The following is a 144179-nucleotide window of genomic DNA, read 5'->3' on the forward strand; positions in this document are numbered from 1 at the left end:
CAGAGACCAAGTACTAAGTGATATAGGGGCACTTAAATCCCACTGTTTGTATGAGCAGAGACCAAGTACTAAGTGATATAGGTGTTTTTTTAGGATGACAATAAAGGTATTGGAGCCTTATGCAACATTGAGATATCTACTGTATGTGAAAACTGTATGTCTTCATATACTGCTCTTGAATATCATATTGCCATTTAAAATTGTATTTGAAACAGAGCTTAATCAGGCTATAATATTTATATCTGTATGTTCTCCCTTATGAACTCCTTTGCAATCCCTGGTTTATTACATTATCTGAGCTCCTTATTTTTTAATATGCTTGAGGAGGACAGGACTTCCCCACTTAAAAGGCAAACTAAGACTGAGAGAGCGAGACACTAGGAATCAGATTATTAAAATGTTTACATTTGCAGAAAGAGGAGCCTAGTAGGGATTTTCACACGTGCTTAAGAAACTTTTTTTTTAATTCCCAGTGGACTTAAATCCTTTTCTCTGGGGCCATCTCTGCAGGGACTTATCTGAGCTCTAGGATATATTTGCTTAGCCTCAGCCCCAAATCTAGCTTTGCCAGACAGCTCGTTCTGGCAGCTTGGACCACAGTGTGTGTTTGGGTCTGTCCGAACCCTTTTGGGTAGATGCTCCCTAAATCCTTGTCACTGAACAATCCTCTTCTACTGAACCCAGCGAGTGAACCTGTCCCTGCTGAAAACCCAGAGAGAAATTTCTGTAGGCTGCGACACGGGGAGAACAACTTGACCCTTTGTCCTTCTACCTCTAACTAGTTGCAAGAGCTTAACGTTCTACAGTGTTTTAATGCAAGGTTTCAGTGACCTGTTAAAAAGAAATGGAAGTGCGTTTTGTAAAACTGAAATTTGCATTCAGATGCAGTTCTTGGGTACAGTGACTCCTGGCTGAGGTGAAGTCCTCTCCTGCTAACCAACCCATTGATACAGCACCACTGACCGCAGGAACTGACTAGAGGCTAATTTGTCTTTATTTAACTCTAAGTAATTTAGAGCAAGACCTATTTTTGTTTTTTAAATCTGCAGTTTATGCTGCTGACGTTTCCCTGTGGACAATGGGGTATGTTCTCTGACAGTGTGATACAACCTATTGAACTTGCCTGCTCAGCCCTTTCTATTTTTTGTCACATTGGGAATATCTACAGCTACCCAGACCAGGAAGCCTCTCCCTTAAGAAAAGGCTTATCCTTCAATTGGCTGGTGGCACTGAAGGTTCTGTTCTCCTCAGGGAGTTTATTATGTGAAAGAAAGGTTATGCATGGTAAATTCAATGAACAGAAAAAGAGCCTTACGCGCACACAAAAAAGTCAGTTTTGACAATGTATAGCTCCATTTAAAAATAAATTTAAAAAAGCTTTTAGAGATATTGAGTACTCTCTGTGTGGAGATAAAGGTATTAACTTTCTGGACCTTTTTTTGACAAAGGAGGAGTTTTGCTTTTGTCTTTCCAGAGGCACTGTATCCCTCAGAGACTCTAATGCAAAAAAGGGAGTGTGACAAGTACTGGAATTTTTTTGTGTGTGTGTGCTGAAGAAATCTTCAGGGATTCAAAATACAGAATCAAATGAGAAGTGCTGAGAGCTTCCTCTGAGATGGCCAAGCAGAAAACAGCGAGGCTTCTCAGCATTTTGGTACTTCCCAGGAGTTTTTCTTTCTGCAATTCACCTCACTATTTTGCTAAAAGCCCATCCCATTAAGTTGTGGGATTATGAACACACACGTACACAGATCCCTCTGCATTAAGTGGGGGGGGCTGAGGGATCTCCTTGAATTTGCAAGAACTGCACAAACCCAAATTAATGGCTGTAAGTGGTGCTCTGCCAGTCTCAGTTCCCTTACACCCTAAAGAATAAAAGCTGGGGAACTTTCAGCCTTCAAAGTTCCCCAGTTTTCAAGAAAAGGAAACAAATTTAATGCCATCATTAACCACCCTGGAACCACAGCTGGAACTCTGATGCCTCATCAAAACCTTTGATGCCATCTGCCACTGATGGATGGGAAACTACATAAACCCTTCTGAACTTACTATTTACCTACATAAAGACCCAAGACACAAAGCTGTATTTCAGCATTTAATTTATCTGGAGCTGTTAAAGTCCAGTCTTCTGCTTGATACTCATCTCTTCTCCCTCTTTCCCTGCACATACTAACAGTTATGACACTTATTTGTAGCTACTTACAGATGAAACCCAACTGACATTTCAGTTTTAAACAGAACAGTATGTGAAGTTATTTTGTCTCAGCATGCAACAGCTTCTGTACCCACCTATTCAGCACATTTTTTTTCAATTCCTTGCTGTTATTGAAAAGAACAAACCATATCCAAACGATCACAGGTCGGCTCTTTTTCAAGGAATTTCATATTTTCATGTTTTGAAAGTAGATTGCTGTTGATGCTGGGTATCCACAGTCATGCACATGGACATCCTCATGAAAGGGATGTCACAGAGAGAGATGAGTCAATAAGACTCACTGCTGACCTGCAGCTGATTCCTATGAGATCAAGGCTCTTCTAAAACTTTTGGTTAATGAATTCAGAGCTCTATAAAGGCCACCTGGAAAACAAAGCAGAATAAAAGCCCAGCAGACTTCTCAGTGGGAAGAGAGCTTCTGGAGTATGAGAAACCTTTACTGGAATTTATCAGTGCGAGCAGCCACTGGTTGCTAAGGCTGCAGTTTGGCTTTAGGCTGATTTAATGTCTATCTGCTGCTGAACAGGGTGGCCTCAAGCTGAGTGACTCACCTGCAGCCTCACAAGAAGTGATGGTGTATGGGAAATGCAGAAGAGGTGGAAGAGGACTTCCCATTTGCAACGAGCGGTTTAGGAGGACACCGGTGTTAATCTAAGGCACGCCGTTGGTCTCCAAGAGTAAGAGCACAAGGAAGATACAGAGATGTCTTTAGAAAAGAAATGGAAAGCTTGCACAGTGTCTTGGAAAAGCACAGTGTAGCTTTTGAATTGTCAGTCCTTGCAACATTTCTTAGGCTTCAAAATATTTCGTACTTTCCTTTAAAGTCTGGGATCCCTAACTCCCCTGAGAATCTCGGCTGTCATTATTTTTAAATGCGAATTTCTGTCTTCTGCACGGCTTAGATTCCCCGAACTCCATACCAGTAACTCCTAATAGCTCAGAAAACTGAAAAGCAACCCAATTGAATCGAATTTAAAATGTTTTTTTTAAATCCCCAGTTATCTTGCAGTTCTGGGGAGCTTGATTCTCAAATTATTTTAGAAATTATTCTTTGTATCGCTTAAACCATAACGAGGAAAAGGAGAGGGAGATTCAGAATAAGAGAAGCAGATGCTGAACGGGAGAAGCAAGCAGCATCCCTCTGTCAGACAGGCTGGATGAAGAAGCAGGGGCAGTCAACTGAAATGACCTTTCTATTATACAAGAGACCAATGTGAACCTCATTAGCACAGCTCCTAATTCTGGTGCCCTTTGCAGTCATCCATGCTGCTTCCTCCGGAGTACATAGTACAGAAAAATATTCCAGTAACACTCAAGGCCTTATGGGATAAAAATCTCTTCTCTTGAACTCTGTTACTCAGTATTAATCTTCAGTGGAAAACAAGCGATTAGAAGAACTTAATAATAACTCTGTCATTACAAATTAAAGGGCAGTGGTAGAGAGATAACCCACATATTTGCTTTCTTCTCACATCAGTTCCCAATTGATGCAAATATACAAACCCTAATGGAGCTACTCCTGGGGTGTTCCAGTGCAGCTGAGCAAGAACTAGCTCTTTATCTTTCTTAGACCTGTAATACCATCTTTTGGGATCTTGGCTACAGAACCTCTGGGTGGAAAGAGCCTTTGGTCATTATAACACCATAAGATTAAACCTCAGACAGCCTAGTGATGCTTCCAGCTGACCACTCTTCAGAACTTGTTGTATTGAAAGCAATTGAGGAGTCCGCATTGTCAAAAATCAACAATAAAAACACTTAAAAATCTCAACTAGTGGGAGAGGAAATGGATGTATTTCCATTTTAAGTGTTACAGCAACTTTCTATGAGATCTGAATTTTATTTGAGACAAATAGATTTGAAGATCAGGAAGATCTGGCTGCAGGGCAGCTTTCCATGTAGGGGATCTAGCTCAACAGAACTTGTTTTGAAAAAGAATTGGGGAGTGTAGGGCTGGGAATCCCAAGGCTTACTTATACATTTGAAATAAATAACTGGTATTATTACTAGCACGCTGAATCAGAAGAATGCTGCATGTCTGATTTATATGAGAAGGCACATTGGCATTACTGTAGATGTAAATTGGAATTAGTCATTATAATCAGTCAGAAACAGAACATGTGAGTGAAATATTCTATTTCTTTTCCTGGCTCGACAAAATTGTAGGAGGCAGTGTTTCAGTAGTTAGATTTACATTCTTTAGAGAAAGTCATGATATAAATCCTATTGGAGGGAGGGCTTGTGTTGACAGAGTGTCCTACAACTTTTAAAGTCCCTTTTGACTTGGACTAAAATGTCGTGCATCGCTCATAAAAAGCTTTGAGGTGCTTGGTTACAGAAAAAACATCACATAACTGCAGAGGACCAACATATACAGGCTGACTAATTTTTGGCACCCATGACTTCTGCTAAAGAAATAATTAGTTTTCAGGCCAGGAGAGTATAATTTGGTAAGACATTACAAGTCTGTACAATAACAAAGGCAACCTTTAAATCACTAAATATTTGCAGAACTTCTAGCAAATATGCTCTTCTGGCTACAGTGATTACCTGTCTACTGAAATGTTTGCATACTTGCCTGCTTTTAGTATCACCCTCTGTCTGCTCAGTGTAATACAATGTTAAATCATTTTTCATTGTAATCTTGTAAAGGACAATTGCTGTTTGAGTTGAAGCAGCTAAAACCAAGCTTAATTACAGAGTGGAAAGAAATGGAAGGGCAGCCCGAGACTGAACAAGAAATAACTCCATGGGAATGTTTGCCATTATAGTGACTGTCACTTTGGTAACTAAAAGTAGCTTCAAGGTTGGCTTCAAGGTGAGATCCTCAGCCCTTCCCAAGGAGGAAGCGTGTGAGATGGGTCCTGCCTGCAGCTGGATTGTGCTTGGTGTGTTATTGAGTTGTCAGCACAATCACACAAGTAAAATGTCACAGGTAGAGAGCAAGAATATCCACACACGTGGCTTCTCTGGAAGGCCCCTTTCCAGAGCTCTCCAAGTGTTTATTTGTGTTTATTTTCCCTAAACCAGTTTCATCTTAACGCTTGACTCCTCCGCACGGGTTACAGCCGGGAGCATCTAACATCCTTCAGCAACTTAGAGAGCTGTTACAAAAAGGAAGAGGAGCTCTATGGGGCTTTCTTCAATGGATTTTCTGTTATATCAGCTGTGTGTACCCTTTGAAGTGTGGATTAAATGGCAGAGTCCCACTTGTCAAGCCCTGTTTACTTGACAGGCATCGACTCAAAAATTTTGGATTTTTGCTTCTTGGATACAGCTCTGATTATGCCTTTTGGGTTTGAGATTGGTGGACAATAACATTCTGGTGACTAAATGATCGGTTTTTGACATTCTTGGAGCACAGTTTACTGTGCGAATTACTGCACTATAACATATTGTGACAGATTAAATAAAGAGACCATACTTCCCATTTTTTTGAACCTTGTACAGTCATTAACACTTATGCAAAGTGGATATTAAACGTCATTTTGTTTTGGCATCCAGATCACTTCATAAAGTTGAAATGCAGAGATTTCTGCCTCCACTAGTGGTGCATTAGGAGTTTTCATGCACATTTATTCTGCTAAAACATTTTTGCATGCTTCATCCATGTGCAAGGTCATTCCACTCTTCAGTCTGTCTCTCTCAATACCACTGCTGACATGCATTTTTCTTTAGCATGTCATATGCTATTTCTGAACACATGGTTCTTGATCTGTTATTCCATGCAGACGGGGAATTAGAAATTAATAATGACACACCAGTTGGAGCTTTTTTGATTCATAATTCAGCACAGCTTTTGGCTCATAACCACATACACATCCTAAAATATTATGCACTTATAAAATACTTGGGCACTAACAATGTAAAGGGCTGGAGCCACGGAATAAATGTAGACTGAATTCCCATCAAGTGATCTCATTGCATCGTAGAAGTAACACAATCTTACTTTCATTTAAAAATACATCTTCATCTAAAACCTGCACATAGAGGGCTTCAGTGTTATTACCCTTAGAGAAACCATCCCATATGCTGCTTTTCTGTCCACGGTTTGTAGCAGCCCATGTTGCAGATGTCTTATTCAGGAGGAAGATATGCCAGAACAACAGTATCATCAAAGCAGTGATGAAATACACCCTCTGATGATGCGTAATCTACATCAAAAGAAACAACACAGTAAGGTACAGAATAGCCCCAAACTCTATTTTATAGAAATTAAATATATGGCTTGGTGGAAAGGTAGCAAAGGCACATGCTTATCAATGAGATATGGGGTACAGTAAACAGAAATTACATACTTAATATTTAATTGTTGCCATTTTTCCTTATGTTACTTTCAAGTCAAGTGTTCTCCAAAACAGAAGCTTAGCTGAAGTACCACAGCAGGACTCAAACAACAAAGATACCTAAATTGCTTTCTCTCTTTTCCCTTTTGTTTCCCTTGTGTCACAGTGTAGAGTTTTTCTGCACGGTGAAACATCTTGTTCACGTAAGGGAACCTTAAAGGAGCAACACAACCTTTCCAAAGCGCCTTCACACGTGCATCTGAGCAGCATGCAGATTGTTCTCAGAGTCTGGCAATGGTGCTGATAATGCACTCAATCCTCTCGCCTTACCCCTGTTCTGAGAATACTTCAAACCCAAGTTTGTTCTGAGCATTAAATTGGCCTTGAGATGAAACAGCTGGCTGAGTTTCCTTGGAGGGAGGCCAACGGACTATTAAGGAAGGCATTGGATAGCCTGGTTCTTGTCCTTTCATCTAGCATCCCATGACACAAAATGATCTCTTTCCAGAAGCTATCTTCCAGTTTGTGAATATATTAGAGATGCTGGTTAAACAGCTTCTCCTCTTTCCCCTAGCTCAATAGGCTTCATTCCTATTTGTAAAGAGGTTTAAAAGGACACTCAGTAACATCAAGCTCAAGTAAAAGCTTTTGCCTAGGACTGTGCAAATACCACATTCTCAGCGTACCCAAATGACCTAAACACTACCATAGCACCCAAAAAATGGGCAAAAAGCCTTAGGTAATTAGGAACGATGTGTATTGCAGTAGCTCTGTGCTGTCAGCATCAGCTGGCAAAGCAAGGTGTGTGTTCCCATGGCACGAGATGCCAGACGTCAGCACCAGCTCCCACCCACTTCACTCCTAACTCACACCACAACCGGGTCATTTATTGTGGATCTCCTTGGATAATAAAACCCACAAGTGCAAAACAAAGTCACAAAGTAAAACACTTCCTTTTTGTTGGAGCAAAACGTACAACTGTGTGAGTATCTGTTCAGAAATTTTGACCTTTTCTGCTTTTCTTAAGATTTAGAATAAAATCCCATTTCAAATTATTGTAGTCTCTAATGAGACAGAACTGCTCATTAGAACTGCTGTCCTCTTCACGGCTCCTTGCAGCTGATTCAACAAGTCATTATGTGGGTTGGCAACATTTCGGAAAAAGGAGTATTGAAACACTGTGGTACTTCTTCTCGCCACGTTGGAATCATTCATGATTAAAAAAATACTCTCAACAAGCTCAGTAGTTTGCTGTTTATTAAAATGTAGATATCAATTGGCTTTGTTAATATGCAATGCCCCTGGGTATCATATGCCATCATAAAACAGAAGAATTCCTATAAGCCGTGTGCTTGATACTCAGATGAAAATTTTAACCTTTCAGGAGAAAAAAACCACCTTAATCTCCCCCACCCCTGGCTTCCCTCAAGAATCCACTTAATCATATTTTGAAACCTAATAGGTTTTAGGAGTGATAACAGTAGTCTGGGTTGCAGCAATAGAAAGGAATGGATTATTCTAACCTTTAACGAGAGTGAAAGTGAAGGGTGATTAATTTGTGAGGCTTTCTGAGGTTGGAGATGAAATCCTGCCTCCCTTGAAGTCTATAGTTTCAGCTTCTATTGAGATTGCAGAGCAAGGATTGCACTCCAGCTCCTGTTTGACTTCTTACAATGAGCAGTCTGGAGTAACTAACATTAAATCAGCTGTCCCTGCACACACAGAAAAGAAATTAATGGTTGTAGGATACATCCCGAGTAAGAGATGTAAGAGCTTAACACAGAAACGGGGTCAGGTTCCCGTCCCGAGTTTTGGAACAGATCAGAGTAGATTATCACCATGGTTCTCCTGGTTTTAGACGTAACCCATGAACAGAGGAATCTACTCATGTAAGTCCCTGGAGGGTTACAGTACAAGCTCTATTGAGCTCCTGTAACAGCAGAACAAATAATATGCAAATAGCCACTTTGAAAACCTTGTTCCGATATGTGTTTTCATTCCCACCAAAGGGCACTTCTCAGTAGAGGCTTTGATCAAGCAGACTTTGCTGGTAACTTTGATTATTCTTTTTCTTAGTAAATTGTTCAGTTGTTGGCAGTAACCTGAAATTGCCTGCATTCACTCGGCTGGAAAGTTTCCATCGCTTCAGCGTGTGCATTACAGAACATCTACAGTGTGAGCTGGGAGGAAGGACAGGAGGAAGAGGACTGGGGAGGGTCTGGTGAGGAGCAGAGGGATGGTTTGGCAATAAGTGCATTTCTTCTGGGCTTGGTTCTCACAGACAGAGGAAGGCGCTGAGTTATAGAAAACTCAAGTCTTTAACATAATGAATTTTCAGAAAATGAATCATGGGTGCCATTTTTAGCACTGTGAGATATTTTCTGGTGCATAGTTGATTAGAGTAGACAACAGATTTGTTTTCTGTATTGTGAAGTGGTTTGTTTCTTCTCTTTTAGATAGCACAATTATGCAATAAGGTTCTGACATTTTTCCTATTCAAGTCACTAGAAATTTATGACTGACTTAAAAAGCAACAAGAGCTAGTCCTTGATTATAGATATACAAAAATGTCACCTATTGTACCTGCTGAGATAGCTCCTGGAATACATGTGTTTGTCTCTCTCCATTTCAGATATATCTTTAACCTTCGCATCTCATTTTGATCCTCCCTATTATGTCTGGGTAGAAGCACTGCTGCACCTACTTTGAATAAGATTCTTTACAATCCAGAATTGTCACAATTTTTCAGATTTGGGAAGACAGGAAGAAAATATATCAAAATGATTTAAAAAGCTGGGAAATGTTTCCTTTAAAGTCCTAATGCAAAGGGAAGCTATGGCACAAGAAGACACTTTGAAGCATATGGGATAAATGCAAGTGATGGACAGTATTAAATCAGCATAGATATATCTTCTCTTTGGAACTCATACGTGGCACTGCAATCAATCTGTACACATTTCACTAGTAACCAAGGCATCATAGCAACCTGTATTATCAGTTATACCCACGTAAGCAAGCCTACAGTCATTGCTATTGGAGAGACATTTTTAGGCTGTTTTTTGGTCTTCTTTTCTCTTTAAAGCTGACTACATTTAAGAGTTTAGAATTATCATATGACACTTTTTTAAAAAAAAATGTTTTAAATAAAATTATTTTAATTTTTTTTAATTATTTAACTTTTGGTGATATTAGAAAGTTCAAATTTTCAACATCCCAGATGATGAGTACAGCTACAACTCTTTTTTTCAGTCCAGCAGCTGTATAGTTTCTAGACTTAATCCCCTACAGAATATAAAATGTCACAGCAGATTGATATGGCTTCGGGCCTTTCTTTTTCCTCTGCAAACAGTAATAGTGATCAAAAGCCTCAGGACAGGAGGACACAAATATGCCAAATACCCATCTTGCTTTATACTACCCAATTTCTCTAGATTTTTGCTTGGGTTGACTCAGCTCAAGATCTCATCTGGAAAACATCAGACTTCAGGACTCTAAAGTTTGACTTCTGTAGCTTCACGGAAGGAATGACCTAACACATTGCCCATAAAGCATTCTCTCTTATGGTTTTAATATAGATTTGCAAAATGATTCTGCATCGGTGAGAGATGAGGTGTGGTGAGCAGGTGAGCACAAGAGGCAATCCACGCAGGCATTATACATTATTGCTGCAGGCTGAGGAAAGCACTGTTGGCTCATTAATTCTTAGCTGTGTTGTTAATCTTAGATGCTCACTTGTTCTGTGATCCCGCTAGGTTTCCATTTAACACTGCCCTCTTTAATATTCCCTTTTCCCAGCTTGTTTTTGCTGGAACGCTGCTGCTCTCTAGCTTTCAAAAGCTTCTTATACCCTCCACCTTTCTCTCACAAGTGCTTTCATCACATACTTCTCCGATTTCTTATCTGAATTAAACAGGAAAAATATTATCCATGTCCAAGCCAAAGCTGCCACATTTCTTTTACATGCTTTTAAAATGCAGAAGTAGCTGAAATTACCCACCTCTGAAAGGAAGACGATCAAAAGCAATCTATCTCCCAGGAGCAAAGGTGTAGGTGAGGCATGAATATTTACAGCACTTGGGAAACATGCAGCTCTTGTGGACACAGTGTTCTGAACTGAGAAGTCAGAAAACTGTATGTACAGGCAAAAAGTCATGGACCAAGTCACACATGTTCACTGTTTTTCCTGCTCATTGGAACCATAACTGTCACCCGTGCTGAAGCCAGCTCCGTGACTCATTTGCCCACCCAGCAGCATGAAATCTGATTACAAATTGTTTCACCAGTATCTGCAAGGCTTCAAACTTTGAGTGTCTTGGAAAGCATGCCCTCCTCTGGCTACACAGTGCTATGTAATTAGTAGCACAATTGATTTATTCTGTACAACAGCTAGTGCCACTGAACATCAGAGCTGAAACTGGGCTTCCCTCCATGACCTTGGCATTTCAGAGGATGTAAAGGTCCACCAAAGGTTCCTACAGTGCCATAAGTAGGCAAGAGAAAGGCTGATGAGGACACGAGAAGAGCTGAGGAGACTATTGTGAGCTGTGACTTGTTTTTACAGTTTATCCACCTTCCTCTTATGTAGGCAGAAAAGAAAGAATCAAGAAACATAAAAAAAGCAAGAGCATTTAGCCAGTTTATGAAGGTGCTGCCGTAAAGAAGAGAGGTAACTGCTTGGGAAGGAGCCTGCAGCTGCACGGGGCAGGAACTGCAGGGGAAGGGCACTGCAGGGAGACCCCCAAAGAGCCCAGGGACTGCAGGAGCTGTGTGGTACTCTGCACATGGATGTTACCTGGCCTCTTGGAGATGCCTCTGTCATCCACACCGAGGGCTGACAGGGCAAAAGAAACACTAGCTCTAGGAAAATCAGTGATTTCAGAACGAGTGAGGTATGTGTGAGACACCTACCACGGCTAAAGACTCTTCATAATCTCCAGAACATGAGAGTTTTTATCTCAAGAGAAAAGTACACTCCCTGGTAAATCACCCTTTTAATGTAACATTTGTTTAAGGAAAGTCTGAGGCTTGGTCAGCTCATAAAAGCAACATTTCAAAATTGAGTGCAGGGTTTTGGTGATGACACTGCCTGCTGTGCCAGGACAGATGAGCTTCTCTCCCGCCTACAAACCTAAGGAAACGCTCCCCTTTGCAACTCTACATGCTCAAAGTTATGGTGATGAGTTGGAAATCACTGGAATCTGAAGGCATTTGATCAATGAACGGCCTTTCATTTCACAGATCTAAAGACAACTTCAGAAGCCTGAACTGTGGAGAGAGGAGTTGTCCTTTATGCAACCAGATTTGTCAGCAAGTGAGAGCTCTTTGATCTGGATCACTTTGCAAAGGCTTCTCCTGACCTTTCCTCCTACACACAGGCATCTCTTGGGACACGGATCCAGCAGAGGCTTTGAATTTAGTTCATATACTTGGACCTTTCTTGTGAGTTCAACCTCCATTTCAATGATTAATCTGAGAGCAAAATTCAGCTTTGCTTACAACCTTCCTGAAAAACCAATTTTGTATTTGGGGTCTGGCTGTTGATTCCTTTAGACCCAGGGAAATTTGTAATTAGGATTATCAAGTGTGGAAACGGCATGGTGCAGCTCTCAGCTTAACAGTGTCTGACGGGGTCCACCTGCCTGAGCTGGGGCAGCTGGGGATGGGTCTTCTTGATAAAAGAGGAGAGAGGTCCTGGGTGAGCTCTCTCCTCAGAAAATTGGGACCACCGAAACCCATCCCTGGCTGAGTTTTGTAGCACTCAATGCATTACAAAAGACTGAGCCATGAACACTTATATTAATCATTAGTGTAATATATAAATGCTATTGAGTGAAGGCTCCCAGTACTCCCAGTATCTGGCTGAATGCATTGAGTGTCTTCTTCTAGGTGGGAGACTTGAGCACACGTGAATAGAAGCAGCAGTTTGCAGCTTGAAGTCTTAAGACAGCCAACAGTGCCCTCCTCTGGGTTTGTGCTGAATTTCTTCCACTAAAACAGGCATTTAAAACCTGGTGGCTGTAAACCGTGTGTGTTTTGCCATTAGTTTATCACTCTTGTGCTTAATAAGGATGATGTGTGCAACACTCAGCAGCAGTCAGGAAACAATCCATTCTAAAATCGTTTTTCAAATCGTTCCTTTCACTACTAGGTACTGGATAGCAGACAGACTACCTGGATCTCTAGACTGTTTCCCACCATGCTTATACATGTATATAGTATATTTATTTTTTATACATAGAGAGAGTATATAACACATTACACATGTATATATTATATATATTTATATATATATTGTAGTGTATATTAAGACAGAGAAGAATTCCTGCACACTCACCAGATGCTGTTTTAGATACTAAAATACTCAGAATGTGGATCCAGGTTCAATATCATAAACCAGAAATTCTCTGAACTCAGTTTAAAGGCTGAAAATGCCACTCTGCCCCCTCTTTGTGCCCAGCAACATCACTAACACAAGACCCCTGTGTGTGCAAGGACTTCAGCTCCTCTTTCAGCTCCACTTAACCCCTTAAAAAAAGCTCCTACTCCACCACTAGCTAGAAAAGTATCTCAAGAGCCCTGAAGCCCTTCTTGAATTTACATCCCTTGAAATATTGTTTCAATGCCCTCGTCTGGGTCTTTGCCACTTGAGTTTGCCCCCACCCCTATTCCTCTTTACAGTAGGAAGTCCTGAGAGAGTTTCTTTCTGAGCAATTCTGCAAAATTAATTTAAGATTCACCTTCAGCGTTAAACTCGTTATGTTAAAACCACTATAAATTCTCGAGCTTGTAAATCAGACCTCAGTTCTTAAAGTTTTCCAAGCTTAATTAATCACAACAGCAGCAGATAGCCTTTTCACAAATTGTGAAGCAACTGTATTGATCCTACATGTGTACTCAACAGACTTGAAACTAACAGCAAATAATAACCAGAAACAAATAGATAATACACAGCTATGAAAGATAAAATAAAGTTTGATGGGTGCAACTGAAATTTAGGGACAAATAATCACAACTTCTGACACCTGTTTTCAAACACAACCCCCTTGCAGCAATAGAAACAGCGCTTTGCCCCTGACTGCAGACAACTGGGCAAGAATCAATCTGAGGAAGGGTGGAAGACTCATAAGAGGAGAGGAAAGAAAAGCGAGTAAACATCTGAGCAGGTAAAATTGCTTGCGTTAAAAGAATTAGAGGGGTTGGTTGTTTTTTCTTCAGGTTTTGGATATCAAGCTGGAATGGAAACTCAGGATTTCTGCCTTGCGTGGAGAAAAAAAAAATCAACGCAGAAAAACTGCAGCATCAAGGATTGTTGATTGATCTGTAATAAAGCGTTTCAGTGAGGGATACTTAGCTGTTCTGAAAGGCGTGGAAACATCGTGAAAGACAGCTGGAGTATTTAATCTATGAAGAATCAGAATAAAGGCATTTTTATTTTGAAGGCTCTGATGCTGTAGCTGGATACAACAGAACCAGTAGAGGTGGCTGTAGCAGCTCCAGCACTTACAGACAAGGAGTCACCATCAATGTGCTGGGGAGTGACAGGGGAGGTGTAACAAATCCCTCCTGGACACTGGCTGCTCTGCACTGAAGCAGTATCTGTTTGGTTACATTCTGACTTGTCTTTTCTTCACCCTTATGCAGATCTCCCTGATTATCCTGCTCCAGACAGGAGAGTTAATTGCCTTTCCCCCTCTGCCAAGGCTGCCTGTGCAGATGCACCGTGTGTGGGAACTAGGGAGGTAACAGCTCCAGCTCCCGAGGAGCTGACAAGCAATTAGCTGAAGGTTCATGTGTTGGCAGAGGAAGTGATCTGTGCTGGTAATCTATTCAGATTCTTGTTTCCTGAAGTTTTGTGAAAAAAAAGCACAAATCACTGTTCTCACAGAACAGATGTTCATTGTCAAGAGCGAAAAAAGCATATCTCTGGCAAAAACCTATAATCTGTCTGCACGCTCACAATAAAAGCAAGTGGTACAGTTAGACCAAAACACAGGTTGTAGAGATTTCTTGCAAGTTGACTTTGCTTTAGAAGGACAAATCCTGTCCCTCTTCTGCAAAGGAGAAGAGATCAGGCAGTCCCAGGATGCGCTTTCAACTCCTCTGAAGCCCAGCCTTTGTCTCAAACAACACTTAGAATCTAAGACAGCTTAAGGAAGCAAACTAAGTTCAGTAATAAGGAAATTTTACAACCGTGTGTGCTTCTGGAATTTTCAGGATTGTGTAAATCCTTTTCAGCTTCAGGTCTTTGAAATCTATTAAATCGCAAATGCGTCCAAAGTACTCCTAGCATTGACTAGACAGAAGGAAGAAAACAGTTTATCTTAGGCCCGACCAAAAATATTTCCTCCAGTGTCACTAGTACTTTAACGTGACACAGCAAGTCTTTTTTTTCTCCTGTTTTTAATAAAATGTTACACCCAAAAGAATTACACAACATATAAACACTTTTCCTCCATACAAACTCCCACACTATAAATAGAAGTTAGGTGACAAAATAATTTTTAAAGTTCTTATATAAAGACTTTTTTATGTCTTGTTTTGAACTCTTGTAAAGAACCAAAAGCCCCAAACATCCATCAAAGTCAGCAGGTTGTATGGTGACCAAGGTATTCAGTCTCCTGATTATCACTGGGGAGCAGCTTGTGGGACTGTAAAAGTTTAAACGTGCTGGTGCTCCTGCACCAAGCATCTTTCACATTACAAGTAGGGGGGGGTGTTATTTTTAGCTCCAGGTATTATACAGAGACATTAAATATGGATGTTAGAGGGGACAGCACATGATTAGCTAAAAGCCAGACACAGGTGTTCCTGTAATGACAGCTATCGTACTATGTGTCACTTGCAAATGGAAGTGTAGCTAAAAATATACAGCAATGGGATAAAAATACACTGTGCAAAAATTACAGAGCTAATGGAAACATCAAAAAAAAAAAAAAAATGATAAGACACTGTCGTGTTTCTACAGCCACACAGAATTACCTTAATCAGAAAATAAAGAATCACTCCCTTAATAGAGTTCTCTGAGATGGCTTTAATAGCCTGCAAAAGGGACTCTCTGCCAGGTGCAGTAGGGCTGCAGGCTGGCGTTACAGCTCCAGGACATTCCTCAGGAACCAGCTGGTTTTAACCCGAAAACATCCTACTTGTTTCTCTGTGACCTGTGACAATGAGCACAACTGGGAGACAGCTTAACACAGCCCAGCCAAGACTCACACTCACACTGATCCCCTGAGCAGGCAGAGCTACAGAGGCAGAGATGCATTGATAGAGTGGTTTTACGAGTACGTTACTGACCATAGGAGCCCAGCCAGGTAGTAATGTCCATATATCTAAATATATCAGCTAGTAAGACAGTGGTATTTAATATTTTGAGGATTATTTTTTCTCAAAGAATTAAAAATATCACTTGTTGGCGAAACTCAGAGGTGCTAATTTTTGTTACATTTTTCCTCAGCTACTAAGGACATGTTCTTTGCCTGGTTAGTGTGTATCTGGCCCCTGGGATTTAGCAAGGGAGAGCTGCCTCCAGGCAAACCTCTCCGAATTCAGAGCTGTCGGTGGTGGGCAGAGCAGTAGAGGGCACCCGCATCCCGCACAGACAAATAGATCAGCAGCAGAAATCCCTCCTGGTGTGTTTTCCAGTAGGAAGAGGAATAAATATTGCAAAGGGAATAGCAATACTAAAAAATTCAAATTCCAGTTTATTTGGCATGAAAACATCTCGATTTCCACATGCCTAACCCATAGCCAGGGGCTAGGAGCACGTGTTGTATCAGAGTGATAGAAGATTTCTCAGTCCCTAAAAAATAATAGGGTGTTTAAGTGGCGCTGTGTGCTGATCCTTCTGTCTGTGTCTCAGTGATTTGAGCAGGACAATAATTTCACCAATTCTGAAAGGTCTTCATAACAAACACATCATAGAAAAGAACAGTTACGGCAGGAGCTGGTACAGCAATGTATATTTAATCAAACTAGTCTTTTAACACCTGAAGCATAAAACTGCAGGGGATTTTTCACTGCTTGCTTCTAGTCATTGCTTGACATAACAAGCACTGGAAAATGCTGTCTTCTCTTCCAAGGTGGTGTATTGTTCATCGCTCAAACCCCCAGTTTTGCCTCATCCTAAGCTTCCTCAACAAACCCGTTCACCAGGTCTGACCGTTTCCTGCAGCAGAGATGAATTAAAAAGCACAACCCTCCTGCTGTCGGGTACTTTGTGCCTCCTTGCCCTTTGCTTGGACCCATCTGCTCCCTGCCTCTGGTTGTACAACTCCAGGTGAAGTGACTGTCCCCTTGCTGGGTGCTTGTGGGGCAACCGGGGAGGTTTTGAAGGTGCTCCAGCAAATGCCACAGAAAGCAAAAATGGCTCTCTTGCCCTGAATCTAGTAACAGGCAGGAAAAAACGGGAAAACTCCTGTGAGAGCTAAGTCACGCACCCAGCTATTAACAGTGTCACGGTGACAGTCGTCTTATTAGCTCGTGACCTTTTGGAGCAGAGCATTCCCTGGAGATGCAGAGCTCTCTGTCTCTGCCCTTTGCTCCTCCAACAAGTCCCTTCTGTACCCGGGGAGGACGGTGCATGTACCAGCACCAGCAATCCCTGCCCGCTCCTCCCCAGGGTTCACGGTCATCTCTCCATGCCCTTGCTCCAGGTACCAGTGACGGTCCCAACCACTAATTTTGGAGCACAGCAGATTTCAGAGCAGGATACTGTGATGGTATTTCCGCTGCTTCCCAAATATCTAATTCACTCAGTAAGCTTTTATAGCCTAAAGTGCAGTAACTGCCTCAGGTTAAGATGCTGCACAGTTAATTGCCCCTAAGCCATGCACTTTTTGCATCCTTTTTTTATCTGCAAGAACTTCCTACACCCTCCTTTTCTGCCAGTGGAACCGAGAATATATTCCTCAAAGAGGAGACAATGCAGAGGTGTTGGTCATATTAGTCATAATGATTGTGTTATTTTATGAGGGAAAAAAAATAAAGGTGTATTAGTTATATAGATCTGAAAATACACAAAGGGAAATAGGTCACACATTGATTTCAGTCATTTGATTAGGAATCAAATGAATTGATGAATTTCTATTGATCTAAAGAAATATTTTAAATGTGTTTCAATCAACAACTTATTGGCAATTTACACAGAAACTGCTGAAACTAGACAATGCTGCCACCTGGAAGAAAGGGCAGAGACAGTGACCCTTACCTAACTATTTAAATTACTTCAAAGTATTTGAAAGTAAATGATAAGAAATTCCATTATAATCAAAAATGTTCTGCTTCCCTCTATTCAGTATTCAACTTCAGCATGAAACGCAATTAATATTCTCCTCCTGAATTAGAGGATTTTTAATAATGCATTAAATTATTCCTTGGGGTCCACAGAAAACTCATAGCATGTACAATGGCTTTCTTCAATGCTCGTTTACACAAAGCAGCACGTTGATTACCCAGGCAGCGTCTGACCAACACACTTTTACACCTTCACAAATGAAACTCTTGCACTTAATGATCAACAGTCACACTGTGATCTTAATTGCAGTGGTCAGTGTGTGTCAGCCCGGAGCCTCTTGACTGAATGAAGTCAAGGTGGCTCTTACAAGTGCTGCATATGCGTTTGGAAAAATTAATTCTGTATTGTAAATAATATAGCCATCTAAAACATTCCCACTTTGCTTTTATGAAGGAGGTAGGTGTGACAGGATAGGTGATACTGGTGCAATGGTGCATATGCACCAACTGCCCCCTGGGTCGCAGTGTTACCCTGCTGTCTGACCTCAGCTTCATACATAGAAACCTCTTTGCAAGCTATACAAAAATCGCTGCTGAATAACAAAGCACCTCTTCAAGTGCCTATGACAGTGCTGCAGTTAAGAACAAATCCTGTGACTATGCATAAAGCATTGATAAAGATTTGATTTTCCACAGTTATGCTTAAGACTGAAGTTTCAGCTGGTTATGAAGCCTGGATAAGTGGATTCCTGGCAGAATACACCTGAATGCTTTTTCTGTCTCTCAGCATTTTTGACACACACTAATACTGCTAGCAAATGAACCTTTCAATTTTTGGACGTGATTGCCATCCCTGTCTCAGTCCTGGAAGTGGCAGTGACAAAAATCTCATGAGATACTTTTGCTAATTGTTTCCTCTTGCCAGTGAATATGGAAATGGTCGTCCCACAATTGTTATTAAGGCAGATCATCAAGCCAAGCCAACACGTGTCTGCTTGGTTTTTTTGCTCCCTTGTCCTGTTTTCAGGAGGAGACCTGACTACAGTTTTTCATTTGTTTTCGGGGGTTTTCTTTGGTTGGTTGGCTTTGGGGTTTTTTTAGCTTCTTCTAGATAACACAGTATCAAAATACCCTCTGCCATTTTCAGTATGGGACCTTCTAATCAGGAAATAAAGCGTTTGTGATTTTGGATCCAGAGAAGATAAATAGTACTCAGACTCTCAAATTCTGCTGCATGAAGCTAGAAGTGATTTGGGACCTTTTTATTCAGCTCAGAGACTGCACTGTTAGAGCAGCACAATGCAGTCAGCAGGGAGCCCAGGGCTAGAAGACTTCTAGGTTGGTTAAACCTAGTTTGGGGACTGATTTCTTCAGCACAGACAAACTCTGGAGCTCCCTTTGGTGCGGGTCCTCGAGACAGAGACAGGGATGAGCTGTAAATGTTTATCACATACCAGTGCTCTCCAAAGCTTTCTGGGACAGAGCTGCTTGGGAGAAGGGGAGCTGAATGATAATGGAATTTCCTAGTTACTGTGGGAACAATAATACTTTGGAGATGCTGGGCTGACATCCTGCAAGTCTCTGAGTACTGCCCTTACGTGTATATACAGGGCTAAGGATCTACCATGTGTGTGCCAGCCTGGAAGTCTACAGTTCTACATTATTTCTGCCATATTTTAGCTTGAAGTGTTACAAAGAAATATTGCCATCTTCGCAGACGCACTGGAGTTGGCAATAAGGTAAAGTTATAGCTGCACCTTTTCTTGGATTTCTTGAAAGGCAGACAGCAAAACTATTTATACCCCAGCTCTAAGCCTGCCTATATACATTTTCAGAATCTTTCAAATTTCATTCCAGCTTTGAGCTACCCTCTAATTTCTTTTTGTTCTTTTATCCTCATGGGTTTTCTCAGATTTACTGGATTGTCATGGATATTTGCTTTTGCTCAGTTGCAATTATTGCCTTTCCTATATTTTAGGTACAAGTAGCTCTCTGCTGTACGTCAGCCATGATTAAAAGGAGCAAGGAAGTTGCTTCTAAGTCACCCCGTGTGGATGTGACATTAAGGTGAATTTTCAGTTTACCAGCAGTGCCAGAGCAAAATATTAACCTTATAACCTGGTATTAGCTGTACCACCTTGCACTGAAGATCTGGGAAAGACGAGTAATTCTTCCAAAGGGATACTCTCTATTAAAGTTAAAATATATGGAACCTTACATAGACAAAACCAGCCTTTTCTTGGGTGCTAGAAAGTTACACACAAGATTCTGGGCAGATATTACCATACTTGTTATAATATCATTACAGTATGAATTTTAAATCAGAATCCTCTTCATTTTTACATTTGTTGTTCCTTCTTGATGAGCGCTTGCTTCTCTAGGATTCCTGAGGCTCATGCAGGCTTTGAATACCAAGATGTTTTCAGAAACACCATGTGACATTTCATGTTTCTTGGTGAGTTTTGAGGATAAGGTTGGCTGCATGTTGTGAAATAGGAAGGTTAAAGCTGTCCAGGTTTGGAGGAACAGGGTATTTAAGGGAGAGGAGAACCAAGAAAAATGTGAAAAATGGAGTCACTTATTTTTTCTTATTCTCCTCTAAGAAGAATGAGACCTAGAGACTACAATTAATCTTTAAGTCTCTCCTGATTTCTCTACCTATCATTTATTGATTACAATTTATCTTTAATTACAATTAATCTCCTGATTTCTCTACCTATCATTTATTGAAAAGAGAACCTTATCTTCTATTAATAAAAGTGAAGGTCTATATTCTTAGAAAACTAATTTATAATTTCTGTCATTGTGGTGCTTGAACCAATTTTTGTTGTTGCTGGCATTAATTAGGCAGGAGTATGCATGAGCATTTGTTTAAAAAAAATAATCAAAACACAAAACCCAAACACCTGTCTTATCACAAAATGAAGTCATGCCCAGAGTTCATATTTTTATGCCTTGTAGTCTTTATGCTTTGCTTTCTTCTCCATCAAATGAATCATGTGTGACAAAGATGCTGCTATCCCAGAGATAACAAGTTTCTGCAAGCTTTGTGAAAATGGACAGCCAAGAAGAGAAGAGACTTGTTAACGCCTCCGCTTGGGAAAGAGTGCAGCAGAAACAAGGCTTCTTGGGGATCAGAAAGCCCAAATGAGAGACTTCCAAAGACCCAAATGCTGAGACAAACAGCAATCGCTGTTGGAGTTTATACTGAGAACTTACTCCTCAGGCATAGGTGGTTTTCTTTTTTTGCTGGATAGTGTCTCTGATGTCTAAAGAGGGGATGAAATCACACTGAAGCTTTGGTTAGATTCTGCTAAGAAGAAAAGATTTGCTCTGCCTGGGTCAGCCCAGCAGAGTGCTGGAGCCTTCCCTGCACGGCAATCACTTAATGGAAAGTTCCTTGACACTGACTTTCCTCACACTTCTATTGCCCGGGGCTGTCTTGTTGGCACAACTATAACATCCATCATCATTAGAGAAAGGGAGCATCCACTTCTGAACTTCAGAAAAGAAATTACAGGTTTTCAAAACGGAGCAATCAGCCCCGGGCTCCCCTCTGCCCCTCATTGCTGCCTGGGAAGGCGGCTCAAAACTCTGCCCAGGTTCACAACCGAGAGCCCTTTGTGATGGAGTTTCACTGCCAGAGTCCATATACTTATTATTCCACATACTTTGCCTATAGAATTTAAACCTGAGGCAAGAGGTCTGTGTCTTTGGAAACAAAGGACTAGGACTGGAGGAGCTCAGTCCAGCTGATTTGCAGAGGGATAGGATGGCCTGTGTGTCTCATTCTTATCTGGGGTGTTGGTTCTCCTTTGGGAAAAGAGCATTGTGGAGCGGGGTATATCTCCTTTTTGCTGCCTGCAAATGACTTTCAAGGGCTGCTCCTCCTCAATGTAAACAGGGAACAGAACATTTCTGCTTCTCTGGACACCCTGAATTATTCTGCCAGGGAAGACTATTTGGGGTAAGATGTCAGAAACTGAGGATCAGAGGCCCAAAAGCGTAAGAATTTGATACACTTGCCCTAGGGAATAAGTACACTTGACTTATTCATTTCTAGCTTATATCAATCTTAGTGCAAAGAAAGCTCAAACCAGACTTTGCTTTTATTACATTTGACAGCATTAAGCAGTCAGGTTTCCCAGCTGATTTCAGATTCCCAGGGATGTTTTAATTCCTGAGAAACAAAAGCACATCACCTGTCACAAGGAGAAGGGGACATGTCAAATAGCTCAATTTTCCTCAGTATCACAAAGTCACAGTGATATCCAGGACTTTTCTCCTGTGGCAGGCTCAGAGGTGTCTGAAGACGTGCTTACTGCTCCTTGTTCATTAGGTACTTTTACACTCAGCAGCTTGGAATAGCATCTACTTTTTCTGACAGGATACCATGTACTCATCACCAAAAACAGAGACGCAGTTGTACAAGCTCATGTGAGGGTAAGTAAGCAGGGAACAAGGAAGCAAAGATGAAAAACCTTGCCAACGCTCGTAACACTTCCCTGCTCTTTCATCAAATGCCTGGTCTGGAGAACTGCCAGAGTATTGAAAGGAAACCAGGAGACGTGCAAGGAGTGAGGGGAAAAAAGGAAATTAACACTAACCTAATTGTATTGGATTTCCACAAGAAGAATCACCGTCTGCCTTGGCAGACGTGCTGGCAGAATATGCACTGAGGAAAAACAGCAAATTTGACCTCACGTTTCACCCCCACCCCAGGATATGGATGACTGTCTCCAGAAGAATGAAGTAGCTGTTTTTCCTTTAGAAAGCCAAGTTCCTCATAAAATCACAGAAAATATGGGGTGGAAGTGACTTCTTAGTCCAATCTCCCACTGCAAGGCAAGGTCAGCTCTCCTGCACCACTCCTGGGAGAGGGCTCAGGAAAACCCCAGTGATGGAGGGGTGTCTGCAGCCTCCCAGAGGTAGGAGATCTTGGGACTTTTCTCTGCTCAGCTATGAAATACTTTCCATAACCAGAATTGCTCTGGCCATAGTCCAGATTCCTTATTTCCATACCTGGGAATTTCATACCTCAGCAGAAATTCCTATAGGCTGGAATTGACTTGTGGCTATAACTGCTTAAAATCAGACATCTGCTGAAGCACCATGCTGAGTTTGGGTTCAAATTAATTCCTATATCTCCACGATTCAGTCTCTACTCACTTCCCCCCTTTCTTCAAATGGCTGTGACAACAGTGACCTCTAAGTACACACTGTAGCGTATGACATTTTGATGGAATATAAAGCCCACTGGTCAAGTAGTACAAATTCAATTAATTTCATTCATGGATTTTAATTTACTTCCTACAGAGTGATTTTTTGCATCCCAGCAAGTTAATTCCAAAGTCAATAATGACTGCCATCATCATTTCAACCTTTCAGTTCAGTTTCCTGAATCACATCTCTAAATCAAATCGCTTATTGCCGTAAAATGCATGTGCTGGTTATTTGATTAGCTCCCTATAAAGGCACTGTCATTCCCTGTCACAAAAGTAATTGCAACTATAACTTGTTAAACCAAAGCTTGACTTTACGAGCTCCTGCGCTAGAGGCTGCACAGTTTTCTGTTGCCTTCCTACCCATCGCTGTGGCTCAGTTCCAACCTGGGTGTTGTGCCTCAGCACATCAGGCCAGCAGGTCATTACAGAGCTCTTGACCAAGCACTTATGGGTGCCTGATAATTACCCCCCATGGTCATCACTATTTAGGGCTGCTTCTACCTGGTTTACGAGACCTTATAGCAGCTTTCTGAAGGGTACCTACAAGAAAGTTGGAGACTGACTTTTTACAAGGGCAAGTAGTCATAGGATGAGGGGTAATGACTTCAAACTGGAAGAGGGTAGGTTTAGGTCAGATATTAGGAAGAAATATTTTCCCTATGGGGGTGGTGAGGCACTGGAACAGATTGACCAGAGAAATTGTTGAGGCCCCATCCCTAGAAGTGTTCAAGACCAGGCTGGATGAGTCTTTGAGCAACCCGGTCTAGTGGAAGGTGTCCTTGCCCATGGCAGGGATGTTGGAACTAGGTGATCTTTAAGGTCCCTTCCAACCTAAGCCATCCTATGGTTCTATTGTAACTGGTAAGCTGTGTATATTTCTACTAGAAAGCAGTTGGTCAGGCATGAGGCTGTGGGTGCTGAACACACCCTTCAGAAAGTGCCCATGGCAAGGAGTCAGACAAGGTGCTCTAGCAGCACTTTTGTCCTCTCAGCCTTGGCTTTCTTTGCTCTCTCTACAATGAGTGCCACCCAGCCAGGCCCCAAATGCAAAGCAGCACCCACGTGCTCTTCACCCCAGACCTGGCCTGGCTCCAGCATGGGCTCAAGCCAAGAGGGAGTCTTGTTGCCATAAATGATGATCCAGAAAAGATGAAGGGTTTTCAAAGGAATTGTGGTTTTCAACTGATAAGGGAAGCTAACAAAGACATTACTAGTGATTTTCCTGCAAGTGATACGTACAGCTGTCAGTCAGTGAAATAAAACCCAATTTTATTCCTTTTTTGAAGCATTTAGCATGTCTTCTCCCAATTGAGACATTCTGGCTAAAGAAGCACAGTAGGAATCCTTCATTTTGAAACGTCCTGACTAACTTCAGTCTTCTGACAGCTCTAGGTCTCGTGGCAAATATAAATTATATTCAAGGTCTGTACACTTTGTTCTCTGGTACAGCCAAAGACACATTTGCTGGCATGGAAACCTCTTCTCTCTTCCTTTGCATTCTTTACCAGGCAGTACACCACTACTGTGTATCAGTTCACAAAATGTTTCAGCACTTAAAATTGATTTCTGTTCAAGTTTCCTTAAAACCCAAGAAAGTACATTGCCAGGTTGTAATGGACACATTTCAGATTCCCAACTCTGGCTGCCAGTTGGTTTGCGAGCCTTTGGAGTAGATAAATAGGACTTTGCACCAGACCAGGATGGTTTGCATGAAAAAGTGTGTATTAAAGGTTAATCAGGGCATCGCTATAGGGATTTGATTTGTGGTTTAATAGTAATGTCTGTTGCTCTGTAAAATGTAACCTGCATTTTTATTTTTTTTTTATGGTAGACCTTTCTATCAATACATTAAAGTAAATAAATATAACATTCCATTTTTTTCTTATGTCACAGAGAGTAGAAAAAGCAGCCAGGAAACTTCTGAACACATTTATGTTACAGGGTAAGATCCCAGGCCCCTGCCTTTTGATGTCAGAATGGCTAATATTATGTTCTTAAATTGCAAATATGTAATAAGTTCATTAGTTTAGGGGTCTTACATCTTTTCTGCTTTCCTGTATAATACAGAGTAGACAGTGCACTGAAAAGCTCTACCATCGTGATTAAAAACACGACAAATACCCTTTACATGATTTTTTAAGTCATATAAGGAATGTCCACAAATTGCAACTCTTCCAACGGTGCTTCTTTGAGCATGCATTCACCTTGGTGAACCTTACAGCTACATCTGCAAAGATGACAAACAGAACATCACAGGTTTTTGCTTTTCTTTTTGGCAAGTACAGTGTTCTGCTTTAGAGAGATTCTTAAATAACTTTGTTACATTGCTCACTTTCAGAGCTTGATGCATAAAAGCACAGATCACAAAACTCATCTGCATTTAGCTGAAACACTTTCTAAAGCTCTTGAACTTTTCAAGTAATCCAGGCCTGATTTACAGCTTCCTATAAAAGTCAAGCAGCATTTCAAGGTTTCATGTGCATGTGTCACCAGTGAAATGATTCCATTTTGACTGCAGTTTGCTTTCTCTTTGTCACCTTTGAACCCTGATTATAAAAATATCCATTTGTGTTAACTAGTCCTACGTGATAAGAATCAAATGAAACATTCACCCAAAAATGTCTCTGCAGCTTTACATCCTTCATTGTCAGAGACCTTAATGCTCCTTAACTTACGGCACGTGTATGATGATGCCTTTCTTCTGTGACCTCTTGATTTTAGACAGACAGGAATACCCACTCCATTATTGAAAGCCCTGAACTCTTCCCACCCTTTCCCCAGGGCACAGATTTCCTCAGCATTTATGCAAACCAGGTTGATGCTGCTGACTCCACTGGAACTACTTCCAAATTGCACTAATATTGGTTTTCATTCTGATATTTGCCACATTTATTTGTAGATTTATGGGCTAACATTAAACTGTAACATTAAAAAAAACCTACAACATTTTACCAAACTCCTGATAACAATTACATTCCTCAGAATAATAAGACTAATAAATCCTTCAAAACTGTTGAGTGGAGGCCCTCATTTCCCTACACTTTGGTACCAGTATATGGCATAATAGATGTCTAACTACCAAAATACTGACCTATTGTAATGCAAATCTGCATTGAGCTCGTAGGCTTGTAAAGACAAAACACTTTTATCGCTGCACTGGAATCCCTTCTCTGCAATGAGAACAAACCATGTGCTGCAGCAGGACACACGTAGCAGGGAACACACACATACACGATGTAAAACCACCATGCAACTACTCTTCAAATATTTCAGCGTTTTGAATTTTATACATCGAAATGGTGTGGAAAAATTCTTCCTGAGAACTTCCGCCAGCATTAATGTAGCTTTGTGAATTATTTTTTTTATAATAAAAAATATTTTTTACAGTGAAACATCTCTAACTCTAATGGTGAGCTGTTCTGTATTATAAACTGTGGTTCTCTGCATCTTAATTCTGATATAGAATAGCTCCAGGTACAGTATTAAATTGAAAAAATAAATCATACTAATAAAGCTCTTAGTTCTTACGGTTTTTCTCAGCTTTGACACCTCCTAATAGAGCATTCAGTAGGAAAACTATGTCCTGAAAGAAATTAAAATGTGTAATATACAGGAATCTCAATCTGCCTTATCACATATTTTCTTCTTCTTAATACAGAGGTAAATTATGGCTGTGTGACACATGCAAGAGGTTAAGAAACATAAACCAAGCAAAGTAGTGCTTATGATTGGAAGCAGGTACTGCAAACTGCAGGGCTGCAGGCTACTCCATTTCTACATTCATTTGAGCATCCCAATAACTTAAGTAATAATTAATTACTTGTATTAGAAAATTGCTTTTTTAAAATTGATAACTGGATGCTGAATAAATGGAGTGCGTGTTTAGCATGCAATTACCTTCCTTAGCTAATTCCATTAAGTGGAAATAACTGTGTACATATGTTCTTTTATAGTAACCTCTTCAGACTTCACTTGCTAAAATAATTGGATTAAACAATTTATCCTTGGTTTTAAACCCTTCCAGTACCCTATTCAAAGCAGTATCTTAGGATCCCAGTGTAAGAAGGGGGAGTAATTCTTCTTGTGCCACTCAAGCTGGAAGAGCTGGAGGAGACACGCTGGCTGCTGGCTCTGCTCAGCAACACCTAACCTGAGTAAGGTGCCAGCAGAGTCTTCTGGCCAATGCATATTGCTCAAGACCATCTGATGTCCTCATTTAAGCACATTTATATTGTAAAAAAGTATATTTTAGCAACTAGCATTGGACCAAGTAACTTGAGATGATTAGGGGTATCCCTCTTATGAGGAAAGGCTGAGGGACTTGGATCTTTTTAGTCTTAAGAAGAGATAACAGTGGGGGTATCTGATAATTCCTATAAATACTTAAAAGGTGGCTGTCAAGAGGATGGGTCCAGACTTTTTTCAGTGGTGCCCAGTGACAGGACAAGAGGAAATGGGCACAAACTTGAATATAAGAAGTTCCATCTAAACATGAGGAGGAACTTCTTTCCTGTGAGGGTGGCAGAGCCCTGGAACAGGCTGTCCAGAGAGGTGGTGGAGTCTCCATCTCTGGAGACATTCAAAACCCGCCTGGACGTTTCTGTGCAACCTGCTCTGGGTGGACCTGCTTTGGCAGGGGGGTTGGACTAGGTGATCTCCAGAGGTACCTTCCAATCCTATATCATTTTGTGGTTTTTTGAGTTTTCACTAAAGCACAGATTTTACAAAGACTCCTAATCTTGATGACAAGACCCCGATTTAAAAAGAGTATTACTAGACCTCAGCTCATTTTTCCAGTAGCTAATCATACACACTGACAAAAACATCCATCTTATTTCTAAATAGTTCAGTGTCAGGTTCCAGTCACTGGCTCTTCTCATCTCTTTCTCCTAGATTAAAGAGTACCGGTAGAGAAAGAACTTTGACTGGTAATTGTATCCCCTCTCATCTTGCAGTATTAAATGGAAAGAGCCTTTGCAGAGGGTTTCCTCCAACATCAGACTGATCTCGCAGCTCTTTTCTGTAACCACTTCAGGTTTTGAACGTCCTGTTTACAACATGGACAACAGTATTGCAGTATGCAGCAGTCAAAACCTAGTTTTCACACTATAAGTCTTAATTTTCACTTATATCTGAATGTTTTGTCTTATCAATGATTTTTCCACTGGCTTAAAAATCATTATCTGTGAAGCCTTCAAAGTGCATACAGCTATTAAGACTTGTCTTAGTTTTTTCCCTTCTTGATTATAAACATATATTTCTATGTTATCACCATTACCACCAATTCTCTTTTCCATTCATCGTTGCTTCTTGTAACAAGTCTAACAGTCTAATATTTTCCTTCTGCTGTTTCTTTACTGTGTTAGAAAATGTTCAGTTTTTGCATTTCAAATAGTGATGCCATTCCTAGTAAATGCAGATGATTCCCTCTATACAGCACAGGAGCTGAAATCCCTCACAGTAAATGCATGTTTCCACACTGGAAATACAGACCATGGAATATTTTTCCCTGGCTCTTGGGCAGGGACTGCCTGCAGTGTGGGTGGAAACGCAGAACAATCGTTAACATCCAATTGTTTTATGAAGTATAAGTTGAGAAGAAGCAATGATAGACCCTTTAGAAGATTTGCAATGAAAATTCACATTTGGAAGTTTCTTACGGAGACTGTCAGCAGCGTGTATGGTTTAATTAGTAAGGAGTCTGGCTGGGAGACGCAGATGTCCTGGTTCTCCACAACCCTTCTGTACAAAGACACTCTTTCAGTACCAAAGCAGGGAGAGAAGAGGAACAAACACAGGTGAGCAATCGTTGGACTCAGCCTGGCTCTGCTCAGGCTTTTCCTAGCAGCTCCAGGAACGCAAACACAGAGTATGGACTAACTGCAAATGCAATGGGCCAAATTCTGCTGAAGGTCAGATGGACCTTACAATTATCCTCCAGAACATAATTAAAATTATTCTCTGGCTTTTACCCCAATATATCTAATGGTCAGACCCCAAACTTCAAAACAAACAATCCAAACCATGAAGCTACATTCTGAATAAGTAGATTAGTAGGTGCACACAAAAGCTAGGGAGTAAATTTCAATGCAAGAGAGGAAGTAATTGTAAAAGATATTTTGGTAAGTTCTTTTAAATTTCTCCTTCTTTTCAAAAAGTCCTTCCAGAGAGGCAGAAAATTGATTCTTGACACTAACTGGAAGCTGTCCTGGCACGTTACAGGAACCGTACAAATAGCTGCTGTGTAAATATTCAGCATATGCTTAAGAACAAGAAGGAAGGCTGCCAAATGTATTAACAAATCTTGAGTGCAATAGTACACTGTGTGGTGAGATTAATGACCTGGGACACAATAATATATTCCTGAGGAAGGGAAGAAGCACTGAAGTATGAATGCAAAAGGATCGGATCATTTGCATAAACCCTGCTCAGGCTCTAAATCATCCTGGGTCAAGGTTTCAGTAGTTTGCAAGCACCTAGAGATACAGATCCTCTATTTATTCCTCTTCCTTTCATCTAGAGGTCAGACCTCAGTGAGCCCTTCATTTAATGTTCGCTGAACCATTCTTGTGGCAATTGCAAAAAATATAAGCAAGCTCAACAGAAAATGCCTATCCAGAAGAATTTATTGTAACTACTGTTTATATTTTGATTCTAGTCTCTGTAATATAATCCTTTCACGTTTTTCTAGCTGAGAACACTAAAACCACAAGCATATATCCTTAATTTAGCTGTAAATTATTTTTTTAGTAAAGTTATTGTAACATTTGTGCTAAGAGATGGCAACTCAGCAACCATCTGTGAATGGCTGGAGGTAACTGTAGATCCAAATGTTTATGGCTCCCGCTAAGTCTAATAATAACACACACAAGCCCTTGTCATATCATGCTTTATGGCAAAGCAGCTGGCTTTAGCAGCAAAACTCAGCAGATGGAATGAGATAGCCAAAACCAAAGCAAGAGATGGGAAGCTGGGCATTTTCAGTCCCAGCGGGTTGCTCTGTGAAACGTGCCGTACAGGATTCAAGCGATGCCTAGGAACCACACGCATCACAAGTTATTCAGGGCATGCAGGAACTGAGTGTTGCTTATAGCACATGGATTATTAATTCCTCTGTAATACCACTTACAGTGCTTACAGTTCGTTGCTCCCAGCCAATAACAAGAAGCATCAGCGAGTTCCCATTGTAGACACAGCCTGTCCCCACCAGTTACCCAGCTGGAATACTGTTGCCAGTAGAACACTAATTATTTGATAAAAAATTTTTTGGTGCTAAAACAAATCGCAAAGTTACAAAATAATGAGAAAGAATGGTGGATATAACTAGATACAGCATATTTCTATGTTTTTGCTGATAGAAGAGAATCAGAAAGAACATAAATCCCTTCCTCAAAATTACCCAGGGGTCAGGATGAACAAGAGAGGTTTCTTATGTGCTTTATCCTGGAGCTATTTCTGTTCACCGTTTTCAGCTGAAGTCACTCTGCATCTCTTAACTCCTTGGCCTTTCAACTTTGTGGAGAGGCTTGAGCCTATAATTAGTTGCAGCCAAGTTAATATCATGTTTTTTTGCACTGGCAGAAGGATCCCTTTGAAGGGCTGGTCCTGAAGTCTGCCTGGTTCTGAATAGTATCTCAAGGAAGCCACATGACTAAGAAGAGGTGAAATTAGAGCACTGATTCCTTCCCTGGGCACCTCAGTCTAGAGAAAAACTGATTTTACCTCTCTCTAGCTAGATCAATATGGAGTAGTGAGCCAGCCAGTTGAAGACACAGCGGTTATGAGATAGCTGGTATAACAGAGAGGGCTGTTCCTGGTATTTTTATTGGGGTAGGTTTAAGCAGGCAGCAAATACCCCTTGTGTGCAAGCCCTGGCACAGCTGCTTCCCAGAGCAGCTCTCCCCGTCCAGCCTGGCACCCCCAGACACCCCCAACCAGCCCCAGATCTCCATCCAGCCTCTACTGCATGTGAGATGCAGGGTCTACAGTGAAAAACTTCCCCTTTATTTTCTGGCAGAGGCTCACGCTGTTCCTGTCAGCCTGTTTCTCTGGATTGAGATCTCTGTTTTTGTTCCATCACTGCTAGAGAAAATAGACGTGGAATAAAACCTCTAATCCAAATATTTCCCCAAATATCAAGAAAATTCAAATCTGGAGTGAAACCTGCTACTTCAGGCCCTTTATTAAATGCAAATTATTCCTGTTAAAAGTAGTATATCGAAGACTGATCCCCAGACATACTACTGACTTGATCAAGCCTCCTGCTGAATAAAGCTATAAATATTACTATAAATATTCATGAAGTTCATGTAAATAACATCTCCCACAGTGCTGCTGCTGCTACATAGGTAGAGTGTGTAAGGAATTTATTTTTATTTATTTATTTTCTTAGGGAGGTGGTCCACTTCTCTATTACAGGGAAAGAAGAGAGCCGTGAAGAAATACAAGGGGAACCTAACAGTGAGGGAGAGGCTGAGTCACCAGCAAGGCCAAAACCCTGGTGTGATGGGAGTGATTTGGTGCTGTACAGCATATATGGCTTAGTTTCAAGAAGGAAGAGATTGCCACCCTTGCCCATAGCAGAAGCCTGATTTGGATGCTGCTTCACACAATTAATTTAACACCAGAACCACCACCCCCACCCCAAAAAAAAAAAAAAAAAAAGGTGAATGATTGATTTTGCAGTGGTACCTGTGCAGTTGTACAGATCAGAAGGATCTCTACACATGAAGGATGGTGATGTCTCAGGAGAGGAAGGCTGTCACCAGGCCAGCTGAGACTGGAGGCTGAACACCAAATGAGCTGGTGTTCAATCAGCCATGCTACCATGGGGAGAGGGTGATGTGACTCTTAGCTACTGCCTGAGCTCTGCCTAGAAATAGGTAGGACACCCTTGTCTCTTTGCCTCTCCACCAAAAAACCACCCCCACACACACCCCTTGAAGACAATTTTTGACACAAGCAGGTATGAAGTTGGGTAGATGGTCAAGACTGTCTTGCCCTTTCCAATCCACCCAGTCCCTCTTCTGTTCCCTCACCATGATGCCAAGGTCAGGGAGGGCACCAAATTTCTGCCCCAAGGTGCGTTACCTCAAGCTGCTCCATGTCAGGATGGTGTTAGTGGGCAGAGTCCCAGGGTTATCTCATGAAATCATAATGGGGCTGCAGATCAAGAAGTCATGTAACTCAGTGACAAGAAGCTTAATGCAGAGTGAAGGGCGCCTAGAGGTTTTCCAGAGCACTGAATTCAGCACAATTAAGACCTCTAAAAGGGAAGATACAGGCCAGACAGCTCTTACTCCATCTCCTATCCCTTGAGCAGGCAACTACTGCTGGCAAGTTTTTCATATCAGCTTTCTGATCTGCTCCATAATGAAAGGGAAAACTCCCACATGCCTCCAACCCAGATACTGCTCCAGAGGACTGAAGTCACACTGCACCTGCCAGCAGGAGTTTCACCACAACTGAGATAGGTCCTGGGCTATTAGCACTGTGATTTTATAATTTTTCTAATTGTACTTTATCCCATTTTATAAGTCTCGGGATGAGAGAATAAGCTCTCCCCAGGAAAGGAGAAAGAGGGAATTTGAAGAGAAAGCCTCATTAATAGTTCATACCAGTAAAACTGCTCTGAACCACTCTCCCCAAGGGAGAGTAATGGCTACAAAAAAATTCACTCTTCCTTGTTTTATTTTTCCATCAGAAAAGTTTGAGGCTAAAAAGAAATCTCAACAGTAAGGAGAAGAATGTTTGGGGTGTTTTTTTGTATAATGAGAACTTTTGCTTTTTCTGTTAGAAATAAATAAATAATAATTAAAGAAAAAATATTATTAAAAGTTGCCCTTCTTATTTACACTCTAGTTTTGCTCTGCAGGGCAGCGAGTCTTTAAATCCAGAGCTCTTCTGATCCTCCCTGCAACATGACAAGTTTCCTTAGTGATCAACAAGCAGAATATATATCTATGAGTGACTTGCAAACATTGATCTATAACTCATTAGTGAGCTGCACTTTTTCTCATTTTCAAATTACCTTTTAAATATTCAGGAGGCTGATGTAGAATAGGAGTTATCTACATGCCTCCTATCCGCATCACTGAGGGGTCTTATTTTGAGACTTTGGAAGTGTGTATATACACAGGAAAGAAATGAATAATTAGTATGATGACTGCCAAGAAATCAGAAGCTAAGCTCGTGAATGATAGCTGAGATACACAATGAGCTGAAGTGTCAACAGAAGGCACAGAGAACAAATAGCAACAATCACAGTTCATCTGTACAGGTTCAGCTTTCCACAGCCTTGTGGTCAAAATACCCCTGCTGGAAGAGGGGCTGAGAAAAACAGAGACTGTCCAACTAGAAAATCCCATTTTTCCCCACAAAAAGAGAGAGAAAAATTGAACTGAAGTGAATTGTCACTCCTTGCACAGTGGGGATGCAGCTTACAAGGGGAGTGCTCTGGGACTGTCACATTTGGCACGAGCTCTTCATCCCCGTGGGAATGTCACCTGAAGACAACTCTGCAGCTTCCTCTGTGTTCCTCCCCTTGCCCCTTTGGCTGTGGGGGTCCTCAGCAAGAGGACAAACCTCTCTACCCACAGCTCTTGTGGCCTGGCACAGGATCAGAGGAGTTAGCCTTTGGGTATGACTTTTCTTCCACATTTTTTTTAATTTGTGGAGGTGCTACTTTTATTCTTCTCCTTGTTGTGAATGAGGGGATGGTTTCTGCTACCCCCTATGCCATGGTATGGTGTCATAACACAGACTCTGCTCTTGCTACCTATTAGCAGAGTTCAAATTAATCTATTTCCTTGAATTTGGAGATAGCAGATGTAGGTGGCAGACAGGACTGATTTTTGAAACATCCTTTTCTTCCTCTTAATCAGAGCTGTGAATGTGGCTGTGCTTGATTATCTACAGCTCAGACACCTTCATATCTGAGCAGCTGGAGCAGCAGCCAGTCTGGTGGATGCGATTCCTCCCCTCCCCAGCTCTATCTCCCCACAACCCTGTCAGATGAACCTGTCTTCACACTTTTACAATAGCATGGGGGTACTTATCTGGATGCTCTTGAGACCTCTTGCCAGAAACTGTGAAACCCGTTTTCCATCTCCCTAGATGGATTCTTTGAGTGAAAAGTAGGCATTTCTTTCAGGGAGAGAGGCTCTGCATTGTGTAAAAGATTGCTACTCTACCAGTCTAAAAATGAAGATAAGTGCTTCAAAGGAGAAGTAAAAAGATTTGCAAAAGGTAGAGTGAATCTTGCTGCTAAGTCATAACTAGCTGAAGTACAAGTATTTAAAGTGGCTTTAATGCAGAAAGCAAATAAAAGAAAATGAAGAAAGAGCAGTAAAAAACTACTGTAGGAAAATTACCTGAAAATACTGATCACTTTCATCCCAAGTTCTAACAATTACAGACAGAAATAAAAAGAAATCAGACTCTTCAAGATATGTTGATCTGGTCTATCTCTGAAAGAAAAGCATTAGGATAGAAATACAGCAGCGACAGAAAACTGCAGTGGTGTTAGCTCTGCACTTGCCCCTTCTGCACAGCTCTGCAGTTGGTAATTTATTCTAGTATTACATATAGAAAATGGACTATGTAAAAGTTAAAAATATTTGCAATAGGCACAGTATGCCTATAACAAATGACAGTCAAATAACTGCTTGAAAGGGAGTGTGAATAACTGCAGATTTAGATGGCAATACCTGACTGTACTAAACACATGTATCCTTTAATGGCATGACATAACATGTCTCTAGGCCCCCTACCCATGATTACATCCTCAGCTGCAGATGTGCATCAAACTGGAAAATATTTTGGTCCAGATTCTTTTCTTACAATGCTTCCCTAACTTCCTTCACATACCAAATGTGGCATATTCTTTGATAAGTTACTGGAATAGAATCGAGTACTTTTTAGAATAAAGTCACTGGTAACTGAGTAACTTGCTGGAGGCTTTCTTGGGTTTAGGTTTGTGGGTTTTTTTGTAACAAATATCTGTTCTGAAAAATAATTGCTCCATGCCTGTCTGTCATTGAAAATATCTAAACAGATAGTAGTGACCTTCTAATAATCATATGACATTTCACAGCTTAACACTTATTCTTGCAAGGGAAGACAATGAATTCTATCCATTTTTTACTAAGCCACGGCAAGCCTCAATAAAAATGCAGTTTTGTCCTAAATTCATGGAATCATGAAAGATAGGATGAGAAAGAATTTTAAAAGTATATCTATAGTCCATTCCTCTGTCCCAAGACACAGTCAGGTCTACTATGTCATTCATTGCAAGCCTTTGCTTTAACATTCAGGTTAAGTGAGAAAAAGAACAGTGAAAAAAGTTACCCAGGGAAAAAAATTAGAGACAAGACTGCAATGGTAAACAGACAGGCTGTCAACGAAGGGGAGAGATACTGGCAAGTAAGTAATCCAAGACCAAGTCTCACCAGTAGTAAATCAATCTTGAGTCCATTGTCTCTACAAGCCTGTGGTACAGAAGCCATGCAGTCCCCCTCATGGCTGATGCTTTTCTTGCCATCACAAATACTAAGTCTACCAAAAGGAAGTTGCTTTTGCCAAGGTGTTTGCAGTATGGCCAATAAGCCAGGCAGGAGAGTGCCCATCACTAGTGCTATGCTAACAAGGGAGACCAAGTTTTGGAGACATAATGACTATTCTTTAAAATCTTAAGTTGTATAGAATCATAGAACGGTTTGGGTTGGAAAAGACCTTCAAAGATCACCGACCCCAAGCCTCCCAGCCATGGGCAGGGACATCTATCACTAGATCAGGTTGCATAAGACCCTGTCCAACCTGACTTTGAGCAGTTTCAGTGATGGGGCATCCACAGTTTCTCAACTTGCTTCATCTCAAAGATCAGTTTGAGATACTAGCAAGGTTGTTTGCAGGGAGGAACCTCTAGTGACAGAAAGATGGTAAAAATGCAGCTATGATCAAAACCCAGGTAGAAATTGAATAGACAGGGTTGTATTGCCTTATTAGCATTTAGCCAGTTGTGTGCACCTCCTGGTTCATCTGGCCCTCAATGCTACAGCTAAATCTCAGTGCAGCTCAGCACTTAAATACACAATTAGCTTTAAACATCTAATACTTCAAACGTATTCACAAAAGTCATACCTAGTTCATGAACAAATCAATCAAATGTACTATTCCTTTTAAATTTTCTATGTACAAAGAAATTGTAGCTATTAGCCCCGAGGGAATAATCCTAGTAAATCCATCAATCTGGATGTAAGAAAGAGGGATAAAACACTTTAGGTGAAAGGCACATCAGCAATATCATTCCTGAGATGGACTGAAGAGCTTTCTCACTAATGTCAGTCCGAGGAACTACCTCACAAAATTGAGCCAGCATCCATTTCAGGCATTACTCATTAAAAACAGCGAAAAAGCACAAAATAGCTAGGTATAATGATGCCACCTTTACACAGGAGAAAATACGGAGGCCTATTCTTCTGAATGGCTAGTATCCCTTAGTATAAACTAAGGCATAAAGAAGAAACTGAGCAGTGAATTGCATTTTACTTCAGAAGAACAGTTACTCAGGGTGCATATGAGCCTTCCAGAAGAACAGGCTAACATGGGATGGCAAACAATCAAACTGGCCTGTCATCTGCCAAGTTGTTTCCCCCTCTGCTGAACTGTGTGGGTAAGGCTTAAAACTGAATTATTCTTAGGGTTTTTTTATTTTTGGTTTTATTGTTTTGGTTTGGGGTTTTTCTTTTTGGGGGTGCGTGATTGATTGTTTTCTAACTGCTCAAGACAGCATGCAGCTGTCACTCTGTACCTGGGCAGAGAGGCATTGCTCTCCCTGGCGTTACTGCACTGTTCTTTAAAAGACAGTTCCTTCCAACTTCTTTAAGCATTGGGCTCATTTCTTTCCTCTGCTTTCCGGTGCAGGAAAATTAGTATTGGACAACATGTTCTTCCCACCCAGGCAAATTCTCTTGGCTGTATCACTTTTTTGGCACCAGCTTATTAGGGCAGCAGAAGACCAGAAGGACTCAAACAGACACCCAGTGGTACTCCTTGCTGTGTGCTCTGGTCCTTACATGCACGCCCTGCTTCTGTGGAAGATGGGAACCCTCACGTTCTGGTAGGGAGGTTGTGGCAACAGTAAGTCCTGCATCTGGAAGACGTATGGGTTTTACATCATAGTGTGGTTATCTCAATACTGGTACTCACCAAAGAAACCAGCCAACGAGGCACACACACCTCTCAGTGCCAACATTATCACTGCAAAGTGCAGAACCTTCTTTCACATCAATCAGTATTAGTTATATGGAAGGTCCCACAAATCAGTAAGCACTGGGCATTATACCAACAAGAGTAGAAGCCCTGGAGTGGGCCTTTATGTATCTTGGCTTTATCATCTCATTCCGTAAGGAAAAGCCAATCCAATTCACTCCTACCACCAGCAAAGACTACAGATTTGCCGTCTGTTATGCTTTGTATGTTCAGTGCTAAAAGTCTGCTGCTAGAGGGAAGAAAACATGTAATAGGATTTGAATGTTTTAATCTGTTTCAGAGAAGCTTTTATCTTTTATGACTATGGACATTGTTGGCAGGAGAAAACCCAGCTGGGAGGAGGCTTATAAGTCAGTGACTATCACACAAGGAAGATACACTGAATTGAAATAAGAGGAGATACTTCCTCGTCCTCCATCACATCCTGAAGGAGGTGCAAAAGCAGAACTATCTGCTTCATAACACCCACCTCTTCAGGGCAATGGGGGCATTGCTGGTTACAGCTCTCCCTGTGAAAGGGCAGCTACTGAAGCCTCCAAACACAGAATTGACTTTGCTGAACTGAAAAGGCATCCCTCACTAAGATGACAACTTGCATCACTCCTCCAACAGATTCTCTGCTTTCCTGAAACTCTGAACATGCTATTTTAGGGGAGTAACAGGGTCACTTGACTATGAAGGGGAGGAATAAAGGCAAAGGAGCATTGCTGAGCATTTTGTGGAAAACTTGGAACAGAACAGCTGATGCAACATTTATGCAGCCAACACAAATTGCTTCATAACCGAGTTCTGACCAAAGTCGATGTTAAACCTACCCAATAAGGTGCCTGTGAACTTTGTGGTATTTCTTTTCCTCACCTCATTTACCATGCAACCTCATTTACCTCTGCATCTTTATGGAAAGAACAAGAAAGGCAAGCTTTTCTGTCCCAGCCAGTTCCTTATTTCATAAGGTTGGCTGGGGTGATAGAGGTCAGAAATACACAGCAATTCCCTGGCCAAAATATGTTTTCAGTCGAGCTGGTAATGATATTGCTGGTAGAAGTTCAGCTCTCCAATCTGTATGTTAGCATTTGTCTTCTGCAAGCTTAGGGGACTTTCAGCTTTCACAAGAGCCCAAGGGAGCAAATCACATTCACATCCCTGTCTTTAGGATTGCGGCTGGAATGATGTTACAACACAATTAATCCTATTGAAATTAATTTTAGATCCACTTGATAATGATAATGTTATTCTTCTAGCAAATAGAAAGATCTTCTATTCTGATATGGGCCAGGTTATACTGTCCTTATTCATTTTTTAGCGGCCATTACATCAGCAAATGGGACTTTTACCAGGGAAATGATACACTGGAGTAGATGCATCAAATTCTACACAAGCATTTTATTACAAATACACAAAGTAGTTCAAGGCAGGGTGTATAGTCCCAATTTAGCTCTTGAACTTTATACCCCATTTTCCTCATGTAAATTTAAAGTGTTTTCTTTTGTTGATTGTTTTGAGATACGAATGAAAATAAAAATATACTACATAGTAAATATGATTTCTGAATATAGGACATCTGCAACAGTACTTCCCCGCTCTTCCCTGGCACATCTTCTATTGTGTTGCCCCTCTGTGGAAAATCTACTTTTTTGTCCCCCACTCTTTAGTTCCAGAAGACATTGCTTCAGCGACTCATTTGTTGTTAACACTAAGTTTTATGTGCTGCTAAGATAAAATTGTCGGTATTAATACTGCACAGAAAAGAAGCTGTCGTATCTTTTGGATGTCTAAACTAGCTGTTTGCACACTTTAGTTCAAAGAAGTCCACACTCTATATTTAGCCGAAGGATGTTGTACCACCAACTTTTCCCTGTCTTCTCTTCTACTTCTTTTTCCCAATAGAAATCACTAGGAGTAATGGCTCATTAGCATCATGTTAGTTAAAATTAAAGCTTTATCACCTGGATATGCTCTTTTTTACGCAGAGCTCAGCCTCTTACAAGACCAGAAAGAACATTAATTTTAACACTGCACAGAGAAACAGCACTTCTTAGGTGATGGTGGATTTGGAGTTTAGGCTGCCAGGAATTCAATGCTCCGCTTCTGTACAGACCCACTGTTCATCATGCCAAGCTGGAAGGGGAGGCTCTTTCCTCCTCACTCTTTTCTTCTTTGAAGATGTTAGTGCCTCTTAAGGCTGGCTCCCACAGACACCATTGCATTACCAAGTGTAACACTGTCCTGCCTGCACCTAGAGTTTAAGTTTAATGTTTAAGTCCTTGTGAAACGTGACCACCCTTCCCACCAAGCTGACAATGTACCTGAGCAGTTTGTGTGACAAACACATACACACTTGATGCAACTGTACAAATACATCCATGGAAATAGCAGAAATAGCACCAAGGGAAGCCAAGGAGTGAGCAGCTGCTAATGCCAGTTTAAACAGCACAGACACTGGCTGTGAAACCACAACACTGAGATGAAACCTCCTTGCATATCAAATGTTATCCTTCTTGTAGACAAGAAATTATCAAACGCACTTTGCGTGCATAGATAGATGTAATTAATGCATGCAGCTGACTGCAGACCTTTGATTAAGATCAAGCGAAACGGCAACCAATTACTTTGGATCAGAATGAGTGAACTAGCATTCTGATCCTGTTTTGAAGGGATACCTTGACACCAGTTTAATGGGACACTAATGAATTTTCTGTAGTCTCTACAGAGCAAAAGTCCCAATGGCTTCTGTGGGAGCTAAACTGATTGATAGAGCAACCTCTTTCTCCTAAATGAACTGCAAAATCCATTACCTGTATAGGGGAGAGCACACAGCACAAAATCGCAGGTCCAGGTGATTAACTTTTCAATTTATGCTAAATAAATATCTTATCCATGATGTGTAAGATATTCCAGAAGGTGCTGAGAGAGCACCACCAAATTTCAAACTTGAATTCACCTGTCTGGGATAAGGAGATCATTTCATTTGACACCAATTAGCATGTAAAAGACTCCACAGTGCTGAGAATCAGCCTATTGGAGAGTTTTGCAGACATCTCAGCTTACTGTATATTCACATACATTCTTCTTCAAATTCAGACCCAAGTCATTCTCTTTCCTGCTTTCACCCACAGCTCACTGCTCTGGAGGGAATCTGCAAAGCCAGGGTGGTTGGCTGGACATAGCAGTGATGCTAAATCAAACCGTACAGCTTTTTGTCAGGAAAACTTCACAAGATCAGAGCAGTGGGTGGCCATAAGTTCACAAGACACTGGCAAAAGCATAAGAAGAAATGCTGTTGTCTTTCCAGTGCTGCTGTTATCACCATTGCCTTTTATGTTTTATACGAAACAGAACCTTCTGTATCACACTTGGGAACACACCATGCCACAGTGAGAAAAATCACTACCCCAAAGATCTTAGTTCAAAACTAAGGAATGAGAGAGGAGGACACAAGCACTCCCAAAAAGGACATTGGGACCATAGATGACAGCAAGAGGTGGTTTCACCACACATACTGCTACAGATTTTATATATATATACACACAGCTTAAGCACAAGACTTACAAGTGTTATGATTCCTGCACACTGTCCTATGAAATTGGAAAGTGGAATTTTGTTTGCTTTCAAGATGGCCTGGGTTGCTCCTCCTGTGACCGGACACAATACAGTAGGAGAAGATACAGAGGTTCCTGACAGAAGGAGAAAGTGAGCACGTGAATTTAAGTCCTTGTAGTAGGTTATAAGCCTTCTTCCCTGACAATTTTCCATACCAGATAATCACAATCTGTATTAAAACCCTACTCTGAGCTCCTGGGGTTCAGTGATGTTTAATCCTAAACTCTGGGTTTGGGTCAGAGTTTTGCTTTGGTTGAGTGTTTCCAGGTGGAAGATACCACCAACTCAACCAAAAAAAAAAACAACCCCTCTTTGTGTTCTCTCCTGTTGGAATGAGATGGTAATAAACAAATATTAATTTTTTTGGTATTTCTCTGCAATAAGTTTCTGCAGATTGACTTGCTTATTCAGAGGAAAGGTTATCACATGAGACACAAGCTTTGCTCTCCTGTTCTAATATGACTAGGCATGGTCTGAATCACCAAGAATGTATTTTTACCACTGAAAATCTTTAGCAACTGTCAAAGCTTGTTTTGGTAAAATGTACTCACAAGGAGCTCATAAACATTCAGCCTGTGAAACAAGCCTGAACTAATACAATATGTGTTGTGTTTGTAAGGCTAAGAGGAACGCAAACGGTGACAGTTTACTTCACAGTTTAGACAATTAAGGTCTGTTTTATTCCATGGAGTAGCTGTTGCAGGAGTGGATGTATTTTAACTAGTGGAATAACCCAGTCTGAAGATACTGCTCCGTTCCACGTTAGGAGCAGAATTAAGATCACTGACTCCCTTTGCCTCCAAAGTATTATTACCTGCACTGAAACAAGACAGCACAAGCGAGACCCCGACCTCCGACAGCTTCCAGGCACGCTGTATGCTCCACCTTGCACCTCCTGAGCAGGGATGCCAAACTCTTTAAAGCTTCAACTCCACCCTGTGCAGGCCTGGGGAATAATTGCTTTTTGTACTTTCACAGGAAGGAACCAGCTAGCTATGGCATAGAGCTGCCAGAGGGACTACTACACAATGAGATGAAAAATCAAGTTGTGCTGTTAGAGAGCAACCAGCAGTGACTTTCAGGCACAACTTTGCTATTAGGAAGTAATCATGAATTGTTAAAAGTCCACGAGAGTTATGATGCTTTGAATACATTTTATATCATGTTCTTCCACTCCAACATTTTAACCTGTCCTTTGTTTTACCAGCTAGAGCACTGCTGGAAATGCTTTGTTCTGCTACAGTGGTTTATGCTGTGTAATTTCTTATCACTGTAATGATTGCTTGCTTAGCGTGTTACAATTGATGGCAGAAAGCCACCAAAAAGCCTCAAAAAAGGAAGATTCTGAAGTCCTGCTAGATATTGTTCTAGGGACAAACGTTTACAAAACTGAAACTCATACATGTAATTGGTATCATTACCTCTTTACTAGATAGATGTAAAATTTAATAATGTCTCTATAATAGCTTTCACAGATTTCACTTATCACCACAGATAATTAAGCATAAATATTCTATTATATTAAGGGAAAAAAACCAGAAAGATATTCTGACAAAAAGTTTGTCTTTAACTGGTGAAATCTATTGTTTCCTATAGATAATTCTTATTATTCAGTTCATTGTATGTTCTCTCTTTTTTTTAAACATGCATTTTTACCACTTTTCATTGGTTCTCTGGCAAATCAACATGGTTATATTGAATGAATTTGTAGAGGAAGAATAGGACACCTTAATCCACTGAAATTAGTCTGGAGCATTATTCTAAGAGTGAGTGCCTCACTTCGCATTAGAAACTGCACCCTTCTCTTCCTCCAGTTTTATCCGAGACGTCAGAAGGAGCCAGGCTAGAACAGATAAGAATGTGACAGCCCTGAATGCTGGCAGGAGGGAGCAGGAGGTGACAGCCTCCACTGCAGCACAGGTGGGGAGGACAAGCACGGCCAGGGCATTTTTATGTCCTCAGGACATATGGGTATTTGTCACATACATCTCCGGGCTGCAGGCAGCTAACACAGAGATCCTTCAAGACAGGGAGCAGCTGAACGCTCTCCAGGATGGGAGAAAACCAGACATAATTCTTGAAGTCATCTTAGCTATCCCCTCCTGAGCTGCTCCAAGCACTAAGTGCCTTTTCTTCAGGAAGATGAATTGCAGGGTTAAAAACCATAAGGGAAGACCTCCCGTTTCTCATTCTCCCAGAATTACGAATATTAACTCTGAAATTACTTTTACTATGAAGATGTGATAGGAGAGGAGGGACTGTGTTATAAAAATATAAAATAGACTATGCCTATTACAGACAATTAATAATGTATATAGTACTTGCAACATTCATATAACTATAGATTTATAATTCTGCTTCAAAATGAGGAACAAGGATAACATGAATTTTTATTACTGAGTGAAGAGAAAGAAATTACTTGGAGGGTTTTTCTCCAATATTCTTTTAGCTTGCTGAAATTTAAATTACACTGAAAGGGCAAATTTTAAATCAGAATGATTCTTGGGAATGAGGTATTTTGAAGTCCTGGATATTTTTTTTTTTTCTAGTCAGAGAGCAAAGATTATATGCCCTTTCTGAGTTTCCCTCAGAGTTTTGTTGCCTGTTATTTGTAATGACTGGAAACTGCTATGGACAACCCCCGGGGCTATAGCAGCACACGTTCCCCAGGAATAGGTGATAGCTGAAATAGGCTTATTTCCTCCAAAAGAAGCATACTTGCATTTTTCATGAGGGGCTATATTGTGGGGACACTTTCTTCTAACAGTTTGTCCTGGTCCTTCTGAATTCCCTTTTGACTGTTCAATCTATATTTGTTTTTAAGAAGAATATAGATGAAAAGCTAAAGCCTTAGAAATTGCCCAGCTTTTCTCTGGCTATTCAGGGAGGTGGCCACACAAGTGTGTGCTGCAATCCATTGGAAATTTGCACTAGAGAAGACAGGACTCAGCTGGGACAGAACAGCATCGAGGAATCACAGCTCCTGCTCTGCCAGTCCTTGTGCCTCCACCTTCCCCTTCATCCATCCATCATCCTTCCTGCACCACCTCTTGAGCACTTCATCATCATTCTGCACATGAGATGCTCCTGCTCAGCGTGTCCAGCAGCGAGCAGGATGAGAAATCTCTCCGACAAGCAGCAGTAGCAGGTCACCTCCCTGACTTCGAGCCCATCTGCCTCTGACAGCCCCGGCTACGCTGGGGCATCACTGCTGCCAGTAGAAGGTGAAAACACACCACGAGCAGGGACAATTTCAGGCCACAGAGCTAAGTTTTAATCATGTATCTCTCCCACTAATGTCAGAAGAAATTATATGGCTAAACCCCTGCAAGCTGTTTTGAATATCTGAAAGTTAATTTTACAGTTAGCGCTGAGGCAAAGGAATGGGACTGCCCACTGGCACACGCAGTGACTAACAGAGACTGGCAGGACAGAAAGAGATTAGTGGCTGAAAAACACATCCCACTCCATTATTTCCACCACCATACCCCCTCCCTCCCCCCCGAAGGGTAACGATGCTTTTGGCGTGTGATACATTACTGTCACCCCCAGCATGCAGCTGCACGTTCTCCTGCCCTGCTCCCCTCCAGGGAAGGACACAGCACAGGATCCTTGGGAGGATGTCTGTACACAAGTACTTTGTTGCCTCTGAAACACTTGGACAGCTCGTTGCCAGGCTGAGTAACTGCCTTTAAAGGCAGCCTCTGACTTACTGAGCTAATTGCCAGTGACAGAAGCATTATCATATCTCTTCACATTCCCAGGCAGGGCTCAACACAGCATCCCTGGTGCCCCCATCACCCAAAATAGCTCCACTGGCTGTGCCAATTTCCAAGATACCTTTTGTCTGGGGTGTTGGGCACCCCTCGGTTTCTGGAAAGAGCAGGGAATGGAAGTGTTCCCCATCCACTGGAAGGTACAGCGCAGGCACTCGTGGAGGTGGAATAGGAGGTGCCAGACTATCTCATAACTAACAATGCTTTCCTTTCACTCCCAGGTAACAGTTGTAGGGTTGGTTTTGTTGTTCATTTGGTGGCTCATTTTTCTTCAGTAAACTTTAGGAACCTACATCCTTCCATTTGTCAATCTGCTCGAGGTCACTGCTGTGCTCCCATCACTGTCACATCTGGGAGAGGCTCTAACACCCAGGAAACTTTGAAAAAAGGAGACAGTGAGCAGACAGGCAACTAGAAACTCCACATAGAGATGGCTTTCAAAGGTTTTGCATTTCAAAAAGGACTGGATGTCACCAGATCAAAGTAAAGATTTTCCTACCAACATATAACATACTACTAAAGTCAGTGAAGTCCCATACAGTTCCTAGAAGCACTGGGCATCCTGCCCTCTCACTACACCACCTTCTGCCTGATTCATTCAACAGTTGCAGTTTTAGTGTCACCACAGCTGGGGAAATCCTTCACAAGCAACAATCAGTAGGAAAGCAGGTCACCCAGAGCCTGCCTGGAGGGTATTTTTGACTATTCAGGAGAAAAAATTCTATGGGATGATACCACACTTCATATGTCTATGAGAGGTATCACCTTCATACAACATTTTCTTTTAGCTATTGAGGCCAGCTGAGACTATGCCAGTCAGACCACATCTGACAAAACTTGACACTGAGTATTTGGAAAGCTTCAGTATTATTGTGGAGTGAATTCATTGTCAGAGTCAACTGTTTTTGCATTTGCTCAGGGATAGACTGGGAAAAAGGAAAATACAGAATTGGAAGGTATAGTATTTGGAAAGCTTCAGGATTATTGTGGAGTGAATTCATTGTTGGAGTCAACCGTTTTTGCATTTGCTCAGGGATAGACCGGGAAAAAGGAAAATACAGAATTGGAAGGTATTAAAAGAGAAATAATTCCAGACCTAAGATACATAATACACAACTGAAACATCTTTGGTTATTATTTTAGTACGTTTTCAAATATCCTGAACCATTTATTAGTGAAGTAGAAGTCTCTGTGACATGAAAGTGAATCACATCTTCCATTTATAATGGAATTTATTGCATTTCTGAGAATCCCTACAATTCCATCACTCATCATTTTTGCACTGAGTGTAATGATACTGGAGTCGCTGGTTGAAATTCAGGTCTTGACATGTTTTTATTTCTGACCACTCTAAATCTGTGCTGGATCTCTCTGGTATAACTTTTATACTAGATACTACAATTTTCTTTACCTAGAAGGAAATGATGACTGTCCCTGGAAATATTACCACCATAATGTGGCCTATATTGGCATAGAACAAGCTAACAAGGACACACTATCATTTCAAGGGAAAATGTTCATAAATCCAACCTGTAATGGGCTTCATCAATATAAAAGTTACACTTCGCTGCTTCCTCCGTATTTCAAAAGCAGCTGGTAAACAGAGGGTTGTTTGCTATTGACTCTCACCTCCAATTACAGCAGATTCTCCTAGAAGGGAGACAAATTCCTTTCCACTTAAAAAAACGCAAAGAAAAATCCCCACATTATTCATAAAGAAATTAAATATGAAAATACATGGCCTTAAGGAAATTCAAACATAAAGATGGTGATGTTCAGAGAAGGGAAAAAAAAACACCAAAACAACAGCTTTGAAAATTCAAGTAACTAATGTTAATGAGCAGGAAAATGAAATAAAAGTCTTGGAAGTGAATTCAATGAATTAGCTTTCATTTGCAAGCAGATAAAATTAACGAAGCACTAGTAAGCTGCAGAAACAGTGTGGTATCTACTACACTGGGAATCTCTAGGAAGCAACTACTTCTGGTCTCTGAGAAATGAGAAGTCTCTCCCCAGCATATACCAACCCTTCTTTTTTGTAAGGAAGGTATTAGACACTTGAAATTGTTAGTTATCCTCTGTGAACAGGCAAGGAATCCTAAAACTTCTAGGCTTCAGCTTCCACACATGCTTCTGGAAAGCATTACCTTAATTTGCAAAGGATTTACAGCAGAAGAATGTGATTTAATACTGATGTGATTTTTTTGTTTAAGTCCCAGTTCTGCAATGGCTTAAGAATGGGCGCAATTTTATGTCATGTTAAGTGGACAACACGTGCAGTTTTATGTATCTATTTGCAGGATGAAGTCACAAGATAAAAATTAAACAAGCTCAATTTGATTTTGTGCTCACAAAAAACTATGGGCAAATCCACTAAAAGCAGGAACTCTTTCACTCATTCCTTCGTATCGGCGTTAGCGATGATGTCAGTGGTTTTGCACAGAAGTTTGGCTCTACATATGAATTTTAAAATCTTCCTCAGGAAAATCAACTATGGAAGAAACCAGAGCAAAGCTTTTCACACATTTTTAAATTGAGACAGAGGTGGTGAAGTTCACAATATTTACTTTGCTGTTCCTTATGCTGATTAGACCAAACACGGAACAAGGATAAATCCATTGCAGATATTTTTCAACACTCGCTGCTGAAACCATTTAATTAATTGTTCTCTTGGGGTCAATAACTTATGTTGAGCATTTGAGTTCATCTAGAACTAATAGCTGAATCTGTGTGTTTGATCTGGCATTTTTATCTTGTAAATGTGGCTTTTGCTATAGATTCTAAGAGCACCTCATTAATTGCAATTTTTTAAGTTTATAGAAGAATTGCATCCATGGCAGTTGAAAACTACCATTGTTCTTGTTTAAAACAGTGATGAAGTTCCCTTTACATAAAAATTATCTGGTGAAGAAAAGAGCATCTGAAAAGTACTAATGGCTTTTTTTTTTCCTAGATGAAATAAGGATAATCCACAGGATGCTGTCTTGCTCTTTGTAAAGAGATGTTCTTGAAAGGAGATTTCACCCCCCCTCCTATTAGAGGTATAAATAGCTTCAAGAGAAGGAAAACAAATTGCCAGAACTGAGGCCTTTTTATGAATTATTATAAGAAAATAAAATTGGTGTATTTTCTGTAATTAGGCCTAGAACAAAGAAAACTGAATTAAAACATAAGATTTTGGCATTTGAAACATCACACTGGGGAATCAGGCCTCTAATTTCTTCTGGTGCCAGTTTTTTCCCTTGGAGAACAGCCAGCATTGCATCTGATAAACACACCTCATATCACCCAGAAGATGTTTTCTGGTAAGGCAGTGTGCAGTCAAGCTTGGCTTAGTGCTAATGTAAATTGGCCACATGAAGTGTCATTTCAATGCGGAACTAATCCAATGAGCTGGAAGTTAGAAGAAATCCTTTCATGGGAGGGATTATTTCCTATTCTTATTCAGAGAGATCAGGCCACACAGTGGGAACTGGACAGTCTGCAGGTTGCACCAATTAGCCCCCAGTTGCTACCATTTTGGTTTTCTGGTGTTCCCTAGCAAATAAGCAACTCAGGAACATAAAGCATGAAGGTTTGGCAGGTGCTAAAATAGCTTTTAGTGCTGGAAGTAGAATCAAGAACATGATGGTTAGCTATTTTAAATGCATTCCATACCAAACTTGCCCTCTTCTGTCATCAGATTACTTCTCCTGTGGTGGAACTGGGTGCACAATTCTAGATCTTGAGAACTAGGAAAAAATGAAAACACCAGATAACATGAAAACATCTAGGGTAGCAGAAGGTTATAGGTGTGTGCAGATATGAGGCAAGAAGGAAATCACAAGTTGTCAGCTCTGATTTTTACTTTAAAAATCACTGTAAGAATGACTATTTTTGTGATAAGTGGACTTCTCACATGATATCCCTTTCCTACTATTTGTGGCCTATTATAATTTTGGTATAGAATACCACTTTTTCAAGTTAAGGAAAACAAGATCACTTGCCTTTATCAAAGTGACCGAGTCCTCCCAAGAGAGGTACATGCCTTAAATTCCCCAACCATTCCCACCAAGGTGGATGTCACCAGCCTGGAATAGATTGCACAGCTGCCAGGATCCCAGGAAGAGCTGAACTTTCCAGACATCCTGGTATTCTTTCAGCATGAGCAATAATCTTTTTAATGAGAGATGTCAGGTGCCAAAATCAGGTGATTACTAGTTATAAAACTATTAGCCTGGAAAAGTGTCCAGCCTCTGTGTAGCTTGTTGTTAAATGACCCAGTTTGAGTACATCGTTTGTCATTATACAGAAACCCTCTTTGTTACTTGAAACAAAGCTTAGAATTTTAATATTCATCAAGGATAAAACCATCCTATAAAAGCAAGAGCATCTTAATTTGAGGCACTTGATTATGTGGCTTTTGCTTTTCAAGCATGTCATACAACGTGCTTGAAAACCCTGTATTTGGGGGTGTTTTTCTATTAAAATACAATAACCTCTTAATAAGGAGGGAGATCTCTCTCCTCTGATATATTAACATCTCGCTATATTGGACTGAAAAGACCAATAGAAAAGAACAGAGACCTTCTGCCAATAGCATGAATTATTTAGCTGCTGGGGTGTAACACAGTTATTAGATTGTAATTGGTTTGCTTTTGCCAAAAGGAAGCTGTTTGTCATTACCACCTCTGCATTAGCACAAAGTTTATAGCAGTGGGGTGCTTTAAAGAAAAAACTACATCTGTTGTGAACTGCTTCCCTTCTGCTTTGATCTAGTGGTTCTTGAAGCAGTTAGAACTGGACAGTCCCATCAACTGCTAGTATCTACAGAAATAATACACACTGCGTTGAATTCTGTTAAAGAGTACTAAATAGTCAATGTGACAACAGAATTGCTGTGCAGCATCCAGATGGATTTACACTTCCAACATGACAACCAAAGTTAATCAGGTAATTTTCTCTTGAGGGTTCACTGCTGGTCCAAAGCAAATGGATTCAGCTCCAAAGTTGGTCACTAATGAGCTCTGAGCACTTACTGAGGATCACAAGAGCAGGGAGTTTGTACTACAGGAGACTGAATGTAACTGATACACAGGAATTCCACTGGATAAGGGAATCCTTTTCCTTAGGCATCGTCTGAGCTAAGTAGCTTATAGAGCAAGCAGGAAAATTGCCATTTTGTCTTCATTTTTATGGTGGGGCATACTGAATGCACTGAATCCAGGCAGGATCTCCAAGGATTAGAAAAGAAGTACAAAAGCTGTTTAGAACCCTCAATTTTATTTTTCTACTGCACTATTTTAAATTGTAAAGTGACTAGACTATTGAGACAATTACAGCATGTTGCTTGTTCGTATTCCAGAATGTTCCTTCTCTTTTCACATTTAATACACGGAAATGTATGCACATCCACGCTGAGCAGGGTAATTGAAAATTAAACAGCCAGAATTACTCACGACAGCAATATTTTAAATTCAAATAAGTTTCATAACATATGGCATTTGTTAGACCTATTCTAACAAAACATTTTGTAGTTGCTTAGACAAAGCAGGTGCTCTCTTTCTGTAGTGCTGGATCTGCACCTGTATTGTCTGAGGCACAACTCAAACCGGCTGCAACATCAGGGACAGGTCTGGCCAAAGAGGTTTCATATCAAAATGCTTCATCAATAGCCTTATCCCCTCGATAGACTCTACAATGCATCTTAGATGCTGAAAAAAATTATAACTGCCCTTTTGACAGGAAAGCTGACCTCTCCAAAGCAAATTGTTCTCTGGATTTACCGAACAGCAGCAGAGCAGTTTATAGGTGCATCTATTCAGGCATTAGGTCAAGACAGAGGGAGGCTGGTACACCTCAAGAAGTGGTGTGAGTGACACTGTCAGATGACATTTCCTTTATTCTTGCAGGGTACAATACCTCTTGGGCATTTCTGGATGTGAGAACTGTTATACCTCTCCAAAGCAAATTGTTCTCTGGATTTACCGAACAGCAGCAGAGCAGTTTATAGGTGCATCTATTCAGGCATTAGGTCAAGACAGAGGAAGGCTGGTACACCTCAAGAAGAAGTGGTGTGAGTGACACTGTCAGATGACATTTCCTTTATTCTTGCAGGGTACAATACCTCTTGGGCATTTCTGGGTGCGAGAACTGTTATCAGACAGCTTAAGTGGCATCTCCAAATATCAGAGTATTACCACAGTCTAATTAATATGTCTAATATACATGCTGACCTTGGGAGCAGTGAGTTCTGTACCACACAGAGTTTCTGGAAGTGATTTATAAGATCAGCCCTTCCCAGTTCCCAATGCATGGACCCAGCCTAGCTAATAATGCAAACACAAAACTCAGAGACACCCTTAAGGGAACGGTGCTGGGACACCCCAGTCACCTTCAGTGACTGCAAATCTGTTTCCTCAGATTTGAGATGGGAAGGAATTTTTCCCTGCAGAGTGACCAGGAACATGGAGTTACTCATATTATGGGCTATAACCTCCCCAAACAAGACACTGAAAGAAACAAATAGCCAACTCTACTTCATACCTTTGCCCGCAATATCAAAAGCGGCAATATTGATAGAAAAAGCAGGAGACGACACCAATTATTGTCCTTTCTAAATAATGATTTAATCTTTCCTTCTTTGTATCCTTCAATATATCTCCTATAAATTTGCTCATTCTAGAGATTATTCAGACAGGTTTCTTGTAACTAAGATGCTATGCACATGTATATATGTGAACACACCTTATATATGTTAAAGAAGGTACTAGTAAAAAAATATCTACTCTCACACGTATAACCAAAGATTGATTAAAAACATATTGGAGTAGATGGTAGAGCTGTCTCTTACATTGTGTAAGGCTTTGGGGCATTAGGGACTGTATCAAATTATTTACTGTATTGCCTGGTGTTTGGGTACCCTGCTGTTTGATCACCAATTTCACTCTGCAGTAACACAACCAGAATTGTTGGGGGAAGAGTCATGATTTTAGATTCCTGGATTTCATGGGCATGTGGGAATCAAACTAAAGAGTGTTAATTACTTTCCCCTTTAATGACAGGTAGCATTCCTCTGTCAGTCGTTGCTCTCTTTTTCCAATGCTGTTTGATCTATTTATGGGAAACTCTTTAACAGTAATGCTCCTTGGCTGGGAAACAATGAGAGGTAGAGTAGAAAACTGATGCTCTTCATTACAGTAATTTTCAACCTGTCTGACAGCAATAGGAATTCAATTACAGTCCTCCAGTGGCAATAAGCTCCGTGCACTAGATCTTAATTGTTCAACCATTAGTTTGCAATTTGCATTTGTACTGTAGTGACAGCTGACTGTTTCCATCAGTAGTAGACATTTATATTCATGAAAAAACAAATATATCAGTGCATCTAGCTCAGCGAGGAAACTTTCTATAATGATAAAGCAAGCTTATTTACTTAAATTATTGCAATAATTTGTAGGTCTCCAGTCTGACAGAGCTTTTCTGTGTTATTACAAACCAGAGGCACAACTGTGCATTCTGAGAGGTAGTTACATTTGGTATCCATATTGTTCACATGTTGATTCCCTCTTCCCTTAAAGAAATCATGTGAAATTTAATAGGAAAATGTTTCTGGTACAGGTAGGTATGATCTGAACACTACGCTTTTGAAGTGTGCATATTACAGATTTGCACATTTATAGATAATAAACACAGATAAGTGTATGTTTGTGAAGGTGCAAACAACCCCTTCATCTTTTGTATGTGCACAGGGATAGTCCACATACAAATAGGCACAGGTATGTGTAAAAGTTCTCCTAGCACAAAGCCTTTCTTAGGTAGCTGATGTCAATCTTTATTTTTGTATACACTTAGAGATTTCCAAGTCTGGTTTTGAAAGTGCGATCTTCCTCTACAGCAGTAAAAGGTCCGTGGATCCCTTCAGGGGAAAAAAGAAAGCACAAAGCAGAGGTGGAGGCAGGTGGAGAGCAGCATTGCTGCAGCCTGGTCAGAGGGGACACACATGGGGCACGTCTGCAGCACTGAGTAGGGTCCCTTTCTACTGGTGCACCTAATTTCAGGCCCTTTCTGGCAAACACAGCACATCTTGCCTCTGGTGTAGTCACACCAGCTCTCACAGTAACACCAGCTAGGCTATAAAAAGCACTCCTCAAAAAGAACAGAAGATTTTGCTGGCACAGCGATGTCAGTGTGGGGTAAGCAATTCCCTCCAAAAAAACTTATAGAAAAGGTTTGGTAGACCAGTTTTGGAGCATCTAAGGGGGCTCGTCAAATCATTATAGATGCAGCACTACCTGCTTGGTGACTACCCTTGACTGACCAGGGTGAGGTGAAGCGTCGCTGATGGCTGAGCCTCCCTGGTGGCTGCAGACAGGAGCTCCTGCCTCAAGAGAAGTTTGACAAGGTCTTGGCAATAATGTATTAAAACAATACCCCCAGGTATTAGCACCAATTTGCAATCATTGCCAAAAAAAAAAAAAAAATTGAGGGGAGAAAGCATGATTGTGTCACTAGGGCATGCGAAGCAGACATCAGTCCAGCACTGGTACGAGCTGGCAGTATCAAAGGACTACGTGACTACAATAAGGCAAATTCAAGACTGGGAAAGCAAAATTCAGTAGCTGAACATCATGAGACTATTAAGCAAAATACCTGCTCTTACATCACCTTCATTTGCCAACTTGCGTCAATCTTCACCACACTTTTTTTTCCCCCAAGCATGTTATTAAGATCTGGTAAAAACAATGACAACTTGATGTTGTGTCCTGCAGGCAGCTGCCTGGCCCTGATGAATTACTGCTGCCTCCCACTCCACAAATCACTTCAAGGCATGGTGAGCAAGAAGATCTTTTTTTTTGGGGAGAAGATATCAGAGATTTCTGTCCAGGGCTCAAAATCCTGTTCCTTTCAAGCAAATAACATAGCCTGAGACTAGCAGTTTTGGGATGTTATCCAACACAAGCCTCTCAGCCTAAAGATGCAACGCGCCTTACCAGACTCTAAGGAATAATTCTGGCAGTGTCTATGTTTATGTGTTCAGGATTGAGTCTGCTCATGACAGCCCTGCAGAAGAAAGTTTCCACTTCATTATAGTTTTCCCTGTTGTGGACACTGTTTACGTTCTTGGTATTTGCGTCAGTTATGTTCTCTGGCATTCTGAATCTAAATAATAATTTATTACTGACTGCTTCTATTTTATGGAAAATGTTGTAGAAGATCTTTTTTTTTGGGGAGAAGATATCAGAGATTTCTGTCCAGGGCTCAAAATCCTGTTCCTTTCAAGCAAATAACATAGCCTGAGACTAGCAGTTTTGGGATGTTATCCAACACAAGCCTCTCAGCCTAAAGATGCAACGTGCCTTACCAGACTCTAAGGAATAATTCTGGCAGTGTCTATGTTTATGTGTTCAGGATTGAGTCTGCTCATGACAGCCCTGCAGAAGAAAGTTTCCACTTCATTATAGTTTTCCCTGTTGTGGACACTGTTTACGTTCTTGGTATTTGCGTCAGATATGTTCTCTGGCATTCTGAATCTAAATAATAATTTATTACTGACTGCTTCTATTTTATGGAAAATGTTGTGCCTGAAAGAGTAGGAAAAAAGCACCAGAAAAATTTTAGACTATTTTTTTCTTTTACTTTTCACTCTTAGAATATATAAAAACCCAATTAATTTGATTCAGAACAGTTTAAATCAACCTGGTTTAGTTGTCTAAGCCGAGTCACACAAACTGAGGCTTGATTGGTACAAACAGGAGTTGCAGCCATGCTTCAGAAGTGTTAGTTTATATTTCATGTGCCTGTTTTCCTTCAAAGACTAGACAAACCCACACTACTGGCCAGCACTGATTTCTAATGCCCAAACCCTGTTTTGCTTCGTGGAATTATCCCTATTTTAACCTAAATTTCATTTGCAATTGTGTTACAAGAAATCAGTTACAAACTGCAGGAGTGAACTGAGGTAGCAGCTGTATTTTCAGGGAAATATTCTTATAGAAAATAAGAGGTTCAACTCCAGTGCTGAGTGGATCAGAGTCCTGGTCCTTTTGCTGTAGAGAAATAAGTCAATCACTAGTACACTGTCCAGAAAGAATAAAATCACCACCAGTATTTACCCGAGTGCAGCACAGATAACTGGTTTAGGTTGCAGTCTATACTGGTAAAATATTCTTGACAGCACTAATTATATTATCACCCTCCTCATAGTTCTTTCCTCACAGAAGCAGCACAGATGTGTATCTTTATGACTGGCAGCAGCAGTCTTTCAGATGAGCAATGAGATACTGTATAAACATTATACGAGAGCACTGCAAGAGAATTCAAAGCCGTAAAGGTGCTGCTGGGATCTACATAATGACTTTGAAAAGGGAAAAATCTCTATCAATCCGAGGTATGCAACGTGTCAGATGTTATTGTCAGCTCTCAGCTGCCTCCTCTGAGCCTGATAATAGCAAGGAGTTGTAATGAGGGTGCTGGCAGAAATATTACAAGCAATAAGCTCTGAGAATCAATGGAGCATGTACCCTTCAAGCCAGTCTGGTGGAGTAACGTCAAGTGTTATTTCAGGTGTTATTACAGCTTTGCCTGCAACATTTATTCAGCCTGATTTTGTAAGACAAGCTTTTTAAGCACTTTTCCCAACCCCAAAATATATAATCAGTGTTATTACTGAACATAAACAAAAGCCCGTTTGGGTTTGCTTTGTGTTCCTTAAAAATTATAATTCTTATCTCTCTCCTGCCATAAACAAGAAGACTCTAAATGAGGATTGCCATTTAAGACAGAGGAAAAACTTGTATCTGTATTTTCTCCTTTGCATAAACATAACTCTGCTTGGCTGTGCATCAAACATTTATCCCAGTGAGCTTTGACTGCAGAAGACGCTATCATGATTCATCATGCAGGTATGTTTACTAAACTTTATAAATAATGGAAAATAGGCCATAAATGCTGCTTTATGTTTTAAATCACTGTTTTGTCTAGCCAAAAATGTCTCTGGAATAGTATTTCTAGAAATTCAGTTGATGAAAATCAAGTAGGCATGTGCTTTCCCTTTATACAGCAGACCGTACATTGCTGGGACACTAAAACTCTGAAGTGATATGGGTACAACAAAGGATAAGATGATGCAAACTGCAGGAAAAGAGCCAGGTTTCACAGTCTTTATCCTGAGCTGAGTTCTGCTATGCAGAACAGCCCTCAAAGGCGCTCGATCTGCCATTCCCAGACTCACAGGAACAAGAAAAGATCAGCTTGATTTTTTTTGTCTTATTTAAATGAAATATCATTCAACGGGAAAATATTTTTTAAACAGCAATTCTGCTTCAGCTGCTGCCTTGCAATGCCAAAAGTGAGGCAGCGCTTGCCGCAGCAGCTGAGGTTCTGCTCCAGGCACGGCCCCTGCCCAGCGTGGAGGCTGCAGGAGGATCGACAGGCAGCTGCCTGCTTCTTCCAGGCACCTCGCCAATCCATCAGGGCTATGCTAATGCAGGAGCAGACAGCTCCAGCATGCCAGAAGATGCTCGTGTTTGATTCTTTCCTTCCCCCTCCTCTTTATAAATATACATATCGACAAATCCCCAAACCTTCAATGTGAACTTGAGGAGTTCGGAAGGGGACGCCAGGATTTTTCAGCATCCAGGTAGTTATGTTTTTCTTTCTCTTCCCCAACCCCACCACATGTGGATTGCAGAGCGCTCTGCTGTCCACCTCTCTCCCCCAGGTGCTGTTGACATGCTGGTGAGATACCCAGAGAGAGCAGCAGCTGGTGGACCCACCACAATGTGGGTACTCAGCAGGTGCTCCGACAGTGAAGTCTATGGCCACCAGCCAAACGTGTGCCCCAAGACTGAACTGTCAGAGCACAGCAGAAGAGGTACAGTTAAATGCCACCAAACAAGGACAAGCTAAAGCTCATTGAACGTTTCGACATAACTATGTCCTACCCTTCAAAGCTGTCTCCAATGTTTTCAAGAAAAGGACCAAATCCAAATGCTCATCAGGAGTTTCCCTGAATTATTTAAGTAAACCCTCGTGGTCTGGCTGTACCCATTTTACTGAGGTCCTCTGCACTCTCCTGCTTTGGTCAGGAAGGGAAACTGAGGTCTTTTAATCAGATTCCACCACTTGAGAAAGTTAGTGAGGTTTGTCTCCATGGAGGAAGGGAATTCCTTCTCCAGACTCAATCATCTACAAGCCAAGAGGGTCTGAGTGAAAGCCTCCAGGTTGGCTTTTGGCTCTGGAAAGCACACTTGTGCTCCCTGCCTGCCTGTGAGCACCTTTCACTTGAGGACAGCATGGAGAAGAAAGATTTTCCATCATAAGCACTGGTATTTAACCACCTGGGGTGGGGTGGGGACAGCTTTACTGGTAGTGTTATGTTGACTAGAAGACAGAAGATATCCTGCACTACAAGTTTTACCCATCCTTTGCAGAAAGAAGGTAATATACTCCAGGTGTTTGACTCAGGAGTGAACATGGAACATGAAGTATGTGCCATGGTCGTTTGTACACTGGACCAGTTAAACTTGTCATTGTCAGGCATTATATACATGACTCTCCCAGGTTAGATATTAACCTTTAACAAAGTCAAAGATTCCCAAGCTGAATTATTAATGCACTTAATTTGGATTAAATCTTGAGATCAGTTTTTAAAGCCTGTAAAATCTAGACCTGTATTAATATTCCAGAAAAAGCTGAGGTAACCACAATATAATTCACAGTAATTTACTTCTAAAGACTTTAAAATAATACAACAAAAGCCATCCTCTTTTTCCTAGAGTTCAAAGCTTTGCTATCAGTGTATACATTTACATCACTGAGTAGCATCCAGGAATTCCTGTCTAACTGAACGAGATGTTAAAATAAGTAGACAGGACAGGTAACCTTAGGACCCCCTGAGAGAAAAGGGAAGCTTGAATTGCCTTTGGGTATAGCTTACTTCCATGAAAACATTAACTAAGACCCCTGAACTGCAGTTTCATGTTTCTTTGTATCCTTTTCCAATAGCAAATTTCAGAATAGAGTAAGACGTGCGTTTGAATGCACAAATTCCCGTGCACTGATACAGAAAATACAAATGCTCATTGCATGCCTTGTCCTCAGTAACTGGGTAACAAAGATACATGAGACAGGGCAGAGGAGGATAAAAATCAACAAAAGCTTAATGGATGCAAAACTCATAAGGAAGCATGAGGAAAGCTGGATAATGCCAAGATTGTCTTTCTTTCAGGATAGGTTGAAATTGATGAGTGCTATTTGGTTCTGAAGACAAATGGCTAATAGAGATGGTTCTCCATTACAGACAGTTCCTTTTTATCCAATGAAGCCTCCATCAGTTTTAATTAGTATTCTTTTGCACCTTCACAGTTTCTAACGTCATAGATTATTTCTGCACGCAATATTTCTTTGTTATTTAAGTGAAGTCACTTGTGTCTTGAAAGAATATGCTATGAAAAATGCTATGGAGATTAATACATCCAACAGAAAGGAGGAGACTTTAATGAACTACTGCATATTAATGGTAAAATGTCTACCAAACCTCAGATGTCAGACTGGCAAGGAATTATTTTTAAGTAGTATACCTAAAATTTTGCCAGCAGCAAATAGAAAACCACTCCTCTTAGGCAATTTTCCTAGAGAAGGAAAGGAAAGTATTTCTGCAAGTGCAGGCATAATCAAAGATCTCCTCAGCACCAAGGGCTGTAATGACTTGGCTTTCCTTCATGGCTGGGTTCCCGTTAAATTATCAGGTTAAATTTAATATTCTCAATCCTTATCTTGCAGGTAGCTCTAGAACCTGGGTCTACAGTACATAAAGACTGCCCAGTGCTCCAAGAGAGACCTGCTTCTCAGTCACAGCACAATTTCAGCCACAAAAGCAAATCTCATCTCTGATGAGTAGAGCTTTCTGAGGAATGGTCCACAGGCAGCAGGGAAAGTCTCACAGGAGCAAAAGGCACCTGGACATCTTCCCCACCATCTCCAGCTCTAACGCAGCAGAACCAATTTGCCTGCAAAAAACACTGGGCAGGCTGATCATTTTAAGAGCATATAGCGCTGTGCTGCATATCAAATTCTTCCTTGTGGCAACAAACTGTGAAGGAGAGAATGACCTGTACCAGCACATTCCACCTGGCTGCTTGCAGGAAGGGCAGGAGAGGAGAGGAAGCCATAGGTGCAGTGGAGAAACAACTGTCTGCTGAGGGAAATCCAATATAACTTTGTGGGTGTTGCCACAGGTTAGGAAGAGGACCAACACGGAAAGTCTGCCATGAATAATCCAGTTTTCTTGTCTCAGACTTACTGCAACTAATATATATATTTTGTTGTCTATGAGCTCCTCCATTTGTACACTCTTCACAATCCCTTTCTATCCCCAGCACAGCACATATCAGGAAGGATCATGTCAGCAGACAGGGAGGAATTAGTCTCATTCCCAAGAGCTTTGGGGTTAGTTCACCTCATTAGCAAGAGATGGACAAACTGGAGGTAGTTCAGAGAGCAACAAAAATTGAGGCAGATGGAAAGGGACTGACTTATTAGAGAAGATTAAAAGAGCTAAATCTGTGTAGCTTGGTTCAGCGACAGTGTCAAGGGAGCACAGACACTAACTATTAAGGCTTTTAGGGCATAAAAATGGAAAATGGGCTTTAGATTGTAAGAATGTGTAGAACTAGCCCAAGTGAAAGGGAAAAATAACATTACTCAAGAAATTGCTCTATTAGTTGAGAGATAGTTTGTACAAAACAAGGTTTGCATCTACTGCAGATCTATTTACCAATGACAGCACAGTGCATTGATGAATTTGGCCTTCAGAAAAGCTACAGTGAAGAATAATTTTAATACTGCATAAAAGTAATGTTTTTATGTTAGTTAAAACAGTAGCTGAACATGGAACTATAGATCTCTTTTCCAGGTAAAGCCAACAGTACAGTATATATGTCATTGGGCATCCTATCAAAAGGAATTTCTGGTTTGTTAACAGACCCAACATTTTACCTCTCACCTGAGGTTTGGCTTAGTGCCTTCCTTTCTAATTCCCTCTTTTACTTCAGTGGTTTCAGCTGACCATAAAAAAAAAAAATCATAACTGGCTTCATTCCAAGCATTTCTTGTACAATTTACAAAGGTTTGGATCAAAGCCCTTTTAAACAAAAGGAGAAGCTTGTGTCACTTAGTGAGTTGAGTTCAGCTATGAAACTGTTTCTTACAAGCTAACCTAACAATCTGGACGTGACTGCCAGAGTCATTTACCTGTTGGGTTTTTTCCCCTGGACATCAAGACAACTCCACTTTTAGTGTTAAAATCTCAGACAAATGGTTCTGAAGCAACTACAAGAAGCCAGCCTTTGAAAAATATCTCAAATTCCTGGCAAGCCTGCATAATCAAGTATTTATTTTTAGTGCATCTCTCATATTTAAGAGCACTACTGCACTATCAGTTTATTGGCCTTTTCCACAGAAAGGTTGCCTGCTTTGCTTTTCCATTTATAAATTGAGACCATTTATTGGGCTTTTAGAAGACTTCTGGCATTAAATCACCACAGCATACATCATATATCATAAAATGTGTGATCAAAGGAGACTACCTCCTACTAAAGTTTCTTTTCTTCTAATCTTTCCTCCTCAGGCAAAAACCTGGATGAATAGATAAGTTAGTCCCATGAGATGGATGAAACTTTGATAACAAAGCTTATGCTACTTACACTGATACTCATTCAGATTTTCTAAGATCTGTTTATACAATGTGATTAAAGAAACAGAAGACTTGACTTTCTTCCAAAGTTCAAATATATTTTGCTCACAAAATAAAGGCAAGATTATATCCTCTGTGGTTTTTTGAAATGTAGGAAAAGCTTCAATACCAATTCCCATAATAGTTTACAGGGGAAAAAATGTAGAAGTAAGGAAAGAGTCTTGTATTTTGTGTACAAAGATAAGCCAGTAAAATATAGCAAGACAGTCAATGATAGTAATGTTAATGTATTTGATTATGTAGCTAGAAATCAATGAAAGTGCTCCAAAGAACATCTGATGTACTGGAATAACACACCTACCAAGGTGGCCTTGTTGCCTTTTCCCAAGAAACAGGAAGGTGAAAATTTCAGGTACCTCTTTGCATCCTTCTGATCTTAGAGGTGTAAAAACTAGTCCAGAAACTATTATGACTGATTTTGGAGAAACAGCTAGAAGATTTAATGCCCATTTGAAGATGGAGGCACAAGGGACAGAATCACTGGACTTAAAATCCCTGCCAGCAGTTTTAATGAATAAATAAATAAGTACCTTTTTGCTGTTACCATACCAACCTGAGCCAAGGGTGGTATCCTTTCATTCTAAGTACAGACATGCAGAAAATCCTCATCTACTGAAAAGAATTAAATTAGATTTCTACTAACTAGGTGAAAATACCTACAAGTTGTCTCACAAGTTTTACAAGTTCTGCTTGAGGAAGAAAGCCATGAGGTTGGTTTTTTTGGTGGGTTTTTTTTTTGTTGTTTGATTGTGGGGTTGGTTTTTTTGCTTGCTTTTTTTTTTGAAGAAAGTAAATTGTCTAAAGAAGTAAAATGGAGCTGGGAAGATTTTTGGTCAGTCTGTTTTCTGACACTGAAGCACTTGAGAGGCCACAAATGAGCCTTGTGTGTCCTGCATGGCACTTTCCACTGGCTCACGCCCAGCCTCCAGACTGCAACCACCACCCAAAGCATAATAAACAACACAACTAGAAGGTAAAATAACTCCTGTATCTCACCCAGTTCCACCTTTGGCATCGGAACAGTTCAAAGATCCCAACCTGCTAATTTCAATATTTTCAGGGCTTGTAGACAACAGCCCATTTAAACTACATGGAAGTGTATCCAAAGGACACATTTCTTTTCAATCTAAAAATAAAAAATATCTATAAGCATATTTATATATAAAAAGGTATTATAGACATGCATATACGTTAACTGCATTACCCAAACAGGTCCTTGAACAATACAGCCTGTGTTTATCTCCCTGCCTACTACAAGCTCCACAAATGCACCATGACCCATTGGGAGAGAATAGATTTCTGCCCAATGTTTTCAACAGCTTTCTGGCTCAGCAGGTTTATTATTTGAAGTCTCATCTATATTATTTCAATATCCTCCACTGCACATCACCAAGTAGGTAGGGACATCTTTTGCTAGTGTGAAAGGTCCGCCTTAGCACAGATCCTACAAATTTGTACTTTTTACAGTCACAGACCTGACTCCTGACACCAGCAGCAGAAAAGCCAGCTCTTGTCAAATATTTCAAACCCTGGTCGGGTGATAAAGTAAAATTGCTCTTATGAGGAAAAAAAGGAAGACAAGTCCAGTCCCTGGGGATGCACCGAGGGCTCTTAGTCAACTGCCAGATGCTATCAGCTTCAGCCAAACCTGAATCCAGCAGTTTCTTCATCCTGGGGGTAGTGTTTTAGGAAAACAAAGAGCAAATTACTTCTTCCAGGCTCAGATTATCTGGTTGCAAGGAGGCCTGCCATTGTAAGAGGATTTGCACTAATTACATAAAGTATCATATAGAACAGTGTTCAGAAAATAATAGATTTGAAAGCCAGAAGGTTAATATGCACATTGATTCTGAACCCCTCACTATCCTGAATACCCACTTAGAAACATACAGTCAGGTTGCCTAGTAAAGACACAAACCACAATTACTTTATGGAAACGATTACTTTGCAATGAAATGCTTTAGAGTTCCCTTCCACACTCGTTTAAATGACTAGTGAAGGAAATAGCAAGATCAATAACCATGAAACTCGCTCTTGTTTTTGTAATTAAGAAAACTGAGACAGAATCCATCCATAATTTGTTCCTAGCAATCACAGGGGTGATTGCAGTCTGCCTGCTTTATTGGGCCAACGAGCTCATTCCAATGCAGCAAGTGTGAAGGAAACATTTCCTACAGATACTCACTTTAAACTGCTGCAGTAGGTACTCTGCAAACACCTTCTATTTGTACACACAGTTTATCAACCCATGTATTTTTTCAGCTCAGTGAACACGCACTAACTACTGAAGTTGGAAATGCGCTTGGCTTTAGCAAAGAGTATGATTTAGTAGAAATTTGACTTTGTTAAATTCACATAAGCACATCCTAGAGTGGAAGCACACATTGCTCTGGTGGCAGAGTTTGGCCGTATGTGATTTTTATAGCTCTGTGTAGCAGAGCCATCTATGAGAAGAAACTGCATCCCTGGGGGAACGTGCAGGGTCAAGAGGAGATGTGATAAAAGCCTGCTCCTTTTACAGCAGGCTGAGAAAAGCCATTTTAGCCACTGCATCAAAGGGAAAAACTATGTTCCCTTTTCCAGCAGGGGCTCAGGATGTAAGTACACAGAGAAAGGCTTGACTGCACCAAATCCACAGGTCTTCCCTTCAGTCCCAGGAGAAAAACAAGCAAAATTAGTTTAAATAACCCACACAAGGGAGTCCCAGATTTTTTGAAATGCATCCAAATACTGAAATAGCAGTGAGGAATCAAAATCTCCAATTTTCAGCAACATAAAACTTACTGAACTACTATAAGATGTTAAAATAGTACAGCTTCAGATTTGCTTTGCTTGTGCTCCTGCACACCTTGAAAAATATAATTAGACATTACTTGCTTTGATAAAGCCAAATCAAAACATGCAATAAAATCAGAAAAATCTTGCAAAGCCTCCTGCTTTCACCAAGACCGTGTTTTTGGAAATAAGGTTTTCATTAGAAATTTTATATCCATTTGACAAATATCACCTATGCTGTGTATACACATTGTTGCATGACCATTCTGCTTTGCTCAAAATGGAGTGTTTTCCCCTCCCTTTTCAATCTCCGGAGAACCAGGATCAGTTATTGAAATATTGATCCTACTGAAAGAAAGGAGAGTTTTGCCATCTGATGCTGCTGCAGTCACTTTTGTTTTTTCCCCTTTCTTCAAAATTTGCTGTGATTACACAGAGCTAATTTTCCTAACGGGTCCTTAACCCAGGGAAGATTTGGGGCATAACACTTACATCATTGCAATGACCCACTCCCTTAATAACATTAAAGAAAAACATGGTAGCTCACAGACACATACATTATTGCTCTAAGGTACAGATGAACACCTATAGAGTTTGGGGAGGCATTGGGGAAGTTTTCCTGCTTCCTCCCCTTCTTCACTTTGTTTCCAAGTCATACACGAGCAATTACATAGTGCCCACAGGAATAAGAGCTCCTTGGAGAATGTTTGTTAATGATTGGGAAAGTGGGGGAGGAAAATAAGTACAAAAGGCTCTCAGCTGCTTTCCCCATATGGCTGTTAGTGCAGGTTTGTTGCTTAAAGTATAAACAAAAGGTGCAGTAGAAAACACATTGTATTATGACAAAAGAAACTGCATCCCACCTTCGGTTCTGCATTGACTAATGTTACTCTGAGGCCACATAATCTCAGCCTAAAGGGATCTCCTACTGCTGGACCATGTCTACCTGAGGCATTCTTATGCCTAGACTGGATCTAAAACCTGGAAAAGCGCACAAATTGAAGTAGAGTCAGGGTCCTTGAGGAGCAGTGAAAAACAAGCATTTTCAGGATTAAGTCCAAAATATACTCCCATTTTAATAGTTTTGAAATGTATTCCATGTCATACAATTTAAACCAAGTTGGAAGGACACCATGCAACTATAAAACTAACCATGAAGGCAGAGGAGCAGGACTAACAGGGCAGATGCTTTATGAATCCACCAGATGGCTCAGCGAAGAGAATCCCTGCCTGAGAACACCGATTTCAGACTTGCAGGGCATGACATTTATTCCAGAGGAAGATAAGAAATGAAAGGCAGGTGAAAAGCCATAGCCCTGCTTCACCAAAGCCCAAATGTACCCATGGTCACTCTGCTAAGGCCATGGAACAATATGTAGTTTTTTCAAATCTGTCCTTGATACCATAAACTCCGATTTTGAAGCCATTTGCACAGAACCTCCACCCTTATAAAGAGCCCATTTCAGGAAGTATATGGAGAGAAAAAAACCAAAACACCACCTAGAGAATATGTTTCCTGGCAGAAGTTATCCTGTTTAAATAACATATGCAAGTGCCTTTGTGCTATTTACCCTTGTAGCTTAATAAGAACTGGAGTTTGAACATCTGGCAAGGAAGCTTCCTTAACTTAAGTGTGGAAGTTTTCCCTCAATATTAGAGAAATTTCATCGGAAGAGCAGCATGTCCCACAGCCAAGCAATATAAAGCACTTTTCTTACAGATACTTAAGAATGTTATTTCATAGTGGCTCTCAGCGCTTTTGGAGAGCGTGGTTTTGAATCTCAGAGCCAATAACAAAGTCAACAGCATGAAAGGAAAACAGAATCTGTCTTACTGCAAAGAAAAACACAGGACAGACAGAATGAAGGATAGATGCACAGAAGGGATTTGTTTGTTGATATCTTTTGAATAACAAGTAACCTCACTTGGCTGCAAGGAATGAAACAGAACATAAATACTAAGTGAGAAAAGGCTACAAGATGGCATTTAAGAGTTATGGTACAACCTGCATGGACAGGCATCCTTTGGGCTTGACGGACACTTAAGGAGTCAAATTCTAAACCTATATTACCCACAAGGAGAGAGAGATTGCTTTAGGGGGTCCTGAAAATGGTACTGAACATAGAATCAGAAAAATATGCAAACAAAAAGGAGAAAAAAGTCACTGTAGCAGTGTACACTTTGTAATGCCAGCCTGTCCAATTGGTAAATAGGTGGCAGCTGTGGCCCTTACGGCTGTTTGGCACAAAACAAGAAAACAAGGCATAAAAATACCCTGCGCCAGTAGCGAAAAAGAGGCATTCCTCAACCAACACATCCTATAACCATCCCTACCTATTTTTCTTGTCCTGACTCAAAAGATTTACAATGTGTATCTGGAAAATATATGTCAATGATTGTGCTATATAAAACCCTATACTTAACTGTAAGAGTCCTGATATCACCACAAAAGCAAGTTCTGCTCATATTTTCTCTTTTCTAGCCACAGACAAGCCCCTGCACTTATGATGAATGAGTGTTTTTGTTCGAAGTGTGCTTTATTGATTAGGCACTTTATTCAAGAGCATCATCAGAAACTCATCTACTTATTAATTTCAGCTTTATAAGTTATCTTAACACTCTCCCCTAGACACTAGTTCTTCCTCAGGCATATCTGTCATTTCTGTCAAGAGTACTTCCAATTAATTGGCAAGAGAACTTCGGAAGCACTGACTTTGTGGAAAAGTGACATTGGCATGGATTTATGAATTGCAGTAGAGATACATAAAGTGATGAACAGCAAAACCAAGGTAAATTGGTACTCCTTGCACCAGGCTGCATCAGCATGGACACAGTCTACAAGAAACTAAATGCAACATTAAGATAAAACATTGAAAGGAAACAGTACATTGCATGATGCAGAATAAAACTGAAGGGCTCATATACACGTCATGACAGCAAGGGCAGAAGTTTAGAAAGATTACAAGCATTGAGCAATACCAAATAAGTGGAGAAAAAGCACCAGGGTTCACCCATTCTGGGAACAGACACAGTATATTTTGTTTCTTCTGGTTTACATAGTTGTAATGAGCAGAATGAACAGCTTATTGAACACCGTATTATAAAATACATGCAGGGCTACACAGATTTGTTCAAACATCATTCCCAATTGAATCACTTTACACTGAACATGGTGCCAGGTCACTACTATTACACTCAGTAGAATTTACTATAGTCCATAGGACTGAAGGCAAGTTTAAGACCTGATCACAAGACAAAGTCTAACGTTTATCTCATAATGGCAGCTCCTGTGGCCAAGGGCAGAGCCACATAAAACGAAAAGATTGGGTAGGGCCCCTGAGTGTGCTGGGATCATCTCAATGGGACAGGGATGAAGCTGGGACCAGCCTCCTGCTCTTCTTTGCACCTACCAGTCCCAATGAACCCCACAGCAGCAGAGACCTAGCAAACCCCAGAAAACTAACAGGAGCAAGGCTAGGAGTGTGGTGGCAATAGCCTTTAACAGCAGCTTGTATTGTACACTAAATTTCAGCCCGTCTCAGGCTCCTGCAGCTAATCCATGTTTGAAAATGCCACTCAGACTCACAGTAACAGATTTAAAATGCCAGGACAGAGATCAGCCCATCTCGTGCTCCCTCAGTTCTGCTCCATCACTGCGCTTGGAAGGGGGCAGAGAAAAACTCAGCACAAGTTTACAGACAAGGCAACGTCCTACTTTTGATACTCATTTTCATCTTAAAACACAAATGCAAGTCACCAGTACTTCATGAATATTTACTATCAAGGAATTCAGTAAGTTCAATGAATATTTGGCAGGTCTCAGTCAGATATTATGGCTGTTACACTTCACATATTAAAACATCCAGATACTTAAATGCAGCTAAAAACACTCATGAGAGTCATTGAAAACTGGCTTGGGACTATACTCACTGATTCCTATTGAAGCATTTGCAGATTAAAGACTCAAAAAGCTTGTTTTATTTCTCATAGTTTGTGATGTTTAGTTAGAGAGAGATCTGTTCAGATTTCTAGATTTATGCTTAACCATAACAAGTATTATTTTAAGGAAAGTAGATATTTACACTCAAAAGAATGTCTTTCAGAGGTAAGCTTTGAGAAAAGAAACAAAAAAACCCCCACTTTTTAATGACAGCAACAGTAGAAGAAAGATGCATGCTTGATTTCTGTGTTCTTACTCTTAAGTATGAATAATCTAGTACTGACTATTGGAATAGCTGGGAAGGAGGGAGCAACCAGCATATCTGCAGAGCTATTATCGCTGCACATGCACACATGATTTATCACAAGAACTGCGATGAAAACTTTAAAAGCAAAAGCAAGGAACAAAAAGAAAAAAAAAAAGGTAGGTACTAACTACTCAGGGGAATTTTTAAACCAGGAAATGCTCTTTTAAATGCGTCTGTGCATTTTGAATGGAAAGCTCTATCGAATTTTTTCAATTTTCAAGACCACACTGGGGGATCAAGACTTTTCTTTGGTGTACAGGTATAAAATGCATAAAATGGACCTAGGATGCCATAGCTATGAGGCCTAAATTAAGGCAGCATAGGAAGGTGGCCCTCTAAAACACTTGATGAATGAACACATGCAAGACAGTTGACAGCTGGATAACAATCTTTTTCTTGTGCAGCATCATTGTATCATCACCAGCTGCTTTCTGAAGTAGCTTTTAGAACCAGCTATGCATTGCAAATGCTGTAACACTTCTCAGGCTGTTAACCCTCCCATTTACTTATTCATCTGAGCACCATCCATGAATGCTAGAACATATTGCTATGAGAATTTAATAAGTTAATCTATGATTATGAGTAATTCCCCCCCCGAATCCAGAAAGTTTGTGAATAAGAAGGCAAAAAATGCTGTTTATAACACTCATTTTACAGGAGCCTTTTAACATGGGCAAACACAGGAATGTTATTCCATTTAATTTTGTTCCTATTTCATGCTGGCTCCAGCACCTCTCATACACCTCCTGCACCTGAGAAAAACAAAGTGGGAACACAGGGCTGAGAGGTACCTCCCTGGCCCTGGAGCCTTGGCCTCAAATTCCCATTTCTTCATTCACTCCCTTGAGAAAACCAAATGTTCACACAGACTAAATCTAACAAGCAAGCACCTGATAAACCTGCTTCTTTATCACTCATCAACATTCAATGTTACCATTAAACACATGCACTCACCTTGGAAACACACAATATTTAACAGTTTTCAGCAATACTGGCATTTCCAAACACCAAGAAAAAGAGTATCTCTTTCTTTTCATGAAAAATATTCGTGCTCCCATTAGCACTTGCAATAATTCAGGAGCATTTAAGGTCTACAACATACAATACATTAACACCCATATGAACCTGCAGAGCTAAGAAAGTTTTGCATCTAGTTTGAAAATTCATCAAATTACAGTATCGCATAACTTACTGTCCTCCCACATTTTAAGTCAACTCTAGCAAGGCTTTTGTTTAAAAGAAACACTCACTCAGCTATTGCTTCCTAATGGGAGAAGACCCCAGGCCAGCACTTTGAAACAAACATGCCTTTCTCTTCAGCAAGCTCCCTGCAAAGATCAAAATATCTTCAGCCTAAACTGAGGCTTCATTAGAATACAAATCAGGATAATTCACTTTTTAAGTAGAGGAAACTCAAAAGCATCCAGATCAGAAGAAAAACAGTTGCCAACCAAAACTAACCTGTTCACCTGGTCCATGCAAGCAGAACTGTTTCTCCAGGCTTGGTGGCATGCTGGGCATCCAAGTGAGCGCTGGGGCTGGGCCTAGGCCTAGGCCTAGGCCCAGGCCTAGGCCTAGGGCCCGGCCCCACCTGCATCACCAAAAAGCAGGTTCTCCCCCAGAAGAGCCCTTTTGAAGCAACCCCATCACAGCTAGGAATATCCCCCAGAAAAAAATACCCACAAGCCCTCTCCAGGACACCTGCCTTACCAAATTAATCACAGGTGTCTTCTCCACAGGTGGACTCTTCATGGGCTTTTTTTTCTGGCGGTTTCCCCCTCCCCTTCGAAGTGTATGATTCAGAATATCAAAAAGAATATTTCAATATTTTGCTTTCTGCAATGTATACATGCTGGAGTTTTGGTTTTTTTTCCTGTGGATGAGCTGGGGTTTTGTAGATTGTTTCTTGCTAGATGAGGTTGATGGAAATGCTTAAAAACTGTGTGTCCTCCTAAGCCTAATGTGCTCAAAGAAGGGTTGAAAAGTATCTTGGGAACTGGTGTTGAAACAATGTTGTGGCAATACCTATGCTGTATTTAGTCGTGCTTCTTACTCTGCTCACGCTGACGCTTCAAAAGGCTTGTCAAGCAGAAGGATAGGGCAATGCAGTTGTTTTGAAAAAGAAATATGCTCTTTCAAAGGAAAAAGAAACCCCTAAACCATGGAGCATTGGATAGTTTAGTCCTCCTGTTCCTGAGTACTGAAGCTGCAATGTGCTTTAGGTACTCCAGACCATCCATGGTCCAGCTTTGAGAGATTGTTCAGAAACCTGCTAATCTCCCAAAATGCTGGTAATTTGAAGGAAACTTCACAACAAATGTTAGAGCCCATAAGTTTATAATGAAAATTGCACAATTTAACTTTGAAAACTCCACAGCACAGCATTCAATATATGCAGCATGCTACAATATTGTAATGACTACTCCAAAACTTAAATGCTGGATGTTATTCCTGCGGTTCCTTAAGACTGATTAAAAAAAAAATGAAATTTAACTATAACTTTGCATTTATTAGAGGGAAGAGGGCCGGGGGCAGAAAAATCTATTTGGAGGTTGGCACAGGAGTTGAAGGCATTTTCTGAACTGCAACAGCCTGTTTAGTGGCTGCAGCTGGCAGGGGATCAAGTCCTGACATGCTTTAAGTAACCAGTGTAGCAGCTTGCTTGGAGACTGCTCGTGGGGCTGTAGAAAAGAAAATGATGGCTGAAAATTAGACTGGAAAGTGACATTCTGCTTTACGACCCAATTCAACAAAGCTTTTAAAGATATATTTAACTCCTATACTTAACTCCTAACACTTCAGCTTTTAATTAAGCATGTGCTTAAGTATTCTGTTGTCTAATTTGGGCCACTCGACACCATCCTTTAGAATTAAATATCACCTCTAAAAGTGGGGTGTGATGTGAAAGATTTTGTTATAGGTTTGGTGGTTGTTTTTTTCTGGGGTAGGGGGAGGTTTGGTTTGGGAGAGACTAGGAGGAGGACGATAAGCTGCAATAAAAGCATATAAATTAATAATTGAATTAAGCTTTCCGTACCTCACGGGAAATCATCAGAAAGGTTTTCCCACTGAGTTTACTGCATGTTTAGAGACTGTAATACAGCCTTCCCTTTCCCTACCTATTGAAGCGAACCAGAATATTCAGTTCTGGGCTTTTTCACATATTGTCCTCCCAGTTCTGCTAATGCAGTAAAGCTCAATGGCACATGGAGTACAAAAAGGCCAAGCCCACTCTGTCTCCAGCTGACTGGCAGGAGCAGGGAACCTGTAGGGTTGGTATTTTCCTGATGTACAATTAGAGCCAGCAGGCTGGAAAAAGACGGTTATGCCATGGTAAAATTATTAGAATAAGATGTAAACAATTTTCATCCAAGCTATGTTTTGCTTCTGTGTGCAGAAGCAAAAGGAAAAAAAAACTGGAGTACAGCCTGAATCAGGCTTGTTTACTGAGTTTTCAAGGATTTTCTCCAGGCTATTGTCCTGTGCAAATTTTAGGAGAGGGGAAAAATGTGATATTTTCCCAGAGGCAACTATGAGTAATAAAACGAGTCCTGGTTCTGGGCAGGGTAGTTATCCTTGCTCCTAAGTTAGAAACTATGGAAAGCTGAGAGTGCAGTTAGCTTTGCTCTTCTCACATTGCCTTTATGATGAACCCAACCAGATTTATGATTTTAGTAACAAAATTGTCAAATTATTACCAAGAAAGGTAGAAGGTGGAGAAATGTAGCTCTCTTGACCCAAATTCACCATGACAATACATTTGTCTTGCTTCCAATGGAGTATAAAGTAAATTACACGAACATAAAAGCTTAAAAACTGCTCCCTGACTGATCAAACAGGAGCTACAGCAAGAAAGAAAATGTGTGAAATACCACAGCATACAGAAATGTCATCTATCACACACATGACTGTTTGCATTTTGAAAGGCTTTCAACTTGGTCAGCTTCTGATTGCTGCTTCTTTAATTGCCTTAATTGGGCTCTTTCCTCTGGTGTATACTGGTGTCTTTCCTAGCTGCTAAGGAAAGTAAAGCTTGTCATCTTCCTGTGAACAAATGTTTATCTTGTGCTGCCCCAGAGCACATTGGTTTTGTCTAGTTTTCATTTTTCTTTTTTTTTTTTTTTTTCCCCCCTTCTGATGATTAATCTCTATGTGCTTGATTATTTTATGCTTTCAATTTCTACTTGAAGTATGGTGGATGGTAACGTGCCAGTATTCTAATCTTAGTAATACAAATATGGGAAAAAATGTGCTTTAATTGAAGACAAAGGTCCAAAATGCCCTTCAGACAAACACCTTTTTAATAAAAAAATTTTTCTTTTATTAAAGACAAGTCTTGTATATAAGAGGAAACTCGCATGGTAGCTGCTACAGTTAAGTTTTCAAATTAAATATTAAATAGTAGTGAGTTTTGTATGTAATCAGTTGGGTTTTAGCAGTAGAAAAGTATATAATTTCCAGTGTAAAGAAGATAAATTAATTTCTTCAAAGCCTCCACTATAGCAGGATGGTCACTTGACTCTTTGAAAAGAAGTTCTATGAAAACAGTAATAGAGTTGACTGCCCGGACCTGTTCCATGGCCTAATCCTGCCTCCTTCTGTCCAACTTCACTTCTCTGGGGGCTGTGAAGGTAAAAAGCAGAGCTGGGACTGCCAGTGGGTATAATTACACAAGTTACCTTTTCTCTGAAAGCTGAACTAAAAAGAAAGCATTTTTTTAAAAGACCAATTCTTACAGAAATTGAATGGAATTCAGCAGTCAGATGCAGTTCCCAGAGCATTAAAACATCATATTTTTTTGCACACTCATTCTAATGGATCTCACTGAAATGCAAAGGGCCCTGCCTGGAAAATGCAACTTTGGAGTTTTGAAAGCACAACGGTGTGCCAGTAAGCCAAAGATGTCTACTGTCCTCATTTCCATACTGTTTAAGAAGGTATGGAACCAAAAGATAATGTAATGTTTCAGTTGCCTAGGATCTTGATTTAGTATTATTTTACAGGAACCATTTCATTGTTTCATAATGGGATGGATAGATAAATGAATAAATAAAAGGTTTCTTCTACTCTGACCTATTATATTTTGCTGAAGTCTGCCAGAGGCTTCCAATCCCTAGAAACTCTTTTCTGGGACACCTCCAAATCTATAACCATGTGGAGATGCTAATTAATGAAAAAGCTTTACTTGCAAAAGCAGGGATACTAAAGATCTGTACCAATATTCTTTTTTTTAGATCCTTCCATATTATTCAGTTATAGAGCTTCTATTTTATTAGCCACCTAGATATTTTGGTTCCATTTCAAGTAGCAGAGCAAAGCCAGAAGCAATTTTCAGTAAAATAACCTTTACTAAATAGGTCTTATTTCTTAGTTCTATTTTATAAAAATTATGCAATAATCTCTTCTATTGGGTCTGGCTGAGATGGACGTTGTTCATCTAACCGTGTTTAGGTATTTAAAAATTCTCATGTTGAAAACTTCAGCTCTAATTTTTACTGAGAATCAATATTCAGAAAGGCTCAGACAAACAAGAATAAAGACTCAGACAGAAAAATAATGTCATTTCTCAGTTACATTAAAAGTGAACCTATAGGACTGGAAAGATCTCAGTCAGTTGAAAATATAATGCCTGACTTAATTTTTTTACCTAAAATTAACCAAGTGCTTTTCCCATTTCCATATTTTGCTGTTTTTTTCTATTGTATAACATGCTTTTTTCCTGGATAAAAATCTTCCTCATCTAGGAAGGCTTGTACTCTACAAGGGGAGCTGTTGATCCTCATGAGACAGACTCTATTGCTGTGCAGCGTGTGGCCATGCTCTGGGATTTACAAATGTTACTGTCTCCTTGGGAGACAGAGCCCGAAGAAGAGTTAAAAATGTGGTGGTTTGAAGAAGTGAGGGGGATGTCTCAATGTCACAGCAAGCCCTGAAGATCTCAACAGGTCTTGAGCCCACTGGTTTCCTTCTGCCCCCCATCGACCCCACCTCAGCCTCACCCACTTACACCTTGTGTTGACTCCTGTTCTCACCCTGATCCGTAGCTAGTGACAGTTCCTGGCAAACCTGAACCACCTTGATCCACCTGATCCCGTGACCAAAACTGAATTCCAGCATTTAGTTACAGACAGAACTGGGCAACTAGGGACTTTGGACCTTTCACCCATCCCTCACACCTACAGCAAATTTCTCAGCAACCCAGGCCCTTGACTTGATATCACCTCTTGCAGGAAAGGTATGTTTTAAGCAGTCATTTCTTTTTCTCCCCTCTCAAAATCAAAATCTGCCTTCCCAGAAATAGAACATTCTCCTCCGTAAACCTTTTTTTTCTTTTATTTTGTGAATTTGAGACCAATCTTTACAATTTTCCTCAGTTTCATTAACACTGTAACAGTCAGCTGTTACCCAACAGTGTGCCTTTTCTTGTTTTTCAGAAGCTGTTAAAGCATTATTTTTACATAAATATTTATTGTGTTTATGGTGGTTTAAAAAAGAAAAGGATGCTTGGCGAATATTTCTACTATTCTTTCCCTCCTGCTTTTGTCTGGTGCTTACCCAACTAAGCCTTTCACAAAGCAAAGCCCTGGGAATCAGTCCCTGTGATGAATCACCCTGTCTTACAATGCTCAAAAGTCCTTCTATACCATTAAATCAGGCTGATGATCCAGATTTTCTGATATATGGTTCTGTGCTTCAGCTGAAAATAGATGGAGTCAATAAAGTTATCCCAGTCCTACAGCATAAGCGAAGGTGACGTGTGCTGGAGTTGAAACCAAGGTGCTTGACAGTGTGCTCCTCCAGCATCTGGGGTATAACAAGTTTTCTTCTATTGGACTCATTTCGCAGAGTGGAAATAAAACTATAAAGAATGCACCCGAGGAATTAGGAATTACAGTAACACCAAATATCCATGTTGTCTATTACAGGCAAGAGAACACTTGAGGGGATGGAGATGGAATTGCTCACACTTGTGGCCCTGCAGTACAAATTCAGAGGGTTTCTAATTTTTATCTTACGACCCGTGTGAGTGTGCGTGCCACCAGACTGCCTCGACTGGCTGCTTTCTACGTGGCAGAGCCTGTAACTCCTTTGGTGTCTGGGTTTATTCTTCTTGTGCCCCAAATTGCGAAAGAATAGTAAACAGCCTTGTTTGGGTTCAGTGATGCTGGCAGTGAGACAAATGGAATTACTGCTGAGGAAAAAAAAAAAAACAACTTCTGTAAGAAGGAGAAAATAAAATATGTAGTTTTAAATAGAGCAGAGACTCTTGAAGTTCACACAAAAATAATCATTGAGCAGCAGTAGCCCAGGCAGCACACTGTGCAGAAACACGAAATCAGTTGATTTCCAATTTTAAGTCTTCCATTAAAATAACATATATAGCAGTTTAAAGAGGAATACACATTTTGCTCTAAGTTTCTGTCTATGGTTCCCATATTTTCAAAGAAGAGTGTGTGTTTAGTTGAACACCCTGAGCATGCTTGTGTATAAGAAGTGGTTGGAGCTTTGGACTGTTCTGCTTGTAGGTTTGAAGATACGTGATGATGAGTGGTTGTGAGATCTTCAGAACTGGAGTAATTATATGAGATAAAATATTAATATTGTTTTAACTTAACTTTCTCGGGTATCCTAGATGATAACTTTAAATGACAGGCTTACACCTGTGAAGGAACACGGGGCTCTAGTGAGCATACAGGCACTTTTTTGCTCCAGGAAAGGTCACAGGCTATTTGCAAGGACACAGGAAGGTTTTCTCATGGGCCCTGGTCAGGAGGGGGTGAGATGTTTTTCTGCAGCACTCACCGAAGGGTGAGCAATTAGTCATACAAAACAGAGTGGCCTGAAAAGCCCATCAGTCTGCGGTGGAAGCTGCTCCTCAAAAACAGAAGACACTACCAGGATACCTGGTGCCTTTTGCTGCTTCTCCGGTGATGCAAGACCATGTTGCAGAGAAATGCTGTCTCTACTCTTTTCTGTTTGCATTAAATTAAATAAAATTAGACCAAACAAGTAGCTGGGACTTATTCTATATTCATTTGAAAATTCATCTCTGAGCTGGTCAGTTTTACTATTTGTGTTACGATACGTCTTTAAATGTCACCATGCAGAACACATCGCTGCTGGAGCTGCTGAGAGGATTGTTTTCAAGACTGAAGAAAGACGGGCAGGTGAAGGAATTAGCTATTAAGACGAGTCCTGAAGAGGAATGTACTAATTAAAAATCTGAGGAATTACTTCAGCTGAAGTGGTTTTCTTTCCAGAGAAAAAAGTATTCTCTTAAGAAAACCGATGATGAGCTGTAAAAAGAAATACAGCTCATCTTGGTTTGTGATGTTTTTATTTCTAACGCGGTCCCCTTCTGAGCAATTTTCCAAAGCTTTTACATTTTATGGAACAAAGATATAATTTTAATATGGGCAGTATAGGACGTATAGGAAATGGCAAAAAGACTAGGATAGAGTTACTTTATGATTTTGATATACACATGAAATGCAAACAATAAATACCCTGTGTTCCTGAGAAGGCTGTATTCTTCAAGAGGGCTTACCATCCTATTAATCCATGAACTCCTCTCTCACAGACAGGAATTTGTGCTCACAGTATGTGACTAAAATAAATGACACCAAATTGATAGTGTTTCCAGCTTTTTTAAACAACTGAATTTCACCAAGTTCCACCTCACACACATGGGAAAATGAATAGCAAAAAAAGTCCAGAGGAGGAAAGGAGTGGTCCAAAGGGGACAGAAACATTAGGAGCAGGTTCCCTTCAGACCCACCATCCCAACACTTGAGGTGGGAGGGACCCACTGGAGCTGTACCCAACTCCTGCTCCCTTCAATGTTGGGCTGAACATCATTAGAAATGGAGTTTCTGGGAACTCCCATATCACCCCTTGGGGTTGAAGATCCAGCAAGACTGCTGTTTGGGAACGGTGGGTATTTAAGCTGAAAACCAAAAAAAAAAAAGAAAAAAAAAAGAAGGAAAAAAAAAGATAAAAAAAAGAAAAAAAAAGAAAAAAAAAAGAAAAAACAGAAAGGAAAGTGCTGAGTCTGCACAGAACTGCCCAGGGACGAGCCATATCTGAACCCCTGCCTATGGGAGGGGCTGGTATTGCAGCTCATGGGCTGAAATAGCACATGTGTGTACTGGGGAATGGCTACAGGAGTACTAATGTTATGGGTAAATACCCAGGTCAGTCTTTACAGATAGTAGATGACATTCATTTCCCTCACCAGTTCCCACTGTGGTCCCCCAGTGAATACTACAGGGTGACATGGGCCTTCCTCAGGCTTTCCTAAAGTGGACAACTTTCTCTATAGTTTACTACATCCAAGAAAGAGAACTTGGCCCCTAAATGCCTATAACAGAGCATCTTTCAAAAATTGTATTAATGATGTTCTGAATTTTAGGAGAGAAAGTCCTTATCTAGGGCAGAAAAAATCTCACAGCAAGACGGTGCTGAATGTGAGCAGTTTCTTCTGGAAGAATATCCTGCACTGCATAAGAGGCCAAACAGCAGCAAAGGAGTGAAAATATTCTCCTTTTCTCTCATCGTATTTCATCTGCTTGTAAGGGACAGTCACTGCATATGGCCTCTTTGATCATCTACCTTGGTAGTTTCAAACTGGTAGGGTCAAAAAAAAATCTGATGCAGAGTGACTTGATGCTGAGAAATTAATTGAGGCTTTGTCTTATCTACAGCTGCTGAACCTAGGTGAGGTTTAATAGACTTTTGTTGTTTTTTTTTAATATAGCACAACTGTAGATGAAATAATGGGCTTTCTCCTTTCCCTCTGATTATGGGTAATAGCAAGAAAAATACAGCTCCTGACATACTTTTGCGGGTGCTTGAGACCAGTTGATTGACAGGACTAGTCACTGGAAACAGAAATTATATACTGCAAATGAGTTTTTTGCCTGGCTTTACATATCACTAAGGCAGTTATTCATTGAATTAAAAAAAAAATCAAATTGTATGGGTATTGAGACAAAGAAGAAATTGAAAAAAAATAAAATCTTTCAGAACACAAATAACCTTGAAAATAGATTGGTAAACTCCATTACACTATTTTTTTTTCCAGCTGAGCTCTGTATATCTTCCTTAGAGTAATTATTGGTATACAAACTAACACAACAACGAAAATAAAAAATATCTACAATGCTTCTCTATTGTACCTTAAATGAGGAAGTGCGGGGTTTTGAGTAAAACACAATAAAACAGGATTGCAATTATACTTGTTTTTTATGACTAAGTGGAGAAACAAAAAAATACTGCTGTTTTCCTAACAAGAGATAAGGATAGAGAAGGGACTAAAAAAATCAAGCTTAGTTAGTGGATGAGCATGTGATTGGGAATAGGAACTGAAGGTCTCATACTGGTTCTGAGTTTCTGTTTGACACGGAAGGGATTCATAGGGGATTCTGCTGTTTCACAGCAAAGTTACTATTTTCAAAAGAATAAACAGAAATCTGATAAAACCAAGATATTACATAGCACTATTTTGGATTAATTTACGTCTTCTTTAGAGGATGAAAAAACTATGTGGGAAGAAAGGTCAGTGATGAGTAATATGCAATGCTCTGGTTGGTCATGGATGTGGACATACACAGTAACTTTCTGGTTTTCAAAGAAAAAGACACCAAGGTTATTTCTGCCACTTTTGAAAAATACTGGTAGGGAAATAAATAGTAGTAGGAAAAATAAAAAAAAAATATTGTTTTTTTAAATTATGTATCTATTTATTTGTTTGTTTTGGACCACTATACAGCTTTATATAGGCAAAAGGTTGTCTTGTGTGTGGATGGTTATGTATATTTTCTTTTCTTGCACTCTGTGTTAGAATGACTCTCAAATTCTGCTTTCAGCTTTAATATATGCATGGTAAAATTGTTTTTTTTTTTCTTTTCTAAAATGTTTCCTTTGGTTTTCTGAGAATTTTAGAAGCTATTAGTGAATGGCTTAAACACGTCCATGACAAACATTTGTCACTGGAGGTGAACTAATGTGTGCTCTGATTCTTAAACAGGAAAAAATGTGTCCAAGAAAAAAAAGATGCCAACATGACTCTCTTAGTGGTTATTTTGAATCTTGCAAACTTCTTGCATTTTATTTGCCAGGAATGGCTAAATTAGTAGAAAAGATTACTGCTGGCAAGCTGCAAATATATGCTCTGCAGCTATAGGTACTGAAGCTCCTGTATGGTCTGTCTGAGATTTAGGGTAATTCAGTCTGGGACTTTTTGGAAAGCATTGTTAGATGCTGATACCAATAGCAGGGAAACCCCAGCGGGTGCTCACTTTGGCAGGTCTTTATTCTGAGAACTGCAATTTAGTGTTTGAATGGCAGGTTTAAGTGACTGAATGAGACTCAGGCTATGGCTCTACTCACACAGACACACCGTGTGTTCATCAAGTCAGCTTGGGATAAAGATGGTCCATCTAAATATGTACAACCATTTTGCCAGGAAGGTACTACCCTGATCATCTCTGTTCATCATCTGCATTACAGAATTAATCAGAGTCCCTTCGTGCTCTTGAATTAAGTTTATGGGAATCTCTTGGTCACTCCTCACTGTCTTTCATTCATGTTCTTCCATCTTTTATACTGTTTAGCTTGGCCAGCTACTTCCTGTGCTCTCTGGAGCTTCTGGGCAGAGTTTTCTCTTTGTCTCCCTCCTTTTTCCCCCCCTCCACAGTTCTTATACATTGTGTGGTGCTGACTGTACTTCATTAATAAATATTCTGCACAACGTCCTCCTTTCTAGCCTCTTCCCACATTATAAAATCACTATTAATCAGTCTGTCTGTGATACTCATTATTCATAAACAAATGCACGCCACAGAGCTGAAAACAGACATCTATCTTACTCAAGATCATCCTAGATCTTGAATAAAAGAGAGATAACAGTCCCACACACTCAGGGCTTCAACAAACAAGAGAAAGAGAGGAAAAATGGACCATCATACGCTCAAGGGAATTTTCCATTCAGATGCCTCATCCCAATGTTACCAATCAAGAACATCAATGGTCAGAAGGAAAAAAAAAATCCCATTTCTTTCTTTTGAAAAAATCTCACATTCCAATATTCAGGAACATTCACTTTTGGTCTTTGCTTTCCATGCCTTCAGCTGTCTTGAAGCACAGTTAAGATAAAAACTGTCACATTATTGTGCAGAATATAAAATAGTCGGATTGGAAAGCAGAGGAAAAACAGATGCAGCTATTGTACCCACAGAAAATTAAAAGGAAATGAAGGCTGCTTGTAAGCTTTGCACCAGAAGCCTATTTTCTCCATTTTGCATTTGTTTTCTCCATCTCACTTTGCTACGTCTCTACTCATGTAAATAAATATATATAGAAACAAACTTTATATATCTCACTGTATAGAAGTTATGCTTCAAAATTGTTAATGCTTGGGTTCTGTAGAACTTGGGTTCTATAGAGGTAACTAGAAAAGAATTATTCACTCAGAAATGGACTTTCACAACCAGAAAGAGATAAGGTCTTATGGGCTTTCAGTGTCAGTTTTTGGCATATTAATTTAGTTAACTTCTTTTTACCAAAGGACCTACCCCTGAATTTAGCATTGTTTCTGTTCAAGGACCTAACAAAAGACCCCTTTGGGTGAAACTCTTGTATTTATAGGTTTTAAGTAAACTTGTGTTTAACCATAAAACCTATTCTTAGTAAACAACCTCAAAATGCAAAGCTGAATCACCTGCTTCTGGAAGGTGTGTAGTGATTGGTAGCCTTGGTGAACCAAGCCTTGATAAGCTTTGATCTTCCAAGCTCCTCAGCTGGTGGAGATAGTGGTCAAGTTTGTGGCTGGTCCCTGCAGTTGGTTTCTCTTCAGAACTACCAAGTGAGGAGCTGTTGTGAGACTATGCTTTCTCAGGTAATTATCTGACCTGCAAATCTCTGCTTTTATGAGAGATTTTATCCTTTATAGAAGGATTTGGTTTGTGTCTGAGGGATAATAAAAGTGTTGACTGTTGAAGTGTGATATCTAAGATTTCAAGACCAGTGTTGGTCTAATGTTGTTTGTCATTAAATGTGAATGAAGACTGAGTTCCAGTAACTGAGTTAACTTGCTTCAAATGCATTTGTTTTACTTAGAAGAGGTGGGATATGTTCCCAAAGTGATGAATGAAAAGAGGAAAATCTTACACTAAAGTGGATTAGTCTGAAGTTCTAATCTTTGCATATGTGCAGACATTAATTGAATAACTGGAGCAAAATCATGTCTAACACAGGGAGCTGCGTGATCTTTTTAGTAGGGGAAAAAAGTGTTTGCTAATGATAGTGCTTAATAATCAATGTTGAAAATTGAAAAAAAAGCTCATGACCAAGTTAATCTAATTTATTACCTGTCTGTCTTTGCTTAGTTATTGTAAAATGGTCCATTAAGAATCCTGCTTGACTGAAGCAATAAAAAATAAAGGCAAGATACTGCTAGAAGACACTAAAGTACTATAATGTTATATGATTTTCAATCTTTGGTTATAAACTGTTCATATGAAGCATCATACTTCATATATTTAAAAATCTCTGACTTTTGCAGTGTCCTTAGACCTATCTTGTAAACAATGAGTATTGTTTTTCATTTATGAGGTATGAACTCTGTGTGTCATTGTTCTGCTAGACAATCTAATGAATAGATTAATTTGTGCTGGTCATTATTTAATTATTATGCCCTATAAATTCCTTACATCTTTGAATAAGGAAACATCCATTGCCATCTTTGGAGCAATTTGCTCTCGTAAACTCAGTGAGTTTTCAAAAATTATATTTGTGGTGAGCTATTTCTCATAAAATTATCAGATGTTTTCATCTCTATTTCCTTGTTCTTGATCAATTTTCATTTGGATTTTTTACCACCTAAATCCACACTATTGTGGCTATATTGATTACTTGCAGAAAAACTTCTCCAACGATTACAATAAAGCCTCAGGGTCTGATGTAACTTTCATCCTTTTTGTGGGAACATATTTTTAAAAAGCTTCAAAGAATGAGGGCTTTTTTCTTTTTTTTCCCCTGGAAGTCTGGTATTTGACTTTGTGATATTTCGCTCAATTGTTCTCTGTATTAAAAAATATACAGCACAACTATACAGGTTGTATTGAAGGGTAAAGCTACAGCTCCTTTATTCTTCAAGGTGTGTTCTGCACAAATTCTGTTAAAATAAACTATTGCAACATCTGTCTGTTACTTCCAATAATCTCTCCTATCCAAAAGAACCTTGCTAGAATATATATTCCTTGGAGAAAATAACTGTTCTAGTTCCTTCTATATCTAAAAATAGAAAGCAAAATTTAAGTTTTCAATACTAGATTTAATCAATCTTACTAGTCTCTTTTTTTGATAGTAGCTTATTTCTGAGAGCATGGCTCTATAACACATCACAGAACTTCTGTCCCCAGAAATTACTTATTTCTTACCTGCCTCAACCAGATTGTAGTTTTCAAAGTCAAAAAGGTGTACTAGAAACACCTTTGATCTGCAGGGACAATAAAAGGGAGACTCAGTTAGGTGGATCTCAGGGAGGATTTTCTGGCACTTATTTTTTGGTGCAGGAAATGATGGCAGCCAGACTCTGTGATTTAAAGTAGCATTAACTACATGTTTAACTAAAATCAAGAAATACATAGGTACTTTGTCCAGGTTACTACTTAATAACAGGAGGGAAAAAAGAATAAAAAGAGTAAATAGGAATGTAAGAAATAGAGGAATTAGCTAGATTTCACGCTGAAAATGCATTTTCCTCAGTTATTCTCACACATGGATTAGTAAGCATTGAACACACACTATATATATATTATATTTGAAGAAAAGTAAGTAGGCTCAGGCAAAATGTCGAGCTGTTCCCTTGAAATATCTTCCAAGCTGTCTCTGGTTCTGCACTGATTGCCCTTAATGCTTTTCCCAGGGAGTGTATTGGTAGGGAATTGTGAGCCGTGGTCCGTGTGAGCTGGCAGAGCAGTGAGGAACACTCTCCTCCTGCAACTCCAGCGCTAACCTGCTTAGCATGGGGAGCCGAAAACGAGTTGTGAAGTAGATTGAAATGTCAAAGTACTCAGAGCCCCGTGGAGCTCCCGCAGAAGAGACTTTTGCAGCAGAGGATTGTTTTGACAAAGGAGTCCTGCTGTGTGAAATTTGCAGCTATACCTTGGGATGAGTAACCGCATATTAGATCCAACAAAATTCATCTCGCTGCTCGGATCACGAGACATTAGTGGGTAATATTGCTCTAAAGCCAAATTGTTCTTCCTGACTATAGGTGAGCCCTTAAAATCAATATATTTATATGGAAGGATTGGCCTGTTTTATGAGCTTTGAAGTCCATTCAGGAAAGAGGACCATATTTCTGAACTCGAAATAAGAAATTCAAATGCAGAAGAAGTAACACGTATAGCAGAAGCCAGGGGCACTATATGCAGCAGAAAGAAAAACAAACCGAGCTGAGGTCTCTCTGGGATCTGTGGTGCAGCTAATAAAACTAAAGATGTGGTAATATGCTGTGTCTGATTTCAAAAGAAGTAACTAAAACAGTTGATACCCTGAATTTGCAGCAGTGACCCTGAATAGTGCAATCAATGGGGAGTTTGATCTTCTGGCTGAATCTGCTCTTTGCAGTGAATTCTAAAAATGTGTTTTCTTTCATTTCATGGAAGCAATCTTGACATTGATCAAATAAGAAATACAAACATGCATATGTATTTTCTTGCATGGTGGTTGATTGAGATGGGGAGCCAGGAAATAGTTTGTTATATCTGCGTTGAGAAGTTGGAATCACACATAGCATTCATCTTCTCTTTGATTTACAGAAAATGATGAACTCAGTACTTCATGGAGAGAAGGGTAGATGAATGCATTCAGTTTTTTATTTGTTTGGATGTTTTTTTCACCCCTGTTTATAGAGACACTAGCTATAGCAGGTAGTTCTGTTCCTACCAAGAACATGCAGAAAAGTCCGTATTTGAAGTTGTGTGCTTTCTGTTCAGAAAGAAGACGTCTTCCCTGAGGAAAGGAAGCAGTCTTGGGGTTCAGAAAAGTAGGGCACATCATATTGAGACATTAGGTGTTTTAGGGATTTGAGGAGGAGCTGCAGGCTACGGGTTCCTGCTAGCTCCCTGCAGACCCTTGAGCCCAGCAGCAGGGTGAGCAGTGATGCAGAGCTCTTGGCAGTGGTCCTCTGACCTTTCTGATGGACCTTGCTTATCAAGAGGTGCTGCTGAAAAAAAGGCTTGTCTATGTCTAACCGTGCCATGAAGTGAACAGAGTGTCCATGTATGCTGGTCCCTCATGGCTCTTGCTTGGCTGAGCCATGAAATAGGGGAAGGGCTAACTGGGGTGTTGAGGCTAAATCAGAAGCTCTGATCTCTCACAGACAAATTAGGCTGTGCAGGAATAGGTGCTGAGCAGTGTCTTGAAATTTTCCCTTTTATGAAAAGATCAATTGCAGTGAATCCATTGGGGCAGAGCCCAAGTGCTTCTACTGAGGGAACAATGGTGGCAGCCAGTGCAAGGTCCCTTGGGTGGAAGGGACTTCCATACAATTTCCCTGGAATGTATTACTGTTATCTGGGGACATTGCTAGCAGCATTGCCCCTGGATTGCAACAAACCTTTCAGATGGTTAAATGCACAAGGAAACAGTGGGGAAAGCTTGGTCAGGAGGCGTTAGTAAAAGCGAGGTGTGTGTGCAGCAGGAGAAGGTACGAAAAGAGCACGTTTCCATATTTGCCTCCGGCTGACAAAGAGACAGCTGGGGCTCTAAATTGCTTACAGCAAAATGTGTGCATGGCTTCACAATACCCAAATTTAGGGTGAACTTTAAGTTTTCTAAAAATGCCTCTCTCTCAGGTCAGGTTATGGGCTTCTCCAATATTTTTCCAACTCCAGGAAAACTCATTACTTACCTGACTGCTCAAGCTGCAAGCTATCACCATAACAAATTTCTCTTAACTTTGCACCTCAGCTACAAGTGTTCTGGAGGAATGAACTATTATTATTTTGTGGTTTCAATTTGGCACTCGGGGAAGACTTGATAACAAGCTAATATCCAACTTGCTGAAGGAAAGGCTCTGTCACAGGAATGAAAATATGAATTACAGATGCAAAGCCTGACTGTAGATTTTCAGCTTTGCTCTCGCCAGTATAGGGGTGGAAAAGCCTGCGCCACTGCAAATTATATTGGCATCTTGTCAGGAACTTAGAGCTCACACTTACCTTGGATAAAATGGGGAAAAAGGACAATTACTATTCTCTCACATATAGGAATGTACCCTGTCCAGAGTAGAGAACCCAGCAAACAGTTCCCATCTTCAAACACTTCACCCAAATGAATGCTTTTGTGTGGCAGGAGAGCTGGATTTTAGTAAAGTTTGAAAACTTGAATTGGAAAACAATGGGTTAATCGCATATTTCTGGAAATCACTCTTTATTGTCTCTGCTCTGTGTGCCTTTAAATGTTTTTAATAAACCTTAGAAAATATTTTCCCACCCCTGCCTTCCCCAAATCACGTCTTGTTGCAGACAAACTTCTCCGGCGCTCGGGCTTAGCTTGGCTATGAGATGTGCCCCAGTTTGGATGCTGTTCTGAAGTCATCAAAACATCCTGGATCAGCCAAAATTTGCTTGAGAACTCTGGAAAACAGACTGTCTCATGAGCTTTCTAATGTTTCTGGCTTCCAGTCAGACTGGAAATGCCATGGAAACAACACTTGTGGCAGTCCAGCTCCTGGCTGCTACCAGAACTCCCAGTATTTGGGAGGCAAGGAAAAATGGCAAATTAATTGAAAATAAACTGTTCAAAGGTTCAAGTAAGGTTTTAGGTAAATTCCAGCAGTTCTAAATTTAGTCAGAGCTGATTTGCCTGCCTCTTCAATTAGGAAGTGGTGCCCACCTGGAGTTATTCTACTTCAGATTTGGATTTTCAAAAGTGTTCAGTGTTGGTCTAAACCTGTTTTCTTTAAAGCTAGTGGGTAGAGTTTGGATTTCAGTGGGAGTTGAATATTTTGAAAATCAGGCTCTGACTACATTTTTGATCAAAGGCACTTCTACCTAGCATTCCTAAAGCAATGTGCACAGATGATAATCAAGTTTCACTGCACTGCCTGTGAGATGGGCATGTTACTGGGGTGTGCTCTTCAGAAATCAAGCAGTTATGACTACTTAAACCTGTTAAAGATTTTGCCTCCTATTCCTATCAAAAAGAGAGGAAATCAAGGCATTGAGAATTCATGGGCTTGACAGTCAAAGCTCTTGAGAATCTGCAACTTGAGCCGAAATTCATCAAACTGCAGTTTTCTTTCTCAGAACTTGAGAAAGAAATCAGGACACAAATCAATCTAGATTGGGGAAATTTAAAAGGATCTGGGTTTTCAAGGAAAAGCAAAGCGATGAGCAATCTATTTGATAAATATTGTGAGATTGATTAAATCGATATGAAAGTTGCTCATTTCTCCACTAAAGCATTTTCCTTCCCACACACCTTGCACTGATGTTGGTAGAATGGAACTGGCAGAAACTTCAAGCAGATCCGTGCATTTTGAACCTAGCTGAGAATTTTTCAATCTCTTCTGGCATGAGAAAGGTGGGATTTAAACAGGAACAGTATCTTCTCAAAAAAAGCAACAGAGAATACTTCAGCCCTTAATCAGAAGCTGGGCAGTGCTCGGTGCAGGATCTCCTGGGTACCTCAGCACCAGTGAAGGTAGCATGAGGTCATGCATCTCCTCTGACTTCAGTGGGATTGCTCAGGTTTGCAACAGCTGCATAGAATTTAGATCAAATGTACCTTTTTCTTCCCTGAAAATGAAAATATTATGCTTTCAGGCACTGTGACCTACCAGAAAGTGCTTTATGACTGGGGGATATTTTTGTGGGGATGTTGGGAAGCTGGCGCTCATGGAAAGCAAAGGCTTTGCAGGAGGAGTGATTCCGATGGTGATTAGGAAAGAATTGGATGCTGTAGATGAGAACCCTGGGTGGGTTTGGTAGAAGCTACACACACAGTTATTGCCTCTCCACTGACCCAGGATAACTTGTTTGACTAGTTGACCCTTTGAGCAGGAAGCCTGGATTAGTGATATTGCTGTGCAGCTCCGTAACACTCGCTTTGCTGAGGTCTTTATCCGACCACATGGTACATCGTGACCCAAGTGGTAATTCTCCCTCTATGTTGATTTGACATAACGTTTACTATTCCAGCCTGAACGTTCAACTCTCTGCTGGCTCAGGGTGTCATGTTCAAATAGAATTGTTTGTAATAATGGCAGGAAAGTTTTTCCAGCTGATTGAGGTTTAAATTATTTAAATAGCTTAAATGTAACATAAATATGGGTTGAAAGTAAACACAAGGAGTTGTGGCAGAAAATGTTATGTAATACTAAATACTATCTGACTTACGTTTTCTGAATCATAGACAAAACTGGGGCTGAACACCCTTTGTCTCATTTCTTTTCCACCTTTTCTCTCTGAGGACAGATTTGTGTAATATTTACTTGTTCATAGAACGTGCAGATTGGTTTCACTTGGAATTCAGGGTACCTTAAGGGAGACCTTTGCTGTACACTGAATTTGTTTTTTGTGTTCTTGCTTATGCTGCCTGTAATCATGACACATAAGACCTGACTTTCAGCTAAGGGTAAACTATATAAATGAAAATTGCCTTCCAAATGTAATTTTGTTTATATAATTTCAACCGTGTTTTTTTCTTTCTTTGGGGTCATCTCTTCCAGAAAGGTTGTATTTACCTTCCAAAATGCTAATTCATTTTCTCAATTGAATCAAAAGTCTTGGAAACATTTGTATGTAAATTTAAATGGGAAAGGTCATGTCAGTTTGTCAAAATACACAGCTCTCCCCTCAGCTTGCATTTATTCTTCTTGCATTTTTCTTTTTAGCCAAACAAGTATCATGGGGGGGGAAGAAAACATGAATGCTTCATTTCTCTTCTATGATATTACAGATCATTAATTTATGATGTGATGTTATCCTACGTTTTGGAACTGGGTCTGTTCTTCTCTTAGAGCAGTACATTTCAGTCTGCAAAAATAAAATGTGCTGTACCAGGCAACATTCTGCTTGGCAATGTTGCAGGCATAATCTGTCTTGCACACTTGTGCCCATATGCTGTTGGAGAACTAAAAAATTCTTCAAATAAAACAGTTGTCAATAATTCGGGACTTGCAGTAAACAGAAATTAATTATAATTGAAGCAATTCTGAGGTGTCCAAGCTGTAGAACAATGCATTTTGTATGCAAGAAAGATTAGGATGACTTTTTGCAAGCCTAAATAGGAGAACTGCTAAATACGTACGATCACTGCTTTATGCTTTTTTAACAATAAATTGAGCTGATACTGCTGAATCACATAATGATCTTGTAATCTCATTCCAGTCTACCCCAAGTCCTGAGCGTGTGTGTAGTGCTAGGGGATAAGTCAGACTGACTGCCCGTGGCTGCTTCTCTGCTGAGCCCTGAGGCTATGAAATGCTAATTTATAGCCAGAGTGCTTAGAACCTTGAGGGACCAAGTCCTTCATCCCAGGGATTTCTATAGCACAGAATTCCAAGCATGTTGCAATTGTTGTTTTGATTGGGTTTTGTGGTTTGGGTTGGTTTTTTTTTCTGCCCCCTTTCTTTTTTTTTTTTAGAAGACCTATATTCTCAAAATGTGTTGTTTTGAAGCTTTTTCAATACTTTCAGGCTCTCTTCTGCAGTTTTGTGAGAGGGTGATTAGTTATAGCAACTGGAAAGGGCATGGGGATTTATTTAGGCATAGATTCAAGAAGTGCAAATGTCAAAAAAGAAGTTGAAGAAAGTAAATGTAAAAACAACCCAAAAGAGAACAGCCATGGTTACAAGTTTACAGTACTATGTATTCTGCAAACACCATCTTGTGTGGTGATACCTCTTAAAATTTTATATGGATCCATAAGCTGCTTTCTTTCTAGCTGTGTTGCAAATAAAACCTGTAATGCAGAATACATTTAGGGAAGTGTCTTGGCCCAAAGTGTGTGATGGCTGATGACTGAGATGGAATCTAATATGATTAAGTTCTTAAAGTTGGAGGACTTACACAAAAGTGAATGGGCAGAATCAAAAAGCAACAGGTCTGTTACATTTGAAAGCTCCCATGTTTCAGGTTGCCATCAACAGAAGCATGAGACTGTTCAGCCTTGCTAAACACTTTTGAAAAGAATGCTACTTTCTGAGATATGCAAAAGAGACTGTGGTTAAGACTTAACAACAAAGGGCATGCTCTCTCAACTTTCATATAATTGGTCCTTACATGGTGTAGGTCATGTTGTCTTCAAACAAATGTGTATGGTATGTGACAAAACATGCTGTTCAGTCTGTAATTTTTTCATTGAAATATGTTTTAATGGAAAAAATATATTTAATTATTTTTACAGACAGATTGACTGGTTAATTGTTGGTAAACTCAGTACGTGCTATGTGGGCGGCTGTGTTTCTGAAAAGAGAGGCCTTGTTTTAAACATTAAATTCCAAAGCAATTTTCATAGAAGGCAGGCAAATATACCATAAGGAGGTTAACTAATTGCCCCAGTGAACAGCCTCACCTGAATTAGCCATTGTAGATATAGGGAAGCTGAACTACTAACATATTTCTTATGGACAATACTGAGCAGTGTTGCATTGTGCATTTAGAAGATGAGAAAGACAGAGTCTTGGTGGTCACAGCCCATGAACCCTGTTTCAGGGGTCTGTTCTTAAGTGTGAGCTGGCAGTGTCTCTCTCTCTCTTTCTGCTGACACAGACCAAAAGTTCCACCTCTGACAAGGTCTAACTCTCACTCCAAGGTCAGGTTGCCTATTTCATCCTCCATCCCCTGGCAATCTGGATGCTCCAAGATCAGAAAGGTCTTCAGTGTATCTCCAAGAACTGGCCTCTGTTTCAGTGGTCTGTTCTTAAGTGTGAGCTGGCAGTGTCTCTCTATCTCTTTCTGCTGACACAGACCAAAAGTTCCACCTCTGACAAGGTCTAACTTTCACTCTGAGGTCAGGTTGCCTATTTCATCCTCCATCCCCTGGCAATCTGGATGCTCCAAGATCAGAAAGGTCTTCAGTGTATCTCCAAGAACTGGCCTTCCTACCCCTATTTCCCTTTTTTCACCTTTGCAATTTTACAGTTCTTTTCCCCTTTTTCTGGTCTGGCTTTGAATAGTCAGTTCTTTCTGTATTTAGAGCTATGGAGTGCTGCTTCCTCCTTTTTGTTTCCAATCATGTTTCTGGTCTGGTTTTGAATAGTCAGTTCTTTCCGTATTTAGAGATATGGAGTGCTGCTTCCTCCTTTTTGTTTCCTCCTTTTTGACAACCTCTCACTTGCTCCCTCTTCCATCTTCTATGAAATCTAAAATAATATGTGTTTAAAATTGTTTCAAAGGACTTCTAATCTCTCACTTGCTACCTCTTCCATCTTGTATGAAATCTAAAATAATGTGTGTTTAAAATTGTTTCAAAGGACTTCTAAGCTATTTCTAATGGTATTATGTTTACTCCCAAAGTCTGCATAGCTACATACTGGGAACAGAAATGGTTGGATGCCTTTTGGAGAAAGAACAAGTTGTCTTTTTTGCTCTGTGCTCATGCAAAACCTCATTCCCTTGCAGCCTTTGTCCTTAAGCACTGCTCCCAGGCAATACAGAGAGGCACATGCTAAAGGAGGGATGAAGTTTTGAGAGCTGCTGTTGGGTTTGAGCAACCATAAAGCTGTTTTGGTCTTCATGTAAAAGTTGTATTTGAGAGGAAACTAATCTTTACTGCTTCCCTTCAGCACCAAGTGTGAACTGTCAATAGTGAAAACTGCGTTGCAAGTCCCTTTAACTATTATACCAAAGGACATTTGAGAGGAAATGAATCTTTACTACTGCTTCTCTTCAGCACTAAGTGTGAACTGTCAATAGTGAAAACTGCGGTATTTGAGAGGAAACTAATCTTTACTGCTTCCCTTCAGCACCAAGTGTGAACTGTCAATAGTGAAAACTGCGTTGCAAGTCCCTTTAACTATTATACCAAAGGAAATAAACTTTGAAATGTTTACTCTTTGAAATCCGGATGTAACAACAAAGGGAGACATTGCAGTTTTTCTTCCATATCTACCTTCTAAAATTTGGTCTTATCTGTCAAGATGGCAATCAGCATCCTGAGTTAAATTGAAGTTTTTGACAGAAGATAATTTATAGATGGCAGATGCAGCTTTAGAGGCTGCAACGTGCTATCGTTCAGCCTGTCTAATGTTGAGGATGGAGAAGCCTATTCAGAAAACAAACATGACAGGGGTGAACAAATGAGACCACAGTTTGAATGCAAGGGCACTCGATGATGCCTTTTCAGCCACGTTGAGATGGACGCAAGTTCAGATCAATGATAGAGGATGTACATAAGGTTCATCTCTAGCAGATGTGCTATAACTTGTTAGTTTTTTAGCCACGATCATAGTCTAGTTATCTGTGCAGTGTTTATGGCTTTATCAGAGTAAGACTTCAATCCCAGATGCACTTGAACATTGGGTAGAAACTGTAAAATATGTACTTGCAAAACGAGCAGGAAGGAGCAGGTCAAAGAAATTCATTGGATGGAATATGTTGATAATATGCTTTGTTTTCAATGTGAGCTCACATTTTTCCAATGGAAAAAATTATCTTTAAAATAAAAATCCGGATAGTTGTGCCTCTTATTTATTAGCCCAGGCACTGTGTATAGGTGTAGAGCGTGACAATTTGGATTGCAAATCAAGAAGCAGATATTTTCAACACCAGTTTAGCATGGAAGTTTAAGGAATGTCCCGTGTTTCTATTTACCAGCTGTTCTGCTGCATGGATGCTGAAATCTCTGGCTGTTTCAGCTGCTCATTCAGTATTCTGGCATTTCCTCTTTATGCAATTTATTCCACCTTCTATCATTTGGGCTTACAAACTGACTTCTTCAACACGTGCATCTGTGAAGATGGGTAAGAACCTGAGGGTTTTTTTGCTCACTTGTTTATTTCTTTCAAAGTGCTTGATCCCTGCAGAATTCTTAATTATTTTCTTGATCTTTGTCAAACTGGACTGAAATACTTTTAGTCTGTGTGAGCCTGGCATCTAAAGTGTCACCCAAGCAAGAACTGGGAGTGGAGTGGTGGAGTTAAACTTGCCTAAACAATCACATGGACCATGAATATCTCTTACACAGATGCAGTGATGAGAGGTTTCAGCCTAAAATTAGAAGTAAATTTTCTACTGTGGTGCTATTGCATGTATGGTTTGATAGGTGTTGGACTACTGAAATGGATATAATATTTAGCACTGCAACAACTGAGTAGAAAACGAGTTTGACTTTAAAGAATGAGAGGTGCAGATCTAGGGTTCAAATAAGTACTCAGGAGCATGTGGGGACATCCACAACCTGTGAAAGCCATAGTCATAGAATGAAACTCTTGACAAGAAAATGTTTGTACTATTAGTCACGCTTCATTATGTTTCATTAAATAGATCTACAGTGAAAATCAGAGGATAAAGTCTCACTGCTTGTTTCAATGCAGTATTTATACAACAATCACAGCTGAAGCAGGGGGAGCATGAAAATAAATGGGATTTTTAACTTATATAATGCTTAACTCTAACATGAGGTTTTCTTGTAGACTAAGGATATTTCCATATTTCACTGCTGGTATTAAGGAGTTCTGACAGTTAATTCCACAGGACAATATTGGAATGCTTGATATGGAATCCCAATATTTCAAAGTTAGCTGGGTCAGGAAGAAGATTGTTTCTGAGCACGTGATTGTTTTATTCTTCTTGTAATGGCTGTTTCCAGGATATTTACAGCTCTGAAATCCATTCTGTTGTTTAGGAGGTGTTAGGATGTAATTCATTAAGATGTTTGGATTGTGCATATGGATGGGGCGAGCAGGGAGGCACTGAAAATCAATTTATTGAAGTTTTGAATGGGATTTAACACTGAAACTCTAGGTTTATGCTGTGTTGAACCATACCTTCACGCAGATTAGACACAGAATAACATTGTTTTGTTTTTTATTTCGCTTGCACAGTAAATGGATATCTCATTGATGAGAGGTGAATGCAGAGCATCTTCCATGTAGTACCATTTTTGTGTTCTTCAGATTTCCAAGAATCTTCTCTTTGAGTTATTAAGAATTCTGACTTTATGGCTGGGAGAACATCAGGGAAGAGTCCTGCCAAAATCCTTTTAAAGTTTAGTTGAAAATAACATTTCAGGCTGAAAAACAGAAAAATATTTCAAATACACTGATAGATGCAGTTTGGGATTACTTTTTTTTCCATGAACAAAGTGTCCTTGATGCCTTTATGTAGCTGCTGACAAAGTGCAAGTTAAGCTCAAGTGACAAGAAGTGTCTTTTAATCTTTTTCAACAATGTTCTTGTTACAGTAATGCTTGAGTTAAAGTCAGTGAGGAGCAGATCACATGAGTCCCTCTGTGGTCCCAGGATGTGAGGAGTCTCAAAAACTCATCTTTCATGTTGTGTTCAGGATGGTAGTAAAAGATCAATTTACCAGCTTCCAGATCATGTGATGAAGTTTATACCTTAAAAATAACTTAATTTTCATGAAAGATTTTATTAGGTGTTGCATCGACTTCCTGCTGTGCTGACGATCTGGTGTTGAGTGGTGATTGTAAATGAAGTTCTTGACTTATGTCATCACATTGTATTAAATACATCATTGAATCTGGGGTGGGTTTTCCTGTAGTTACAATAGAATGGGAAGGGTATTTATGTCCAGCGAGCTAAATGAGAAAAATAGAGGAAGGCAGGAAAGGAGGAGGCACTTGAGCAAATCGAAGCAATATTACATGCACGTTTGAAAGAGAGCTACTAATAATCAGTCTGCTCAGATTTTTGTTCCTCCAGGTTTGCAAAGTACTTCATATCTGTTTTCTGGCAGGTGGGTGTGTTTTTCTGGAAGAAATTGCTATGCAGGGTTGGTAACAGTATCTGGATCTATCTTTGCAAATAATTTTAATGCTGTGTGACCTACTGGAGGTTCAAATGGGTCATGCCAATGAATCCGATTGGAGACACCACTGCTTAAAATCCACTGCTCCTAAAAATTCTGCTCCTAACAGGAGCAGAAAAAGCATTAGGAAACTAATCGTGTAACTATTCTTTTGTAAGATTAAAAGCAAAGAGCAAGAGTCGAGGCCAGAGGGACACTCAGGATGGCTAATGCAATTTATAACTTGTTAGCTCTGCTTTGCTGTCTTGCTAATTTGTTTTAAGATGTTTCCTGATCCTGTCATCTAGATTTAGCATGCAATTCACCTTTCAGACAAAAAGGAATTTTCCACTGCTGCTGGAGCAGTGGGAGAGCAGATGGCTGGGAGCTGGGGAAGGCGGCAGCTCCTCGGTGCAGCAGAGGAAAGGGTAGTGTGTGACACAGTCCCCAGAGCCAGCGTCCCTCCTGGGAGGGGAGGGTGAGGCAGACTTGATTTCTGGTTCACTAATGCTTAACAAACACTTTGAATTGCCTTGGAAGGGCATCCATAATGCCATTAAGATGAAGATAAGTATAGCTGCTTAGTGCTAATCTTGTAAAATCTCTGATCCCAGAAAAGGAGGAAAAAAAATTAATAAAATCTGTGAAACCAAGAGAAAATTTTGGTTGGGGCTCAGAATACAACCTCAGAAGTGAAGTACACTTCTGAAAGTACCTCCTGGTCTTCTGTGAAAATAGAAATATCTTCATTATTCCTTTCTTCCGTGAGGATATTGCAATTTTATGCTAATAAATACTCACATTCCCTTGACTATCCCGAGTCCTGCAGTACAATGTGGCAATGGCAGTGGATAATGTTTTAGGAAGTGCTTTAGAGCCGACAAGAGATTTATTAGCTGATAGCTTTTGTAGCCCCTCGGCGTCTGTTTGTGTCCCTGCACTACGTGATGGGATTTCATGGCTGTGCTGTGTCCTTCTGCTTCTCATCCATCCCCACTTCACACTCCCTCACCTCCAGGGCTAAACAGATGTGTCAGTTCAAAAGCCAAATGAAAACAGCGGGGCCAAGAGGAAAGTAAAAATGGAAAAACTGCTTGATTTTGAATGACTGAAATAAGTTCTTGAGGTTCTATTTCTGTTGTTTGTCTTGTTTGCATTCAGGTAAAGTTCTTCTTCCTTCTTCCCCAAAAATTTAATTTGGAGACAAGCTGAATCATTTGTTCTGGTCTTACTTTAGTCATATTGAAATCTTTTGACCTTTAGTTTTTCCTTTTTTTTTTTTAATTGGTTCAATTTATAGAATGCTTTCAGTTTGAGGATTGTGAAATGCAGCTGTTTCAGTCCATTACAGACAAACCCCCCTTCCTTTCAGAAAAAGATATGTCTTTCAATGCTTCTTTTGGTGTCCATCTCCTGCATTTTAAAGTGAAGTTATACTCAGTTGCCCTGAAAAAGCAGCTCCTCTTATTCTGTCATTCTGGGACTTCCCACATTGAGACCTGTAATGCAGACTGAGACCTGTATTAAAAGTAATAATAACAAAAAAAAATCCAAACCAAAAACCTCTTTGAAGTTTTAACTTTTCCTTGCTGTCTGGATCTGTGCAACTGAATGACTAAGAAATGTCTTGATAGCTCAAAATTTGCTGCGTGTAGACTACAAATGCAATAAGTAGATGGGAAATTTGAATACTGCAACATCATATGGTGAGCTTTGACCTGTAAATGCAGCTCTGAATACACATTGTGATTCAAAAGATATTGTCAACTGCTGGTTGTGGCAGTACCTCTGCACGGCTTCTCCGTGCTGTCTCCAGGTGGCTGCTGGAGAGCACTCACTCTGACCCTCCGACTGGCTGCGACTCTGCGTGAAGAATAATTGGATCTTATTTAATCTTTGGCAAATTAATGTGTACAGGAGAGTTAAAAGGAAAATACAATTTATATTTTTTTTCCTGTGAGATTGCTACTCTGAAGGAAAATAATCTCTGTGGAAGAGATTATCTGCAAAGAGAATCACAGAGATTGTGTGAGAAGAGAATCTCTGTGTCTCCTGAGAAGTTATCTTGCTGCTCAGAATATGAACAGCAAACCAGGCTCCTGTCACTGGACTTTGACTCAGTTCTTTACAGGGTGTTACTGGACTGTTTTTGGAAATGCTGTGAGTCTATTAAATTGTTAAATTATGCTATGAGTGTCCAATCATGATTTCCAAAGCAGGAAGACTGTTTTCCACAGTTTTGCTTTTCCCCACCTGACAAGAGCACGATGCTGATTTGTGAGTGACAGTGTAAGAGGTGTTCTGGCTGTCTGGGGAGGGGAAGCTTTTGGGGGAAGGACACTGGTTTGTACAAACTGTAGGTACTTCCTGCAGGCTGATTTCTGGAGGGCGAGAGCTTAAGTGGAAGAGCACTTGGCATCTTGAGGCTCAAAGCTCAACAAATCCTAACCAAAACGAAAAACCTCTGGGAAAACACAACTTGAAAGAAAATCTTTCTTACCCCTCTGCAATTATTGGAAGGAAAACATAAAATGAAGGGACAAAAGCTGTTTTCCAGTGGTTTCAGTACATAATAAATGTGTTGCCACAGTATTTCTTGGTTATTTTTTTCACCTTGCATGGAACGAGTAATGATGGTGAACTTTTCCATCTAGTCTTAACATGGGAAGGCATTTGCAATGAGACTGCTTTCATGAGGATGTTTCAGGAGAAAGAGCTTTACCTAAATAATGAAATGAAACAAAACAATACTGAGATTTCTTTCACTTCCTTTACATCACTGAATTTAGGGCATCAGTTAGCTAGGAAATCACACATTCAAAGTCTTTTATGAGGACCAGCCTTTCAGCTATAGGTTAGTGCAATGCTCTCTCATGCTCTGCTCCTCCTTATTTGTCACTTGAACAGTGTGCATCCATGCAGTTACTTTAATGTTGTATCACCCTTCCCCTCCCTCCATGAGGAATATCATTTTAATCACTGCAGAAATATTAACTGTGATAAGAACGACTCGTAGTCTATTAATTTCTTTCTCCATAGTAGGTTGCCATCACTAATAAGCATTATAGGCACTTCATGCAGTGCTTAGCTGTAGCTGCTGGCACTTTCCCCAGGAAAATCTAGTTTCAGAATCTTTCCAAATTTGTGAACTTTCAAGTGTTTAGAAGGAAATTATCCACATAGAACTAGAAACAGCTGTGAATTTTTATTGCCCAAACAAATATATAGTAGAATTATACCTGTTTTGAGGAAATTTTATTGGACATTTATCATTTTGGAGATGGTCAAAACTAGAGAGATGGAAGGTGAGAAACTTCAGGATCCACATCCTTACCCTGATCTGTTTTTCTACTCCAAAACAGCCAAATGCCTTGATGTCCAGCTGTGATGCATACTTTGTGACACATGTTTGTTTGCATGGGTTTTAAATGTCTGAAGCTCTTGCTTTTTTTCCATGGTGGAATGAGGAAATTCTATGATATTGAAATTACTTTTTACGTTGAATATATACCTTCACTACCATGATCAGCAGGGTCTTCCTTAAGAGGTATGAGAGCTTTATCTCACTTCTGCATGTTGACTTCATTAGTTGATAGCTACTTCCAAAAGCCAATATTGAAAACATTTCACTGGGTAGGAACTTAGACCTTTTGGATACAAGTGTTCGACATAAGAGCCTAGTAATCCCTTCTTGTTCCTAATGATCCTGCAGCATTTCCTTTTCTTTGGGTTTTTCCTCCCTCTTTTTTTCTTTTTTAATTTCCCTCCTTGTTCAGCAGCTATGTGGTAGAGCTGCAAGATCTGGCCTTCAGGGCTCTGCTAAAGGCTCTAGTTATGTAGTTCAGTAATATTGCTTTATACTGTATAATTAACTGCACTTTTGAGGGAATGAACACACATTTCTGACATAATTCAGAGGAAAATGTTTTTTATGTTTCTTTTATTATAAATGAAGTAATTCTTTTTGTATTTGTAATTTTGATCTTAAAACAGGGATAATAACTTCAATAAGAGCAACAAAAATGGCTCTCTACTCCATACTAGGGGAAATATAAAGTTACAAGCATGAAATGAAAGCTGTCTGGGACAATTTCTCAGCCAGAGTAAAATCTGCAGCTAAAAGAAAATGAATGAATTACAACTTATATTATCATTTCCTCACAGGCTTTATCCATGTGATTAAAAACAAAACAAACTTCTCAAGCAATGCATTTTTCCAAAAAATGGCAAGGATGCATATTGAGAAAAGGGCAACTGGCCACTGAAGACATTACTGTATGTATTAGAAATTACAGAGTTTGGTTTAAACAGTCATTTAGTAGAATTTTAAGCATCTGTTTGCAGCATTCTACCTGATATACCAAATTCAACTGAGCTTTGTTTTAAAAATTGCAGTTATGCAGAAGTGTTTTAGAAAAAGTGTGCCATCTTGGTCAGCTTTCACATAGCCCCTCTGAGATTAATCCCCATCCCTGCCTGAAACTCTTGTTTGCTTACGCATAAAGGATTAAACTTATTCACTCAGATGTACCATGGTCAGCTTAATTTTGTAATTGAATTTTCTCAACTGCATTTTCTGTGCTCATTAACCCCATGAAAATTAGTGGGAGTTAATGTACAATAAGCTGAACAGATGAATAACCTAGTGTTTGAAACGCTCTGCGACAGTTAGTTTGAACCTGCACTAAGAGCAAAAGACCTGATGTTTTCCTTTGTTGCAGTGCCTAGGGAAGCAGAGAAGAAGTATCAGGACTTGCTATTTGCGTCCCATAAAATAGAGATAAAAGCCAGGTTCTTTGTAGAAAATACTTTGGGTCATAACATACTAGTTTAACGATATTAGTCACGAAGCATTTAAAAATATATTTTTTTGAAATGCTTTCCTTATTCTTTGAAAATAAGTCTCAACATAATAGTTACCCACATAGGAAAGCAAAGCATTCAGCTGCATCAAAGGATAAAGCGATATAGTTCATCTGCGTGATAATCACAGATGAGAATCAGCGATTTATATCTTCAGCAGGAGTCCATGGGGAGGTACAGAAACCATCTGGATCCTAAACATTTTATACAACTCTACACATCAGATGTTTGCTCCAAGCTTTTCTTTGATCCTATGTGTGGTATTATCATTGATCAGAAAACCCAGCTCAGCTCAGAAAGTATTGGATGTCTCACTTTCTTCAAAATCAGTCTGGAAGCCTTCCCAGGGCTGCATCTGCTCCTTTAATTTGCTATGGAGATGAAGAATTTGTGAAGAAAATTAAAGCTGGAATAAACTTTAAGCATCCTAAATCTTGATGCTGTTGCGGTAGAAAATGTGTAAAACAAGTGGAAAAAGCCCCAAGAGTTGTTTTGCTTTTAACTCTAAACTTTAACTGATGCCACAGAAAGGGGTCAAGAGCGTTGCAAAGACAATCCTTTGTCTCAAAGATTCGTACGTTGATAGAAATGTTCTTCCATGGGTGCTATTGGAAGATTATCAGTTATGTTAAATGGGAAAGTACTTGCCTACATAAAGGGAAATTTTCTCATTTTTAAATTTTTTTTTAAATGTTACTTTCTATTCTGTGTGTTGTATACATCTAGAGGCCAACTTCTGAACTTTCAGTGAGACTGCTACTGAATATGGTCAGGGGTACTCAGCAGCAGTCCAAGATACTGTAGTATAAAACAAATAGCATATGGTTCAGTATTGAAGAAATAGTTTATATGCCTGGGACTTTCTTAAACTCATTTCTGCACTGTTCCCTTTGTCCTGTCATCTTCTATACTTTCTTTTTACCATAACCTACCTTTGTTAGAGAAGAGTTCCACTTAGGTTTCTCCTATGTGATCTCTATAGGTCTAGCTCACCCTAGGTCCTTCTGAGTAAAGCTCCTCTCTGGAGCTTTAGCAGCACAGTGCTAAAGTCACCTAAAAAAGACACCTAAATTATCTCTGCTTTTAGTCCCAATGTGGAACTTGCCCACCTGTTCCTGCACTGCTGCCATCCATCATATTCTTCAAAAGTACCTAATGGCACTGGGACCCTGTGTGACTTGGGGGCAGGGATGGGGTCTGTGTCTGATGCACTAAGCTTTAACCAGCTAACTCGAGCATTAAATCTAGCTGTGGTGTGGACTGCAAACTTTCCACAAGAAGTTGGGGAAGTAATCCCTGCCCTGTTTTGTGGGCCCACTGCCAAGGTGTCATTTCAATTTCTGCTGCTCACCTCATCTGGAGTGACTTGCTCCAGGCTGTGGAGGGAGTTCGTGATTGAATTGTGGCCAGAAATTTATAAGCCTTGGGGTCTTGTTGCTTTGCTCTGACAAAGTCTTCTCTTAGTAGCACATATGAGGGTACTTTTGCTGAAATTCTGCCTGTTCCTGCTGATGACACATTTTTCTTTCCCTCTCCTTATACTTTCCTTTGTCTGTCTCAAAATCCTCAACTCATTTCTTGTTTCCATTCCCTGTAACTGACTTGTTGCTTCTCACCTGAGTATCGCCAGCCTCTGGAACTGTTTTTCTCTGGTTCTCCTTTCAGCCTAACGTATCTGGTGCAGCTTTGAACAAGTACATTCTGAATGTACTTTCTTTGAGAAGGAAATACATGAAATACATAATGCAGATAAGTGGTGGTTGGTTTTTTTTTGGTGTTTAGTGGCATGAAACCAGGATTATTGCAAATAAACTGAACTTTCAGTGAGACTGCTACTGAATATGGTCAGGGGTACTCAGCAGCAGTCCAAGATACTGTAGTATAAAACAAATAGCATATGGTTCAGTATTGAAGAAATAGTTTATATGCCTGCTGACAACTACAGAGTGGATAAAATTCTTGCTATTTTTTTCACTTTTTTCTGTAACATCAGTTACAAGATATTAAAGAAAGGCATTGTCAAAAGTTAAGATGCTTTAATGCACTTAAAATATAAAAGAGGTTGGGTTTATATGTTCTTTTTTCTTGTTTTCCACCCATATGAGGAAGAGGGGCCCCTAAAATCAGTTTACGCTCAAAAGGAACATGATGCTGAGTTGTAAGGATATAGTCTGATCCAGAGTAACTGTCCTGGGCAAGTGACAGTTTGTAAATGCAGCTGCTCTTGTTGAGTTTAATGAAGTCTTGACGAGAAATTAGTCTAAGCATGTCCTCATTTTTTTCTGCAAACCATTTTCTCATGGTGCTATGCAGCTATTTGATATAGGAAATGTTATCCCTTTTTCATTCCGTAAATTGTGTGTGTAGTGGAAGGGAATTGCATTGCAAGTCAAGCAAATTGCATGACTAGTAACAAACCTATAATCAAATCCAGAATATTAAAGCAGTTCTAAGCATTTTCCACATCAGTGACCCCAAGAATCGGTTCAGGCTGAACCTGGTTAGTGCTGTTTGACAAGAGAGATCAATTAAAGCTTAGCTTCCTGAAAAAATTCCTGAGTTACATTTGGGTGAATCAGAAAAAAAATAAATTGTAACAGACTTTGGGAGTGAATTAAATATTTCTTAATAGCCTACTGTAACTGGGGCTCTATAACTGCACATATGCCAGGGTCTAAGCCTGTAGTTTCAGCCATGGAGTTACAACTCATTAAATGGTGTTTTCATGGACCAGGTGCTGTAGCCATGAGTATTCTCCATAACCTTTCCCTGCCTTCCCATGAAAATATGTGAAGTAATATGAATATTTTGCAAGTGCAAAATATGAGCTAAGAGGAGGTGGGAACTCAACATTGCAATGTTATTTACTCACCCTTAGAAACTGTGTTTTCACCTGACATATTTTCATGTGAATTTTAGTGTGCTTTATTTATTTTCAGTTTTATTTTGTGATTTATCCTAAAATGATACCTTTTCTACTCTTTGTCCTGTGCAAGTACTTTCTCTGAGAGCAGCTCTTGCTCGCAGCTGCACCCACAGCTGTAGCTGCAAATAAAAACCAGCCCAAATCTCTCTGCTTTCTTGTTTCTGCAACAAAGAGTGAGAATGCACAGAAATGCTTTTGTTCAAATTGCCACATTCAGAGCATTATTTTTTTTTTTTATTTTGTTGAGTTGAAGTGCTACTTCCATTTTCACTTTTCTGCTTGAGTGAGAAGATGACTGGTGTGAAGGTGAGCAGGGCTGGAACACGGGTTGACTATTTGGAAAATTAACTATTTCTTTGCCCATACTACTGAAGAGAAAACCTTCAAACACACTATTATTGTAAGAAAACAAAGATACAAACACCAGAAAATATTTATATGTCACCTAAATCCTGAGTCTTGCTGGCGGTTTGATATTATTAATCTAGTGAATAGGTGCTTTATTTAACAGGTATAATTTTTACTAAAATTCACTTATTGTTAACTCTGGTTCTTGGGGAGGGAGGCAGATTTCACAGAACACAGATCAGAAAAGAGTAAGGTCTGGCTCTAAAAAAATCTTTCTTGCTGTAGAACTCGGAAGCAGAGAACTGTGAGCAAATTATCAACAATGTTGTTTCTTGAACAAAAGAGCACATCTGGAAAAATCTGGGGGGTGGTAAATCACACTGATATAAATTTTTTTACTTAACAGTTATGAACATAGAACCTCCCTGCAATGCTCTGTGTGCTTACTTGGAATATTTCAGTATAAAATTTGAAATTCAATGAATTAGTTTGGGAAAAATCTCTGTCTTCCTTATATCCAGGTAGCAATGGTGAAACCATGTCCTGTGCAGAAGAGGCAAAAGAAATTTGTAAGATGTAATAAGTTATGAAGAATAAGCCTTTTCTAAAGCTGTTTTCCCACAGGAATATTCAATATAACCCTCCATCATGATCATTCTAACACCACGTTGCAACGTTCAAGGTAGTTGAGTCATTTCTAGAATTCCTCTTGTCTCAGCTCTTTCAGCCTTCCTGCACCACAGTAATGTATTCAGGGCAGAATTTCCAATTTCTTGTCATAAGGCAGCATCTGATAATCAAAATGTCATCTGTGTTGCATTTTGCAAGTAAGGAGAGGAACTGATGAGCCACAATATATACATAAAGAAAAATGTCTACTTCATTTTAAAAAACTCACATTTTTCTCCTTCAACGAAAAGCTTTTCTTAAGTATTTACCAAGGCATCACAATTTAAACAGGATTACTCAGATGCCTGAAGCTTGTTGTTTAAATATCGCATTGCATGAGGAAACTAAAGTTAATGCACGAATTGCTCTCATGTTCACAATATGCAATTTTTCCTAGACTTGTGGCTCTTGGGTATTATATCAAACAATGTGAGAGAGTGTTAATAATTAGGTAGAATTGCTTCCAGAAAACCTATCTGGCTATACAAAGTAGTTTAGGATTTTATAGGGATTTTTTCCTCCCTCCAGGCTATAATGTTCATTTAGCAAAAATGTGCAAAAGTGAAATATACATCAGTAAATCTGATGTGCAAATTAGAGAAGTCTCAAAATAATTTACATTTTATATACCTCTGAAGAAGTAGGACACTTCTATTAGCTACTGTCAGGTAGCACATAAATAACTGCAGATCCAATTGCCTGAATTTCTGGAACTTGTCAAAGAGCTTAACAGAAAGATTTATGAGAACTTCAAGCTTTAGATTTCAAATCCTTGGTATCTGTCAAGCTACAGTCTTAATACTAAACTTCTCATCCCCAAAACTGTCTGTAAATTCAAAACGAAGCTATAAAGATTTCTTAAAGTCTTTTATTTTGCATCTTAAATTCTATTCTCATGTTTTGTTCAATATGCATTATTACTGGGAAGTCCTTTGTGCTTTGAAGTAATCTTACAGCTCATACCACACCAACCTGCCTCAATTTCCCTAATATGTTTTGAATATTTTTTTTCGGTAGAATGATGCTAACATTTCAATACCAACATATCTAATGTCAGTAATTAGGATGACTACATTATTTTTCTTCTGTCCCGCAACAGGGAGGAGAACACAGTTTCATAGGAGAAAGCAAATTTCTGTCTTCACAGCTAACACTGGAATTACATAAACATGGATATATTAGTCTCCTTTGAAGAAGCCAGTTTTATATATATTTATATATACATACATAAATATACACACATAGATTTATACATACATATACTGTTTATATTCTTGCTGTTACAATGAGCATCTTGCATATATGTAACATAATTTAAGAAAAGGTAGATTTCTAAGTCAGAAAATGCAGATCTGTAACAACCAAACTCTTGCTCTGTGTGACCATAAAATTCAAAACCACTAGAGCATATGTATTCAGACATCCCATTATTCAGGAAATTGCTCTTTGCCTTACAGGTTTTTAATCATAGTGCTTGTTTTATTGGAAAATGGCACCAGTGTTTACTTACTAAAAAGGAAAAAATTCTCAAGCTGAGTTATTGCTCAAATAACCTAATTTCTGAGGAAGTCCAGTAAGGAAAGATTTAAGAGGAAACCAAAAGGAGTCTAAGTCTTTTCTGGATAGTTTTTGGATTTTAAAGGTTTTCACTGGCTGGCTCTGCACAAAACTTGCATTCTTTCTTAATTTTGAGATCAAACCCAACATAATGTTATGCACATTTTATGTTAATAAATTACTCTATTAAAATAATAATTTAATACAAGATTTTCATACCTCAAAGTTACTATCAATTTCATTTATGGATAATAAAACTCACAGAAAAAAATACAGTAAAGGCTATTGACTGGGCCTCTTTCTAAGATGCATCTTACTAAACAAAAAACCTATGCTTTATTTGTAAATTTTTATTTCAAGGAAATTATATTAGAAAAAAACCCCTAAGTTTTCATGGAAACATAAAAAACTCAGCACCCAACATTCAAGAACAAAGCAAGAATTAAGGTTTCTGGCTAATTCCTAGCAACCACTCTTTGAAATTCTTTAATTTGGTAAATTACACAGTCTTTATAGATGTTTCAAGCCATTTTTAAGAGTTTTTCTCTTAAAAGAAAAGGCAAGTATATCTTTACAAACTGTGTAAGATGGCATTTGCTAGGAACTTACAGAATACTGGAGCAAAGACATACCAAAGAACAAACACAAGTAATTCAGGCAATTGGCACAGAAGTACCTCAAAGAACATTTACTAGGCAATGAAACTTTCTTGCCATGCTTTCAGAGGTCACACCCTGTCTATTGTACACCAGAAAACGTTTAAAGTTCTTTCAATAGCAAGTTTGCAGCTTCAGTAGATTTCACTGAAGTACCATGTAGTGACAGATTGCATAGCACAGCATTTAAACTTTTTTTTTTCCCAAAAATCACCCAGATTTCTCTTGAGGTTAAATTTAAAGCCAACAGAAACTTCTAGCTCACAAAGGGGCTTTTGTGAGTGTCTAGAACAACCTTTGTTAGGACTCAGCATAATATACTGTCAGAATAATAATTAAAAAAAAAAAAAAAAAGTTCTGTGTTCAGAGGGTGAGATTTCCAACCTGAATTTCAGAGCAAACTTGCTATTGTTTAGCAGCAGTAATTTCACAATGCTTTAGTCTGAATTATATTTAAAGTTCAAAGCTGATAAAGTGAAAACACAAAAAATTACTAAATTATCTTACAGCAATTGGCTTCAATATACAAGAACAATGACCACTACCCAGGGCAGAAAAGCCTTGGGGATTACAGAGTCTATTATACATTTGGTTGGGGAAAAAAAGGAGAATAAGCTTGTTACCATTTGGAGTAGCAGAACCTGTACAAGCCATTCTTGTGAAAGTAAGAAAACTCTTTTTCCATCCTCACTGTAATTTTAAATTTAAGTTCTCTGATTCTTTATGCACAGTCTACCAAGTTGGAATGAGCTTTCAAACCAGTAAGAGTTGAAAGGGTTAAAAGTAAGGAAAATGCTCGATTTCTCATTTCTAGTATTAGTTCAAGTTCTTATGGTGCCAGTCACATAAAAGAACTCAACTAATGAGTAAAATAATGGTTTCTCTTGGCAATGAATATTATAGCACTAAATCAATAAACTACTTTTGGTTGTTCTTCACGTACATTAAACTCCAGCCCAAATGAAATACCCTGTGTTTATATTTAATTTTTTTAAATGACCCTTTACAAACTAAACTCTAATTATAAATGAAATTGTTCTACCTTTCCTTCTAAACATACCAAAGCATATTTTGAAATATAGTACTGAAGGGTGTTACTTTCAGAAACTGCACATTTGAATTATAACAAGCTAGTCATGGGATTTTCCTGATGGGATTTAGCCATGTAGTTCATGTTAAATTACAAAGTAAGTCCCTAAAGTTATTGGATGACTTTCAAAAATCACAGGCTTGACTCTCTAATGTCAATAATGATTTCACTCAATTGAGTACTTAATTTCCCCATACAGGGTATATTTTTCTTACCTGGAAGAGGCAAATCAGGTTTACTTTCCTTCGTGGGCTGAATTCCAGAAGACAGATCTGCCTGACAAAATATGACATGACATATTGGAGAAGTTTTAATATTGAAAGCAGTAAACAGAAGAAACTGGGCAGGCTGCTGGGTTTTGGTCTTGAGCATGCATTCCTTACTCCTAAAGCAATACCAATGCATAAATCAAGAAGCAGTTGTATACTGTTAAGGGGACAATGTGTTTACAAATCTGTTTATAGGATTTTATTCTCCCCTGTTTTCTAGAAGCCAACGGAATTTTCAGGTGGTCAATTATGCATTCACCCTGAGTGCCCTAATCCTCTGCAAGCAGAATTCATTATGGGAAGTCTTTAAATATGGCCAAACCAAGTAGCAACCAAAAACTTTGGTTTTCAGCAGCTGAATCCAGTCACTCCAGTAGGTTTCTCTTACTACTGCATGAGACGGTTAATGTGGTTGACAAATGCTTTATTATCTCTTTGCTTTGGGCAGAGGTGGACTTTGTTTATAGTCAGCCACAGTTATAATAGATTAGTACACATTTCCAACATTGTAGTATATTTTTCTTAGATAAACTAGAGTGGGATTTTTTTCAGGAGAAAATGGGCAGTACAGCTTTCAATGGCTAAAAATGTGTATATTCCATTGAAGTACATTCCTATACAATACCAATTATTCTTTTTTTAAACTGTGGGTAAAGTCAGACAAAAGTCAAATTAGTATAAATAACTCTGTGTTTATCTCCTTGTAGAGATTTTCAGTACCCATGATCTATTTCAATGAGTTGCAAAATTCAGATTAGCATTCAGGTTGTATTCATATATTCATGCAGATCAAGACTGTTTGGAGTAGGTGCCATTTCAGGGCTGTTTGTTATTTTTATTACATCAACTAAGTGACATGTCTTATTGCCTTTCCTACATGGATAGTCCCCATTGGTCTCACTGGGATAGCTTACAAAAACTCGAGTACTCTTGGAATTGCACACCCAGCCCCATCTCTACAAATGTCAACAGGACTTTGACACATCTCTGAGACATACACAGGCAATTCTCAAAATGGGTTAATTTGTATTGCATTCATCTTTGTTTATTGATGCTAACACATTTGAAGCCAAAGTACAATTTGAAGAGGAATTTCCATGAATGGAATGAGCTCAGTTAGTTCAAAAGAAGGGGAAGAGAAGCACAAGTAGAAAAACTTTTCAAGAGAATAAGAAAAATATACCAAAATTCCAGTGTCATGATGTCAAATGAGCACTGACCATAACTCTAAAAAAACCCCTTTGTTCATACAAAAAGTAGAATTGAATGGGGAGAAATAATATAAAGGTAACGTAAGAAGCATTTTTCTTTTTGCAGATTTGGTACACACTCTGAAAACTCACTCTCAGTCTATCTATATTTATTAATTTCATTCAAACAGTAAAAATCTCAGAGATTACGGACAATACTATTGCATTTATGCAGTGCTATATCATTTTGGGTTGGATGCCGTAATTTATTATGATGCAAAGCAATTCATTTTGCTTTATTAATGAAAGTAATTTATACAAGCAGTGCCTAAACCTGCTCTCATAGAAATTGGAGAGAATATTCTCCTTTCCTTCAATGCAGAAGGGAACAAGCCTTTGCAATGTTATGCATCTGGGGAGCATAAACATTTCTGGAAAACCTTTTATTTCTTTATGCAATGGGGTAAATGAGAAACAGAAAGCCTGTGTTCAACCTTAAATGAAAAACATACAAGAACAATGACCACTACCCAGGGCAGAAAAGCCTTGGGGATTACAGAGTCTATTATACATTTGGTTGGGGAAAAAACAGGAGAATAAGCTTGTTACCATTTGGAGTAGCAGAACCTGTACAAGCCATTCTTGTGAAAGTAAGAAAACTCTTTTTCCATCCTCACTGTAATTTTAAATTTAAGTTTTCTGTTTCTTTATGCACAGTCTACCAAGTTGGAATGAGCTTTCAAACCAGTAAGAGTTGAAAGGGTTAAAAGTAAGGAAAATGCTCGATTTCTCATTTCTAGTATTAGTTCAAGTTCTTATGGTGCCAGTCACATAAAAGAACTCAACTAATGAGTAAAATAATGGTTTCTCTTGGCAATGAATATTATAGCACTAAATCAATAAACTACTTTTGGTTGTTCTTCACGTACATTAAACTCCAGCCCAAATGAAATACCCTGTGTTTATATTTAATTTTTTTAAATGACCCTTTACAAACTAAACTCTAATTATAAATGAAATTGTTCTACCTTTCCTTCTAAACATACCAAAGCATATTTTGAAATATAGTACTGAAGGGTGTTACTTTCAAAAACTGCACATTTGAATTATAACAAGCTGACAAGTCATATGGAACTACTAATTTCTAACAACTTTTGAAGCTGCAAATCCTTTAGAGAAAGTGAGAAAAGAAAGGGGAATATTTTACTCCATCCAAGTTTCATCATGACAGCAACTGGTAGCCCCAAAATGAAAATTCTCAAACCAAGGCTTACAGGATTTTAGCAGTTTTAATTATAGTGAGTGGAACCGACATGAACCTTAACATATACTTGACTTCATATCATCTACACAAATTATCATATTCTGGCTAACCTAAAAATATTTGTCATAGTTTGTTGACTCACAACTAATAAATCTAAAAGAACGGGGAACAAAAGGAGAGGGCAAATAGAAAATTAAGACACAATCACAGAAAAACGATACTTATCAAATATCACAAGACACTTGTCTGGTCAAGTCCTTCCAGAGGACTGCAGAGCTTCCCCTGGGGAGTCAAGTGTCTGTATGGGAGCATGAACTAGCCGTGCCTTCATACCTCATTGCATCAGCACTAGCAGTACTTCTTGTGGTTTCCTCCTTTAGAAGAAATTTTACAAAGAAACTACCAATTGTAGAAGAAATAAGAGCACTGGACTTCTCTGTCCTGCCCCTGTTATCATAGAGTTGTTTTTTCCCTGCAAACACCTATGGGTAGCACTAATTAGTAGCCATGATTTGATTTTCTTGGAAAAATAATAACTCAAATAGCTCTTTATCAAGCCTTTTAAGAACAAGGTTTTGGTTTTTTTCCCCAAACCTTTTTCTACCTGTATGTAATTATCCACATACTCAGATCAATTTATTACCCAATGCATAAGCACACACTCTCTGGTTTTTCTTTCCCTTAGGACCTTTACATTAAGATGACGACTCAGACTGCTCAAATTGCCCAATTGCAAATGCACTTTGATCAAATGATGACTCAAGGAGACTCAAAGATTACTTCTGGAGGGAAAGAGAAGGCAAATTGATCAGTGCTGTCGCTGGTGAGAAACAGCTCCTGAAGGAATAGTTCTAAAATGCATTATCTTTAATGTAATCAAAGGAACATTTCATTTAATTTTAAAATGCCTTGCAATATTTGTTAGTGCTATCATTTCAGGGGGTTATGGAGACAAAAGTTGATCACACTGACTAGACAAAACCTAAATTGTTTAATTATGGCTGTCCCACTTCGTTTAATATTTTTCTAACTTGGTGTGTGCATAGATTATTTTTTAATTGGTAAGAACATAGGTGTAAATAATCTTTCAGGGTAGAGGCGCTGAGACTGAAGATGTAGAGGGCTGGTGGTTTAGGAAACTAAAGAATAAAAAGATTTTTCTTACCACCTCATGATGCATTTTAGATTGAAATGAGAAGAGACTAAGCATGCCTCTGGCATGGCTTTTCCAGAAGGCATGAAGTAGATCATAATCCACCCATAGATTACCCAGGCAGCTTGAGTGAAAAATTGGTATATTGCCTAGACACTGCTCCCAGAGCCAGTGATTAGGAGGAGTCTGCAGCCTTCTGCTTATTTTCCTATTTTGGCTCTGCACTTCTATGGCAAGGGGATGTGGCTGCAATAGCGATGGAGGGGGAGAGGGTCTCCAGAGGCAAACCCCTTCCTTCCCTCACCAAGCAGCAAGAGGTGGTGCTAACAGAGGGAGCTGAAAGCCCTTAAATCCAGGCAATCTGCACCTGGACCTCACCCAGGCAGGATGGCAGATGTAGGTGGCACAGCTGATGCCCTGCACACACCAGAGAAAGCCCCACATCCACATGGGATGTGAGGCACACGCACGAGCTAAAGCTTGGTTTTAGCAGGCTTGCATGAGGCCAGCTTTGAATTCTTGGGCTGAACCAAGAGACGAGTGTATTTCCTCTATTCTTAGGTATTTCCATAGGCTCTAGAAAGCAAGCTAGCACCCAAGCTGTCTCTTTCTTGTGACTTTCATTTCTGTGGCAATGATTCATTATCCTTCTGCTTAATCCACTCAGAGATGGTGACGGCATTTACGTGTTAAAGCAAAAGAAAAGTTTATGATCCAAGGGAAAATGGATAGCTGGATTTAAATAGCAGGAAAGAGAAGAAAAGAAGTGGAAAGGAAGTCTTGGAAAGTGAAGATCCTGAAGTGGAAGACAGTGGGTAAGATGAATGTTATTCTTAGGGATCTTCCAATCACTATTCCTTATGTAACAATTCACAGGCATAAAATGAAAGTTAAACCTCTAAAATGGGGAGAGATGGAGTCTGAAGAGCTTTTGTACATTATGGATATCCTGGGACATTAAACATAAATCAGGAACCAACCACATCCCTACAATAGCTGGAGAAAAGATCAGAGTAATTACAGCTGAAAACCAGAATTGCCCCACAGGAAAGATGTGCAGAATGCCAGAGAGGCCAGACTAGTAAAACCAGGCCAATTGTCTGTAAACCAAGTGAGAACGTCTCCTCCTTGTCCTTCCACGAGCTGTGTGTCCCCCCATAAAAAGCATTAGCCTCTGTATGTCCTGTTTCAGCTCCAGAACATGACGTCTCCTGTCCTGGTATAAAACCAAAATAAGTCATGGGATTTTCCTGATGGGATTTAGCCATGTAGTTCATGTTAAATTACAAAGTAAGTCCCTAAAGTTATTGGATGACTTTCAAAAATCACAGGCTTGACTCTCTAATGTCAATAATGATTTCACTCAATTGAGTACTTAATTTCCCCATACAGGGTATATTTTTCTTACCTGGAAGAGGCAAATCAGGTTTACTTTCCTTCGTGGGCTGAATTCCAGAAGACAGATCTGCCTGACAAAATATGACATGACATATTGGAGAAGTTTTAATATTGAAAGCAGTAAACAGAAGAAACTGGGCAGGCTGCTGGGTTTTGGTCTTGAGCATGCATTCCTTACTCCTAAAGCAATACCAATGCATAAATCAAGAAGCAGTTGTATACTGTTAAGGGGACAATGTGTTTACAAATCTGTTTATAGGATTTTATTCTCCCCTGTTTTCTAGAAGCCAACGGAATTTTCAGGTGGTCAATTATGCATTCACCCTGAGTGCCCTAATCCTCTGCAAGCAGAATTCATTATGGGAAGTCTTTAAATATGGCCAAACCAAGTAGCAACCAAAAACTTTGGTTTTCAGCAGCTGAATCCAGTCACTCCAGTAGGTTTCTCTTACTACTGCATGAGACGGTTAATGTGGTTGACAAATGCTTTATTATCTCTTTGCTTTGGGCAGAGGTGGACTTTGTTTATAGTCAGCCACAGTTATAATAGATTAGTACACATTTCCAACATTGTAGTATATTTTTCTTAGATAAACTAGAGTGGGATTTTTTTCAGGAGAAAATGGGCAGTACAGCTTTCAATGGCTAAAAATGTGTATATTCCATTGAAGTACATTCCTATACAATACCAATTATTCTTTTTTTAAACTGTGGGTAAAGTCAGACAAAAGTCAAATTAGTATAAATAACTCTGTGTTTATCTCCTTGTAGAGATTTTCAGTACCCATGATCTATTTCAATGAGTTGCAAAATTCAGATTAGCATTCAGGTTGTATTCATATATTCATGCAGATCAAGACTGTTTGGAGTAGGTGCCATTTCAGGGCTGTTTGTTATTTTTATTACATCAACTAAGTGACATGTCTTATTGCCTTTCCTACATGGATAGTCCCCATTGGTCTCACTGGGATAGCTTACAAAAACTCGAGTACTCTTGGAATTGCACACCCAGCCCCATCTCTACAAATGTCAACAGGACTTTGACACGTCTCTGAGACATACACAGGCAATTCTCAAAATGGGTTAATTTGTATTGCATTCATCTTTGTTTATTGATGCTAACACATTTGAAGCCAAAGTACAATTTGAAGAGGAATTTCCATGAATGGAATGAGCTCAGTTAGTTCAAAAGAAGGGGAAGAGAAGCACAAGTAGAAAAACTTTTCAAGAGAATAAGAAAAATATACCAAAATTCCAGTGTCATGATGTCAAATGAGCACTGACCATAACTCTAAAAAAACCACTTTGTTCATACAAAAAGTAGAATTGAATGGGGAGAAATAATATAAAGGTAACGTAAGAAGCATTTTTCTTTTTGCAGATTTGGTACACACTCTGAAAACTCACTCTCAGTCTATCTATATTTATTAATTTCATTCAAACAGTAAAAATCTCAGAGATTACGGACAATACTATTGCATTTATGCAGTGCTATATCATTTTGGGTTGGATGCCGTAATTTATTATGATGCAAAGCAATTCATTTTGCTTTATTAATGAAAGTAATTTATACAAGCAGTGCCTAAACCTGCTCTCATAGAAATTGGAGAGAATATTCTCCTTTCCTTCAATGCAGAAGGGAACAAGCCTTTGCAATGTTATGCATCTGGGGAGCATAAACATTTCTGGAAAACCTTTTATTTCTTTATGCAATGGGGTAAATGAGAAACAGAAAGCCTGTGTTCAACCTTAAATGAAAAACCGGTAGAGAAATATCAATTCGGTTGTCAAACCAGTGGATGGCATTTCTTTCAAACAATAGGTAAGCAGAATAAATGGACTAAAAGCTGAACAAATAAAGTTTGTATAGAAAAGAAGTGTATGACTGCATCACACAGTTTGCAAAGCAATTCTGTGGGGAAATAAATGTATACTAAAGCGAGCCAATGAAAGGCTGACTGCATACAAAATACTGTTTATCTTACACCACTACAGACTAAAGAGTGTCCCAAAGCCCCCTCCCTGTCCTTTCTTCCGATACATGTATTACATCTTGAGGACATTAAAACCAGAGGTGTCAGTTCACCCTGACTGGAACTGGACAAGCCTCACCTGGGGAAAACCTCTGACACAGTGTTTCCTACCAGGAAATGTGAAGTTTATGAGTGACCATGCTGTGATTTATCAGTGGCTTGCATCTTTGAGTAAAAATCCTAAAAAAACAAACCAAATTCAAGGGAGGGAAACATGGGACATGCAAGCCTTGAGTAAAAGCCCAGGATGTGTTCATTGCACTGAGCCCAGGCTAATCTCTTCTGGATGTACCTGGTGTTACAATAATTGATGTGGAAATTGATGGTTTGTTGTGGTTTGGTAAATCTATCCGTCTTGGCTGGTTTTGGTGTTGGCATAAAATTCCAGAAGAATTACTTGTTTTACTGCTAGACCTTTCCCTACAGTTGTCAGTCAGTTTGTCTGGAGACTGTAAAAATGGCTTGTCTCCTTCAAAAGCACAGGAGATACATTTCAGCCCTCAAAGGCTAGGCTAGACTGGACCTGGAGGGAATGAGCACTAAGGTGTCAAACCTTAACTAAACAACTAAAGAAGTTCTTTCCTTCAATTAATGTTATTTATCCAGTAACAGACCAAACCAATTTCACTACATTACTTGCTTGTTGCCTGAATTTAGATGGGGGAAAAAAATTTCTAGTATTAGTTCAAGTTCTTATGGTGCCAGTCACATAAAAGAACTCAACTAATGAGTAAAATAATGGTTTCTCTTGGCAATGAATATTATAGCACTAAATCAATAAACTACTTTTGGTTGTTCTTCACGTACATTAAACTCCAGCCCAAATGAAATACCCTGTGTTTATATTTAATTTTTTTAAATGACCCTTTACAAACTAAACTCTAATTATAAATGAAATTGTTCTACCTTTCCTTCTAAACATACCAAAGCATATTTTGAAATATAGTACTGAAGGGTGTTACTTTCAGAAACTGCACATTTGAATTATAACAAGCTGACAAGTCATACGGAACTACTAATTTCTAACAACTTTTGAAGCTGCAAATCCTTTAGAGAAAGTGAGAAAAGAAAGGGGAATATTTTACTCCATCCAAGTTTCATCATGACAGCAACTGGTAGCCCCAAAATGAAAATTCTCAAACCAAGGCTTACAGGATTTTAGCAGTTTTAATTATAGTGAGTGGAACCGACATGAACCTTAACATATACTTGACTTCATATCATCTACACAAATTATCATATTCTGGCTAACCTAAAAATATTTGTCATAGTTTGTTGACTCACAACTAATAAATCTAAAAGAACGGGGAACAAAAGGAGAGGGCAAATAGAAAATTAAGACACAATCACAGAAAAACGATACTTATCAAATATCACAAGACACTTGTCTGGTCAAGTCCTTCCAGAGGACTGCAGAGCTTCCCCTGGGGAGTCTAGTGTCTGTATGGGAGCATGAACTAGCCGTGCCTTCATACCTCATTGCATCAGCACTAGCAATACTTCTTGTGGTTTCCTCCTTTAGAAGAAATTTTACAAAGAAACTACCAATTGTAGAAGAAATAAGAGCACTGGACTTCTCTGTCCTGCCCCTGTTATCATAGAGTTGTTTTTTCCCTGCAAACACCTATGGGTAGCACTAATTAGTAGCCATGATTTGATTTTCTTGGAAAAATAATAACTCAAATAGCTCTTTATCAAGCCTTTTAAGAACAAGGTTTTGGTTTTTTTCCCCAAACCTTTTTCTACCTGTATGTAATTATCCACATACTCAGATCAATTTATTACCCAATGCATAAGCACACACTCTCTGGTTTTTCTTTCCCTTAGGACCTTTACATTAAGATGACGACTCAGACTGCTCAAATTGCCCAATTGCAAATGCACTTTGATCAAATGATGACTCAAGGAGACTCAAAGATTACTTCTGGAGGGAAAGAGAAGGCAAATTGATCAGTGCTGTCGCTGGTGAGAAACAGCTCCTGAAGGAATAGTTCTAAAATGCATTATCTTTAATGTAATCAAAGGAACATTTCATTTAATTTTAAAATGCCTTGCAATATTTGTTAGTGCTATCATTTCAGGGGGTTATGGAGACAAAAGTTGATCACACTGACTAGACAAAACCTAAATTGTTTAATTATGGCTGTCCCACTTCGTTTAATATTTTTCTAACTTGGTGTGTGCATAGATTATTTTTTAATTGGTAAGAACATAGGTGTAAATAATCTTTCAGGGTAGAGGCGCTGAGACTGAAGATGTAGAGGGCTGGTGGTTTAGGAAACTAAAGAATAAAAAGATTTTTCTTACCACCTCATGATGCATTTTAGATTGAAATGAGAAGAGACTAAGCATGCCTCTGGCATGGCTTTTCCAGAAGGCATGAAGTAGATCATAATCCACCCATAGATTACCCAGGCAGCTTGAGTGAAAAATTGGTATATTGCCTAGACACTGCTCCCAGAGCCAGTGATTAGGAGGAGTCTGCAGCCTTCTGCTTATTTTCCTATTTTGGCTCTGCACTTCTATGGCAAGGGGATGTGGCTGCAATAGCGATGGAGGGGGAGAGGGTCTCCAGAGGCAAACCCCTTCCTTCCCTCACCAAGCAGCAAGAGGTGGTGCTAACAGAGGGAGCTGAAAGCCCTTAAATCCAGGCAATCTGCACCTGGACCTCACCCAGGCAGGATGGCAGATGTAGGTGGCACAGCTGATGCCCTGCACACACCAGAGAAAGCCCCACATCCACATGGGATGTGAGGCACACGCACGAGCTAAAGCTTGGTTTTAGCAGGCTTGCATGAGGCCAGCTTTGAATTCTTGGGCTGAACCAAGAGACGAGTGTATTTCCTCTATTCTTAGGTATTTCCATAGGCTCTAGAAAGCAAGCTAGCACCCAAGCTGTCTCTTTCTTGTGACTTTCATTTCTGTGGCAATGATTCATTATCCTTCTGCTTAATCCACTCAGAGATGGTGACGGCATTTACGTGTTAAAGCAAAAGAAAAGTTTATGATCCAAGGGAAAATGGATAGCTGGATTTAAATAGCAGGAAAGAGAAGAAAAGAAGTGGAAAGGAAGTCTTGGAAAGTGAAGATCCTGAAGTGGAAGACAGTGGGTAAGATGAATGTTATTCTTAGGGATCTTCCAATCACTATTCCTTATGTAACAATTCACAGGCATAAAATGAAAGTTAAACCTCTAAAATGGGGAGAGATGGAGTCTGAAGAGCTTTTGTACATTATGGATATCCTGGGACATTAAACATAAATCAGGAACCAACCACATCCCTACAATAGCTGGAGAAAAGATCAGAGTAATTACAGCTGAAAACCAGAATTGCCCCACAGGAAAGATGTGCAGAATGCCAGAGAGGCCAGACTAGTAAAACCAGGCCAATTGTCTGTAAACCAAGTGAGAACGTCTCCTCCTTGTCCTTCCACGAGCTGTGTGTCCCCCCATAAAAAGCATTAGCCTCTGTATGTCCTGTTTCAGCTCCAGAACATGACGTCTCCTGTCCTGGTATAAAACCAAAATAAGCACACAGAGCATTGCAGGGAGGTTCTATGTTCATAACTGTTAAGTAAAAAAATTTATATCAGTGTGATTTACCACCCCCCAGATTTTTCCAGATGTGCTCTTTTGTTCAAGAAACAACATTGTTGATAATTTGCTCACAGTTCTCTGCTTCCGAGTTCTACAGCAAGAAAGATTTTTTTAGAGCCAGACCTTACTCTTTTCTGATCTGTGTTCTGTGAAATCTGCCTCCCTCCCCAAGAACCAGAGTTAACAATAAGTGAATTTTAGTAAAAATTATACCTGTTAAATAAAGCACCTATTCACTAGATTAATAATATCAAACCGCCAGCAAGACTCAGGATTTAGGTGACATATAAATATTTTCTGGTGTTTGTATCTTTGTTTTCTTACAATAATAGTGTGTTTGAAGGTTTTCTCTTCAGTAGTATGGGCAAAGAAATAGTTAATTTTCCAAATAGTCAACCCGTGTTCCAGCCCTGCTCACCTTCACACCAGTCATCTTCTCACTCAAGCAGAAAAGTGAAAATGGAAGTAGCACTTCAACTCAACAAAATAAAAAAAAAAAATAATGCTCTGAATGTGGCAATTTGAACAAAAGCATTTCTGTGCATTCTCACTCTTTGTTGCAGAAACAAGAAAGCAGAGAGATTTGGGCTGGTTTTTATTTGCAGCTACAGCTGTGGGTGCAGCTGCGAGCAAGAGCTGCTCTCAGAGAAAGTACTTGCACAGGACAAAGAGTAGAAAAGGTATCATTTTAGGATAAATCACAAAATAAAACTGAAAATAAATAAAGCACACTAAAATTCACATGAAAATATGTCAGGTGAAAACACAGTTTCTAAGGGTGAGTAAATAACATTGCAATGTTGAGTTCCCACCTCCTCTTAGCTCATATTTTGCACTTGCAAAATATTCATATTACTTCACATATTTTCATGGGAAGGCAGGGAAAGGTTATGGAGAATACTCATGGCTACAGCACCTGGTCCATGAAAACACCATTTAATGAGTTGTAACTCCATGGCTGAAACTACAGGCTTAGACCCTGGCATATGTGCAGTTATAGAGCCCCAGTTACAGTAGGCTATTAAGAAATATTTAATTCACTCCCAAAGTCTGTTACAATTTATTTTTTTTCTGATTCACCCAAATGTAACTCAGGAATTTTTTCAGGAAGCTAAGCTTTAATTGATCTCTCTTGTCAAACAGCACTAACCAGGTTCAGCCTGAACCGATTCTTGGGGTCACTGATGTGGAAAATGCTTAGAACTGCTTTAATATTCTGGATTTGATTATAGGTTTGTTACTAGTCATGCAATTTGCTTGACTTGCAATGCAATTCCCTTCCACTACACACACAATTTACGGAATGAAAAAGGGATAACATTTCCTATATCAAATAGCTGCATAGCACCATGAGAAAATGGTTTGCAGAAAAAAATGAGGACATGCTTAGACTAATTTCTCGTCAAGACTTCATTAAACTCAACAAGAGCAGCTGCATTTACAAACTGTCACTTGCCCAGGACAGTTACTCTGGATCAGACTATATCCTTACAACTCAGCATCATGTTCCTTTTGAGCGTAAACTGATTTTAGGGGCCCCTCTTCCTCATATGGGTGGAAAACAAGAAAAAAGAACATATAAACCCAACCTCTTTTATATTTTAAGTGCATTAAAGCATCTTAACTTTTGACAATGCCTTTCTTTAATATCTTGTAACTGATGTTACAGAAAAAAGTGAAAAAAATAGCAAGAATTTTATCCACTCTGTAGTTGTCAGGGACAAGTAATAAGCAGCCAGGTTCCAGAATTTATTTGCAATAATCCTGGTTTCATGCCACTAAACACCAAAAAAAAACCAACCACCACTTATCTGCATTATGTATTTCATGTATTTCCTTCTCAAAGAAAGTACATTCAGAATGTACTTGTTCAAAGCTGCACCAGATACGTTAGGCTGAAAGGAGAACCAGAGAAAAACAGTTCCAGAGGCTGGCGATACTCAGGTGAGAAGCAACAAGTCAGTTACAGGGAATGGAAACAAGAAATGAGTTGAGGATTTTGAGACAGACAAAGGAAAGTATAAGGAGAGGGAAAGAAAAATGTGTCATCAGCAGGAACAGGCAGAATTTCAGCAAAAGTACCCTCATATGTGCTACTAAGAGAAGACTTTGTCAGAGCAAAGCAACAAGACCCCAAGGCTTATAAATTTCTGGCCACAATTCAATCACGAACTCCCTCCACAGCCTGGAGCAAGTCACTCCAGATGAGGTGAGCAGCAGAAATTGAAATGACACCTTGGCAGTGGGCCCACAAAACAGGGCAGGGATTACTTCCCCAACTTCTTGTGGAAAGTTTGCAGTCCACACCACAGCTAGATTTAATGCTCGAGTTAGCTGGTTAAAGCTTAGTGCATCAGACACAGACCCCATCCCTGCCCCCAAGTCACACAGGGTCCCAGTGCCATTAGGTACTTTTGAAGAATATGATGGATGGCAGCAGTGCAGGAACAGGTGGGCAAGTTCCACATTGGGACTAAAAGCAGAGATAATTTAGGTGTCTTTTTTAGGTGACTTTAGCACTGTGCTGCTAAAGCTCCAGAGAGTTGTCTCCTTCAAAAGCACAGGAGATACATTTCAGCCCTCAAAGGCTAGGCTAGACTGGACCTGGAGGGAATAAGCACTAAGGTGTCAAACCTTAACTAAACAACTGAAGAAGTTCTTTCCTTCAATTAATGTTATTTATCCAGTTACAGACCAAACCAATTTCACTACATTACTTGCTTGTTGCCTGAATTTAGATGGGGGAAAAAAGTTGCTTTCCAGCCTTGTGGAAGTACAATAACTTGATATATTCCCTCAGCAGAATGTCATATATTCTCTCATCCTGCAATTAATCTTGTAAAAGAGCAAACAATGACACAGAATTAATCAACCACTGTGACAAAAAGATTGTGATGGAAAGATGAACCCAGCTAAAATTAATTTTTTGAGCGACAGCTTGAAGCTTAAACAAGCGGAAAACATGGTGCAAATTGTACCTAGCTGCAAGAAAGGGATTTTAATGAGAAATGCAATGGCACAGCAATACTAATCAGTTAGAAAAACATGATCCACCTTGGACCACTGAGTGAATATCCTCTCCATTCCTGCATTTTCCCTTCTCTTGTACATCACACCGGAGGGAAGCAAAGACTGTGCTGCATCCATCACCCAGAGTGAGCTGCAGAGCTGAAGTGCCGGTGCGTTTGAGGGAGCAGATGAGTGGATTTGTGCTCATGTGCAAATGACTGAGCCAACGTCCTTTGGCGACGGCTCTATGATTGCTGAAAATGGAAAATGATTGAACTTCCCGTGTATGCTCTGTTCCTTACTAGACATAAGATAAACAGAAGGTGTCCTGTGAGCTACCTTTATTCCTGTCGCACAGTGACAGCTGTCAGGTAAGGAGGGGAACCCTGGGATCCTCGTGTAGGCATCATTCTGCAGCTGCAGACAGGACAAACATCAAGGATATCACATGAATGGCAGCTGGTGTTCAGACCCTTAAGCCTTAGTTCCTGGCTGTTAATACAGCAGGCACCATCACTTTCTTATATTTAGGGATGTTCAGCTTTGGATATTTTGTTTTTTAGTGTGAGATTTTTTTTGGAGATAGAGAAGTCTTCTGTGTGCCTGATTTCCTTGAACCTTAGGATGTTCGGCTTTGGATATTTTGTTTCTTGGAGGTTTTTTAGAGTGAGATTTTTTTTGGAGATAGAGAAGTCTTCTGTGTGCCTGATTTCCTTGAACCTTCAGAGAAAATCAGGTAACCTTTCCCAAAAAATGCATGCTTTCCTGTATTGCCAAGGTTGATGGAATTCAAGGAGCAGCCTGATTGCTCCTCCTGCAGATTGCTGGCTGAAGAGAAATTAACCCTCCCTTGTTGCAGCTGAACTTCATCTTGAATAGCAAAAGGGGTGGATAAATCCTAGCTATTTCTTGTGCTAGTACTCACCAAGTAACTGAAATACTGCTTATTTTGTAGCAGTGAAATGGTGTTCTTATTTTTCATGGTAAATGTTTTGAAAATATCAATGTGGTGTTATTTTCTTCCACAGTTTAACAGCTTGATGGACACGTACACGTGTGCAGTTTTGTTCAAGGTAACTTCCTAACTTTCCCTTTTTAAGGTTAAAAAGGCTGGTCCACTCGGAGTTCCTTTTTTACTTCAGTTTTTTACAAGTGAAAGTGTAAAGCTAGTAAATACTTATGTAGTTGTAGTGATGATAACGGTACGGTTTCTCTTGGTTTTCAAGCCCATATCAGGATTTGTAAAATCTTATTTTTAAACAACACAAGCCAGCCCACGAGCTTCCTAGCAGTAAGCTCTCTTCTTTATTTAAGTTTTGTGTATGTTAGATTTATTCCTTGAAAGAATGTTTGAAAAAAGTGCTATGAAATAGAATAATGTTAAAACTCTGTAAGAATGAAGTACTTTACTGTGATAAAACATGATTGATTGGCTCAAAGAAGGCTTGCTGTATGTCTTACAGTCTCAGATAAAAGGTGTATCTTTAGCTGATTAATGATCATGTATTTTTCTATGAATCCTTAGAATGGCAAAAAAAGTACTTAAAATGGACCTTTGTATGGAGGTGAAGATAAATGTCTGAGATGTGCATGAGATGCATATTAACACTGACTATATTGAATCTTAGTCCACTTTCTTGCTTTCCTGTTCCAAGTCTATAGACTCTAAAAATGGAGATAATTCGGTTGATAACAAAAGCAAATGTGACGTATGGAGTGATAGGGCTGACTCCCATGCAACACAGCACTTAAGATGGTGGGATTTTATAGACTTCAAAAGAGGTCCCTCTTGGGTACTGTTAGCAGAACAGGGTTTGTAATCAGCTCTGTGCATCTGCAGCTTATTCCCTTTGCTTTTTGATATATTCTTGTTTCCATTGCATCTTTTCAGCCTTTTTGAGTGATGTTTCATACATACAATCTATCCCTTCCCCACATAAGCTTAGATGAGCAAAATGATTTCTAAATAAATGTGTCATCATCATGTTTTATTCAGATTCTGATTATTAAATCCAGGAATTTGGGAGAAAATGAGACACAGGTAATCAATGTCTTTCTCCCTTCCTTCATTTATTTATTATTTATTCCTTCCTTCCTTTATTTTGAAAAAAGTCACTGTAATGATATGGAAAAAAAGATTTGTCAAAACAACACAAATACTATAGCTGTGGAGAATGTCATGATGTAACATTTTCTTTCTTTATTGAGAATTACTAATGTTTCCTTTCAAGTCTCCTCTACTATGGGCTAGTTCATTCCAATTACTTCAAATGTTCATTGTAGGTCATGTTTTCTACGCCTACAGTCATCCACTTTTCGTTTTAATCTTAAAGAATTGAGACAGATAAACCAATAAGTTGCAACTGACTGAGACTCATACACTGACTTCTGCCGAGGAATATTCCAGGTTATACATCTGAATATACTGTTGTTCTTTTTCTACACTGACATATGTATGATGTGAGCCAGATTCCTACCTTATCTTTGTTACTTCTGAAATTTCACAAAGTGGGTATCTTTTTTCCCTATTGTTCTCTTTTCCTGCAGTCCATGTACTCAAACCCCAAGAAGAGCATGATCTCAACATAACATGCCTCAGTTTGCTTATATTTTGCAAGAATGAAAATGCTCTATTTTCACTCTTACTTTGTTTTCTGTGTGCCTGATTTCCTTGAACCTTCAGAGAAAATCAGGTAACCTTTCCCAAAAAATGCATGCTTTCCTGTATTGCCAAGGTTGATGGAATTCAAGGAGCAGCCTGATTGCTCCTCCTGCAGATTGCTGGCTGAAGAGAAATTAACCCTCCCTTGTTGCAGCTGAACTTCATCTTGAATAGCAAAAGGGGTGGATAAATCCTAGCTATTTCTTGTGCTAGTACTCACCAAGTAACTGAAATACTGCTTATTTTGTAGCAGTGAAATGGTGTTCTTATTTTTCATGGTAAATGTTTTGAAAATATCAATGTGGTGTTATTTTCTTCCACAGTTTAACAGCTTGATGGACACGTACACGTGTGCAGTTTTGTTCAAGGTAACTTCCTAACTTTCCCTTTTTAAGGTTAAAAAGGCTGGTCCACTCGGAGTTCCTTTTTTACTTCAGTTTTTTACAAGTGAAAGTGTAAAGCTAGTAAATACTTATGTAGTTGTAGTGATGATAACGGTACGGTTTCTCTTGGTTTTCAAGCCCATATCAGGATTTGTAAAATCTTATTTTTAAACAACACAAGCCAGCCCACGAGCTTCCTAGCAGTAAGCTCTCTTCTTTATTTAAGTTTTGTGTATGTTAGATTTATTCCTTGAAAGAATGTTTGAAAAAAGTGCTATGAAATAGAATAATGTTAAAACTCTGTAAGAATGAAGTACTTTACTGTGATAAAACATGATTGATTGGCTCAAAGAAGGCTTGCTGTATGTCTTACAGTCTCAGATAAAAGGTGTATCTTTAGCTGATTAATGATCATGTATTTTTCTATGAATCCTTAGAATGGCAAAAAAAGTACTTAAAATGGACCTTTGTATGGAGGTGAAGATAAATGTCTGAGATGTGCATGAGATGCATATTAACACTGACTATATTGAATCTTAGTCCACTTTCTTGCTTTCCTGTTCCAAGTCTATAGACTCTAAAAATGGAGATAATTCGGTTGATAACAAAAGCAAATGTGACGTATGGAGTGATAGGGCTGACTCCCATGCAACACAGCACTTAAGATGGTGGGATTTTATAGACTTCAAAAGAGGTCCCTCTTGGGTACTGTTAGCAGAACAGGGTTTGTAATCAGCTCTGTGCATCTGCAGCTTATTCCCTTTGCTTTTTGATATATTCTTGTTTCCATTGCATCTTTTCAGCCTTTTTGAGTGATGTTTCATACATACAATCTATCCCTTCCCCACATAAGCTTAGATGAGCAAAATGATTTCTAAATAAATGTGTCATCATCATGTTTTATTCAGATTCTGATTATTAAATCCAGGAATTTGGGAGAAAATGAGACACAGGTAATCAATGTCTTTCTCCCTTCCTTCATTTATTTATTATTTATTCCTTCCTTCCTTTATTTTGAAAAAAGTCACTGTAATGATATGGAAAAAAAGATTTGTCAAAACAACACAAATACTATAGCTGTGGAGAATGTCATGATGTAACATTTTCTTTCTTTATTGAGAATTACTAATGTTTCCTTTCAAGTCTCCTCTACTATGGGCTAGTTCATTCCAATTACTTCAAATGTTCATTGTAGGTCATGTTTTCTACGCCTACAGTCATCCACTTTTCGTTTTAATCTTAAAGAATTGAGACAGATAAACCAATAAGTTGCAACTGACTGAGACTCATACACTGACTTCTGCCGAGGAATATTCCAGGTTATACATCTGAATATACTGTTGTTCTTTTTCTACACTGACATATGTATGATGTGAGCCAGATTCCTACCTTATCTTTGTTACTTCTGAAATTTCACAAAGTGGGTATCTTTTTTCCCTATTGTTCTCTTTTCCTGCAGTCCATGTACTCAAACCCCAAGAAGAGCATGATCTCAACATAACATGCCTCAGTTTGCTTATATTTTGCAAGAATGAAAATGCTCTATTTTCACTCTTATTTTGTTTTTATATATTCTTTTTTTAGTTGTACTGCTTAGACTATGACAGCATAAGGAAAGCATTTTATTAAGACACAGGAACCTCTTTTTTAATTGATTGTAATTGCAGAAAATGTACTCAATTGGATGCAGTTCTTCATAATCAAGGCTGCCTCTAGACTCTCTCACCATAAATAACCCGATCTGTGAGCTGCAGTAGCTCATCTTTCTCCCCCATGTCTTTCCCAGGTTGAACAGTTGCACAGTGACATCTGTGGATAAGCTCATCATGCTGTGCACCAGGGTTGAACAGTAACTAAGTTGGGAGAAAGCTGAACTTTTCAGTTTCTGTCATACACTGTAAATCATCTTTCAGGAGAGCCACAGAAATGAGTAAGGCCACTGATACCAGAATGGGGTGAATTATCCTAAAAAATCTAACTTGGGTCAGCTGAAGAGAGATGTTGCGGTATCTGGAGCTTTTCAGGATTATAGACAAATGCAAGGTATTCTGATATCTCTCAAAAGGAATAATTATTTCTCCAGAAGGAACTATCTGATGGTTGACTGCTGCTACAAGTTCCTTCCTTAATAAGCAAGCTTGCATTTTCAGTTCAGAAAAAGAGATTTACAAATACCCTTTTGATCTTTATTCTCCAAGAAGAACAGGCTTTCCTGCTTCTGTTGGCTAATACTTCTATCCCTTCTATACCCCTTGTCTCTCTGACAAGCTTTCAGTCATGTGTTATGTTGTCTTTGTCCAGTGGGGTGGAAATAAGAAGTATCTATAAAATTAAAACCACAGCGAGGATGGTTTATAAAGCTTTCAGTTAAAAAATAAAATTAAAAAAAAAACCAGCAGAAATAATTTAAATAACTTCTGGAACTGAGAGCAAATTTTAGGATGACTAAAATTTGAGTTGAATTTCTACATTGAAGTTTTTCTCTGGTTTGTAAAATTACTCTGCAGCACAAAAGAGCAACAGATGTGATTATAATCTTCCTGTCAGTTCCACCTGCTGTATTGATTTATCTGTCTCTTTCTTCTACTGAATTTTGTTCCCGTGATCATTTTTTTTGTAAGTAAAAAGATGCCATCAATTAAATAGTCTTATCTTTGATTATTTCTGCAAACATGTCTCAGAGTTATACTTCAGGTTTATTTCGAAGCTTTAGTTTCTCAGACCTTTCTAGAATTCATTAATACCCAGACAGAAGGATGTACATATGGGGAGTCTGGGCTCAGTGCTTGGGACAGCCATTGTAAACATATCCTGTCCTTCTGAGAAAGTTGAGGGTTACCAACTTGGCTCAGGAATGACTATAATCTTCTAGATAGTCCTCACAGTGCCAGGTCTGGTAGCACCCTTGGCAGCAAACAGCTGGGGGAAAGGACGATCAGAACCAGATGACCAACTGACTTTTTGGAGAAAAAAGTTAAATCAATGTTGACTGTCCATAATCCACAAAATCTCAGGATACCATGCAGCTGTAGATCCCCTGTCACTCCAGCAGTGTCTGTAGTTTGGAAGGAAGGAGAGAGAGAAAGAAGGACTGGGAGACCCCAGAGGAGCACGAGAAACATCTGCTGCTCTTGTCCCCTGTGGCCCTGGCATATGGACCTTCCTGAGTACTGGGCTTTCTGGTCTGCTTTACATGATGTATTTGAGACCTCTGGGGGCTCCTTTGTTTTGATATACTGTGGACACCCAGCTGTATGGGTCTTCTGCAGCAGATGTGTTCTCCAGATGTCCCCAGGACTTAAACAGAAGTATATGTGGAGCAACAGCCAGCTACACTCCGCTCTAGAGGAAGGGGATGTTGATAAAAAGAAGGCAATGCTCCAGGAGCTTGCCCTGATATTGGATTCAACACGCTGCTCCCTGCTGTCATTGAGGCAGACTGGAAAGTTCTGCTCTGACAAAGGAGAGACTTTTCCCCACGCTGTCTGCAAGAGCCTAAATGCATCCTATATATTTATCACCACTAAGCTACACTAGTGCAACAAGGTGTTGGAGGTCTCCAATCCGACAGCTAGTTATAGGTTGACAGGACAGTGGTTCAGCACTGCACAATGCCATTCTCCAGTCCTTTTTTATTTCCCCCAAAAATTAATTTTTGAGGGAATTTTTGGATGGTTAATTATATATGGAACTGAAGGAAAAATCCAATCTAGTTTTTACCTCCTAAAATAAAGATATTTCACGACAAGCCTTCCTTTGAAATTGGTTGTGAAGCCAGGCAAACACATATTTATTAGTAAAAAACAAACACAGCTTGAATGCAGTCAGTGCAAGGGTTCCCCAGGCAGCGTACTGCAGGCCCTTTATTTTATGTGTAATTGTGGGTACACTGCTGTTGTGCTGCACCCAAGCTCTTCTTGAAGTGATTTTTCCAGAACCCCTTACCAGCTTATTAGTATTAATGCCTCCTGACCGAGCCTCATTTCTTTAGTTTACTCTCATCTCTGTCTCCTTTACTCAGTACTTCTCCACCCACCCTAGGCTGGTAAGGTATTGTAATGGCTTTTGCATGTAGGTTATAAACATTTTGAGGATGAGAGTAGCTGAGTAGTGGAACCAGAATGCTAATTAATGGGGTTCTTGGTTGTTGTCTTTCAAATGTCTTACCTCTGTATAGTTAAGAGCTTTATCTGGCTGCCCTTTTTCATGTCTGTAGTATTTTTGAGATTGATAAGACTACAGATAAGAGTAAGGATTGAAAGATCATCCCTAATATGTTTTAGGACTGTATTTTGGTGCTGCTGGAGGTCTGTAGTGTGTAGCTGTAGAACTGTGCTGTGTTGCTGGCTGCATGTTTAATGTTTGGTGAGATTTGGAGATTTTGGGTAACACTCGTCTCTTCTTTGGACAGTATGTTCATAGTTGGGTGAACAATGCTTCAGAATAATAATAAAAAAAAAAACCTCAACTAGCACGTTTTTTCTCTTAAGGCAAGGAACTTAGTCGTGCATCATTTTTCTACATCTGCCACGCAATCGTAGGTGCTGACATTTTGGAGCTGTTGGATATTTTTCTCTGTGTAGGCTTCAGTAATTAGCTGAGTATGAAAGTATCCCTTGGCAAAAGCCAATATGAATCTAATACATCATTTCAATTTCACCAACACCCCATTTTGAGAACTTAATTGGTTTTTATGTGTGTGCTGGCCTTTGTATTAGGCATGAGGAACAGAAAATTTCTAATGAGCCTAGAAATTGTTCTTAGTCGTATATCAACAAATTCCTATATACATATTCCTGAATGAGTAAGGCAGTGTTCAAGAAATAATAAATCGTAATCCCAAACATATCTTTGTGCTTGTTGTCCTTTGTTGTTGTTCCTGTAACTTCCCCTTTTTTCATAAGAACAAGTAAACTTGATTGTATTAGCAGTAATAGAAGAAAGATAAGAGAAGAAAAAAAACCACCACACAATCCAAACAGCTTGCGCTCCCACAGCTCCGAATGTCAGCACTACAAACAGAATGAGGATGGGTGAAGAAAGGAGGTGGGTGATTTTCTTCTTTTTATTTTTTGGAAATAATTTCATGTGAGATGATCTACATTCCTGCTGTGTCTAAATGCACCAATAGTTAAAACAAAACTACAAACAAAGAAAATACGGTTCCAGCCCAGAAATAATTTAGTACAGTCACTTTAACTTATGATTGCTGCTTTATTTTTCTTTGTTGTAAGTCCCCATCAGCCAATCTGGCCACTCCTGCCGGACTGTTTTTCATGTCAATCATCTGCTAACAGTAGCAGACTCCCATTTTAAACAGTGGGTCTTTTGTTATCAGAAATCAACTTTATCTTCAAAACAGTTATCTTTTAAATTACCATCATGGAAAGGATGAGGGAGAGAAGGATTATTTTCCAATTTTTTCTCCAAGAGCTTGCCTTTTATGCACAAAGCCTCTGGAAGGAAAAGCATCGTTAACGCAGCGTCAAAGAATCCAAAGAAAGGATAACCTTTTCTCAAAGCAGGGGTGGCTATTTAATGAACAATTTGCTTAATTTTTAGCCACCTTCTCGTTTCAGATGAAAAGAATAGAAATGCATGTCAAAGAAACCAATCATGGCAAAATCTCTGTCCAATAGGCAGAGTCTAATAGAAAGAGATGATAGTACAAAGGATTGAAAAAAGCAGCTCCTCTTTCTTTTTCTCTCTTTTGTTGCAAGCACAAAGATAAGTGCATGGCAATCAGATGATTTTAATGAACAATCCAGTTGTTTGGCCTGGATGGTATAATTCCAGATGCAATCTGTAAAAGCTGTTTGAATATGAACTGGTTTCTTTCTAAATTTTCACGCATGTGGCAGGAGCATGCAGCTAGCTGTCAAGGCAGCTCTGTTGTAGTGAATCTGCCTTCTCTAGAGGGTACGGGCAAAGATGTGTGAGGGAGCAGTTGCACTAAAAAAATGCTTTTGAATCCTTTTTCCAAAAACACTTTGCAGGGGTTCAGTTTTATGACACTGTGCACAACCTCTCTGCTTTTGAGTAAGGAGTTCCATCTGCACTGCATATAACATCTGTGGTGATTATAAAACCCCATAAGCTTTGGAGCTAAAAATTCTACTGTATGTGATCAAAATCATATATGAATATGGAGGCATAGTATGATCTTTTTTGATATACTTATTAGCTTGTTTATGAAACTTCTGTGTGGCAGTCATGACGTAGAAGTGGGAGACAGATAGAAGACCACTGATAGGAGTAATCGAGCATGATGCTATGATGAGATTCAATTGATGAACACACAGATAAATCTTTAATATTCAGTGAAACCATCTGCTGCTAAGATAGTTGGAGAAGTCGTATGAAAAGTCTGTTTTTACCAAACACATTAAAAGATCTCTTAAAATTCCAGGCAAGTTTTGAGCAAGTTGGGATTTATGGATAGCATTTTCTGCCAGCCACTGTCCTCTTTGCCTCCCCTTCTCATTACCACAATCTTTTTGATGATGTATTTGAAAAATCAGACTTCAAGCTATATTTTCCCCCCAGGGCTCTCTGCCTTCGCCTTCTTTCCACCTATTCAAAATCCAAACAAACATATGTAAAATCTGAACATTACATTTCTGTAATCAATTCAATATTTTCTCAAAAGCAAAATATGAAAAATAGCTCTCTGTAGATAGAGAAATTGAGAGGACTTCAGCTTATGAAGAATATCTATGTTGTTGATGGTAATTATAATGTTCCTTTTCTCCCCTAATGGTTCTATTGCTTGTATTATTATTTCTTTTCTTATGAAATGAATTATGTCTGTGGAGCTTGTGAAGAGATTCAGATTACTAACTAGACCTGGGGAGGTGAAGCAAGAATCTTATTCATCACTTGAAACAGCTCATAGTGAAGTATGGAAATAATAACTAGTTGGAAAATTGAAGTTATTTCCATGGTTAGTATTTTATATTTACTTTTGACTGTAACTACTAAGGGCTTATCTTGGACTCTAATGAGAAATTTACAGCTGTATACCTGAAGCCAAAATACTAAATATAGGCATTAGATGTTGCCTGGGTGATTGTGCTTTAGTCTCATCTACTGAAAAAGCTATGTTTTCAGCACTCAGTTTCAGTAATTTAGTACTGAAGGAGTCTTTCTCTGCTGGACCTTCATGTGAAGAACATTCTAAACTTTTTAAGGTGCTGGGCTTCTCAGTCTCACAGCTGGATGTACTGAGGTGTTGGATGTGGAAAGAATTGACATCTTTGTGTACCACCTACAACTGCAATGCACTGCCTTAGCTCTGCAGCCTGTACCTGACAGTGATAAGAACATCCTATGGCTCTACAGAGATGAGAAATTCCAGGATTTTTTAAAGGGAATCCTAGAATATTGTTTCTACAGGAGGTTCAGCTTTTTATTATTATTATTATTATTATTATTATTATTATTATTATTATTATTCTTTTGGGAATATGTATTTGCCTGCCTTTTGTTTTTCAATCAGGGCTCTTGTTTGACTGTTTCTTCGCTGTGAATGTTAAACATAATACAGCAGAGCATATACAGATTTCAGTTCTTTGCCTTTAAAGATACACCCTCAGATTTCCAGCTGGTAAACTCTAGGGATTGAGAAGTAATTAAAAAATACAAGTCATGAATAAAAACATAACTTGAGCAAAACCTAGAATTAAAATACATATTTTATCCATTTTATCTAGCCGCCTTATCAAAATGATAATGCTTTCTCTCATTTGAAATGTTAATTGCGTACTGTAGGTAAAGAATCAAGGGAAAATGCATGTGCATGAAAATGTAGCTTTGTGGATGATGCATGACCTGCATTTGCCAGTTGTGTGTAGCACTGGGCTGACAGTGTCCCACAGGTTTGAGCTGAGAGCTCCTTGTGCAAGTGTAATTCTTACCCTTTAGTGCTAATCCAGACCATGTTCTTGCACGCTTAATCTCTTCTATTTTCAACCTAGGTTGATGCATTTTGCTTTCTGATTATAAAATCCAGCCATATTTAATATAAAAAATTTTGCAATTTTTCTTGCATTTTTCTTACCTTGTTTCTGTAGTCCTTAATTAAGAAAATGCTGCATCAAAGCTATTTGGTCCCTTTTCTAATGAAGGCAACTAAAGTCAATTTATTTGGCCTACTATGGACTTGCCTGACCCTTTTGGGAAGGGAAAGAACTCCTAAAATTCACAGATGCACTAGTGTCTTGAACAGAAAAAGTTAACACCTGCTGAAAAATGTTTTAGTCTAAGCACATGAGAGCTGGATATGATGGATGCTGACGGGCAGATGAGAGTAAACAAGGTAATAAGAAGATATTTGTCAGCATGATAGGGGTTGATCTTCACACACCAATAGGCTGACTCCTATCAAGACTTCTTAAGAGAGGGAAAAATGGGTGGTTTGAGAATAAACAATTAGATGGTCTAGCAAATTTGTGAGGAGTTAGGTAGGGAAGAGGGATGGTAAGCGAGATGGTGATGTGTCTTTTAAAACTTGACAGCCAGATGATGGAGGGAGGGTTTGTGGATGCTTTAAAGCTGTGTTAACTGTGCAGTGTTGGATGGGTGAGTTTTCCAGAAGGTAGAGTTAGACAGAAGTAAACCCCTCTGAAAGACACTGATTTGCAGATTGCTACTAACAATAGCCTGAATGTGGGTACTTTTGCAGAGTTGTCCTATGCTATGTTAGGAAAGAAAAACAGCAATTAACTAGCTTAATCTTCTCATTCCTGAGTTTTGGTTCAACTTTCTGCCTACCAGCGTGCTAGTTCAAATGCTTGATGACCAGGAAAGTACAGTTTTAGTCACTGTTCTAGGAACATAACCCAAAAGTTATCTTAAATTTCTGTTATTTTTTATTTACAGAAGCTGACTTTAGTTTGTGTACATAAAAGGCAAACATACGGAAAACTTCTGTTTTCTTGTTCTTTCATTCTCCCCTTCTCTCGTTCTCTCTTCTTTAATTCCATGGTGTTCTCTCTCTCTACTTTTACTTCTGCAAGAGTTTTTTGCAAAACTGTTCCAACTACCTAGGACATATAACACTATTGCCTACAAGCCATTCCTATGATGTCTCTCTCTTTTAATGTAAAACAACGTGTGTGTGTCCTTCCCAAAAAACCCCCACCATTCCTTTGCAACAAGGATCTCATGGTGTGAGAGAACTGATGAGAAATGGATAGTAACTTTCTCACAGCTGCTTTTTCTTCTTTTTTTTTTTTTTTTTTTTTTTTTTCCCTTTTCACATTAGCTCTTTCCCTCTGGCTTGGGAAGAGTTTCTGTGTCTACCTTACCATGCAGCGAGGTCTGCAAAGGCAGACCTGTATAGTCCTCTTGCTGAGGACTCATGCCATGCATTTCAAAATGCAGCTGAAAGCTTTGGTGCCCTTGGAAGGACCAGCTCATTCCATTTAGCTGTGGAAAACTCTGCTAATATGAAGGTTATGTGTAAAATCTGACTTCTATTTCTCCCTTTGCCAGAGTCAGGTTGTGACTAGGAGAGTGTTTCCATCCTGTTAGTCAAGTATCAAAAATACTTCAAGTAATACGTTGTACTAATGCAATATTAATCTCTTAAAGAAAGAGAGATGTGTATGACACCTTCATTGTTCAGAAGCACATGTAAGGGTGGCAGCTATATAATGCTGTGGTTTTCTCATGTTTGTCCTAAAGAGCTGTTCTTCTAACACATACTTTTATGAAATAGTTTGGATGAGTCATTCTTACATTTATCTCACAGGGACTTGGACAGGTTTTTTTTGGATCTGGACACTGTCGTTCAGCAATATATTTTTATAGTGAGGGTTTCAATTTCTATTTTAAGCCAGTTTTAATTTCCTACTTGGCTATATTTAAAGGGAATCAATTACTACAGTCCATTTCCCCAGAGTAGCTTGATGGACATAGCTTTTGTAACATTGCATAAATTAGAAATATTTTCTCTTTATTACTTCATGTAGCTGTTTCGTTTATTAACTTGTGTTAGTGAGAAAAAAAAAATTGGATTGGATTCTTTCACCTGCAAGTAATTTACTGTGAGATGTTTTGCTTTATTGGATTCAGGGTTAGCTTCCAGTATGGCAAGGCAGAGAATTAACAAGTTAAGGAGAAACATGTATTTTGGCGTTGCATAAATATATTTATGTTTTTGCTTGGCTCCTGATTTCAGCTTCAGCTCTTGCTGTTGCTTTTGTACGACAACTAGAACAGTCTTGCCAGAGTCTCTTCTGTATTAGAGGTCTTGGAAGGGGTAAGCAAATGCTGCTGTGTTTTCTAAAACTTAAATGTTCCCTAAAAAGGTGAATCAGCCTAGCCTTACGAGTCAGAATACAAGCAATACCCTTGAAGCAGATCTCTGAGGTCATTTGAGATGCCTTGAGAGAACCTGAGATCCCTTGTGTCTTTTCTGCCCCTGATTCCCATCACTATGGCAGAAGAACAGAAAACAAGACATAGCCCTGCTCTTTACATTAGGTCAACTAACTTTGCACAGAGGCCAAGGCCTAAAAATAAGAGCAAAATTACTGATAGCGTTTATCTTATTCTAAAATCTTAAACTATCTGGATGTCTAAGTGATCCTGTTTCTCTCTTCCTGTCTGGAGTCCCAGCAGTGGGCTGGCAGAAGCAGCCAGCAGCAGCTCTCATCTTTCATCTCTTTACCAGGGTTTCTATCAGGTCTTGGCTCTTCCACTGACAACTGCTCCTCCTGAGCACTTGGCAGGACATTTTACTGAGCCAATATTGAGGACAAGATACTTGGAACAGGATTGCCTAGATTACCAAAGTCTGGAGTCACAAGTCCTTAATTTTCCACAAGCTTAACCAAGTACATTGCTTTGGCCGAAGTCCTCAGGTTCCTGCTCCCAAACAGGTGCCGCTCTTCCCACATACAAGGACTTGGAGTGCCAGCTCTGTAGGGCATCGTCACTGCCCCCATCCCAAAGAGGAATCAGGCTCTCAAGTCCTCTGCTCTCTGGTCAAGAGCTGTAGGAACCACTGGCTGCTCCTCTGGGCAGCAGATAGTGCTTATTAGAGACACAAACCCTTGCTGCCTCTTGCTTCTTCAGCTTTCTTGCAGGGATGGACCTTGAACTGAAATCCAAAGTGAAGCCTGACTTTTTTAATTCAAGAGTTGTTGACTTCACTAAAACTTAGACACGATTTCTTTTTATGGACTCAATGAATAGCTGACTGGGCCAAGCATCTTAACAAGTTTAAGCCTTTTTGGACAAACTTGTTCAAGAATGGTTAACTTCCAGTCTGAGTTGACATTGCAAAGTCAAGTGACATGTTCAGTAAATGCCTTAAGGCAGTGCCATAGTTTGTGCAAGCCTTGTGATCCAGCCTGGTATTGGACAAGGACCTTTGAACTCAAGGTCCCTGTCTCCTTTCATATATAGATTGAATAGTAATTAAGGCAGAAAACTTAAAGAAAAAAATAAAAAAAAAAAAAAAAGAAAGAAAGGAAATTCTTCTCTCAGGGTTCAGTGATTGGGAGCGGAGCCCTGAAAGTGTGTTTCTGTTGCTGGCTGTGTCAGTGTGTCTGTGTGATGCTGGGAGGAACAAGGAAATGTCTGTGCCTGGGGAGGCTGAAGGGAGATTGCAGGAACATCTCCATTAAACTCTTTTGTGTTTGTCTTTATATATAGTTTTCCTGTATGCAATTTCCTATATTGGTTTATAATAAGGAACAGTTTTCATGTCTGCTGCACTACAAACTCCTCCATCTATCAGTGACTCATCTGGCAGTGCAGCCCAAAGAAACAGCCTGGATTAAAAATGCTTTTGTATATGGAGCTGACAGTGATTTGTCAATGTTTGAAACTTTCCCATCACGAGAGACTTTTTTTTCTCTTTTCTTTGGCTGCCACTGGCTTACATTATCACTCCTAATCTTATAAGACTCAGAAAAAAACTAAAGAAGAAAATGGAAGCTTTTTTTTTTTTTTAGCATAAGTGAAGTTTACTGGTTTTTTCAATTACTGTTGCATAGTCTGTTCCCACGTGGCTGCTGGGTTTTCCTGCTCTCTGTAAACAGTGTCAACTGCACTCATAGTTAGTTTGATTAATTTCATAGCCTGGTTTGTGGTTGTTATCTGTCTCACAGGGAAAAACCATCAATTCTAACACTGTTTAATTTACTTCTATTGGACTACGATAGTAGAAATGGATGCTTATGTGGGTATTTGATTATACAGAAAATTAATCTTTTTTATGCTTTCAGTAATTATGAATGGTTGCCCAATTCTCTTTTTTTTTTTCCTGCTTCTTTCTGGCTCAGGTTGCTTAGAGATTAGTTGAATTTTGCTATTTATCTCAAGACAACAGGTAAGCATGCAAGTAATTAGTTTATTATTTTTCCTTTTGTTTAAGGATGACTATGTGGGTATCTGACATGTAACTATCTCAGAAACCACAATCCTACAGATAATTTCTTACACAAGTAAAATCCTATCGTAAACATCTGATTACCATGAAAATCAAACTCCTGCTGCTAGAAACTTTCACAGTTCACTTCTCAACTTAAAATAATGCAGTTGGGGTGCATGAACTCTTACTATTTAAGTATTATTAAATAGTCTCTTTGAAACTTCTTTTCATTGATGGCGAGGTTGAGACACACATAAATAATAGCACATGATCAGTAAATAGTACTATTTAAGTAGAAAGTAACTGGTTGCTCTGCAAACAAACCCTTGAAACTTCCTGCTGAGTGACAGTAAGTGTAGAACATGTTCCAAGGAATCTCACCCTCCACAGACAGGGTATTAAAAGGTGTCCTTTTGTATCAGATATGGATGCTTCTATTTGCAAGGGGGTGGCTGCCACTCAGCTCTGTTCTAATGAAAGCATGACCAGACAAATCTAAATTGCAAAGTAGTTAATGCATTTCAAAGGAAAAAAATAATATTATTTGAGGCCATAAACTTTTGTTCTTTTTCTTTATGTTTTTTCTTTTTCCTGTAGTTTTTCTATAAGGTCCTCTGCAAAGTACAGCCAAGGTCACACAATGACTCTCTAGAAACTTTGCTTTAGCGTGGGAAATACCACTGTTTTTTTTTCATTGTAACTTATTTCTGTTATTACAGTTGGGGTGCATGAACTCTTGTTATTTAAGTATTATTAAATTGTCTCTTTGAAACTTCTTTTCATTGATGGCGAGGTTGAGACACACATAAATAATAGCACATGATCAGTAAATAGTACTATTTAAGTAGAAAGTAACTGGTTGCTCTGCAAACAAACCCTTGAAACTTCCTGCTGAGTGACAGTAAGTGTAGAACATGTTCCAAGGACTCTCACCCTCCACAGACAGGGTATTAAAAGGTGTCCTTTTGTATCAGATATGGATGCTTCTATTTGCAAGGGGGTGGCTGCCACTCAGCTCTGTTCTAATGAAAGCATGACCAGACAAATCTAAATTGCAAAGTAGTTAATGCATTTCAAAGGAAAAAAATAATATTATTTGAGGCCATAAACTTTTGTTCTTTTTCTTTATGTTTTTTCTTTTTCCTGTAGTTTTTCTATAAGGTCCTCTGCAAAGTACAGCCAAGGTCACACAATGACTCTCTAGAAACTTTGTTTAGCATGGGAAATACCATTGGTTTTTTTCATTGTAACTTATTTCTGTTATTGTGACAGTGTGAGGATCCTATAGTTCCACTGCATGGCAATGTACCTCTGGCAGGCATTAAATGCTACTATTACAGACTCTAAGTCTACAGGCTGCTTTTCTTGGTATATTTATCTCTATGACTAGACTGACACACGCCAGACACTCAGTTTGGGGCATTCTCCTGCTGTCACTGAAGTGAGCAGCGGAATGAAAATTCCGTATGTTTTGCAGAAAACGGGTGGGAGGCAAGAACAGCATAAATGACACATTGGGTCTATTAAAGAAGAGGCTGACGTCGGTCGCAAACTGTAGTTAAATCCTGTCAGGGAGAAGCTTTGTAAATTACTGTCAGATGTTGGTCTCTCTTGCCGTGCTGAGAAGTCTGAAGAATCATGAATTTTGGGCTAGGATTCAGCAGGAATCAGGCTGTTTGATTTTATTTTTATTATTATTATTATTTTTAATGTCCTCAGAGAGCCTCCGAGTAACTAAGAAAGCACCGTTATGATCATGTAGCATTGTGACATGAAGGTGTCATCTTCTGTCTGGTCTCCAGCCAGAGTCTGGAGGATCTCAGCCCCTAGAGGAGGGGTCAATGGGGAAGCAGTGAGAAAACCTCTGACTAAATCCCAAACTTCTTATGGGCATACACCAGTTTTAACACAACTTCCTTTGGAAAGATTCTCAAAACAAGGAGATGTGGCTAAAAAATGCCAGCAATAGTCCACTTAAGGTGTGAGATATTTGGACACTTGAGGTTGGATTTGTGACCTGATGGACTGCTGGCCCTCATCCCTTTCTTCAGCAGCTCACCCAAATACCAATGGAGCCTGGCACGGGTCTAACAGTTTCACCTCTCCTTTTTTGCTGCTCAGCAGCTCACCAGGACTGTGACTGAGGCTGCTGGATGTATACAGCAAGGAACCAGGGGTGATGAGAAATCATCCCCAGTCATTTGTGCAAAAGCCAGGGAGATTCCTGGTCTCCTTTCTATTATGTTGTTCACTAAAAACTTCTGTTCTGCAAGAAAAGTTTTAACAAGGTAACTTATTTGGACACTTGAGGTTGGATTTGTGACCTGATGGACTGCTGGCCCTCATCCCTTTCTTCAGCAGCTCACCCAAATACCAATGGAGCCTGGCACGGGTCTAACAGTTTCACCTCTCCTTTTTTGCTGCTCAGCAGCTCACCAGGACTGTGACTGAGGCTGCTGGATGTATACAGCAAGGAACCAGGGGTGATGAGAAATCATCCCCAGTCATTTGTGCAAAAGCCAGGGAGATTCCTGGCCTCCTTTCTATTATGTTATTCACTAAAAACTTCCATTCTGCAAGAAAAGTTTTAACAAGGTAACTTTTTAAGTCTGTGAGAGAAATTAAATAACACTAAAAAAAGATACAGAATTCAACCCTTCCTAAGGCTTTAGATATGCTATCTGGTATTAACTCGGTAAAACATCACTGCACAGAAAAATACAACCTTAAAAAAACCCGCAAAACCTTAGTTCAGAAATTGCTGTGGTCCTTTTTTTAAAAAATAACATAAAGCTGCAGTGGAGTGTTCTTTTGAACATTCCCATTGCCCTGGTGGTGCTCAACATGATGGGGAAATTGTTTGAAAGGAAATGAAATGCTAATTATACCTAAAAATGGCAGCGTCTGTTCCATCTGCATAACCTAACTTGTATGGCTGTCAATAAAATGTCAAACCTCTAAACAGACAAGTCTAGAATTTATGAAAATAAACTTGCCTTAAAATTGTAAATAGAGCAAAAATCTTTTAGTTCTGAACAGTAACTGTATCTTGGAGCAGCTCATCCATTTGCTGGGAGCCAGGAGAGCAGTGGGGCAGGTATTGCTTACATGAGATTGGGGCTGTAAAAACCCCCTTTTTTAGTCACTAAGGAGCAGGTATTGCATTGGAAACTGTTATGGGCTTGTCTAACTTCATCTTACATAATGGGTATCATCAATTATAGCTAATCCTTGGTAATTAAGTATTGATCTTGTTTGCTTCTTATGTATGGCAGCAGGAAAAAAAACAACCTGTCCCCATGCAGCTGCTCCTGCTCAGTTTATAATCCTAAAAGGCACTGTCCATTTCACAAGCACTGTTTCCGTGTTGGTAGGTTAGATACAAGTCCCTGTGGGTCAGCTTTAACTCCTCAGCTGTAAATGTAGGTTAACTGGCTGCCATGGAGTATGTTCCTTATGCATAAAAGCACAAGCCCTCACACGCAACTTCACAGTGTGCTGCATTTGTCTGTTTTACAAGAAAGCTCATTTTGCTAAAGCAGAGAGCAGGCTTCTCTTGTGGCATTAGCAGTCCTAGCATCCTTTTTTATATTTGCCTCGGACCACCTGTGTCACCAGCCTCACAGTGACACAGCTACTGTCAATGTTCTGCATGCTGTGACACAGTCAGGATGTCACCAGGGCTGGTTTCCATGAATGCTGGATCACTCTGAAGTGGCTGTTACCTTCCACAATACAAAAAGGAAGAACTAAATAACAATAAAAACCCAAACAATAACTCCTAAAAAAACCAAACCAAAAGCCCAACAACAACAAAACCCCCAGCCACAAAACCAACACCAACTGGTAATGTTGGGGAGGGAAATTAAGGGGCTGTGGCAGCATTTTAAAGGATAGCAGCTCAGTCAAGGTTAAAAGAGAATTAAAATCAGCAGGTCCAACTGCCCACTGTTAGAGATAGGTGTGGTACATGTTGCTGAGATTTGCAGGTTTGAAGACTAAATTCTGGAAGAAAAATGTTTGTTGAGTTGACTGAAAGTAATATTTCACACTCTGGAATGAAGGATATCCAATGCTAAACCTTCATCCACAAGTGGCTGGTAATGCAATAGGAAATGCCTTTTTACCATGAGGGCGGCTGAGCACTGGCACACGTTGCCCAGAGAGTTTGTGGAGTCTCCATCCTTGGAGATATTGAAAAGCTGTCAGGACATTGTCCTGGGTAACTGGCTCTAAGTGGTCCTGCTTGAGTAGAAGGTTGGACTATTTGACCTTCCGAGGTCCCTTCCAACTTCAATCAGTCTTTGATACTGTGAATTCAGAAAGAGTGACCTAAAATGAACACAGCAATCCTTGTAAAAAATTTCTTTCACTCATTGCATAGTTACTGTGACTGGTCTCTCTTGTCTTTATGTGTCTTGTCTTATTTTTTTGTTCAGCCAAGAAATTCCTTTGCTTTACATCCAGGCTGGTGCTGAACTATTTATATGCGGTTTTTGCCCTGAGCCACCTCAGGGTTTTCATACCTGGAGCCAGCTTGTTTCTGTCCTCACTATAACTCTGCCTGACTTGTACCTTCTGACTGCATCCAGAGCAGACTGCGGGATAGAATGTCCTAGAAAAAAAATCCTCTTGTCACCGTAATCACAGTTTAAGAGGAATCTGAATTTCATATTCCTTCCAATCTCTGCATGTTTTCAAAGGGATATTTTAAAAGGGACATTTTGTTTTCCTGTTTGGTTGGGTTTTTTTCTCTTTAGTTTCAAACCATTAAGAAGCCTCCTGCAGTTTTGCCTCATCTCCCTGTGTAGATACTGCTGTTGGTTTATAGGAACCATTGTGTCTTTCTATGATTGATAGTTTTATCTTTTGAAAGTTGATTGGGAAACCACAGGCTGTATTTTTTCCTTTAAAGCACTTGATTTTTTTCTCTTAAGGAACCGAAATCCATTGACTCACATGTAACACACTAAATCCCTCTTTAAACAGGCATGCTGCTTTCTCTTTTATTAGATAGCTACTTCACCTTCTCCAAAATACCCACATTTCAATATGACAAAGCCTAATTCATCTGCAGCATTTGCTTGCTCCTGTATTCAGACTTCTTGTGTAGCTTCTCCTGACTGCTCTCCTCTGTTCCAATCACTTTGCGTAGACAGAAATCCACCAGCAGCACTTAAATTCAAAACAAAATAAGCTCTAGGAGAGAACAGTTTTCTTTTTCTTAGGCAACACATAATTATCACTGCTCTCCTCTGTTCCAATCCCTTTGCATAGACAGAAATCCACCAGCAGCACTTAAGTTCAAAACAAAATAAGCTCTAGGAGGGAACAGTTTTTCTTTTTCTTAGGCAACACATAATTATCCACTCCTCATTTCATATGAAATTTATTTTCCCATTAGGCTTACAAGGGGCTGCAGCTGTATCTCTCCCTTCAAGCTCCCAAAAATACTCCAGTGTTGGATTTGCTTTCTGGTCATTTTAGCAAACCAATTTAAAGCAAAAAAAAATCAGCAAGTTGCCGTATCTGGAAACTGCATCTCTATGTTTATCTACAGATAAAGAGGGAAGAGCAGACCTGAGCTTTAGATGTACCTATAAGCCACCTCCTTGTCTTCCTAAGCATCTTCAAAGGGGGTGGTGAGTCTGATGGTGTCGACTCTCCATTTTATTTACTATAGTTGAAGAGCTGATTTTATAGCCAAAACAGCAGGTACTGAAGTACATTGATTTTGGCCTCAGGAAGTAGTGAGGTTGTAGTAGTGATGTTTTGGATTCCCCTTGCTGCGTAACAAGATGAAGTACACAGACAAGCTGTTAAGGAGGTTGCATGTTTACTCAGGATTTCTGCTTAGAGAGAGGAAAATTGGCTTTGCAGGTACCTTTACAGTAACAGACTCAAATTTGATGCAACAAGGATTTTGCCAATGCTGCAAAAACATTTCCCTTTGAATCTCATTTCTCTTTGGTTTTGACATACTGAAACAATCTTATAATCTCTGCATTTTATAAGGAAAATTTTCTCCTTTGTTATTTCTCTCTGCAGCCTAAATGGAATAATTTGAAAAATTAACTTGAACATAACTGTGAAATCTTCCTTGTTTCATTCTGTATTCAAAGTAAGTAGGGGCAAAAGATTCTAACTCTTCTCATAGTTACAGCAGAAGGCTGAAGAAGAAGATAGCAAGCTCACTTTCTGAATACTGAAAGAAAAGTAGAAGGACAAAGTGGCCATGCTGACCTCTCTCTGTACAAATTACTCAGGTTTGGTTTAGGTAAAAATACTGTCTCTTCCTGAAAGAAAGCCAGTTTTAAAAGATGGCTTATGTCCTCTCTGTGAACCTGAGTAGGACCCTCAGTGCTACCTTCAAAAGCTTTCCACGGAAGCTTGTTAGCAGAGGAAGCATTAGACTCTTTGACTATGGTTAGCCTCTTTCAAAATAAGCATGAAAAGAACATTTTGAAAAATTCACCCTAGTCAGAAATGTGAATCAAAAGATATAAATCTGTGTCCAGTTATCAACTCAGCATCTTTTATGAGAAAAAGATGTACAGGAAAGCTTCAGAAGGAGCATCATTCACATTGTCATGAGGTGCTGTGGACAATCAGCCTCAAGGAAACCCCTGGAAGCTCAGTGGTCTTTCTACCTAGTGGATTTAGGTTTATTTTAGACCTTTGGTCATATTCTAATGCCACTGAGCCTGCGATACTGCTAAATGGTCCCCTGGGCTTCGTATGTGCTGCAATAGATGGACGAATCCACACGTTATCCCTTGAAATCCTCTTAAAATCCTGAACTGGTGGAGGAAATAATGTTAGATTTCCATTAGAACTTTGAAAAAGAAAGATTTCTCTTCTCTCCCATTATCACCTTGATAAATCTCTTTAAGATGCACCTTCTTGCCCTTCTAAGTTTCTCAGAGGAACAGTATAAGACAAATGGCATTCATGAATCATCTCTTATTGACAGGACTGTCTATCTGTGTCTTGGGGAGATAAGGTCTTTTTATCAGGCTTTCAAAATTGGTTGTGGGCTGAATGGGTATAGCAAAAATTTAGAGAATGTTCTTTATACCTGCATCTTAAAGCAGTAAAAAAAAAAGAAGAATGAAACTAATAATAGAAAGATGATTTACTTAATGCTCTAGTTTACAAGTTTCAGCCACAGACGTTTTTTTTGTACCACGAAGCTTTTCTTAAAGACTGGGATGAGTCCCAGTTGCCTCATCCAAATTATACCAATAATGAAATCAGCCTTTTTACAGTTGTTGCTGGTGTGGCTGACATTGTTTTCCAAATGATGGTTCAATCCAGATCTCTGAGGATGACTCCAAGAGCAAGACAGACAGGTCCTTTTTTTCCTCCAGAAAACATTGGCTCCTGTTTACACACTGGCCACGTTAGAGGGTGCTAAACTGCAAGCTGTTTTATACCACCAGGTTAATCCTGTTTTTACACTGGCCACGTTAGAGGGTGCTAAACTGCAAGCTGTCTTATACCACCAGGTTAATCTGTGCCACTCCCATAATGCTCAGTTGTTTTATGTTTGTGAGAAGATTAAAAAAAAAAAATTAGTCTGGTTTCATTTGAAACTTTGCTGATTCTCAGGGACTTTGTCACAAAACTTCTACTGATTCCAGACAAAGCACAAAAAAGACTTGTAAAGAACAGGAAAATCCAACCTGCCTGTTTGCTTAGATGATCGTTGGAAAGAGGATTTCCATTTGATTATCTTTATTCCAGTCACCGTCATGAAACCATAATAATAGATAAAACATCAGCAACCATGTGATATTCATTAAGCAATGCAAACCCATAGTCTATTGCTAACTGCAAGTGCAGAATCCACAGTAATAAGATTTGGGCAATTTTTTCAGGAAATACTTTTACATAGCAGAGGTCAACCCAGGCAGTTACTTCGCAAAATACTGAGTTGTCACTGGTTGGGATAAAAGGAGAGTTAGAATAACAAGGTTTCCTGCTTATACAGTTAGTTGGGTCTCACTTTTCTGGAATTGAGACAGCCATTTTTCTGACTCAGCTTGAAAGAGGAACTTAAAAATGATGGGTCATTGACTGTTGGCTTTAACAAGAAAGACTGAAAGCAGTTCGAGGTTTAAAGTTCAGTATCAGGACAGAGAAAGATTTAGTGTGAGATGATGATTACTATATTTCAGGGAAAGGCTTCTAAACTGATCTGAAATTCTGAAACAAATGTTAAGGCTAAAAGGAGCTGTCAGGCTTCTTTTGGGTCAAGATGACAATAGGATGGGTAGACTGTGAATTATCTTGTTCTTTTTTCAAAATAATTTTGGAAATGATCCAAAACCCCCAGATATTGGATTCTGAAGTTACGGAAAATGAGGGGTATGTCTACATCTGGTGAATAAATTTGCTTCTGATTACTATTAGGCAGTTGTTGACTCTCCAAATTCAGGAACGTTTTGTTGGATGGACGTATGCAGGACAGTCATCTTCTGGCAAGAGTTCAGGCCGAACATCATCTGTTAGGGGTGTAGATAATTTAGAAATAGTAATTTGAGTCTCTAAAAGTAGGATTTGTCCTTTCAGACAGTCTATAGCTATACCTGAAATAATTATTCACATTAATTTCTTGTCAGGAGAAAAATAGGTACGCTGAGAACAGATTTGAGTCACCTAAGCAAAGCATGAGACAACATGTCCAGCTAATATTGTCATTACATCCTCTGCTCTGTAAAACCCCAAATTTAGGCAAGATGAATCCCACCCCTAAAAGACATAGAAAGAAGGTAGACCCCTGCTCTGGCAGCAAGCTTCTCATGCAAACCTCAAACTGATTTGTGAGGGATCAATGGAAGCTCCTCTCACTAGGTGGAAAATGCAGCAGGATGACCTGCTGTCGGTGAATGATGGCTGGGTAATTCCTGGAGGATCTCAGTTAATGGAGTTACAGCTTAATTAAACCTCATCATTCATAGCTTTTCTTGCTAGCTTGTCTTGAACAGTAAATAGAGGAGGGAGGCAAACAGTACAATTTCTAATGGGTAAGTCACCTATTCACATTAATGAGGATGAACTGTGCAGTAGTGCAGTCAGCAGTAGGGTCAGGCTGGGGAGAAAAGAGGGATTCTTACCACGGCTGTTCTTCCCAAGGAATTGGTGTGGGTTCCTTCCTTCTTTTTTTCCTTTTCTTACCACATATGCATCAGTCTGCTAACCTACTTGTGTAGTTCTGGCACTGTTTGAAGAATAAATAGTGTATCTGATCTCTAAGGCCAAGCTAAACAGCATAAGGAAAGAAAATAAGTAGGGACACAGAGAACCTGCTTTCACTGCTGTTTCAATGATGACAATTTTTTCCCTCAAATAAATGTCTAGTTAAAATGTCTA

Source organism: Calidris pugnax, unplaced genomic scaffold (genome assembly GCF_001431845.1).
Source record: "Calidris pugnax isolate Ruff unplaced genomic scaffold, ASM143184v1 scaffold27, whole genome shotgun sequence".
Classification (NCBI taxonomy): domain Eukaryota; kingdom Metazoa; phylum Chordata; class Aves; order Charadriiformes; family Scolopacidae; genus Calidris; species Calidris pugnax.